Source organism: Scatophagus argus, chromosome 16 (genome assembly GCF_020382885.2).
Source record: "Scatophagus argus isolate fScaArg1 chromosome 16, fScaArg1.pri, whole genome shotgun sequence".
In the NCBI taxonomy this organism is placed as follows: Eukaryota; Metazoa; Chordata; class Actinopteri; family Scatophagidae; genus Scatophagus; species Scatophagus argus.
Window position 1 is genome coordinate 12649708 of NC_058508.1, and position 142597 is coordinate 12792304.

Below are 142597 nucleotides of genomic sequence, written 5' to 3' on the forward strand. Positions count from 1 at the left end.
CAAAAAAAAGACTTTAAAATTGCTTGTTTAGTCTATCAACCAGTCAAAAATATGAAAAGCAAAACACAGAATAAAGAAAAGAAACCGTACCTTTGAAATTAGGATATACAGAAAACACTGCATATTCAAACATACAATTAGAGTATAAAATTCCAACAAAAGAAATAACCCTTCGTGGAAAATTATTGTATTCTCATAATCGTGAAAGACTTCAAATCTTCAGCGCAACAACAAAATAGTAAGTAAAGTCCCACCTCTGAACAGGCATAACCAATCATAGCTCAGGAAAATGTGCCGGCACCTGGGGGTGGCCAATCAGATTTCAGACGTGGCAAGTGATCTCAGGTCACTCACAGCTGTGGGTTTAAGTACAGTGGAGACTACCGAGTACAACAAAGTAACAACTGTTTTAGAGGAAAGGAAAAATAAAATTTTTTAATACTGGCTACATACTGAGCACAGCACTGAATGGTTGACAACAATACTGTGGTGCCCGTTAAGTAATTATGGTGCAAAATATTTCACAATTGTGATGTTTTTCTGAAGATAACATGACTGATAACTAACTGATGAAGCAGAAGTATGGAAGTCTTGTATTGTCACACGGGAGTGAATAACTAACATAATACAATAATGTAATATACCATATTGATAAAGGTGGATCAAACACAGTTAATCCTGAATGTTTAACATATTGTGTTTCAACACAAGTCGGCCCGTGATGAGCCACTGCACATGGGCTGTGTGACAGCACGGGCAGAGAGGAGCTGCTATAAGTGCAGAAAGCAGACACCAGAGCAGCTTTGGCATGAGTACAGTGAAACATCAAGTCCATTTAGAGAGCTGTCAGCTGTGTCTTTGCTGTCTCTGTGCCTCTTCAGCACAATCAAGGCCTACGACTCCTCTCCACATGTCTGAAGAAACACAACCAGGCTCTGCTCTGCTCTGCCGTCTGAGCGAGGCACAATATATCATTTAAAAGGTAGCGCATGTGGCCGTGACATAGACCCGAGGGCAGACGAGATTAAAGAGCTTTACGCCGAGAAAGGGAGAAAGAAAGAGAGAAAGAGGTTTTTGTGGAAGAAAAGATCACATGAGTCACCAAGCTTGTGGAAAGCAAAGGATCACAAAAGAGAATCAAACCTGTTTGGAGCTTCCACTCGTCAGATGAAGAGCACTGTGTGAAAGGAACAACCAATTACAGTAACTGTCCAAAAATGGCTGACCTGCTTCTGTGGAATTCCACTTGAACCAGATGCAGGAAAATGAAAGAAAAGAGTGAGGATAGGTGAGGAGAGTGGAAAGTAGCAATCTCGTGGTTTTAATTCTTTTCTCTTACATGTGACCAAATGAGCTGCAGGGGACGCAGGGAGGGGAGCGCCACGATTAAGCGTTAAATAAAACATAGCCAGCCGACATGAATTGATCACAGAGAAATGTGGGACAGAGGAAAGTGATTCTTCAAGAGTAGCTAGCATAGCTGTGAAAGACCCCCACAGGGGCAGTGGCAGCCTGCTCTCCAGTACTTAATACAACATCATCATTGGTCCTTGTCACACAAATTCGATTATTCCCAATCTTCTGGCGCTTTGATATAGGCGTGATTGTGTTGCGCGTGTGGGATGATGTTGGCAGTTGGATTCAGTGTAGGACAACAGATACTGTACACTTGCGAGGGTCTTTTTGATGTGCAACTGTAATGTGGTGTTACGGAGCAAACCAAACCAGGGCAAGGTGATGGCTGTTGTGTATTGTTAGTTATGTAGTGTGGTCATGACCTGATCTCATTACTTCCTATGATGATATATGTGTGTAAGGTCAATGGTAGGGAGAGTCTGTGCAGGTCGTTAGAGCGTGTGTATGAGTGACACTGTGTGTGTGTGTATCTGTCTGTGTACGTGTTATTAACCCATTACATCATCATTATACACATTGGCTGGGGACCTCACGCTGTCTCGTCCTCACCGAACTGAACATTCACATATAGACGTGCACAAACGTGCAACACCAAACACGTGTTATTACTTCAAATGCCACAGAAATGCTTGTCCATTGGTGCCATGTTGACATTTATGGTTGGTTACTAAGCAGAGCAGAGTTGATCTATGCGGCTGCTTGCATATGAGAGTCACTGAATATCTGGATGTAAAGCAGTAAAACTGACAGGAACAAGACTAGCTGCTGCACTTAGACACAGCAGTACTTTGAGCTAAATGCTAAATGCTACGCTCACATGCCAACCACAACAATAAGAAATATGACAAGGTTCTTATACTGTAGATTAAGTGCAATTTATTGATACACACATAAATGACATTTCAAGTTCATGCTCTTCTTTAGACTTGACTTTCTTCATGTTTTTCATATTTTCATCATCTATCAGGCCAGCACCTGCCATACGCACAACTACTTTGCACTGTCAACCATTCAGTACTAACATGCTGCTTCTCTTGGCTGTTCTCTTCATAATGTTCACCATCATAGTTTGAGATGCTAGCTATGCTAACATTTCCTAATTAGCACAAAAACAAAACAAAGCAAACACAAAGCACAACTGAGGCTGATGGGAATATCATCATTTGTTTGGGTATTTGGTTAAAAAAACTGACCTGATTATAATGCGAGATAAAAAGTCACAGGGTAGGCAAATTTGGAACAATCCATCATCCGGAGACAATGAGTGTCTGTGAAAAATAAATACATATAAAATCATCCAGTTGTTGAGCTACCAGTAAATAAAGAGGCTGTAAGATGCAGGGAGAATAATCAAGACTTCAACATGAAGGGAGTCCCGGGGATTTCGTATCCAGCCTGTTATATCCATCAGAAAGTTGTCAAGTATCAGGTGGCATTAATTATAGATGCTTTCTGTGAAGGCTGAGCTATTTGTATAGTGTTCCTGTAAAATTGGACCCTTGGTTTGAAGAGGAACAGGTCAGTGAGGTCACACGTGAGCGGTGCGCAGCTCTTTCTTTCCTACTCACCTCCAATTTAGAGCCCACATTCAAAGAATAATGAGAAGAGAGGGAAGAAATAGGAGCAAGATAGAGACAGAATGTGAGAGACAATACAAGACGGGGATGTTGAATAAAACATAACTGAGAGAAAGAGATGGATGATCGGGGGAGGGATGCAGAGCTTTCCACCACCGCTCTTTGTAAGCCAGCATATACAGTATATGCTTTCTCGCACACGTTCACAGAGTCAACAGAAAACGTGCACATGTATGAACACATGCATTCACTCTACAACTGTGAATTTCACCTCAGACCACAAACCACAAGGGAAATTACACAATCTTTTTCATTTACACATCTAGTTGCAGCTCTGCAGGCCAGGGCAGGGGCTCCCCAACCAGGGGTGAATCTCCCTGGACTGGGCAGTCCAGCTCCTGCCCCTGCCCAGCACCAGGGACCAGCTGGTCCAAGTGGTCTCTTATAATACCTCTGTTATTAGACTTGGGAAATGGAGACATTTAACACGGCTGCAGCTGAGACTAAAGCCCCACGGCCTTGTCTGCAAATTACATTGCTCTCACAAACAATCCCATTGAAATAAGGCCACTCAAGAGGATCTTTGGCATTAAAAGCATAGCCTTGATGGCCCAGTTTCAGCAGTTCATATCATTGTGTTTGTGTGTTTGATAATAACCCCTAAGAAGGGACAGTTCAGTTCAAGTTTCGGAGATATTGGATGTAGAGATGTCTGCCTTTCTTTAGAATACAACAGAACTCGATGGGAATTTAAAAAATAGGTTTGAGAAACTCAGCAGCAATAGAGGCTCTGTTAGAGGCACGTTTCCTTATTCACTGTGATTTGCTGTGGGGAAAATAGTAAATAAAGCATAGAAGAAAAACATGAATCTTTGATTTTGCGGTGAACTGTCCTTTTGAATGTGCAGTACTTCTACATGGTGGCTAGATGTCTAATAAATTTTCTAGCTTTTATTTCTGTTGTAGATATGAAATACAACACCGGTCCTCACTGTGTACTTTGGCAAAAACTTCACATCCTCTGCTCTCAGTTTCTCAACAGTTTCCATCTAATCCTCCTGTCCACTTTGATTTTCACTTGTCTGCTTTAGCTGATTTGTGTTGAGCCCCAATCTGGACATTAGCTGTTTGTTTGTCTCAACTGGTGTGTGTTTGTTTGCAGTGAGGCTTCTCCTATTGATCACAGCAGATAGCATCCCATTTTGTTTGATCAAGTGTGCACATCGGAGGTGGTTCTTATTCTTGTCACACAGCTGGGGAAAATAGTAGTCGTGGTCCTGATTCTTTTAAGCTGCATGTGTGAGTATGCATGTGTCATGTAGCGCTTTCTAGTCACAAAGGCATAAAGCCTATTTCTGCATTATTTCCACACCTATATACAATACACAATATATACTCCCCCTGGTCTGAATGATACATTTATATAAAAATATAGACCATGCTTGAGTAGCCCTAAAGGTTCAGTCCATGTTTCACCTTTATTTGTACTTTTCACATTGACGAAGAAGTACTCAGATCCTTTGCTTGAGTATTAATATGAACATTGCTGTGAAAAAATACTCCATTACAAGTAGAGGTCCCGCATTTAAAATCCTGCCTAAGTAAAGGTGCAGAAGTATTATCAGCTAAATGTTTACTAAATTGTCACCTGTGACTGATAGCATATTATATTATTAAAACCCATGCATCAATGTGTAAGCAGTATTTTACTGTTATAGCTGCTGGAGATGAAGCTAGACTGACTCAGCGCCCTTGACCAAAATGAGTTAGTTGCCCCTCGCCGCTCCCACTGCTCCTCAGGAGTGGGTTAAATGCGGAGAAGAATTTTCAATGTGTTGTACAGACAAATAAAGCTTCTTCTTCATGGGGGATTTTGAGATGTATAATGAGAGAATGAAGGAATTTGATTCATTTTTCAGACTTTTTGTTTTCCCCAAACATTCATTTAAATGTAATCATCTGAGAGGCTCAGAGGGAGAAGCTCTTTTTGGTCTTACTGCTAATAACTCATAGACATCTGAAACATGACAAGAAGTCCCAGCTAGACACAGTTTTAATGTAAGAGATCACAAGCAAAGATTATTTAGCATTTTATCAACTTATTAAATGTATGATTTTATGTAAGATTTTAGCCAAAAAGCAACAAAATATAGCTGCCAAAAGAACAATATTGTACTCTTAAATGGATTAAAAGTACAAAGTTGAATGAAATAGAAATACCCGCATAGAAGATTAGTACCAGTTTCTAGGCCACTTAAGTACAGTTCTCCAGGTCATGTACTCAATCTTGCCACTGACTCTAAGAAGACCATATTGTCCTTTTTACTCCTCTACAATTATTCAATGAATTAATAATACAAAACTTAATTAAATACAATCACTGTTGTAATTTGTAGATATATATGTTATGTAATATGTAATTTATAGATGAAGATAAAACATTAATCTTAGGGGAAGATCCCCAAGCAGTAACCAGCAGTTCCCAGCTTCATCTTTACTAGCTTCAACATTAATGTGATGAAAACTTTAATGCATCAGTAGTTACAACCCAATGATACAATATAAGATAGGCCTACGTGATTCTATAGTGGACCTTCCTGCATCATAAGCAATTAAGTACGCCATATAGAATACAAACACAAAATACAAAAATACAAAAGTATTGGGACACCTGATCATTACACCAACAGGAACTTAATGACATTGCATTCTAAATACATTTACAGCTGTAGCAGCTTGAGTCTTTCTGTGTGGATTTTTGTCCATTCATGCAGTAGAGAATTTGGGAGGTCAGGCACTGATGTTGGACCAAAAGGGCCGACTCGCAATCTCCGTTCCAGCTCATCCCAAAGATGTTCGGTGGGGTTCAGGTCAGGGCTCTGTGTGGGCCAGTCAAGTTCTTCCAAAGCAAACCCACCCAACCATGTCTTTATGGACTTTGCTTTGTGCACTGGGGCACAGTTGTGCTGGAATAGAAAAGGACCTTCCCCAGACTGTTGCCACAAAGTTGGAAGCACAGCATTGTCCAAAATGTCTTGTTATGCTGAAGCATTAAGGTTTCACTTCACTGGAGGTAAGGGGCCAAGCCCGAACCCCTGAAAAGCAGATCTATACCACACCTGAATTCAATAGTATAAAGAGGTGGGCCCCAACACTTTTGTCTATATAGTGCATATTTTTATGCTAATACATGTGAGTATTTGTCCTGCAGGGCAACATACAGTACCCTATTGCACAGTGAGAATCAGCTCTGTCATACAGCGCCCTCTAACGGCTGCTTTTTGTCATTACACTCACTCCAGGCAGTAAACAATGAGGGGTGGGTGAGTGAGCAGGCTTGGATGTGGTCATCATCCGTTACTTTGGATCGATAGGCCTGATCCGTTCAGAGAGGCTGCTGTGCGTTTCAGAAGCAGGCCGGACCGGTACATTGATCCGTCCATCCCGCCCGGAGCGGTACGTACTGCCTGTTGTTGTTTCATAGCGGTAACTCAGACCCATGACGGTCTGCTCAAGTGATCCGCCCTGAAAACACTGACGGATTTGTAATTGCTTTGATGGGAGCAGCTTTTAGATACAAAACATCCTGGTTGTTAGTGCAGCGCACAAGATGCGTTACGTCTTTGTTTTGTAACGTCAGATGAGCTAACGCTATCAGGCCGGTGAGAGCGACACAGTCTGGAAGCAGAAATTCACACTGTGGTGAAAATGTACATTAGATTATGTAAGAGGCCTTCGCAGTTTGTTTGCAGTGTGTGAACAGAGTGTTTGTAAGGCCCACCAGTATGGGACCTGCTGCAGGAAAACTGCACAATCACTGGAGATACTGTGAGACCATTTACTGCCTCTTCACGAAGCCCCGAGCAAACAAAACCTAGTAATATTTATTCACATTTACACCCTCGTACTACACTTCGTTGGGACTGAGAGTTTTGAGCGAGTTGAGTTAGTTTTATTAATGAATTGTGATGTCATTGTTCACCAGGACAGGTGAAAATCACAGGGCAAATGAAAAAAAGCTGTAGTTTAATAATTTAATTGTACGGTCATGTGACACATATCCAAGCATTAAACGTAATGAAACAGAAACAAATCAAAAACATCAACTGAATAAACAGCACCACGTTTAGTTTGATAATTTGGAGTTTTCTACAGATTAATGCAAAAGCTTAAACATGGAAAACCACCTGCGTGATCCTTAATTGGCAGTTAAATTATGAGGTTGTCTTGGCCCTGACGGATAAGCGGTGTAGAAAATGGGTGGATGGATTATGAGGTTGTCTCCTTATTGTTGTGGTACCAGAGATGGGCCATCATCTTCCAGTTAATTTTACCCCGGATAGTCCTAAAACTCTACACTCCAGCTGTCTCTAGCGGCTCATGTTGCCCCCCTTCAAAATAATATGATGTTTTAGAAATGGCCGTGAAGTTTTAACAAAGCCAAAGAAAGAGGCCAATCATATCTGAGATGTTGATGAGGTCCTTTAAAAAAAAACAAAGCCTCTCAAGTAGCACAGTGGTATTGACAAATGCATCTGGTCAGAGAGAGCTCCCCAAGCATTCACTTAGATGTCCATAGTACAAAAAACAAAACATTGCGCCACCTGCTGCCAGAAAGAGGCAATAGCATTTGATTTATCTTCTAACCTCTAGAGATGAAACAATACTGACTTCTTACTCAGCCTCATCTCTCTGTCTTTTGTCATCATGACGTCTGTATTCTTCTTGTCTTGGTTGAAGGAGTACACATCGATCCCTGCTGCGCCGACAGCTTGACTCAGGTCACACTTCAGTGTCACCATGTGCTCCTCGACCACATCTGTCTCTTTGCTGTGTCTCCTGGTGGGGGTTGTGGCAGCCATTCAGACCCCCCAGACAGGTGAGGGGACCCGGCGTGGAGCCAGATAAGTCCGTGATGATGTAGTCTGAGCTTCAGGGAGAGGAAAGAGAGGCCAGGAGTTAAAGGAGGTCAGCCGGCAGCATGCTGAGTGGGACATGTCAGAGTCTCTCCTCTGCACTGAGTGGAAGCTCTGTTTTTAAGAGTTTCAGGGTTTAATAAATATGAACTTTACCGTCAGTTGATGAGATACTGCATGTTTGGTTTGTTTAGTTCGGTTTATTGTCCTCACTTTTCTTCATTTGTTCTTGCTTTTTTCAATTGTTCAATTTCCTTTTTCATTGTCGGATGAGAAAGTGTTCATTATCTTCATGAAGATCGCTGTCTTATTTATTTTTCATCAGTCACTGTAGGAGGAAACTGTAGAAACTGTAATTGCAAATTACACAAGATCTGCACAGTTTGAATCCTTTTTATTGGCTCAAAATGAAGTCTGTAGCTCACCCTGGTGTGGATAAACCAGCTGACACCTGAATTGTTCCTCCAGTGTTTTTGGACAAGCAGCAGGCGAGCTCAGTGATCTCCCGTCAGAAGAGGAACACCGACAGCAGTGTGCCTTCCAACCTGGAGCAGGCTTGCATGGAGAGAGTGTGCACCTACGAGCAGGCCAGAAGTTTCTTTCAGGACTCCTACCGCACGGTGAGCTCCAGGATTTGTTACCTTCACCCTCATTTGTTTCTCAAGCCTCCTCAGTGCCTCCTTTTTGCTTCAGTCTGCAGCTACGACTGTGCACTTACCTTGCATTTGTTCTCTTGCAGGATATCTTCTGGGCTGTCTATGTCGGTAAGTGCTGTGGTAAAATGATTTTCCATCACTGCACAGCACATCACAAATTCTGATAGACTCGCTGCCTGCGTTTAGATGGAGACCAGTGTGCAGAGAAGCCCTGCAAAAACGGAGCCATGTGTTCGGACAGCGTGGGAGGCTACGACTGCGTCTGCAAGTCGGGTTTCACGGGGGTCCACTGTGAAAAAGGTGAGGAGCAGGTGTCAGCATCTTCATTTTTAATTCACTTCCCGTTTGGTGTGTGGGTGCTGCAACCTTCCCCGTCTGCTTCCATGATGCAGATGAGACTCTGTGCACCCTGGAGAAGAACAAGGGCTGCTCCCAGTTCTGTAAACCAGGCTACACATCCTACGAGTGCTCCTGTGCACAGGGATGGAAGCTCAGTCAGTCGGACAGGAATCAGTGCGAGCCTGCAGGTAAGTCTGGTTCTGCTGTTAAATTCCAGCTGAAATTAAATGCATTTTTTTTTTTTTAGCATAAATAGCTAAATTCTAAATTCTAATCTTCCTAGCATGCACACACTTCTTGTCCTGCACCCTACCTTGTTGAATAAGCCAAGCCCCAGTTTGTGCCAGATTGTCTTTTAGAGAATGAGGCTAACCTCTGTGAGTCAGATGTACGTGTCACCAAACAAACATTCACAGGGGAAAAGTGTACAGCTATCATCTGTTTACGGCCCTGATTAGCTGCTCAGCTGGAACACCTTAAACAGCGTCTAAACTCCACTGCAAATATTCTTTCTGTCCGTTAGAGATGAGAGAAAGTAATCATCTGACATTATTCTCTCAGTCAGATATCCATGTGGTAAGGTGAGCAGTATGATTAAGTGGAATGAGAGACAGTCAAGCAGCATGCGCAGCAGCATTGAAGGGGCTCCCTGTACTTCTACAGAGTGTCCCTGGCAGGTAGGAACACAGACTGTGACACGCTGCAGGTCGCAGTAAACTGGTTTTTATTCAATCAGTGATTTAAAGTCTCAGAGTTGCATGTCATTGGAGTTCATCCTGCTGTTTTGCAGGCTCTCCTGAAGAGTTCAGAATCCGCAGGTTTCTGCAGTGGAGTCATTCTGAAAGAGAACCTGGTCTTGACTTCGGCTCAGTGTGCCAAGAAATACAGCTCCTTCCAGGTGGTTGTCGGTGAGTAGACAAAACATGTTACTTTACCACTATTACTGCTACAGCGTGGAGTTTTATTTAAATACTTATCAATGTTCCCGATGCCAGTGAACCTCACACAGCTGATGGTATGGCCCACCTGCTGCAAATTTGCTGTGGGCTTAGGGTTTGGTTTCATACATTACGTAGCTATTACACAGTTAGTCTTGTCAGATGTGGGGTTTTTATCATTATTTTGGGTTCATTGGATGGAATTTAGTGTTGCTCAACTCATTTAATCACATCTCAGGGAAATATAACGAATACTGTACACATTTGGTACCACAAAAATTTGTGTAGATTCAGAGGTTAATTCAGAGGTCTTGTTTGTCCTACCACCAGTCAAAAATCCAAAATATATTCAGTTTACAGTCATGTAAGTCACAAATTTTAGAAGCCACAACAAGCAAATGTTTCTAGACAAAATCAAGTCAAAATACTGCATAAAGGCGTAATTTTCTGTCTATCAGCTGATTGATCAATCAGCTAATCATTGCGACTCTACATGTGATTATGTGTGCACAAGCTTGAAAAACGCCTGAATGTCATTTTACCTGCTCCTCCTCAGGCAAGAGCAGCGTTGTTGGACATGGAGAGCAAACGCTGTACGTTAAAACAGTTCATGCCCACCCGCGTTATGTGGAGGGTCGTCCTGAAAATGACGTGGCCGTGATTGAGCTCCGTGACCGCATCATTTATAAGGGAAACGTTATTGCTGCCTGTCTGCCAGAGAGAGACTTTGCAGAGAGCATCTTGATGACAGAGGATTTCCCAGCCATCATCACCGGCTGGAAAAAACCCAACCAGGTATCTTCCATCCAAGGCTCGCTCATCGTCAACCAACTGGGGTACAAGAGCCTACCTCAGTGTCTGGAGATTAACCCCAACCTGATGACCAATAAAATGGGCTGTACCACTGCCCCAACCAGTGTCGACTGCACCATGAGCTCCGGCAGCCCTCTGCTCACCCTGTACAGGGGGGTGTTCTTCCTCACTGGGGTGGTCATTCAGCCGGCAGATGCCGACTGCGCTCAAGGCTACATCTTCCAGAAAGTGTCGCGCCACCTTGGCTGGCTGCGACCGCTCATGGGCTCACGTTAGGTGGGGTTGAACAACATGGAGGGTATTGGTTCAGGTATATATGGAGAAATACAGGCAAATTAATCTTAAACACAGGGAATTGGAAAGATTTTTGTCTTGCACTTGTAGCTCAGCCTCTTCATTTATTTTGTCTCATAATAATACCTATGTCCTAAAGGAAAAACTATCTTAACAACCATATAGCCTCAGTCTACTCTAGACCACGGCTTGCAATCTGTCTGCGTGGACTTCCTCATTTATCCACAAGGTGGCTCTCTGTTGACATAAATAGAAAAGCGCTTGCTGTATGTATCTAACAACCAGAGGGCCAGAAGCAGCAAGAGATGCACTGAATTATTCAGCATGTGTTTTGTGACGTGAACATACCGTTTAATAACCTTATAAGTGATGTTACTTTTAGCGACTGCTGTACTGGTTGACATGCACCTTGTATCACTCCAGGTAATCACTGTTCTCTAAATGTAATAAACTCCAGTAACACACCCGATGTCAGTTCTGCCATTGTTTTAGGATGAAGTACACAGCACAGTTCCAGTTGATGAAGATAAAGGAGTTTAATTATTATTATTTTAATTACTAATTATCAGACAATAAAAGTAATGTGTAAATAGAGACAACAAAACTAAAATAATCAAAACATAGCATATGTTAAAAAAAACAAAACAAAAAAACAATCAGGCTCTTCTGCAAACCAAACCCAAACCACGCCGACTATCACGATCTGAATGAAACTACCAAGATATATGATATAGTACAAAATGGATTCTTTAAGCTTCAAAATATAACAAGAACAAGGAGTCTGCAGTCCTGCTATCATCAGTGCTTTGTAGCAATGCTAAGGTCAGGACATTAAAGTGCTCACAATGGCAAGGCTAACATACTGAATGTACTCATTCAAATATTATACAAATGACAGTTGAATTGATCAGATATTTGGTCATAATCTAATTATATTGTATAAATTAAAGATTTGATGGGATGGTAGTGACTACAGTTCATCCTGAGGGGGGCGCAAATGTGTACAGATTTTCATCATAAACCCATCAAATAGTTTTTGAAACATGTCACTAAAAGCACAGATGTCAACCTAATGGTGGTGTTACAGAAAAGGTCAGGGGATCACCAAAGTCGGTGGGACTCGTTCCCAGGAGAAGAGGAGCATCTGTGCAAAATTGTATGGCAAACTGTCATATAGTTACTCAGATATATAATTGGCTGACAAATAACGGACTGACCTCGCCATCTCCAGGGCCATGCTGCTAACAGATTAGAGCAAAAAAATGAACTTCTGAAGAAGCTAGTAAGACTTATGAAAAGAATTGACAGAGTAAGATAAGTTTTTCTAGTTGGGTGGAGATTTAAACTTAAAATCTCTTCTATCTCTGTTCATGTCTATCATGTATTAACACATACAAAATCTGCAATTCCCTTTCATTTAATGCACTGTTGAATGACAAGAACGTCGCTCTGGCTCAGCTAGTTGTATATTCCCTTTTTGTCCCAGACCATTTTAGCTTGCCCTCACTGTCACATACCCCTGTGTTGTCTGGCAACATTTTCCCACACACACTCACCCTCTGCAGTCTTCTCACAGCCTCCCTGGTGAACAAGGCCAGGACCATGTCGTGCAGGGAGAGAAAAGGAAAGGCAGAAGAATGGACAAGAGAGCGAGCGAGCGTAAGAGACAAACAAAAAAAACCTGGCCTGCCACTTTTGATCGGGCGCTTGAAAAGGACAGCCTTGAAAGCAGGGGCCCACGTTGGCTGTTGCCATGGCACTCACCTAGGAGATGGCTCCTTGCTCCCAAAAATGGCTCTGCTCCTTTGCTGGGCCATCCAGTGGAGATTAATTTGAGTGGAGCTCCTTCCTTCCTGAGTCTGGTCCTGCTCTCTGGTCCTGCCAGGTCCATTTATATGCTCAAGCTTACATATACACAAAGATGAAAAAAAAAACACCACAACACTCTAAACTAAAGCTAAACTAAAGCTAAACTTCATTTACTCTGAGCTGCTGAATTGCTGTTTATATCAGTCAGTCAGTATCACAGAGCCTTTGTTCTGCGAATAGCAGGAGAAGAGGGAAGAGATCTAAGTGAGAGATTTTTGACAGGCTGACAAAGCAAAGAGCTGAGATGAAGAGATGGAAAATGGCTTTTGGGTAAAGAGAGGGGATGTACCAAGAGACCTGGGATTTGCTATGTTGACACAGAAAAAAAATTAAGTCATTGTGGGGACAGATTGATGGACCTACAGTTTATGAGATACGAATGAAAAGCCTTGGAGAGAAACATTAGTGAGGCCATTACTGATGGGGGAAGTGAAAGCACTCAATGCCAAAGCTTTCGCTCTACTCAAATCAAATGTTAATACTGTTGGACATGAATGCTGCAAAGTGTTGATGTTGATGCATTTTACCACAATGTGTCAGCCGTGTGGGTACGTCTGACCAGTGTCCTATTAAATCAATAATCCTTTACTCTCCCCAAACCCAAAAAAATAGTTGCATGCTGTGACTGCAAATCCTCCCTACCCTCTGTGTGAGTATGTGTATGTATGTATAACACATACATGCTTACTTGTGTCTTGTGAGTCTGGGGGTAGCGGGGGGTGACATCAAATGACAGACTTTGGGAGGGATTATCTGTCTGTGTGGTGTCTGATTCCATGCAGGGGGTTAGCAGTATGTATGAGTGTTGAAGGCAGATTGACTGAGTAAAAGTCTTGTGCTATGTGTGTTTGAGCGCTATGCTATGTGTGAAGGACATGCCTATGATCTTGTCCAAGAACTCCACCTTCCCAAAATCCATGTCCCCAATCCTTTCTCCCTACAGGACTCCACAGACACATAGGGGCTGTGCAGTCAGATTGGGTGGCAAAGCTTCTCCTGTCCACCCCACCCCATCTCAAACTCTGCCCATGCCAGACCCAGTAACTTCCACTTGGTTGGGTAATTGCGCAAGGGGGTGGAGGTAACACAGGACCTCGAGAGGTTAGGCGTTGGACTGGGATGAAGTGGCTGGAGGAGAAAGAGAGAGACAGGCTGTGGACTTTTATATAACTCAGCTGTCTCATTTCTCCTTGATATTAGTCAGTAATCAGTTCTAAGAGTCTACAGCCAGGCTAGCTAATCTGAGGCATTATTAGCTTCAGATAAATGTTAACATGCTAACAATATTAGCGGGCTGTTTAGCAGGCATGTTAACCATGTTCACTGTCTTATTTCAGCATGATGGCATGTTAAGATTTGCCAATTTGCACTAATGCCTTGTCCATACTGTATTGCTTACCATAATTACAGCAGCTGAGTAGGAAAAAAAGTTCACATCAGCCTCTGACTTGTATCCTGAATTGCAATATGAAGGATTTCTACAATGACAGAACAGAACTACTGACAAGAAACAAATGAGTGAAGTGATTCATCTTACTGACTGAATAACTGATGAGACATTTCACAAAAAACAAACAAACAAACAAAAAAACTGTCAGCTTCATGGTGGCACCAGAGGGAAAGTCAGAGGATCACCTAAAGTGGTAAAACCAATGTTCCCATCCCTACAGCCATCACCCAATTTCAAACCATCTGTAGAGAATTCTTTATCCACAGCGGTCCTTGAGACGGGCTTTCAAAAACAATGTGTCACTTTAAGCAAGGCGACACGGTGACTGGATGATAGAGGAGGAAGGTAAATCCTGGAGCTGCCTTTATTCTAATTACCTCACCCTGACCTTCCAAGGGTTAAATCCTGTTGAGAGCCATTGAGAAACCCGCAGAGCTGACAGAAAGGTCTCCAAGGCTCACTGAATGAAAACAACTGTGCTACAGTCCCTATGGTGGTTTTTGAAGTGGTCAGATAAGACTTTTGTGTTTGTGCAAGAAATGTGTCACTGCTTTTTGTGTATGTGTCCTGTGCTCCAGATACAGAACATACAAGGTCCTGACAAGGTCACATTGAGGGTACCTTTAATATCTACCATCCTCCTGAGGGGCTATGCTACTTTAAAAGGTCATGACCTCTGAAAGATTCTCGGTATTTTGAACGGTCAGTGACAGCCAGAGGGTTTAAGTCACAGTGATGAACAGATGAGGTTAGGTTTATCCTGCCTTCATTACCTCTGTGACCAAGTCAGCACATTTCACTACACAGCAAAGACTAATAACATGAACAAACAGCCTTTTAGCCAACGCTGGCACATTTACAGCAATGTTTACTTATGTGCACCATTTCTGTTAATTAAAGGAGGAACAAAAAATGGATCCTAGATCTCCCATCTCTCTACTCTCTACACTCTACTTAAAATCCATGTCTGTACGTGTTCTTTTTATGAAACAGTAGAATCCAAGTAATATGATGTCACATCAGTCATTTGTATCCGTTTCTAGCTAGCTTGTTAATATGTATACAGTAGGTATATGAGCTCTTTATAAACATGGACTGCAGTCCAGTGAGCTGTATTCAGAGGCTGCCCATGATGAGTCGTGATGCTTAAAATTGATGCAGTGTCCCGTTTGAGTATGAGTTTGTGTATTTACATGAACTCATAGACAACAGCAGTAATGGTGCAGGTAAACCTAACATATTGCCCCAAACTCTGCTGTGTGGCCCATGCTTTTTATTTGATTTCTATTGTTATGTTGTATTTAGAAATTAATATTCAAATCAGATTTGGGATATGTCAGCGTTTGTAATGTTTCTAGACAAAATAATTATCAAGCAGATATTTTCTCCTTACCAAACATCTACAATGATCCCACTTTTCACTCCTGTAACATACTTTAGAGCAGTTCAAAATGGGACGTGTGTCTGGAAACAAAGTGATCCTTAAAATTAGACCCTCTTCCTGCTAATTTTGGACACCTGCATCCTGTCATAGTGAATACATCCTGTGAGGTCATAGGCTCTCATCCTGAAGCTTTTCACTGGAAACAGATGCAGCGTGTGGGCCTGTGTGTTGGCCACCCTGCTGTCTCCTCTGTGGTTCATTGTGTGCAGCCGAGACAAGGTGAGGAAACCTCCGGGCAGCAAGGGGACGCGAGAGGAAGCAGAGGAAGAAAGAGAAAGAGACAAAACCATATGGAGGCTGGAGAGAAAAATGAGAGATCAACACTGAGAGAAAGAGACAAATAAAGAAAAAACTGATCCTTCATGCAGAGTGGAACACATATCGTATACAAACCAAAAGGAAACATGGGAGACAAAGCCTGTGACACTGTTGTTCCTCTTAACATGTGACAGATCTTGTGCTTTTCTCATTAAGGAACAATAACTCACAAGGCAAAGCCAAATTTAGTCTACTGCCTTTCTGTAAAGCTATATTAGTCACTGACTGAGTTCTTAACATTGAGATACAGATAGAGTTACCTTGTCACCGTCTATAAATGAAGAAGGAGGTCTCCACTGGCTGCTTTTAACTGATGATGGCACCATCAATATAAGAGAAAACATGACCATATGTACACATGCAGGGGAATAATTTGTTGCAACTCTGCTCCACCACATGCTCAATAACTGTGGAGGACATTTACCAAAAGCAACTGAAAAACAGCAACATTTAGATTAACATCACAATGACACAACTTTTAAACTAACTAGAGGAACTAACAGAAAGTCTCAAAAAATATGTTTTGCCATTCTTTCGAGTACTGTGCTGAGTTAGTCCAAGAAACCAGTCTATGCAATGCAGAGCTGGTATAAAGTGGCAAAGTTTATATTGTGAACTGTTGTCATGCAAGCTTTGAACTCAACCGAACAAAAAAGAACTGCTTGTCTGCAGTGTTTTTCTGAATCGGAGTGAACTTTATTACTGCTGGTTTGTGTATAGGTGCATTTGAGTACATTTGCTAACCGATTTTGTTTGGCGCTTTTAATGTGAAGTACGTATGTGTATCAGTGTAATATATGTGTGTGTGTACAGAGAGGTCCTGCCCTGCCTCCAGTCTTTGTGTTAAGTTCAGCTAAGCTAAGCTAAGCAGCTTCTGGCCCTGGTAATATATTTACCCGACAGACATGAGAGTGGTATCATTCTACTAATCTGTCAAAAAGACTTATTTTCCAAAATCTTGAATTATTAAAGTCTGTAGGATTCACGCACACCATAAAATGGACCTAATTTATAATCCCGGTTCTGCTTTCAGTAACAGCATGTCAATACAACCCTTCAAAATGTTATTATCCTAAAGTGAGGTCTTTCCTCCAAATCCCTTTTTTGTGATGAGTTTTGTATGATAGAATAATGATCACAATCTCTCACTGCTGAAGAGAATAGGCAGTATTGATGATGTCTGTCTGCTGATAAAATGAAGAGCCATTAATCTTCCCAGTTGTCCTCTTTCAAGCAGTAACCCCCTCCCTCCCTCCCTCCTCCTCCTCCTTCTGCTCCTCCTCCTCTTCCTCCACCCCCCTCTTCCCATGCTGTCATTCTCCCAGTCTGCACCTGTCAGATTAGTCTCACATCCTCAGCTGCCACTCCATATGATACGCCTTCTTACTGCCCAGAGCCTGCATGTCATTTCACTTTGCATGTATTTATGTGTTTGAGTGTGTGAAAGGGAAAGTGGGGCTGGGGCTGGGGGGGCAATAAGAGGGCATCATAATGTGTGTGTCTAAAATGTGATTGTGAAGGGTTGTCGGTTCTCACTGTCTTCATTATGTTGCAGCAGATTTGGTACCATTAACGTGCTGACGATGAAGTGTAGATTAACAATCCTCCCAAATGACTGGATTAATTGCAATCCCGTGGCTCTGTGAGTGGATGGAGAGGAGATGTTTGCTTGTCCATTGTGTGGTAATGTTTTAGATTAGCAGCAGCATTATGATCACCTGGTCAAAGGTGTCATGGCTGCCATTATCTGCTTTTGCACGTCTGCACAAGTGACATTTTTTGGGAGTCAGTGCAAATAGGGACAACAGAAATCATTCGACTGGCTCAACCCATGCACAATGATAAAGGAAGGATGGAGGGCCGGGTGGGGGTGGAGATGGTGGCGGTAGTGGGGGAGCTTAACCATTGAAAGTCTCCCTGGTAGATGGACTGGAGCAGCTGAGGCGACAGGCATGTGACGTGAGGGAGAAATAATAAGCACCTCTGTCAAGTACCCACATATAACGCCAATAATTCCGGAAAAAGGATAAACTACTTTCAAAATAAGAGTATCATTTATTAATACTGACAGTTTCAAAACCGGCAGAAAAGGGAGACAGGGATTGACAATATTCATGTAAAGTAGTAGTCAGAATAACTTGGCACTGGGTCTTTGTGAAAGAGAGGGTCAATCTCTGACTTTCTCTGAGTGTCCTTGAACCCCACTTTGCTTCCGATGGTTCAAAATATCATTTAATTTTGGTTCCCCTTTGGAGTAAACAAACATAATATGTTTACTTCGAAATGGTTTGATTTCTGTTTTTTGAGGTAGGCGATGTGAATTTCTCCTGAGAACTTTATTCTGAAAGATGTAAACGGATATTGGGTTTTAATAGTTTGCCTTGACACTATATGGGCATATTCTCTATCACTTTGCTCAGTGGACGATGCAAAACGGTAGTCTGTCACAAACAGCAGCAGCATTTCGAGATGTGTACGTCCAGTCTGTGGCAGTGACATTAAGACAAAACATTCTGGAAGTGTGTGTGTGTGCGTAAGCGTGTGTGTGGGTCCGTGTGTGTGCGAGAGAGAGAGACTCGCTGTGCGTCTAGAAAGAACTTAATAAGGTGCTCTCCGAGTCTGGCGAAAATTAATTTATCTGACAGTAGAACAGTTAAAGAGAGGGGGGACGGACAGGAGCCAGTGGGGACTGTGGCGGCTCCAGAGAGCTGTCACTTTCCTTGTGTGTACGTGTGTGTGTGTGTGCGGAGACGGATTATACGCACGTTACGCGGAGCGCAGTTGTGGCGATGCATTCAAAGATGTGCAGCGGGGATCAGTGAGCGCCAGCCCGGACCTTCAGCGGCATAATCGGCGCGATAACAGGAGAAGGGGATCTGGCTGGTTTTGCGGGGCGCAGTCTCTGCGCAGAACAGGATTTGGCCTCGTTGTGTGGTTTATTTGTTTTGATGAATAGCCCTTTAGTGGTGCAGACGAGTGAAAGTCAAAGATGCGCACCACTGAACAAAGGATTTAGGGGGAAACGATCAAGAATCTTTTCCTCATTTTAATCCTGACACCCGGGTGTCTTCCATCTGCCCACTTTGGACTCTGCAAGTCTCAGCATTCATGCCCATTCTGCCTCTGAGGACAACGGACAAGGCTGAGTAACCGTGTTCCTTTAGTTTTCAGCCTGGAGTAGGGGGAATCATCTGGACTGATCGCGTACAAGTCCATGTGGATGGAGAGTGAACACGCAAATACAGCGAGCGGAGCTGACTCCGAAATGTGACATTTTCACTCCTTCTCCAGCCCTTCCTGACAAGAGTGCATCTTCCTTCGTCCTCGTTCGGATTTGTTTACATCGATTAAGGTACGTGCTGATCGCCATGTAGCCCACAGGATATTGATTAATAAGAATGGGGGTAGGGGAGTGTGGTATGTCTGTGGAAAAGAGCGTGCCTGATATAATTTCAGTGTGTAGGACATTTTAGCTGAAGCGACACGGGGGATCTCTGCGTACTTCAATGCATCTCTGGGTTTCCGTTGCAGGAAGACTGTGTCGGGTTGATCACCAGTAGACGTGGAAGTTGCATCAGTGACAGCCTCTAGAGAAAGGCGATGTCGATGCAGCAAATGTAAAGGTGTGGGAAGCCGACAGGGCAAGCAGTACAGGGCATGTTGCAGGGATGGATGTTTACGCACGGGGCTTGGCGCACATAGCCTTGACGTTAAGGGGCATTCGACAGAAGCTCAATGAAAGAAATGAAGGGCTTTGATTTGTGTGAAATTTAACAACAGACTGGCCGTGGCACGTTTTTCTCACGAGGATGAAAACGTCGGTGTCTCCCTTAGCTGCACCTCCATTTTCAGATCACAATACGTGGGGATATTTTAGTGGGGGAGTGTCAGTCACTCCTCCATTCTTTAGTTTGGAGGTTATATGTCATTCTTTATTTTTAGATCACACACACACACACACACACACACACACACACCTCAGTAACAATAGTCTTACTTCTGCTCCCTCCAAACAAACACACTCTTCTGGAACCCCCGAGGGACCCTCCCATGTGGCCAGTATTGTTGGGAGGGGGGGGGGAAAGAAAAAAAGAGCATTCTCTAAATGTGTGTTTGCATTAAGCTGCTCCTTAGGTCAGCTAAAACCAAGGGTGTCCCCCTTCAGGAGACACGTCCCTCCCACACTGGCCACATAAACAAGAGGCAGGGCCCTGAACTGGTCATCTTACTCTGAAAGACATTACACTTAAATGCCCACTTGAGTCCAATTAGGTAAAGGAACTTTGTTTGGAAATGGATGTCAATGTATGGATTGACTTTGTGCTGGTGAATAGATGGATGATACGTGAGTCTGGAGCCTCTGTCAGCGCAGTATTTGTGTATTCAGAAAGCTCTCGGGCCTATTTTGGAGTGTTCTGTTTTCCATCATTAATCAATATTCAGGAGAGTAGAGCTGTTTGTTCTCAGGCTGTGCTTTCAGGAGTTAGTTAGCTTCCTCATGGGAGAAGAACATGCTACAGTATCTCCTCGGGGCTGATGCCATATGTACCTTGTTTAGATGATTTTGTGTGTGTGTGTGTGTGTGGCCTCTTTATGTACACATGACACAGCTGAGTCTATGAGCTGCATGGGCTGCGATTTTCATGAGAACTTCCCTGTTTTTTCTTTCATGTGTGCATTTGTGTTAACGCACCCGCTTCTCCTCCCCTCACACACATGCTCTAGGCGTAAGACAAGGTTTGCTCCAGTTCTTCCATTGCACATCCTGTTCCTTGTTCCTCCTGCTCCTCTGATCACTATCATCACACTCTCTAACCAGATCTGATTTCTGGGATCCTGTGATCAACCCCCCTCCCCACCCCCCAATCATTTTCTTCTATGACAAACGATTCTCGGTGATATCACATGGAGGCTGAGCACATGCATCCAGAGGTCTGTGGCTCTGGTTTCAGGGTGCATTTCCTCAGGTTTTGGATGCCTTCACATCTGACCCATCGCTGCCCCCCCCCCATCCCATCTGTTGTTGTTGTTGTAGGAAGAGGAGGAGGAAGAACAAGAAAAGGGGCTAGAGGGAGGGGTGCAAAGCGCTGGCGCTGTTAATTGTTAAGTCAATTAGCATATGGTCTCGCTGTGAGCCCAGTCACATGGTAATGAGGCCTAATTAGGATGGCTAGGGGTGTCTGAAGAGGCTTGGGGAAAATATTTCCACTGTCGGTTTCTTCATGCTGACGCTCAGGAGGCCAGTGTGGCAAAAGGACTAACACTTTTTTCAGTCTTGCCATTCAATATCTTTTCATGTCATTCCTCTTAGCCCTGACTATCCTGTCTTCTGTGAGTTGTTTTTATTCTTTTTTAAAGAACACCCTTAAGTCACAACCCGACATCTACCTCCTTTTCACTCCTCTTTCTTCCCCCTCATCTTTACTTACTGCCACTTCCAGCAGGGAGGGTTTGGTGACGTTACTGCAGAGATTTACAGCTGTGTGGAAATTGAAGAAAAAAGTCAGATAGATCAAAGTACGCATTGTAATTCATGGTTATTGTGCATTTTAGTTGAACTAAGAAGTTGGATAAGTTTCCAGTGGTGGTCTTGCAGCTAAGTCTGTCAAACAAATAATGTCATGAATTTGCTGGATGAAGCAGCTGTGACATATATCCTGTCAGAGGATACACCATGTCTGGCATACTCAGGATGTATGTGCAGGGAATTTGCATTAAAAGTTTACCATGTGCTGCTGTGTACTTGCGATGTCATGTCTGTTTATTTCAGAGAGGATATTTATCTCAAAATGCAGACTTGTAAATCTCATGTAAATTGCCCATGCTTTTGCAATTTTATGCGTAGGAGGTCTCTGACTCCAGCTGAATGGCTGATTGGAAAGGCTATCTTTGGAAACTTACAAGTTGTTGGATTACAACTATCGCCACGTGTTCTTGTGGGAGAAGGAGAGCTGGATGGTGGATGAGCAAGAGAGGATCATTAAGAATGGGTTTTTTTCTCTTCATTTCAGCCCTCTGTCCACATTTAAGGTGCTTTTCTCACATAAAAATAGACCGCCTTCAAATTCTGGGGAGAATACGTGTTAAGATGATGTCAGAAATGTACACGTTTTAGGATCAAAGAGACACATGAATCACAGATGAAGAAAGAATACAACTCAGGTAAGACAGGCCGATACTTATTACTCCCTCCATTTCTTGCCAGACTTTAACTCTAGGACTAACCTCAAGCTAATTATTCTCACTCAAGACTCCCTAGAGAAATTTAAGAAAGCTTGAAACAAAAGTTTCAACTGATAAAGGTGCAGTCTGAGATGCCTCCACTGGCAAACTTAGATATTAGGTCATACAAGCTTACTAAGAATGTGCTTTTAATCCACTGTAAATCTTGTGCAGTGAGACAGGACATCCAGGCAGCCAGGGTAAATTTAACATGACTGATATCTCAGGCCTTTTATGTAATCCCTGCAGCTGATGTAAGATGTAAATTAATGCACTGTCAGAGCAGGAAAGGTCTACCCATGACAGTGGATGAGGCTGGAGTCTCAGTTGAATGGCTTTACCAGCAAGCAGATGCTAGTACAGGTCCAAATGACCTACTCACCTCGACAGCTGGATCAGTGTCGTCCCCCCCCCCCCTACTCTCTCCAACACACACACACACACACTTTCTCCACTATTGTCCCAGTAGTCTATATAAATAACAAGGTGGGAGAAAAGAATGAGAATTGAGTTGTAAAAATGCAATAATCCTCCCAATTATCACCACAGTAATTAGACATCATCTGGTTGTGTGCTATGTCTTATAATTATAGGAGGAGGTAATTGTTAAGAACTACTCGCAAGCTTTCCCCTCTCCTGCCTATCCTGGATCAGATTTGAAGGACTATGCTCCACATTTGCCTCTCATGCCTGTATTCCTGTTGTGTGTTAAACAGCAGCACTATAAGGAATGCATGCTGCATACTTGCCATGTTCAGCTTTGTGTGAGAATGTGGTGCCTTCACACACAGATGCATAATACATGCCACCAAGCAGAATGTTATATTGTCATGTAAAAAGAACAAGTGCACATGGGCATTGTGCCAGTCTGTGTGGACGTGATGTGAATGACACGTGCACTCATGCAGCACGAGTGCATTTAACCCTGCTATGTGCAGAATAAACAACTAAGATGGACCTCAGAGTGCCAGCAGGCAGTCTGGCACGGAGGAAGATGATGCCTGAGAAACAGCAGCCATGCAGTAGAACTGGCAGGAGCTGGATCCTTCCCCAGTTACATAAGATACACAGCAAGAATAAAGGCAAAGGGTGGTGGGAGGGGGGGGGGGAAGGGGGCACAAGGAGGGAAGAAAGAGAAGCCAAAATGGAAGGAAGAAGGGTGTGTTTGGGATTAGATGTTGGGGGTAAAAAAGAGGAAGAAAATGTGGGGAGAGGAGGAGTGTGAGGGGCATCTTTCACAGCACATCTTCAAATGTAGCAGAGGGATGAGACCGCCCCAGCTACTCTGGAAGAGAGGCGGCATTGAAATCCGACAGAACAGAGGATTTTAAATGCAGGGGAGAACAGAAATGGCTGCATGGAGCAGGAGTGACAGAGAGAGAAACATGACTAGAAAGCTGGGAGGGACGGCAGGGGAGGGGGAGGATGAGACGGCGACAGCATCCTCTTTGCTGCACAAAGCGGAAGGCCAGGGGCTCTCTCTCTCTCTTTTCACATGACTCATATTAGTGAGAAGCAGGGAAGAGGACTTAAGTGTGTGGCATGTGTGCTGTAGGTGTGTGATACCGCACTGTATGTCCCATGTGTTTGCATCAGCATTGCAGATTTTGCATGTGTGCATGTGTGGCCGCTGGCATCCGTCTGCGTGCATCCTTTCAGCTTTCAGCTCACCAGTCTGCCAAGTCACACTCCACAAGCAGCCAGAGCAACCATCTGTGCGAGAGGGAGTGACAGGGTGAGAGGGTGACTGAATGAAAAAGTGGACACTCACGAGGGTACGGTGTCGGTGTGTTCTTCTTGTTCTGAGCGCACACTCTGTCTGGACTGCGTGGTTTTACAGACTCCGTCATTAGGAAGTGACAGAGGAAGGCAAAAATAAAGAAAGACACAAACAAAGTACAAGAAAAGACAGAGGAGGAGCAGTCTGCCCGGCTTGTTGAGGATGAACAAGCTTTTCTCTCTTTGTGTGTGTGTCTCTCTCTCTCTCCCTTTTGTTTTATTTCTGTCATTTAGAGACAGGGTGCAACCATGGTTATCAGGAGCTCACCAGACGACAACTTGATGTGTTAGAAGAAAACTTGAGTTTATCAGGGTTGTGTGTGTTGATACACTTGTGCTGGTATGCATGTTGACGTAAGGTGTTTATGTGTGTGTGTGTGTGTGTGTGTAAAGCTCTGTGTTTTTTGTGTTTTGGTGACTCATCCCTCTATAAGCACCGATTGATACTAATGTAGACCAATAATAACCAGCAGCTGTGAGCTGCTACAACAAGGAGGGGGTGAGATAACAGGAAACGACAGTATGAAATAATGGCAGGAAAGGATGGAGCGAATAATTTTGGTAATGAGGAGGCGTGAGGAGCAATTTGGAGGGTGTAAGTCTCTGGAGGATTCATGAAAGAGCTCTAAACAAATGAATATGCACAAAACATACAGACATATATGCACACATGCATCTTTATGCCCTCTGGGGCCTCACAGAAATAAAAAAAAAAAAAGGATATTTCAAAAAGTTGTAAACAACCACTGCCTTAAAAATATCTTTCTTTAATGAATATTAAGGCAGAAACATCAAAAGCCTGTAGAGAAATGGATGGATGCACATGTGTGTTTGTGTTTTGTGTGCATGTGGAAATCTGGAGATGAACTGAACCACTTGTTTTGCTAGAGGAAGTTTTAACAAACAAGAGCTCACTCACTAATGATATTCATTTTGTTATCAATAACACACATGACCCTGTTCTGAGCTAAAATACCTGTCGTTTGAAATAACTCCACTTGACAGGCTGATTTCTAATATTTAAGTAAATACTGAGAAATTCTCATCACAGTAACCAAGATGAGATAAGATGAGACTTTATTGATATCCGCAGGGAAATTTGTTCTAGTTGATCGACTAATATGGCTCATACGTAACAAGACATCCTATTTATTAAAAAAGCTGTGAAATAAACGTAAGGGAGTCAACAGTTCCCTTTGAAATGTTGGGGAAACGTTAGAAGTCGATGAAATGAAATGTTAGAATTATTGCACTCAAGTAAATGTAGTTAGTTACATTCTGTAACCGTAGAAAACCTTCAAGTTAGATGCATTAATGTCACAAACAATGCAATCAAAATCAGTCTGAATATATTTGCTGCAGAACCACCAGACCTCCTCCCACCTCTTTCCCTATTTTCCTCCTGAAAGAATAAAGCAGACTACGTAGGGGTCTGTCTCCTTCCTTCTGGCTGACCCACTTAATAAACTGCAAGCTGGAAGGACTGTGTGTGACCTGTCGCCCTGGCTGATGTGTGTTTAAACCTACCACCCTCCCCTGACTGCCTGACTGTGTAACTCTCCTTGACTTACTGGCATGGGGAGAGAATATGAAGCCTGGGATATCCAGTGTCCTTTATGTGGTATGTAAATGTTGTGGTCCGGTCTATTTGTGGACAAGGAGGAGGGGGGGCCTTTATGTCAAGAAGACAGCGAGACCGATGTCCTCTGAAATAAACAATCCTAATTGTATCTTCGTAGAGAGGATCAAAAAGTGTGTGTGTGTTCGTTGTGGGAGGAGATTGCTTGACACGCTCATGTGTGAGCCAACTTGGAAAGAATTTCTAAAAGCTTAGCAATACAGTGGAGAGACAGTTAACAGTAACCTGGCAAAATGAAGTGTTGTATCTGTGTGTATGTGCGCGGTTTCTTGGCGGCTTTAAATACGGATGAGGCTTTCACAAAAACACGCAGCTCGTCAGGTGAAACGACAGCATTGATCATCCAGTAAAGAGCTCAGTGTGTATTTTTGTGTGTGTGTGTGACAGCTGTGATGAATAAAGAATAGGTAGACTGAGACAGCACTGATTTCCAGCACTGAGTGCTGTTGTGTTTTTTTTTTTCTGAGGGACACAGAAGTATACGAGTGTTTGTACTTGTACTCAAGGTGCTGTGTGTTGGTGCGCAGTGTATTATGCATCATCTCACGCCTTACTAGATGCCCTTAGATGCCTGATAGTGAGTAGAACTGCTTGTACACACTACCTCTGTATCTCTGTTTTGTCATGAAAATATGCATGATGCTCCAGCCTTCCTGTCAGTGCTCCAAGCAGCCAGTTTAGACTGGACAAATAATATACCTCAAAGGCATTGTAGGTGCTCTGACTCTGACCTTAGTGCTCTGTGAATGAACTGTAGGCAGATTATGTGGGCTTTTCTGGATTTGTGGGTATTTTTCCACCACGTGCTTGCGGTTTGTTTCAAGTTGTTTGCCACAACATGAAACCTTAAAGCCTTTAAAATGTTCAAAAAAAAAGGGCTGGGCTAGAGACCACCATTAGTGAAACAGGATGAGTGTGTGCTTTTGTGTGTTTGGAAAGGCCTCAGTCATTCACCCTGCATGAACTACTGTGCTTTGTTTCCTCTCTAAAACACAGCAGTGGCTGATTGTCTGCATTGTCACTCACAGGCAGATGATGTGGGAATGACTGATTGCTCAACTGTGTTGCATTTCAAACATTTATGACCAGAGTGACTCACTTGCTCCCTCTTTCTCTCTCCTGTTTGTCTCCATTCCTTTGACTTTCTCTATTCTCTGTCTTGGCTCCCTCATCTCTTCTCTTTCTTCTGCTCTGTCGATCCCTCAGAGATGGCATTCCTCCCGGTCCTCCTCCTGCTGCTGCTGACTGTTGCTCATCGTGCCACCAGTCAAGACTCGGAGGACTCTGAGGCTCTCCCAAGGGGCTGCGGCTGGGGCCTTGTGCGTCCCTACACCCTCCTCTGTGACCTGGACTCTATATGGGGTGTGGCTGTTGAGTCAGTGGCTGCCGGTGGGGCGCTGACTGCCATCTTGCTAGCCCTAATCCTGCTGTGCCGTTTACGCCACATCAGTGAGGCTGAGAAGCGCAGCGGCGTGGGACCCATTCTCCTGCTGCTACTGGGCATCCTTGGTTTGTTCGGCCTGAGCTTTGCTTACCTGATCGAGCAGGATGAGTCTTTGTGTTTGCTCCGCAGGGCCCTGTGGGGTCTCCTGTTTGCAGTCTGCTTTTCCTGCTTGCTGGTACAGGGCGTCCGCCTGCGCAGGCTTGGCCGTGAGCGCCGGAGCCCTGGTGGCTGTGCCCTGACAGGCCTTGCACTGGGTCTGAGTGCCGTGCAGGGCATCATTGCCGCTGAATGGCTACTTCTGACCGTCCTGAGGGAGGGACGAGCCGCCTGTCAGTACCTGCCCCTGGACTTTTCTCTAGCATGCAGCTATGTACTAGCGCTCCTGCTAGCTGCGCTGATTGCTGCATCCCTGGCCCTGTGTGGGAAGACGCGTCAGTGGCGCTGCAATGCCGTCTGGCTGCTGGTGACCTGCCTGCTGTCACTGCTGCTGTGGGTGGCCTGGGTGGGCTTCTATCTGTATGGCAATGCCTGGCTGGGGAGGTCCCCAGACTGGAATGACCCGGCACTGGCCATTGCTTTAGTGGCTCAGGGCTGGCTGCTGCTGATCTTCCATGCCATCCCTGAATCCCACATCTGCCTGAGACCCCCTCCACAGCCCACTGCCCCGGATTACTTTGACACCTCCCAGAACTCAACGCGCATGAGGGAGACCAGCTTCGATGAAGACATCCCTCTCTCACACAGGCAGTTTGTGGAGAACCAGGGCTACGGATACAACGATGAGAACACTGCAGGTACAGACCGTCCAATATTTTACAGCAGACAGATATAATATGTGTGAACAGGCTGTAGGTGGAATGTAGGCCAAAGTGAGTAATAGAACACCAGAAAATATTTGCATGTGCGGCTAGAAATAAGCATAGGAGGAAATTTCTGTGGTGCACAATTACACAGCAAGTGTTTCTTCCTTCAAGAGAGACAGTGATGTGGTGAGTCACAGCAAGTAATCTCTGCCCACCTTACTGTCTATCCCGTGCCAGGCTTGAGGAGCGGTAGCAGCACTGGGCAACATAACAGTAACACCGGCACAAGGCCCAGCGCTCCTTTCCGCAGCAACGTCTACCAGCCTACCGAAATGACCATGATCCTGAACGGGGGAGCGGTGAGTACATCCGCCCAGTCACAGGTACACGCCGCTTACACGCCGCTCTCTCATTCGACCACGCCGACAAGACTGCATGCACATTTGTGCGTTCCTGACCATACGTCATTGCACAAGAATGAGGGAGAGGTGTGAGTGTGTGTGTGTGTGTGTGTGTATTATCTGTTTGCGGGTTATGTGCCTATGCACGTTGTATTTTGTGGCCACATGCATGGATAGGTTTGTCACAAATGTCCACTCACCTGACATTGATTTGTGTATGGGGGAGTGTGACTCCACGTGCTCCTATGTGTGTGTATGAGCTGCGATGCTATCTGTCCACTGAGTGATGTGACTGTCTGCCGGCCTGTCACCCTCTTCAGTATGCTGGATGGATGGGCACTCTGGCTGGCACAGGTGAACTGACTTCCAGCCATTGTGTTATGAATTAAGTCTGCCACAGAACAGCATAACATACCACCTCACAACCCACTGGAGGCTAGAATGCTGTAGTTCACACTCTGGACTGACTAAAAGATAATTTGCAGTTAGCATTCCTAGACATCGCAGCTAAGCGTACTGATTTAGCTCACAAAGGGAACGCAGACTTCTCGTTAAGCTGTTCTTCATAAAATATCATTAGTTTGCATGAACAGCGTTTTTGTGTATTTAAATAATTAAAGGACACGATACATGAAAGCACAGAATAAAAAAAAGAGGAGAGTGCAGGATGGAAGTACAAGGTTTATAATGGTCTAAATGTGTAAAATTGATATAACTGAATAGGTTGACATTTTAGAGAATTAGGTGAGAAGATCGATATCACTCTCCTGTCTGTTTGCCAGCAGATAGCTTAACATAAAGACTGAAAAATGGGGGGAATACCTTGTCGTAATCTGTCTGAAGGTAACAACAAACACCTACCGCATACAAGATGTAATTTTTATATTTCAGTTTTTTCAGATTAAACAAATGAGTACTCTCTAATCTAAGTCTTGGCAAATAAGTTAATAAGTTTAGTTCCCAAAACGCCTTTAAAGTGGATGGAGAGCATAACAGATGTAAACTTAAAGGTGCTGGATGAGACCTGGTCTCATCTTCTGGATGTTTGTTCCAATTTTAAATTAAATGACGCTGGTCTGTGGTTAGCCTTAAAATCTGGGACAGCTAGACAGCTACCGAATGACTCGAGAGGGCTTTATTTTAAAGCAAAAGACATTTTGTGCTAAGTCACAAAATGGGATTTGTAGACAAACGTGAGTAAAAAGCATAAATGGCTCCTATGCAGCAACTGTGTGCATGTGTGTAAAGATGCATGTGTTGAGTATATGATGTTGTTCAGACTGTTAATTATTTACTGTCTCAATTTTTCCTTCTACAGGTTCCCTCAGCCCCTCCAACCTACACAGGGAGGCAGCTGTGGTGAGTGTTAGGATTGGAAAGAAGATGTGTGGTAGAAAACGAAGAGAAGAAGAGGATGGAGAGGGTGAGGAGGGAGATGTCCGGGACGAGGAGCCCGCCTGGGTGAATTGGACTTAAAACATGGATGCCAATGGGGCCCTTTCACTCTGTGTACAGACCTAAATCACTGACTGTGTGCCAATCAACCATAGCATGAGTGTGTATGTGAGACTGAGGAGACTGTAGGATATGGAGGACAGAGCTAAAGCTCTTCTAGCACACAAATCTCTATGGAAGGGTTGAAAAACTCGACCAGCAAGTAGCAAAACAAAACGCACGCTGACTCAGATCTGAAAAAAATGAACATGCCGCATTCTCATTCTTCCTTTTCTTTCATTTGCTCCCCTGAGACTACAGCACTGTAAGCATCTTAAAATACTGTGAAATTATCCCTTTTTCCTGCTCTGTCTCTCTTTCCTGTCAGTCAGGATGCCTTTTCTGCTGCTCCTCACAATGCTGGCGTTCAAGCAGAAACATTTGGCTCTGTCCTCCATCCATCCACAGAGTAAGGTGAAAGACAAGAGCACATGGGCGACTGTACAGCTTGAGCAACGCCCTCTTAAAAAGAATGCAGCCTCTGTGGATGTGTGTATAGAGTATATGAGAGGGGTGCATGTATTCCCTACGCCTCAACTCTGCCGCTCCAATAAACCTTCCCTCTCCAGACTGTTACTCCTCAGCTTCAGCACCCTCGAACATGTCTCCTTCGTCCCTCTCCATCTCTGTTGCCGGTTTGCATATCTCTGCACCGTCTGTGAATATAATGCATAACTCTGCTCACCTTGCGTCATCCTCCCACCTGCACGGACACTTAACAAAATGCAAAACAAACTGTGAAGCATGACTTGCGGTCGGAGAAGACGTTCCAGGTGACCGCGCATCCAACAAAAGCAGCCCGAACATAGGGATCACAAGCTGCTGGTGAACTGCTGTTAGACATATATTCAGATATGAAGAAAAGTGGATTCTGATTGGACGAGGAGGGCGTCAGTCATCAGTGGGTAGGCGCCGCTTCATGAATCTAGGTCAGACTGCTGTGCGCTGCTCTCCCACATCTCCGGCGGCCACTGGCGGTTTGAACCAACTGGGAGAAACTGTCACTTTATATCAGCAGGAAACGGAGCGAGGAAATGAAATGGTCTCCTGTTCTTGGTTCCTCTATCTGTGTTTTATGTGTACGTATGCGTGTGTGTGTTGTGATTCAAATTCAAAGTCAAGGTTGCTTTCTGGTGCTAAAAATCCCTCCACACGACCACCCCAGAGAGGCACAGAACCACATGATGAACAGTGATGCAGATATAGTAGTCAAACTGTGAGTGACAGACTATATATAGAGCTGCATGTGCTGGTGAGTGGAGATACTCTAGAGCCTTAGAAAGCTCAGATTTACAGTGCAAGGTAATAAGAGGGAGATCAAATGGATGGGAAGAACGAGGTGGAAGGAGATCGCGAGTGGTGATCAGAGGGAAGTCCGTGTGACAGCGAGATCCTTGTGACTTCCTTCAGTCAGTCAGATCTGTGTGAGAAAATGGCTCCCTGGTCTGTCTTTGTGTGTGTGTGTTTGTGTTTGTGTGTGATGTGGGGGCGGCCTGTGCTGCTCTCTTTTTTGTGGTTGTCTTCTCCATTTGGTGAAGCATCTCTCCTTCCTCCTCTTCGTCCTCCTCCTGTCTCTCTGCGGTCGGCTAAAGCTCAAGCGTCCGTGCCAAGAAGGACTCTTGTTTCACTGGAGTCTCGGTTTCACGCCCTTTCCCTTCACCGTGACACCAACTCTCTCTCTCCCACTCTCTCTCTTCACCCGAGAGGCTGTGTACATAGTAGTGCTGTAAAGCTTTGCTTGCTTGTTTAATTTTTTTTTTAACTGTAGGCTGAGTTTAGACACAAGTGTCATATGACCGACTACTGTTTTTATCTGGGGATTTTTTTTTTTTTAAACTGGTTTGCTTTGTGTTCATACATTTGTTTGTTGTCACATTATGCTTTTATTTTTCTCTTGCTATTGTATTTTATTTTTAAAACTAGCATTTTGAAACAGTTTTGCCAACACTAGATATGCTTTCTTTGTTTGATTAATGTTAAAGAAAATGATATGATTTATCATTTATAGGGATTTACATCGGTTGTACCTCCTGCACAGTATTCTCACTCAAGACAGTGGTCCACTCATTGCTGTAACAGTTACAGGGGGATAAATGTAATTATTTTAGTTTTTTCACCAAAATGGCAAAGGCTGTGAATAACATTTGGCACTTCATGCAGTAAACAGTGGTTAATCTGTGATTCTTCGGGGAAAAAAAAAAAAAGAAAAAAAAAACAGGGAAGAATGGGCTGAAAAAACTAACTTCAAGCCCACCAACATTCATTTTAGTGACCTCCTGGTCCTACCAAAACCTTTGACTAAGAAAAGACTAAGACTCAACCCTTGACTGTTGCTGTATGTTGATGTCTTAGCCCCTGGCTATTCTAAAATTGGACTGGTACCAGCAGGCCAGCTCCATGCCCAAAGAGAGCGTGATCGTGCTACGTCAGGCTCTGTTTGGGCAGACCCTGCTCAGAAACAGGCTACAGGCCCCGGATCTGTGCATCGTAGCCCGTTAAGAAGAACTGTCAGCAAAATACAAAGCTCTGTGAGCGTCAGCACTCAGAGCGGAAGGGTGAGGTTTCAGTTCTTGTGATGAATCCACTCAATGTGGAATACAAAACAAAAAAGAAAAGAAAAGAAAGAAAATAACATGTGACTTTGTAGATTTTGCACTTGTCGACTACCTATCTGTGCATGCTTATCACCATTTCTACATGTAAGACCTTTCTCAGACGTACTTTTGAATACTAACTATTTATGTAAGGGTCATGTGACAGCAATCATATTTTCAGTGTATATCAGATGACACACTTAATGTCTGTGCTTTCTTAAACACAAAAGAGAGCTGGCTCTTGAGAAGCAAAGAGATTAAAGTCAGGGGAAAACGGTCCAAAATAGTATGATTCCCCAAACAGGAACAAAATGCTATCATCACTGGACCTAATAATAACTTCCTCTGTTAGTTTGAAGCATTGAGAGGGCAAAAAAAGAGAATCTTCTGACTGATATTGTCTCTGTGTCAAATAGACTGTGGTGAAATTTGCACAAAACTTCTATATGTTAAGTTTGTCATCCCTGGGCAGCCCACTGAACACCCATCCTCTCTGGGTTTGACATGTCCTTGCCTGTCCTCTCCTGATTTGTCTTGCCTTCAGACTGTTCCAGTGGGGCAGCTGACAGGGGTGATATTGGTTTTCACAGCTGTGACTGTGCAGTGACGCAGCATGCCTATGTATAGAACTTTATTCCCCTGATTAGGAAAATAAATAATTAAAAAAAAACAGTTAACTCTCTTGTTTCTGTAACTGAATCAGGAAAAAAATATCAATAAAAGTGTCATGTTTGTAGTTAACTTTTAATTGGATGTGGTGTTTCTGTTTTTGAGAATGCAGTGACATACATGATCATTCTGAAGAGACAGAGATTTATATATGGATATTTGGGAGTTTAAAAATGTAATCTTTTGATAAGAATTATTTAGAAGAGGGATATTTGAGCAATTAATTTGATAGTGCTCCACTTAGACAATTTGTCTATTTTATTGTTTGGGATTTGATCAAAACCTGAGTAAGAATTTTAAAACAACTTCATTACTGATTTCTTAAAATAGGCAGACATTTTGTGTAATGAGTTTATGTTACTTACTTATTCTTCTTTTTACCAAGGATTTAGATGAGAAGATTGAGACCACTTTCATGTCAGATAAACACAAAGCCACCATAATCAGCTGGTTAGCTTAGTTTAGCACAAAGACAGATTACAGGCAGGTAAAGCGGTTTCCCCCATTTCCAGTCTTTATTCTGATCTAAGCTAACCAGCTGCTCGCTGTAGCCTCACTGAACAGGAGAAATTTCGATTTCCTCAACTTACTCTCACTAAGAGACAGAGCATATTTACCAGAACATTCGTACTTTTCTTTCAAGGTTTTTAGACTAACAATGTGCGAAATGATAATGTGAAAAGACTCACATTATTGTCTTGGTTCACTCTCATTGCTTTATTAGGCAGCAACAAAGCTCTAAAACCTACCATTCACTACCTTCTCAGTTCCAACATCAGACAGATTAATTTATCAATCAGCTGGTAAACACAGTGGGGCCTTAAGCAGATAAAGATTCAGGTCATTTTATCAGTGGTTGGTAGAGAACAAAAACATAGCAAAAAGAGAGTAAGTATAGGCAGATATGTTGTGTTCACAACTTATTTCCACTGATCCCAAGTTGGCAAAAATGTCAAATATTGCATGTTTGCTGTTTTTTATGAAGCATAGAAAATATGATTTATTCAGGAATCCAACAATTTGTTTTTCTTTCAATCCTAAAGGCCATGTAGCAATTCTACTGGTGTTTATTTTTAGACCAGGTCAGAAGGTTAAATACTTTTTTGCACTCTAAAAATAGAGTAAACAGCCTTTAATTTAGGCCTATATGTTTAAATTGAAGAACATGTTGTTAGTATAACTTATAATCAGTGTTTTCACAGCTAACATAGAAATACATGCTCTAAACTCAAGATCTCTGTGTGTAAACACAGTTGTACTCCACACATCTGCCTTGAACCAGTTGTTTTCTGGCTTTGCTCTGACAGCCTGGTGCCCACCCTCCTGCTGCTGTGTGATCCAGTTTCAGTCAGGCACAGTGCTGCCAGACTCTGTGGAGCTGGCTGCACTATCAGATGTCCTCAGAATGAAATGGGCTGTTTTATCACTTCACCCGGTGGCAGCTGTCTCCTAGGCGTCCACATACCTGCAAAGGGAGATACATGACCCTCCTCATGCCTCGCTGTGAGGCGGTGTGCATCACTGACTGGGACAATCTGGAAAGACGTCCATCACAAGACCGCCGCCTTGCTGATCTGTGGGGGCACTGGAGGGAAAACCAGAAGTATCCTCTCACGTAGCCTACAAAGGATTCAAGGAGTGATGGAAATATGCCAGGAGAGCACTTTCTTCTTTCCATTTAATTGATATTCAGCCAGGAGAAGACAGTTATAACCTGTCTTTTAAGTTGGCATGAAGGACAGCAAGGAAGTGCAGAGTCAGTTGAGCAGCATGCAGTCTTTTACCCTGAATATTCTTGCAAATATGGCTGATATGTGCCATTTAAGTTCATGTTTCATCACTACACAGAAATTATGACTGTGCTGGAGTCAGCAGGATGGTGCAAAATTCAAACTGCAAATTCATATTTAAAAATATTAGGCCAGGACAACGTCATGCATCATCAAATTTGATTTTGTAGTGAGAACATATGTTTATTGCGATGGAGGTTTTGATGAGTGGTTGACTACATTGTTTTCTCCATGACATTAAGAAAGTTTCCCATGAAATACATACTGTATAGTTACCTTAAATATATTGGGGCATAATGTTCAAGCGGCTGTACTGAAGCTAAGATTCAAAATGCATAATGTCGGGAGGTATATAACAGAGTTATTATCACTTGTAAAATAGTAACTCTTTTTTGCTGCTCTGTCAGTCACCCACCATTGATTCCAGTGATGTTTTAAATACTTTTTAATCTCTTTCTCCGACAGGGTAATTTCCTTTTCTGATAAACAGGATAGACAGTGCTGCTCTGCAAGCTGAGTCGAGTTTCACTTTAGTCTCGGCTCCTGGATTCATTGGAAAATGCTATAACCTCTTTTGTGGAGTGATATGTATTGCTAAGGAAAAAGGAAATGACAAGGCAGGGAAATGTGATTTGGTTATCTTCCAGTGAGCTATCAGCTACAGGTGCTGAGAGGAAATATTAAGTCTGTTAGGAGAGGTAGTGTAATTTGTGAACCGTAAAATATGCTGTTCATTTGTTGGGTGAGACTTGTGAAGGGAGGTGATCCATCAAAAAGGCAATGAAAGCAATCAACTAATTAGACATGGAACTCAGACCATAAATCCCTGCCTGGCCATGTCCAATTGGTTACAGGCGTTTTTAATGCCTTGCTTGACTGATAACTTTGGTCAATTCGACATCAACCTAACAGAGTTTAATAGCCTTTAAACACCAGCGAAACCTTGTACACTGGGCTAATGATTTCAGTTAATAGTACCACCAGTCTAGCTCAGGTTATGAGTTCCCAATAAAGACGGAGACACAGCAGTCAGGGATTTGTCACCAGGGTCGGAAAAAGCCAGGAAATCAGTCATACGAGATGGTATGGAGGCCATTTTCTCAGTGCTGCGCAGGCTGGGGGACAGCCACTCACCGGCCTCAGGGGTCATCTGGGTGGTGGGGGTATGGACCACGGTGCTCTGGGGGGTGGGGGAAACTACCTGGATGGACACATCTGAGTTGCCAGGCTGGGGGCTTTCTGGGAGATCTGTCATGGCAGAGCCCACTGGAGACAAACAAGAGCTGCATCTTTAATATGAACAAGTTTTATGCTACCTTAAGCAGAACAAAAAAAAAAATACAATAAATAACACCGAATTCTAACTCTTCTCTGAGGCAACAGGAGCTTTCACCATATTCTTCCACAGGTACTGAATTGGTGACACTAATCTTGGGTGCTCACCTTGCAACTATGACTGTGTAGATTTGTGCTGGGGGGTTAAAGATGTGTGTGAAGCATCTCTGTTTTAGAATTGGTAGCTTCTTTGCAGCAACATTCATATCTGAAGCATTTCAGTCCACCACTAGCTCATTACTTTTGAAGATATTGTGCTTCAGTTGATTGTCATTGCACCGTATGACAAAGTTCTTTATCAGTCACTACATATATGATATGAGTCTGGAAAGACATGGATGCAAACTGCAACTTGACTGATGTGTGGAGGTATAAAAATATTGCACAAATTCCTGTTTGAGGGACAAGCTCTACAGTGAGAAATACCAGTGAAATCTTTCAGAAAGGACTGTTTGGAAGCCCCTTTTTTAATCTATAGGCGCCCTGCTTTTGGTAAACATTATTCTTGGGTTTAAAAGCCTAAAATGACTACCCGATTGGTTTCTCAGAAATAAAATATTGGTGAAGTTGTGCCATTCCCAAATACTTTTTACAGTAAACAATAGTTCAATAAGGTCTCTGTTAAAAACAGTGACCTGCTTAACAAACCACGATTCAAACAGTTACTGATACTTTCACTCTGTGACAGCTGCAAGGCTATTGTGGTGGCCTTTTATTTTCTGCCAGTAAAAGGCAATGGTTTTCACATTATGGAAGTGAAGCTGTGATGAGTAGATTGCTGTATCTGCCTTTTTCTACCACAACAAGAGCCACGGCTGGACTGTCAGTGATGGTAGTGAAAATTGTTTTGCTTTATTTACGCTCTATTGACAGTAACTGTGATTTTGAAAAGCGAAATTACAGTTTTGGGGTTTTTTTGTTTTTAACTCGTTGAGAGTGTCTCTAGCATCAAGATCTGCACTGATGCAGCTTCTTAGAACTTATTATTATCTCAGAACAATTTCAAACGGTATGAAACAGTATTCATCATGAGAGATTCATAAACATGATGTGGAGGGTCTTTACTTGGCTGTAATAAACTGTAACTGGTACATTTATATGACTATTTAATATGCTGCTATACTATTGGCAACAACTTGAATTGCTATTTTGATACAAGTCCCCTTACTTGTCACTTCTATTACTATCAGGAGGTAAAGTGTTTTCCCAGGCTAGCTGTCCACTGTGTTGTAACACCACTTGGACTCACGGTAAACATAAAACATGTCAGGCTACAGTGAAGGACAGTCATGTGGTGATTGATGAGCTGTTGCGAGCTGCACCTGTCCAACGAGCCATGACCTTTTGACCTAGACGTATTATCCTGTGTCTGCCCTGTGATATTTTGCCCCTGCCACCCTCCCGTTTGTTTTTCTCTCCATCTTTGACTAATTCTGATTTCAGAGTGTGAAAGGTGAAATGGCAGAAGAGATATCGCATGCTGCTCTCCTCGGGTCAAATGAGATGAGTGCAGCTGTTGTATCGACTTAAGGGAGGGGGCTAGCCTAAATAATTTCTCTCTATTTCACCCTCTTTCGACTACAGCCCCAAACATGGGTCGTTTATCTGTCAGTACTGGAGGCCAGTGCTTGCTTCATGACATCCAAAACAACAACAGGAAAAAAACCAACAAATGAACTACAGCTTCATCATCTCTTTCCCTCCCCGCTTGCCTGCCTACAGCTCACACTTTTCTGGTTCTCTCCCTGTCTCATTCGTTTCAGGTCGGAAAACGGCTTCCATTCGGCACGGTCTTGTTCACTCGCACACATATACCCCTCCACCCGCCAGCACCACCCGCCACCACCACCACCACCATGTTAGAATGACAGGTCAGCAGTAGCAGCAGCTACCAGCAGCAGCACAGTGTGGCTGTGGAAGAATGTTCGCTGGCCTGTCGCGGCTGCAGTGGGCGCCTTTGTTGTGTGGAATGTGTCAGCGTGGAAGAAAACTGTATTTATGATGGTGTCATTGTTTGCGAGCCACAAAAACAGAGACGCTAGTTTGGACGTGCAGGTTGGAGTGCGTGCGTTTGTTGTCAATCTCTATGCACACTCATTTAAAGTGACCTATGATCAAAATTTTTGGATGGGTGGATCACTTGACCACTTGAATGTGAATGTGGTGGCTTGCAGTAGGCAAACTCTTAAGTTTAGACTTTAGCTCTGCTCACTTGTGCAGTTGAGTTTTATATTTTATATATGTATTTTATATTTTTATCTTTCTACTGTTTTTGGTTTTCTGGCATGCAACTTAACTGTTCTGGTCCACTCTCACGGCACCAAACTTCAAGCAAAATTATTGCCACAAGGTATTAAATATTCATAGGCTGATGAGATCAACCCAAAGCTGAAGGAGAGGGAATACTGAACTTAAATTCTCCACATGGAAACAACCACAGCTAAATGAAAGGCAATGTTCTTCCATATCTGCTGGATGTGTAAATTAGCAACAACTTAAAAGGTGATCAGGTAACAGGTACAGCTGAAGCTGATGGGAATGTTATGTTGTGTTTTTCAGGGTTTTTTGTCCAGTAACTCACAGTATTGGACAGCAAAGGACAAAAATCTAAGAGATCACCAAAGCCATCAGGCTTGATCCTCTGGACACAATGGATATGTGTATAGGATGTCATTGTAGTTTTATCTATTCTAGTTAAATATTTCAGTCTGGAACAAACTGGTGGACCGACAGGCCAACAGTGCCATCATTTGCATTAAAACCAGAACTAATTGGTAATCCTGTTTGTGTGTTTATTTCATTTTTCATTTGAAGAAGGTACCACTATGTGTGTGTGTGTATGTGTGTGTGTGTGTGTGTGTGTGTGTGTGTGTGTGTGTGTGTGTGTGTGTGTGTGTGTGTGTGTGTGTGTGTGTGTTATGTGTTCCTGTTCTAATGCCAGTCATCCACACTGGACATGAGCCTGCATTCTCAGCTGCTCTGCTCTGTCCTTCATGTGTGCACACAGACACACACACACACACACACACACACACACACACAAACCTTCATTTTATACTTGTCTCTGTCTTCATCTTCCCCCGTCTTCACTCTGTATCTCTTCTTTCTTCATGTCATCGTCGTCCGCTCTATCTTCCTGTCACACAAACACACCCCGAGCCCTGCGGACATTTTCTCTCTCTCCTTCACTTTCAATCTTCTCTCTCTTGCTCATCACTCGCTCCCCCTGTGTCTTTCTCTTTCTCTATCTCTGTCCCTGCCCTCGTTCTCTGTCTCTGTGTCACTGCTCTCTGAATCCTCATCTCTCTGCTTTAACTTCAAAGCCTTGCTGCAATGAATACTGTCTCGCTGCAGTATACATGTGTGCAATTGCGTGTGCGTGAGACTTTACGTCGCAGAGGCTCTATGGTTTCACATCCACGCATTGTCGCTTGTTTGTGTGAATGTTATCGTATGCTGGCATCCTGCCTGCCTATCAGCAGCTGTTGTGGGCCACAGGAGAAAATTCAAGATCAACGGTATTGTGTTGCCAGTGAACCTGAGGCCTGGCATTCAGTGATACCGTGTGAGTGTGTGTGTGTGTGTGTGTGTGCTTTCACCTCGGCTCTCTTGTTGGGCCCAAAATTGCTCAACAGTTTTGGCAATGTCATGGTTCTCTCTCAGTTCTCTCTGCCACCTGCGCAGCTCCTGCACATCTGGGCGAGCCCTGATCTGTAAAACACACACACACACACACACACAGTCATGTTTCCATCACTTTTGGGGACATTACATAGACTTAAATTCATTTACTGAAAACCTAACCGTAACAACAAACATCACATCACTTGCCTAATCCTGACCCTGACCTCAATGTAACCTTAAAGTCTTCATCATTCATCATCAATAACTTTAGTCATTTGTAAGCTAAGCAGTACAAGCAAGCTGCCATGGTTTTTAAATGCATTGTTTCAGTGACGTGTTGGTGATTAAACAGTGAAAAAGGCTCATTCACTGTGGCTGGAGACATCACTTCCTCCATTTTTTATATTCAGGTCACATCTGGCCAGCTGACAATACTTATGCTCCAACTTAACCACTTCTGTTCATATTACTTAGTAAATTTGCAATATTTTTCTTTTTAATAAATTCTTTTCAGTTTAACTCTTTATTTCACTCATTTTATCTAATGTTATTGTATCGTGTTGTTCTCTAAACTTCTGTTTCCCTGATTTTACATAGTTGTAGCGCTGAAACATTTTAATCTTGATTTTGCCACGTGAAGTGCAGTATTAGTATTATTATTTATTTTTGTGTTTTTGAGATGCATTAAGTCATGAATGGCAGCTTTAACTTTTATGCTACACCTATATATAGTTACCATATATAGTTATGAACGTGTATGAACTTGTGTGTGTCTCAGTGTGTGTTACATAAAAATTTAGGTGGGTTAAAGGGCCGAACTCTGCTGCAGATGAATGTCAACAAGCTGTCTCTGATTCTTCTCTCCGTTTCAGTGTGTAGGTAGCGTGACTTGTGCTCTTATTGTTGGAGGAAACCCCTGTGTTATGTGTGTTTGTGTGTGGGCTGCTGGCTGTCCTGAGAGATTACTAAACAGACTTGCTGTTTTAGATGAATAGAAAACATCCCTGAAGAGCTCACTCTCGCTTTCTCTTTTTTATCTCCTCCTACTACAGCTGCTTCTCCCTCAGTACCCAGGTGTGCCTCTCCCTCTCCTCACACTATCTCTAATACCAATACCTTATTTTCTCCTCATTCTCCAGCACATCAATGTTTCATCACTCTCCATTCCTGCCTCCTCTCCTCTGTATTCTCTCCCACCTCTCCTCTCTTCAGCCTAGTTTTATCCATTCGACCCCTGCTTTTTCCAGAGTGCCTGCTTGATTGGTGACAATAGTGTTGCTATTAGCAGTGGGTATGAAAATGGGCCTGTTATATAAGCCTGGCAATGGGTTGAGGAATGGCTAAGACTAGCAGGCTCCAATAGTTAATTTACTGGGTGTCACAGTGCTGCGCCAGCCCCACTGCTGACAGGAACAAACCATAGAAATGGAAATGAGGGGTGAGGGTCAGGAGGGGTGGGGATGGGCTGGAGTCTGTTGTGTTTGCTCACCATCTCTTGTGTGTGTCTATTTGTGTCTGTGTGGTCATTTCTACTCTGGGTCGCTTTCCATTGGTGTCTTGCAGAAACCCCCAGTTCTTCTTCTGTTGCTGCCAGCTACTTCTAAATGACAATTTAATATTTTATGCCCATCAGACCCCTGAGGCAATGCTTAAATGTGTCACACACAAAGACAAAATCAAAGTCTCAGTTCTTGGAAAGCTGGCTTTTTGAAAATACATGCAGGATGCTGACAATTAGTGTGTGATTGCAGGAGACAAAGAGCTGAGTTGAGTGTTTGTGCGTGAGCCTGTCTGTGTGCATCAGCACAGCTGATTAACAGGACCGCCGTATTGTTTTGACTGTGTGCATCAAGGACTGTCTGCTTATCTCTGTATGTTGTGTGTAAGCACATATACATTTGAATTTGATTTACAACAGCGAATTATATTTTTTGTCTATTCTTCCTGGTTTGAATCATTAAAGAACATCTTATAATAAAATATCTTGTCCACGGCGCACATGACAGAGTCTGTTTCAGTGTGCACGTGAGTCAGTCCTCTCATGCTGTCTGTATGCTTGTCGGGGTAGGATTAGAGCGATTAGGAAATTAGTAAGACATTGCGAGGCTGCATGCGTTCACACGCAATTATTTAACATGCAAAAGCAAAGCCACAAGCAAACACACACATCCTTAAAATTGCACAAAGCACAAACTAATAAGAGGACTCCATCCTCTCCCATCTCTCAAAGCTGACACCACCAGCATCACAAGCAGAGCATCCTACACTCATCCACACAAATGTGTGTGACCACAACCGCGCAGTGAAAAAAAAAAATGTGCACACATTCTCACACACGCTTCAATCCCACTGCACAGCCATTCAAGCTGCCTTCCTTTTTGTGCAAATCTGCCTGTGAGACTGAGCTCCTCTCTCCACTCTCACACTCTGCTGCAGCACAATGGCTTCTGTTTGGAGGAACTGACTGCAGTCACATTATCATCCTCACTGACAAGCTGCATGAAGACGCTTAAAGGAGAATTAGATATAAAATAGCATGTGTATTGCAAGTGACAGAGAATATCACAGGACTACCAGAGCAGACCTTGCAGTCCCTCGGCAGGAGGGGGATGTGAGGATGGAGCAGGGCCACCGGCTACTGGATGTCCTGAGTGCCTGTGACATATTTTCAGCATGAGCATCACTGCACGTGTCCTGTTACTGACTCAACACTGGACCTCAATTCAATCCATTCATCTATTGCTGCCCTCGGATCATTCAGCTGGAATCACAGACCTACTTCTGCTGTTGGCTATACAGCTCTCTGGGTATGACTGTGTGTGAGATTCTTTCAAACAGCTCTATTAGTTCATGTCAAGAAATATACATTCAGTACTCCCAGTGTCCCACTTTTAGACAATAACTGGGCCTGCTTAAGACCCTTCAGACGCGCTGGGACTATAACTTCCTGGAATCTACATAACCTCCAGTAAACAGCAAGGAGAATTGCCATTTTTACACTTTAGTTATTATTATTATTACTTTTTTGTACAGAGCTAGACTGTTTCGCTCAGTCTCTATGTTAAGCTAAAGTAACTGACAGCTAACCGTAGGTATTTGCCATGCAGACATGAAAGTCTTCTCATTTAGCTCTCTACCAGACAGCAAATAAGTTTATTTTTGCAAATGTTGAAGATATAATTTGGCAGTTGCTGTTTGAAAACACACCTTTCAAAGTAACTATTGGTCAAAAGAGCGACTGTAAAACAATGTATAAACACATGTCATTTCCCCCCTGTTATTTTTTTCTGCAAGTGTTTTTCTATCACACACACACCACAGCAGGTAAAAGAAGTTGGAGGTGAGCTGTTTGCAGAGACGCAAGTGGTACATTTCATCCTGTCTGCTGTTTGCCTCTCTGCTCTGTGTGAATCTCAGCCCCACCCTTGGTCAGACTCACAAACCTACACCTGGCTACGTTCTCCTAAAGTCCTGGTCACGTGCTGTTACCATGGCCCGAAAGCCAATGCCCAGAAACATCGCAACACAGCAAAATAACAAGAAAGTGGGTCACAAATGGTGACTGAGAAGGATGAGAGTTTTTATTTTCCAAAAACCCTGCATGTTATAGCTTTAAAATTACAGAAGAGCAAAAACTGAACATACAGATACATATGCTGGGTTAGATTACCGCACAGGATGGTGCTCTGCTATGGCCAGGAGAAGGCCAACTACACTGTGGAAGGCTTAATAGTGGACAGTGGAAATGATTATGATGAAAGCCTGCTTCTCTACCACAAAACCCCTCATACTGACAACCTAATTGTTATGCCTCTTTATTACACAGCAACCACATCACTCCAACTCAGCTGACTTAGACCCAAGAGAGCCTGGAACGTCTAGCGATCAGTGACGTCTGTGTGTGTGTGTGGTTGTGTGCGTATACAGTATGTGTGCATTACAGTAGCAGGCATGTATGAATGGATTAGAGCTGGGCTAAGGCACACAGTCTAAAGACGATTATGTAATATGTTTAGACCCGTCAGCTCTTTATAGTTGTACGTGAGTAAAACAAGAGACAATCACATTGTCTAGGTCATAGACGTGAGTTGCTGTGTGCGAGTGCGTGCATGTCACTGTGTGTGCTATCTCTACAGCTGCTCTTCTTCAGTCCTCAATATGTTTTGATGAAATATATTAATAATGGAGGGCTAAAACACCAATCTACAAAAAAAAAATATCGCTGCTTTCTGTCCTGGCTCGCAGTCTGTCTGTTCTTCTTACAAACACACACACTCACACACACACCCCCTCTGCAGTCAGCGCTGCGTCAGGCAGGTTATATAACAGCATAGGGTGTAAGAGTGAGGGGGAAGAGGGGGATGTGGATGAGGTTGAAGAGATCATGGTATACTGATAAAGACAAAGGATTCAAATTTGGATCAAATTTACATCAGGATAATTATTAAAGCATTAGCTCCATATCTGTCATTTTTAGTGGCGTACAAACCACACAGAAAACTGATTGACCATCTTTTATGTGTATTTCTATAGCAAAATCCCATAATCCTATTATACTCTTACAGTACAAACCCTCAAAAATTCTTCTCAAGCATTTAAAAATCTCACACTAGGACAGATTATGGTGAAATACAGCTTGTTTGTATTACATTTATGAGCCATGATATCATAAAATGACTTTTGTCAGAATACACCTGGGAGACAATAATCATTAATGATATCATTATTATTATTGCTACATATAGTACATACGTTGCCTCATGCCAACAGGCTCAAATGAAGCTTTATAATTCATCTTTGCTTCACAGCAGACTCTGTTGGTGCTGATGTCCTCATCTCTGCTCTGCTGTCCACTGAGCTGTTAACTGCTATTTCTCCCAAGCCAAGGTAACAGCAGTCGTGATATGCTACAATGACTGTCAGGACTCTGCCTCAGTGCTCATACCCAAAATATCTCCACCCTGTGTATCCTTAATAAATTATGATCCTAAGAGGCAAACCCTTAACTTCAGATCCTGACTGTTCTGTGTTCACTACAGGCTGCATTTCCTTCCATCTTGCCCCATTCCTAATCTGAGGCCACTCTGCAATCCTGCCTTTTTCCTCCCTTTCATCATCCATCTGAAAATGTTCCTAACATAGCCTGAGCTTCATCCTCCCATTCTCTGACTACTGACTCTCTGTCTCTTTTTGGCTATATCTCTCTTCCTCTAAGTCCCTTGGGGGGCTGGGCTGCAGTGCTATCAGAGGCCTTGCTGAACATCTTTTAGTTCAGTGTAAATACAGTGAAGAGTGACAGGCAGCTGGCTCAATGCTGCCACCTCATGTGGGAAAAGTCCAATTCAATTTATTGAAAAAATAAATAATAATAATAATAAAAAATAAAAGAGGAAGTGTTGCCCCCTGCTGGTTCTGAAATAGTCCAAGCCAGGATGCACAAACACACACTCAACTACATGAAAAACGTATTTTCAGATCATTCAAACAAACTGTACATGACAGCGCAGATGGCATCTTTTGTGCTCAATGGCTCGTGCAGCAAGACGGGGCTTGAATCCTCTCTCAAGCATATTCTATGAGAATCAAAAAAATAAGAGCTTCTGGACAGCCTAAGAAAAACCTGACCCCTGCTTACACCACATATTTTTTTGTGTGAGTGCAGAGAAATCACTGCTGTTTGCCTCTGGTGGCGTCTATTTATGCCTATTTATATCACAGAACAGAGCACTTCAGACCACAGCTCCCACACAGGAAGGAATTAAATGCCAGCACCACTGATGACATAATCAAGCTGCTGAATGAAATTGCGGTCCCTGTGGAAGAGGGGCTTTTCAGCGGGATGGGATTATACAACAAGATTGGAGTATGGGCCAGTGCACACACAGGAGGGCGTCTATTGTATCCTAACAGACCCGCGCACCCAGGCAGAAAGACTCACTGTGGTGTGTGGGGTAATTGCAGGGTTCCTTCATGCTTCCTACATCAAAATCTCGTTTTTTCCATGCTGAAACTTCTTAAATCAATCTGAAAACATCTAAAGATATGTGTAAATATGTCAAGTGACATATTCATAAATGTTGTAATGTAATATGTATCCAGGATGAAGGAACACTTTTGTATATTCTTTTGGGCTTTTAATTTGAAATTTTTATGATACTCTTAGACTTTAGAGCAGAGATATAGCAAGATATGCTTTGGAGTTTATATTTTAAAGTTGATTTTCTACATTTTTTTTAGCTTTTCAGACCTGTGTTGGGGTCCTGTAATTAATTTCCCTCCACTTCTCTCTGCCTACATCCCTAGTCTCAGTTCTTTAATTTATTTTTGGACAGAAAGCCTTGCAGAAGCTGTTTTTCTTCTGCTCATGTTCACTGTACCTTGTATCCCCTCCAGAAAGCCTGGATGAGCAGAGCAGCCTGATTCTCGCTCAGCAGCAGAAACAGAGGGACTGGAGGCCTGGGACTGAAGGTAGAGAGAGAAATAAAGGGAGAAAAAGTGAGACAAGAGACAAAACATGAGGCTGTGCGATCTGATCAGCATGTGTCTCTTTAGGCGCACATTTATGTGTTGTCATAATTTAAATCCAGTTTTCAGTTAATTATTTTGCCTGAATTTAATGCGTGTTTTATACTTTGACAGGAACCCAGTGACCATGAAACTCCAAAATGCCAAAGACAAATGAAACAAATAATATGTGAGGCCCAACGCTAACTCAGCCTTTCTGACAAACAATGAATTTTCAGGCAACAGCTGCATGTGTGACAAGCTGAGAAGACACTCACTGCATGCTGAGCCAGTCCTTTACAAAGGGGATGTCGTGGAAGTTCACTGGGACTTGTCCTCGCCTGCAGGGATTGTGGCTGAGGAAAAAGGAAGAGTGAGAGAGGACAAAACATCTCTCTCTCTCTCTCTCACACACACATTTACATTTGCACACAACAGTCAAAAGTAACATTTCAGAGAACTCATGGGGTGAGGTAACATAAGTATTACACAGTGGTGTGTGTGTGTGTGTGTGTGTGTGAGGGCTCTTACTTGTAGAGCCACTCAGTTAGAAAGTCACACGGGTTAAATGCTGTCCTTTTACTCTGCAAAACAAACAAACCATAAAACACATAAATTCCTTTGAATTCAGGTATTAAATCATTCTCTGGTCACTTTAACGGTGGCTGTCTGCAGTTGGTCTGTTAGTAACATGGTTATGAGAAGAAACTCAGACCTCGAAACAACCGTGTTTCTGAGCTTCTTTGAGCAAAGCCTCCAGTCCAGGCAACAGCACTTCAAACACATTCCTCCCCAAAAAACGTGTAACAGGACCTGAAACAAACACACAAATACAAATTTATACAATATACATATGAACAAGTATGGCAGAGATATTTGCATACAGCTGCACCCTGCAGAGCAAAGCCCATTCATCTTACGTTCAGATACTTGTGGGGGTGACGCGGTTTCAACTGTTGAGAGGCGTTTCTGGCTTGAAGGATAAGCCATTCCCGCAGGGTGGCAAAGTAGGGGGTCAAAGTCTCTCAGAGGATCATCTTCCACAAACTCCTAATGAAAGCAATAATGATCATTTAAGATGATGTAGGTGTGACAGGGTCCAAACTAATCAGATACAGGGAGGAATGAGCTGAATGATAGCTTGACCTCAGCTGGGTTGAGTCCACAGAAGACTGAGGAATGTGTACTGGTGCTGTACTGGGAGAGCTGGGTGCTCACTGATCTGCCATCTGTCCACACAGCATCGGGAGGACTGGGTTGCTCAGCTTCAAATTCTCCAAAAACACATTAAGACAACTTTTATGCGACACCATTTTTAAAGTGTGAAATAAAAGGCTGTTATTTTGTTGTTTTTTTTATTTTATTTCTTACCTTCACACACTTGTTGCCAAAGTGATTTTTCGACACCGATTTTGTCTGCCATTATTCTGTTTACTTTCCACGGTGGTTGCTAAGGACTCGTTGGTTACCAAGGAAGTAGTTATGACAATGACTTCCGGTGTAAACAAAAGCGCTATGACGCTCGGACGTGATGCGCGAAAAAAGACGGCGTATGTTCTACATAGTTTCTACAATATCACATGGCTGCTAACCTAAAACACGATTTGACTTGGTGCTTATAGCTATTCTCAGCGTAACAGTATGACAACGTTACGAGGTGATGAATATAGGTTAAAAACATACCGTAACGGCGCAATTCACGTTAAACAAAGAACAAACAGCCTACTCGTGCTGTTGTATTTCGTACGCCAAATGGGTTCATTTGTCTCACAATAAACAATGCGTTTGCTTTATTCCCAAAACAAAAAAATATTCAGCCACGTTCGATGTATGAAAAAAAGACTGTAGCACTTTAACCCAAGAGTTCCCGTATTCGCCGCTAGAGGGTAGCAGAGGGCCTACTGTATGTTCAGTCTTTTAACTCAAAAGGATGACCTGTTGATACCGTGGCTCTCTTTTTCTTTTATTTTTTCTTTCCTCTTATCAGGAAAAAGTCCAGGTCTGTAAAATGTCAAATCTATTGCTTGCTCTTAATAAATGCTGTATGGAACTGACTAAAAAAAAATCTTCAAAATTAAAGTCTTTATTGGAATATATTCCAAAGCAGTTAAGTCATCTCATGACTGAACAAAAATAGCCATTTATCTTAAAAAAAAAAAATGGTGGTTCCAAAATGCACTGAACAACTTTTGACAAAATATACATTGCAATAACTAATATCTTGCAGTCACTAATTGACTTGTTAATAAATAAGATTGTGAAAACATCATTTATACATAACATTTTAGACTTCCCCATATTTGCAACCAAAACTGATGACTACACGCACCCATTTCTTTTAAACATATTGTGAAGACCTGTGCCACAGACAATTCTCTACCAAGTTGCTGCAGTGCATCCTCTGACATCATCAACAACCCCTCAAAACAAAACAGAACAAAAAGCAAATAACACAATGTAGAAATAATGGTAGTATTACAATAATAATCATGGTAACAGGATGATCTTTTTTTTATAAAGCAACACTGATAAAAGCAGATATTATAAAGGATCAGCTATCAACAATTAAATATACAGATTACATTCCTTTAGGGGTTCAGAACAGAGGGAGCCCATGAGAGGAGGACGTTTAAAACTGAGCTAGAAGGAGACAGAGAGAACCCCTCTTGACAGAAACAGATGGTAAAAAAAGAAAAATAATAATAAAACACACTCTTGTCAACAGGAGTAATTATATTTCTTAACTCTGATCATTGATTGGTAATTTGAGATCCAGGCACAGGACTCAAACCTTCAGAGAGGACACACTCTCATGCAAATCCATGATGCATGTAACATTTATAGAGAATGGTTCGCAAAGAGTTACATGCTAGAATGAATCCCGGAGTCCATCCATAACAGTACACTTCTTTTGTCTAATGTACATAGTGAAGAGAAGAGCCTCTTATACTCTGAACACATAGAGCTCAGGGCTCTGGATATATAGTGTTGCTGTGAAGTTAAAGGATGACTTGCAGTAAATGTCTCCAACATGAGAAAAATTCAGAACCTGTCCATAGACGGCATGTTCAGTTCCAAAACAAAAAGAAGCATTGCAGTTATGGCTATGTGGATGTTTGATGCCAAGCCTTGACTGTAGTGAACCTTTCATTTCCAGTACACACCACCTGTGAGTGTGGTTCAGTCCTGCAGGCTGCACGCTGAGCTCAGCTAAAGTCATTACAGAAGCCTGACAGGAACAAAGAGAATCATGCCTGGACAGCATCGCAGGCAAAGGTGCAGTGGCTTTGACCCTGAAAATAGCAGACTAACAGAAATCAAAGTTGAAAGTGAAAGTGAATCAGACTGTGTGGGGAAATGGAGGAGATGAGTCTGTAATCCCCCATTTCAAGTGTCCAACTCCATGTAGAAGGTTCCAAAGGAGGGGGTTGGGGTTGGCGGTAGCAGCGGATTTGTCCGCTCAGTGGAGCCTGCTGCCCTCACGGGTTGATTCAGTGCAAGAGACCTTTTAGCTTCTTCCGTGGTTCTTTTCTTCTTCTGCGATCATACATTGACAGTCCCCATACAGACTTTACTGCGATTCCTTCAGTTTTCTAAAACACATGTTCATCACTCAGTCTGTGCACATTCCTTTAACAATCCACAGCTTGCGTTCTTTTTTATCTTTCATACAAAAACGTTCAGAAAGCACTGTCGAGTCCCCTCTGTTTTTTTAAGAAGTTGACGAGAGCTATGTACAGATAGTGTGATATGTCATATATGAGCCTTTGTATTAGTGGTTGGTTCACTGAGGCCGAGGTTCTCCATGGACTCTGAAGCGGTACATGCATGTATATTCTGGATGACCCCAGTTAGACAGCACCCGCACCTCGATGATCTGGAAGGTCTTATCATTCTGCTCCTGTAGCGAAGAAAATATTCACATCAGGCCAACGCACAATGAGCTGATTTTTTATTTCTTACAGGTAAAGAATTTCGTCTGAAGTTACCATAACAGGAAAGGTTTGCAGCGACTCCCCATCCTCCTGGTATGTGTAGTGACCCAGCAACTTCCCTTCTTCCTGGTACTCATCATCTAGGCCCTGCACATGAGCAGTGAAAACAGGGGTTCAACACTCATGCTTGCAGTGAATTAACATATGTCCAGTTGTAGGACTTCACATTTATCTATATTTTTCTTACAAAAACAGTGAAGTTGCGTGGGGCACTCGTGATGTTTCCAGTCGGGGACAGGGCCTTGGGGATGTGCTCCACACAGAAAGATGTGGGCAGGATTCTCAGGGACAACCGGATCACCAGGTAGCCCTGAGAGCCTTTGAACGCCCAGCAGTTACCTGGGTACACATCAGGCTGAGGAGGGGCGAAAAGCCAGAATAAATTTCAGAACAGAAGCCAAGATAATTGTTGAATGAGACCCCTGAAGATCTAAACCGTATCATAACAAGATTAAAAGGAGCACATAATTCTTCAGTCATATGCACATAAAACAGGTTTAGGATGTTGTAATCAGTCCCCTTGTTCATATTGTCAATTAAAATATACTGATCTGTGCAAAAGTACATTTTGAAGTTAATCTATAGCTTGTTAAGTTAATAAGGCTTTAGCAGTATGAGTTAGTCAAATCATCCATCTTCCAAACCTCAGAGTATAATTTTATACTGAAAGGAGACAAATTTTGGAAGTCATTCCTCTGATTTGTCTACCTCAGACTTCTCAAGCTTCATACTAACTTTTTTCCACCATCACTGAAATTACATTAGGAAGAGATTATACGCTAACCAGTATGAACGGGAGGAATGATTACAGTAAGAAAAAGCCGTTTCAGTGTTCAGATTCCTGACTATCATTTAAAGACATGCTTAAAATACAGTGAGCCTATCCTTTAACTGACTTCACATGATCAGTAAAACAGACATTTCTCTCATGGGGAGTCTCACCTGGATGACAACACGTGGAGACTGGGAGAAATACCAGAGAGGCAGGCCAAAGAGACTCATGAGGGCAGTCTTGGTCTCATATGTCTCAGAGCAGCGAGTGCTGAGGATGCTGCCACCTGAACACAAACAAACGGCAAAAGGAAACAATAATTATCCTGAAAATTAAGTCCTAATTTCCTGTTTTTTCTAGTACTTTAGCCTTTATTGATAGCATGTTCTAAATATGTATGAACTACAGCGCTACCACAACGTTTCAATGCCCACGCTTTTTGTTATGCTCCCATGTAGGTCAACAGACTGCTCACATACGACTATGGAGTCTGAGCTTTTGCTGTTAATACCCTCTTGTCCTCCAGCCTGGCTAATGCCTGCTCCCTCATTATGTAAGAGACATTCGAGCACATTACTGACATTAGAGCACAGTAGTGAGTTATGAAGCAGCTAGCTTGTTAATCCCTGTTGGGTTAACTATTAACTTGTGCAAAGGCACTGGACAGACAAGCACTGATTCCAATGCGAGACTTCATTCTCACCTCCAGACTCCAGGGCGTAGTCCACCATGCCCGTTCGATCCTGAGAGTAGAGCCTTAAAGCGTTCTGGACAATCAGCCTCACTTGCTGTGGAACAGACCACAACACAAGATTAAATAAGAGTCAGAAAACATGGCAAATGAACACCTGAGAAGAGTACATGCTTTACCTCTTCTGTCAGTCCCTCAGTGGCAGCCGTCTGCTGTACAGACCCCGTCACTGTCTGAATGATGGCCTTGGCTTGGGATTCGGCCTCACCAAGGGTTTGGGCACGGTTAAGCTCCAGCTGCAGGGACACGTTTCTCAGTATGTTCATCTCCAGTGAGGCCAGTAAGGCCTGCAGGTCAGGTGTGCTCACGTAGCGCTCAGACAACCAGTGGATCAGAGACTCAGGCACCTCTCCCGACCCGCCACTGCCGAAGAACAGAGCCTGCAACTCCTTACGCACCTGGGATGATACCTGGGCTGATATCTGGAAAAGGGATGCACAGGAATCTATTGAATAAAGAAATGTTGATATTGCTGCAAACCACAAACAAGAGTCAATACTTGTGCTACTTACCGTCTCCTGCAGTGTGCTCAGCTGCTCACACTTGCCCTTGCATCCCACAACACCCTGCAGGTCCTGTCTGACTTTGCCCAGTTCAGCTTCAAGTCTCTGCACCTCCACTAGCAGAGCATCATGGTCCTCCTGCTTCACACCCACACTGAGTGAAAGACAGACAAGTAAGCTGCCAAAGAACTGAGTCAACATGTGGATGTCAAGAGTTACTTCTTTTTGTAATTTTATTATCATTATTATTATTGTTTTTACCTGACAGAAACTGTGTCGGCAGCTGAAGTGACAACCTCCTTCTCTTTTTCCTGCTTCTCGTGCTCATATTGCTGCTGTTTCTGCTGCATCTCCTACAATGCATAAGATGTAGGAGGACAGCACATAAAGTGTAAAACTCCTTACAGATAAACCAAATCAGTGCCATTTTCTCAGACACTTTTTCATGAGGCTCCAGGCTTTGAATGTGAGTTGTGTGTTCATTGTTGAAGTTTACCATTTGAGCTGAACTCTTACAGTCTCTTTAATTAGTCTTGTGCCTTTATGATTTATCTACTTAGGTTTGCAGCTATTTTTAATTTTGGCTGAATTAGGCTTATTTTTCATGGCTAATTCAACACTGGGTCCAACTGACAGTTAGACATTTAGATAATTCTGGCACAAGTGTGTGATAAGCCTGTATTATTTCTCAATGTAACACAGTGTACCTGCTGTACGTACCTCAGTTTTAGCAGCCAGAGCGTTGAGCAGCAATTCTAAGTCAGCCAAACGTCCTGCTTGACTTTCTTGGTGCTGTTTCTGCTGCTCTGCACCCTGCATGGTGCACAGATGAGGACACCAAAAGTGAGAAACATGTAAACCTTTCAAGCAAAACATCTCTGTTGCAACTCAACACTTATCCTCATCTCCTTACCTGTGCTCTTTGCATGTTCTCCTGCTCCAGCTCTCCCCGTAACACGCCGAGTCTCTGGTCCAGCAGGGAGGACACCCACAGGCCCAGGCTCTCTTTGTTGGTCTGAGTGTGGAGCTGCTCCCTCAGGGTGCTGTAGAGACCCAAAATATCCCCGTGATGCCGCTCCTGCTTCTCATCTCCCTGCTGGACTCGTTCCCACAACAGGGCTAGTTGGCGCTCAACGAGTTCCAGTCTCTCTAAGTCAACACCAGAGAGCGCTGCAGGGGGAACCACTGGCTGAGGAAAGAGAATGAAAGAGTGAACAGAGAGAAAACAAGTTGCAATTTTGTGGTGACTTTCGAAACAGTCCTGCATTGCACCAAACCCACAATGGCATTCTTTTTTACCTCTAAAAATCTTAATGCCTGAAGACAACTGACTACAGGGGAAAAAGAAACAATACGTCTTGTAATAAACTCATTTGTACACATGCTATCATTCAGTGCATTCTAATAATGCTTTCACTGTTTAATCTCTGTGTCATACCGGTGCCTGTGACACAGGGGTGGCTGGGGTTCGCTCCACTGGAATCTCTGATGCAGGGGAGGACACAGATGCAGGAACTGGAGCAGAAACTGGCACCAAGTTCGATAGGAGGGTGAAGGGAGAAGCAGGACGCCACTCAGTCAGGTTCACGGCTGGAAGGTAAGCAAGCAGGGCAGCAGTGGATGGACCCCACAACCATAAAGCTGCACACAGGCGAAAGGTAGTGAAGGTTAAATCACACTCGTCTGCTGATAGGTCACTCAAACTCGCGATGTGTGGATAAACTTTGTTCCTACCCTTTAGAAAAAGTTGTTTTTTTTGTTGTTTTTTTAAAATTCTAGTCAGGATCACAGATATAAAACAGGCTGACTGATAAGTATTAAGGTGCGTGTATTAAGCGATGCACAAGATATCTGGAATATTTACATTTAATATGAAGCTAAATGTTTTCTTCAATTGAAACATTATATACAACAGCTCTACTGAGTGTTAAGACACATTTAAACTGACTTAAAGGATGTACACTTAAAGGAAGTGTGTAAATTATGAAGCAGTTCGTCCTATAACTGAACAATATAAATACATAAATGTGTTTGTGTTTTGTTGCAGCGCAAGCATGTGTGGAGCAATGCTGAGGCTCAGAGTGGAGTAACTCACTAGCAGCCCAGAGAGGCTGACCTGAATCTGGTACTGGATATGCAGTGTACTCTGGGGAAGCGTGCTGGTTAGGACACCTACTGCCTCACCACGGACTGATTTTTCTCTGTATGTGCTCACTAAATGGGCTACACCTGCGGCAAAAGAATCGCGCATTGAGACTTCTTATAAACTCACCCAGGAGGAGCAAAAGGGGCAGAAGGAGCAGCAAGAGCCTCCAGAGTTTCGGAAGGCATCTGAAACAGAGAGTTACACCCTGGTCAGATCAGCATACAACTGGCAGGATTACAGGACCTTCATTTAAAAAGACTAGGATCTTCATGAAAACAGTCAGAAGTATTGAAACAAGCTATGAAAAAAACTTGTTGGACATGTAAATAAACAAAAATATGTCTATTCAAATGAGAATAAAACCACCAGGTATCAATGCTAAAATTTTTTATTAAAGCAGACGTCATATCTTAACAATTAAACAGGAAGATCATCCACTTTGGACATTTAAACCTTCCGTAAGTAATTTTTCTGGCCACTTAGGGGCATCAGAAACAACACAACAATGGCGTAATATTACCTTATTAAGTGCAAACAATGACTTATTTACACATCACACTGTTATGGAGGAACATCAGTGAACATGTGGAGTTGTAGGTCTAACTCTTACCGTGTCAGAAAGAACACGTTGAGGACAGACATAAGAGACACCAGTTGATACCATCCTGTTGCGAGAAACCACAGAAGTCCCCTGCCTGCTTTCACTGGATAGATTGAATAAAACAAAAATAAAATAAAACACCTAGACTGACAATGGGTACACAGTCAGACCATGTAGCCCAAGAAAAATACAGATATACATAGAGAGAGAATACATATATTTTGGAGAGGATGAGGGGGGAAAAAAGCTTCACTAACCAGGAAATGCCAGGAGCATCCAGACCAGTGAGAGCAGCCTCTGCACCACTGTCCCAGCACCGGATCCCAATGCTTTGCCTGCTCTCACCACACAGTAACCCGGCTGGAGGAGGCAGTAACCTGAAAGAACGGAGTGAAAAAACATTTCAGTTGATTAACTGTAGCACCAGTTGGCTGTACTTACAAACAGGGTAAGTTATAAATTATCCTTGTAACAGTAGGTACAGGCTGTCATCAACGTAAATGAATTTCTGGTTAACCTGTGTAAGCTAAGACGCTCCACAGTGCCCCCACCAGGCGTTGAGGCCTGGAGGACTGTGTGAGGAGGACGGTGTGCGTCTCTGAATGCTGCTTCCCTTTACAGTCATCACCTGTGTGCGCCGAAATGATGGACCGCAGGCAAACAGAAAAGAACAAAACCAAAAGATGTGTGAAATGACTTCAAAAAAAAGGCTCACAAGCATGAAAATCAAACAATGTTCTGCAAACAATAAAAAGTGACGAAAAAGAAAATATAAAATGAATCAGCAACACTAAATCATACGAATATAAAGAAAATACACATGGGCCACTTAAATGCAATACACTGTATGTGATGACAACATACATGGGGAATCTTGGCAAATGCTAAAACGTCCCTGAGGTCGATTCACAGCTGTCTCCCCTAAATGAAAAATGCTTTTAACTTTTACCTCAGCGTAACTTTTAGACTATTAGCTTAATTTTATAAACGCAGTGCTGAATGGACCCAGTACTTTTCTAGTGACTTTCTAATGACCTTGAAACTGCATTGCTATTCGTCTGGCCCTTCATTGTTCCTTATTTCAAAAGATTTATTTTTGCGTTAAGTCATTCATGTTTTTTAATATGTTATTTCTTAATTAATGGAAAGGTGTACAATTTAAAGTTCCTCAACCATATAATTTTAACCTCAATTATCTGCTTTTTACCATTTGCATATATGTAACAAAAAACCCCACTAAACTAACGCAAAGTCTGGAATGATCAGCACTTATGTAACATTTTGGTGTTGAGCTGGTCCCCTGAAATAGGTCTGGATGACCTGCAGGTCACAGCGGTCAACATGCTGCAGACTAGTTAAAGTGGTTCACACAACCTCTGCTCTCTGGTCCTCACACGGGTCACGCATATAATTAACTCTGTCAATCACGGCTACCGCAAGAAAATGAGTATAAGAGACAATGAGTGTGTGCGTCTGCTTACACAGGGAACCATTGAGATTAAGATGTGCTGCATCTTCAGTCACCAGGCCCTTCACATTCATGCTTCCACAGAAACTTGAGTGAGCTGCAACATACATACAAACAACACATTTATTTAAATATCAAAACCATATTGCATGTGAAAATTCTGATGAAATGAAAGACGGGGGAGGAAGAAGAAGAGTAAATGCACATTCCACCAGTGTGACAGCAGAGGAGCTTTATGTCTTCATGAAGCAAATGAGAATAGAGGTGCATGAAAACAGTTAAGAGGATATACAGTGACAACTGCTAGAAAAACAATAAGAAATGTGTTGATACTGAAGTGTTGACCAAATTCTTCTGCAGCTGTGAAAAGAACCAGCTTAAATCAGGAGTATACTAGAAATAAAGCTGACCTTGTACAAACTGAAGCTGCTGTCTTACCAAAACTCAGATTTTGTTTTCTGACTACAGGCTTTGTTTGAGGAACTTCAGAGGTATCATTGAGATAGGAGTCAGGATATCTTTTTCATTTTGCTTGAGTGTGCATTTATGTGCACATGTTCTCATAACCTTATGTGAACTAAAAGGACTTAAACTAAAAAGCAACTTACCACGTGATTGCTTTATCAGAAATCAGAAATGGGATTGTGGTGGGGTTTGCAGTTTTAAATTTGTTTACAGTATATTTTCTGCTTCAGAAATACAAAGTGTCAAAGTGAAAGGAGAACAGAGATGATAAAAGAGATCCTTCAATTAGATTTGAGGCTTCTTTCCCCTTAAGCAAAAAAGTAAATAAGAGCTTGGAAAGGAGAGCAATGGTGACAACAAAGTTTATTAACAGAAGAGCAGCAGGAGCTGTGGCCCCTAGCCTTTGGAGTAATGGTTGGTACCTTGTCCTTCATAGCACTTATCCCTGTAGCCCATCAACCTGTGGAGAGTGGTCTGCTTAAACAGCCACAGTTGGGACAAACTGGAGGACACTGCTTGTCTCACTGAGGCCGAAAATGAGGCAAGGACACCTGGTGACACACCCACCCCGTACAATCACCGTTAGTCAAAACGCACAGACGAGGCAAAGCTAAAATTATTCAAAAATAAATGGGTGTCAGGATGAGGAAGAAATGAAGTGAAAGTCAGAGAAGTCCCCTGAAGATACTGTGAGAGAAAAACGAGAGGAAGCTATGGAAATCCAATAAGAGATAACACGTGAAACAGACAATTAATCAGTCAGAAACACTAAAAGTGACGATGAGAAATCTGCTCAGGCAGAAACCAACATGGGGTGGAGATTCTGAATTAGCTGAGAGATGAGCCTGAAATCTGTCAGTTTTCTTTTCCCCTCAAGATCACAGAGAATCCCACGCTCAGCTGAGCGGCTCAGGAAAAACTGACACCACAAAAGACAGGAGAAGAAAAACAGATTGATGGATAATGAGTGAAAAGCAGACATCTTCTCTTTTATACCTTTTCCTGGAGGGCTCTTGGCCCTTGAACCCAGCCAGAGCACATTGTTGAAGAGCAGGGTGACTAAGGACACTAAGGGGGCCAGGGCTCGTTTGCTGTAGCGTATACATGTATTAGATATTGACACCAGGACACCTGCGGAGAGACACCACTACCAATTATATTCTCATTAACACAGCTTCATTGAGATATGAACATAATGAACTTGCAGCACCGTTCTGGCTTCAATAATTTCAACATTTAGAAGGACATAAGCGAGGTGGAGCAGTAGTCTGCATTTTGATCTATTTTCTCACCTGTCTGGTTCCTTCGACTTCTGTCTCTGGAGTATATACTTGTGAAAGGTGAGGAGTAAGAAAGAGTGTCTGAGGAAGCTTCTGCTGCCTGAGATGATGATGATGATGATGACTGTGCGATAAAGGAGTCATTCTTCTGAGAGTGTAAAGAGCAGTCTTTGCAGATATAGCCATTGGAAAGCGAGGTGTGGGACTTTGATGCACTGGCATCGCCGTTTATGCTTGATGAGCTGTGGTCAGCGCCGAAGCTCCTCCCTGAGGGAGAGCAGCATGTGCACAGATAAATAAAACAAATTCATTCTTAAACACACAAACAAATCATTACATTCATTAAATATTGGCGCAAGAACATTACTAAGCAAATATGTTATTTATTCATTTCGACAGAATTCACTGTCAGAGTTTCTCAGAGGACACAAGTAAGTAAAAAGGTGTTGGAGGTATCAAGAGATTTTAGTTTTGTTTATCCTATCTTTATTAAGTTTATCCTATTTTTTATACTCTGCACTTTTCTCCTTTCTTGGTCGGGAATACTGCTGTGCAATGTCTGTAAAAACAAGAATTTCCCTCCAGGGATAAATAAAGGAATTCTGATTCTGAAGACCTTTTCAGCAGGTAAAAATACCAATACTACAATCTAAAAATGTCTTGAATTCATGAAGTAAGTACATGAGCATTAGCTGAAAAATGTATTTAAAAGTATAAAAGTAATACCACTAAAATACTCAAGTAAAAGCAACTCATAAATGAATGTAAACAGTACCTGGGTAAATGTAATTACCGGTAGTTACTTCCCACCACTGAATACCTAACAGATGCAGGTATAGCCAATTTTTACTTAACATTTATTCTTAAGCAAAAGAAATAGTCTCAGTGTTATGTTGAATATAATTCATCTTAATACATTACAGGAGTTTGTTCATTGAGAGGAACGAGAACCCAGTAATGCATTTCATTCTTGTGCTTGACTGCTACATGCAGAAAATACTGACCATATAGATCAGAACCTAAACTACTGTTTACTACTTCATTACTTTCTGTTTCAATTTCTTCTTCTACTATTTTTTTAGCTTTGTGTTGTATATTTCAAATGCTGGAATTCAAAGATCCTCAACTAACTTAATGTTGCAGCAGAATAATATGTTGTTTGAGAAGGAATCTTTGTTTTCCACAACTGACCCCAGTGTCCGTCCACTGAAGTAGAGGTGGTGGTTGTGGTTGTGGTGACGGTGCGTTGTCTCAGGTGGGACTGGTCCAGGATAGATGTGAGCAGAGAGGCATCAGAAGCTGTGTTGCTTTCCTGAATGATGCTGCTGCTAACTGGAGTACTAACAGCTGAGAAGGAGAGGGTTTTCCTCGGTGTGGCGGCTTGGCTCAGGGATAATGACAGGCCACCAGAACTGGACTGCTGCTTTTTGCTGCGCAGAGTCCTGGGAGAGCAAAGACAGAAAACATGAAGAGGTGTGAGTTTTGTTGCACGTATATGAATATGACAGAGGCATGTTGAGACCACTGGAGAGACATATGGAGTAGGGACTTTCCCAATATCCACACTTATGGCCTTAAATGTGTATGTGTATAACATCCAAGCAGTATTCAGAACTAAGTGCATCCAACTTTTAACTGCGTTCCTTTATCAATGATTTTGAAAAACACGTCTCGGCCTCGGACAGACATAAAAAGATGAAACATTAACAGAATTACTCTCAGGTCAGCTAATATATGATAGCGTTAGCATCCATTGCTAGTCTTACCGTGTCTCTCTCTTGGTGCTGGTGTAGCTGCTGCTGCGGTTCTGGGAGTGATCAGCCATGCTCTCGTTACCATAGTGACCGGCGGCGGTTTGCAAACGCAGGCTCCGCCGTGACATCCTGGGCGATTCGTACACGGCGGCAATCTGGTGCTCCTTCTCAAACTCTAACGCTGCTGTGGAGTAGCTGGAGCTGAGACGGGAAGAGTGGAGGACAAAGATCAACAGAGTTAGCAGTGTTATAAAGTGGGAAGGCGGGGGGGGGTTGACGAAAGAAGGTATTGCATGACAGTTGATCCCAGGGTGGAAAGTTTCTTGTGTCTGCTGCATGAAAATTAATTTGGAGAAAACAAACACCAACTTTCAACCTCAAATCAATAGTGAATAGAGATATCCTGAACTTTTCTTGATGTGTGTGTCATCCTCAGTGAGTCAATTTGAGAGATGCTTTCTTGTTTCTAAACAAAAACAAACAAAACACAAGGACAGTCCATTTAGAGTGCTTCTGTTCTCTGCAACTGGCATCGGGCCTGACAGGAAGTGACTCACATGAAGGGGAAAGAGAAAACAAGACAAAAGAATAGGCACAGTGTGTATGTGGAAATGAGACTGGAAAAATGAGCCTGTTATGTATCCAAAAGTATGCTAGTAGAACGAAAAAAAACATACTCCATTCAGTACAACCCAAAGCCAACCGTAAGTGAAAACACACCAAGAATGTTGTAAATTTTGACTTTGGCATGCACTGTGCAGCTGTGACTCACAGGGCCACACCCACCTGGCAATGTAGGCACACTGAGCAAAGGCCAACATTCAGCCTTGACTAACGGGCAAATGGGCAGCAACTGTGAACCCCCTTGGAGCCATTATTAAAAACTATTTCTATAATCCTTCTCTGCTGCAAACAAATTAACAATGCTAAAAAAAAATACCATTACAATGCCATCCTTCTCTACTGTGGTAAAGCAGGTAAAATTTTACAAGCAAGGTTTACTCAGAGCTTACTATACTAGTACTGTGTGATCAATTCTAAAAAGATAAAGTGAACTGAAAAGACCAGGCTGCACTTTTTTTTGCAGGCTGTGTATACTCTTCAGCTCAACTGGGTCAGGCAGAATTACTCCACAGACATGCTGGGGAGGGTTGATGAAGAGGAGGGGTAGAGTAGTTTATCAGTCACTGGAAAGAGGCAGAGAATAAACTTCCTGCCAGATACTTGAAAAGTGTATAAATAAGAGCTGTTAAAGTCACCTGAGTGACTTTAACTGAGACCTCAGTGGTCCTCGCACAACAGTGAATATCAAAGCAGATCCTTGGACACAGGAAAAAACTGACTGATGTCAATTGCATGTACACACACGTGGACATGTACTGTGCATGTTGATGTCTGGTCCTCCCTCTGGCTCTAAACCCTGAGGATTACGCTCCCACTGAGAGCCAATTATGTGCTTTCGTCCTCGCTCTGCCTCCTGCCTGCTGCTCCAACTGGCTTTTCTTTGAGCACATGACCCTGCCTCTCCTTCTGTGTCCTGCTGGTCAGAAGCTGACCAGAAATGGCTTCTACTGTTAAGCCCTAGCCAAGGAGAATGACTGGACATGTGCAAGCTCTTTAGGATCAGCATTTCCTTCACACGTGTTGTATGGAGCATCCAAACACAACACTATTTCTTATCTGTTCCAACACTAGGACACTATCTTCATCTTTTCTGTTTAACACAACACCCCCCGATGTCTTTATGTCTCACAAAAATGTCTATATCTATGAGTGGAAAAATCGAAAGTCACTGATATGGCTACATCAATTTAAAACCACATACAAGACTGTCCAAACAGTGAAACTCATTCAGTGTGCTTGCGTGTCTCAAGTGTCTGTACATGACACACCCCTCTCCTCACATACCTACAAGCTACCACCTAGACCCTGAAGAAGAAGAAGACGAAGAAGAGGAAGAAAAAAAATGACTCAGGAGGAATGCAAGCGGTGTCGTATTATATGAGGGCGGCACTAACAAGCTCATATAAACATCATATAAACAGGCAGCACTGTACAAAAACAACACAGACATTAGTGCAGCCAGCAGGAGCAATACCAACTCACGCTACTACCAAATAATATTTCCATGATCATACCATATATCTGCATCAAACTGTATCTCTATGTAGTGAACTGCTGAGAGGCAGTTTCACACTAGAGCAAGGGGCCATACAAGGACAGTTGAGCCTGCGTTAGAGACACAAGGACATGGAAGGCCACACCCTAACCAGAGTGTGAGAAAACAGGGTGTACTTAAACTTAGGCAGGCTGATAAAGAGCTGCAATGACAAGTCGACTGATCGATACTAGATAAAATAAACTGAAAGAAAACATACTGCCAACTATTTTGATAATCAATGAACTTGTTTGTCATTTTGCAAGCAAAAATTCTAATCATTTACTAGTTTCAGCTTCTTAAATCTTAAATAAAGGATTTGCTGCTTTTCTGTCATTTATACAATGCCAAATGAAGAGTCTTTGGGTTTTGGACTATTGAGTTGTACAAAAGAAAAAATATAAAGATGGGACTTTGAGGTCTGGAAAACTGTGATGTGACACTTTACAGAATATACCATCACTGGTGAAAATAATTGGCAGATTAACCAGTAATCAACATTCCATCTTGTCTTTGTTAGACATCATTTGTTTGACTCATTCAAATCTGAAATTCAAATCTTGGACAATAGCTGCAGGGAAGTACAGAATTTGTTTTTCTGTCTACTTTGAATTTCAAAGTTTGAAGACAATCAGTTGGGTTAAATAATTCAAAAACAAGTTAATCCAGTAAGTCTTGACTGCAGCAAAAGCACTACAAACCTCATAGTTGTAACACAGCTACAGAGCTACTAAAGTTAATAAAGCTTGCCTCAAGGTTAAATCTTGATCCGAAAATAAGCTTCACTGTGGCATGTCTACAAACGCATTTGACTTGGTTTATCATAACAGAATATACCAGTTAAAGATTCATTGGCAGTGTCACTGACTGAGCGCCCGAGGCGAGGCAGGGTGTGTGTGAGAAAGAAAAGACTTGCCTGTCTGTGTAGCCTACAGACACACTATCATTAATGCAACCTTCAGCTCTACCTGTCAACTCACAAAACAGAGAACCTCGTTTTATTTGACTTGATTTTATCTGGACAGCACAACATTGAAGCGTGCACCTCAAACTAAAACAACGTTTTAAAAGCGATCGACTGTTCAGATCCCAGCCTGTCTCTTCAAAGGCCGTAAAGAATGTTTAATCAGTTTGCAAACTCTTTTCAATAGTTCCTTGGTATTCAAATTGATCCGTGGCTCTCTACCTCTCTCCCAGGTGGCTCCGGCGGCCCACATCAGTCATAAAAATAAAGACATGAAGAAGACACAGATGAAGAGACAGACTTACAGCACTGAGAGAGAAGACACTTCCATCTTGACATTCAGCTTCCTGGAATCTCTCCTTACATAACACTAAAGCTTTGATATTCTTCCCACATTCAGTGGGCACAGCCAGCCTTTCTTCTTACGACACAGAATTCTACATTTTATTGCCTTATGTTTTGGTTATTTAGCATATACTTTTATATAGTAGGGCTAGTGAACTAATTTGTCAATTATCTTTAATGACTGTCTATACAAAGTTAAAAAAAGGAGAAAAAGCTAATCACAATTTAATTAAAAAATTGTAAAATATAACAAGACAGAAAACTGTCACATTTAAGAAGCTGTAAGCAAATCTTGGACATTTATATTCAATGATTAAAATAGTTGGTCAGTAGTTTTAATAGTTTTTTTCAGCTGACTAATCGTGGCAGCTCTATTATGCAGAGCATCATGCAATAAGGATCCAGGGTGGGGTTCAGGGTTGCTTGGCATCAGAGAATAATGCAAGACACAACACTATTATGACAGATGACTCACTAGAAAAAGCCAAGAGATCCAGGCTCAGTTCGTAAACTATTGGATAAAAAGCAGTAAAACAATCAGTCAATTAATTGATTTGTTTTATTTCTTAGTATTCTGTGATATAGAACTGAACGACTGGTCTAACAAAACAAATTTCAAATTAAGCTCTGGGAAATCATGCTGAGAATTTCCCACTATTTTCTGACATTTCAAAGGAAAATAACATGTAGCTCGATAATGAAAATCTTCAGTGAGACAGTAGTGAATCGGGTTATCTCTATAATCATGTATTCTTGGTATTACAACGCGACCAATGCCCATCATAATAAAAATTAACATTACGTCAGGGTGCACACACAGTTGAAATGGGATCAGATATCCAGACAGCCTCAGGATGGGGTGACTGATTCTCAGCCATTCACGTTCGCATTACTGAGAAAGTATCCGCCTGTGGGGTGGAAATGTCTATTCTTTACCAGTTCATCGGGACACTGTACCCTGGAGACAGCAACAGAAACTACATTTTTTTGGCAGAGTGGTGTTCAAAGCCGCTGCCAAAATGAGAGAGGCAAAACCGGCTTGTCATCATTTCCTCCAGATCCATCCCAAGAGCCCCAGAGGACCAATCCCTCCATGGCAAAGAAAAAGTAACTCTAGTAACGTCATGTCTGGTGAGTGTACACCTCCAGTATGTTTGGTTTGCTGCCATTAAGAAGGACCTGCCACCCACCCACCTTCTGCTTGCTTTGCATGGTGTCTGCAAAAGAAAGATCCCAGCATACATCTAATAGAATGGACACAATGAGACATCAGGTTTACATACAAGATTGTGGTTCTTTGCCAGCTACACAGCTGATGCAGTTTGATTTTGAACAGATCAAATATGACATTTACATTCAAAGAAACATTTCCGTTTCATTTGGTGGAGCAAATATTTTTGAAGCACCACTTTCAGGGCTCATGACTATTTCCTACATTAATCAATGGATTGGTAAATAAAAAGGTTTAATTTGTTGGAAAAAGAATCACAACCCTTAATCAATTATCAGAAAGGTTTTAGTTTACTCTACTTATCACTTAATCGACTCATATTTAATAAAAAAAAGTCAGGATAAGCAGTCCTCTCTCTCGCACACACACACACACACACACACACACACACACACACACACACACACACACACACACACACACCGTAGACAGAAGTTACAGAAACCACAAGTTATAAATCTCAGCTTCAAAACCACAAGTGTGGCCAGAAAGCCTATAGCCTCACACACACGCACTCACAAAAACAGAAAAAAAGTTTTCACAAGACGAGGGGGCGTGTTGTTCCCAGTGAAACTATGAGGAGGAGCAAAAACTGCTGCAAAACATTTGTTAGTTAGCCATTAGTGTGTGCTGCATGCTTTGGGTGAGATCACTCAGAGGGTATTGTCCTTCTTTGTAACATTAAAAGATTAAAACAAAATCATACAGTTGCAAAAGCAACATCAGATCTTTAATCACATTTGGCATTTTCTACTTATCAGTCTGTAGCTGCCATCTCACAAAATGTGATACTGGGGAATGGTACAGGCACAGGCAAAAAAAAAAAGCTGAGGTAACAAATAATTTCAGAGATTTGGAGTGCTCCATTTTGTCTGAAAAAAAACTGGGTGTTTTGTCACCCAACAATTTATTTAAATCTCCTCTCTAGGACACTCTAGGATTTCATTTTGTTCATGAATTTCAGCTATGAGAGTCTCTGGAAACCCAAGGGGGGGAAAAACATAGCACACTCTACCTTCCTTCTTCCACAAACTGTTTGAGCGGAAAAGTCTTTTCCCCTGAGGTGCAGAGGCCTATATTTACCAGAGGCCAGGAACTGGAAGACTGGGACCGAGCAAAGAGCCTTGAAACAACCAAAACCATCTCTAGTTGGCTAGAATTTAGTTGGCACTGCCATTAGATCATTCTAGCCCACCCTCATTTTCCCTCCCACAGACACCACTTTCCTTGTGTCCAAGTCTCTCTCCACAGCATTTCACTCTCCACGATACAGCAATATATAGTGTGCTGTTTCATGTTGCCATGGTTGTCACGGAGACCACTCTAAACAGCTTCCCTGGCTCGAGAGAGACAGATCAGTAGCATGGGCTGGATATATACCGTTTACCAACAGACAGATGCTGTAGCCAGTGATCTTTCCATTGTAGTATTCACAAATTGAAAAACAGCACAAAAAAATAATGTTTGTGAGTTTAACCCTCAAAAGAAAGAGGACTCCAGCTGCTGTCATTTTCTTGGCGCTTGACCAGCAGTGCATGAACCAAAATACACCCGGACCAGATGTCAGAACAACTGTGACGGCAGCATGAACAACCACTGCCCAACTGGCGTAGTTGCATCTCTGAATCTTGTCTTGCAGAGCGTGACATGCACAAATGTCACACCACCAAATGTATTTCATATGCTCTCGCAGATTTATTTTGAAGTCGGTTTTAAACAATGCTTGAAATGAATTGTTTTAATAAAACTGCAGCTTCAACAAGGTTTAATGCTTGAAAGAAAAAGCACTTTTACACCCAAGCTTCTGTTTGCTGCCTTCATACATTTTCTACCTCCCATCACTCGCACAAATTTTCAGATCTTTTAAGTGAGCTGTCGACTGCCAAATTTGACAGACGGACGCATACAACGTCAGATAACTCGATCACTGCTGCTTACTACTGTCACTGTTCAGCTATCACTTGTAGGAGGAAAACGGAAACACTCCATAAGCCCAGCCCCACTGACCCACTTCCTCCATCATAAAATATGAAGGCGTCTGCATGTGTCATTACACAACACACACACTCACACCAGCTTTCAGTGGGAAGATGGGCACAGTCTGTCTTTCAAGAGGTGGAATAGCTGAGTGCTGGTCCAAGTGTATAAAAATCCCTGCACCACTTTCCAGCTGGGATGCAAATTGTAAAGCTTTATCGATGCAGTGCTTCTCTAAATCGCAGACCACTTTTGGCGAATGATGGTGTATCAGTGAGCTTGGTGTGTGTGTTTTCAATTACAGTATTTCTGTCTGTTCCAGGACATTTCTCTACCCTCATACTACCCTTTCCTGCAGTTAGTAGAATGCAGTCTAAATACCTTTGTTAAGAATGTGAATCCTTTTATTTTCCCTTCAAAAAGAAGTAAAAATAATTAAACAGATATTGGCAATATATACATGAGTCCTTTATAAATAAGATGTGAGTTAAATGTGAGTTTATTTTTAAATTAGCTTCAAGACATAGCTTTTGTTAAGCACATAAAATTTCATATCTCTAATATGAGACATTGATAAAGTCATATTTAAGGGACTTGCCTTTTATCTACTTAAAGCAGGCTATAGTGTTGGGTGAAGCTTTGCAGTTTCCCTTATTGAAAAGACTGAATCACTCCATTAAACAGTAAAGTGAAAGAAACAGTGATGAAATGAGAGCTTAGAAATCTCCCAATCCAGTAATACAAATCTTGTTGGGTTGTAAAGCTATGAATAAAAGTGTATCCCCTCGCTGTGTTTACAGTATTAATTAACAGATTTGGTGGTCTAAGTTGTAATGATCTCTCCCTCGTATCTGTGTGAGACTGAGACGGAATGAGATCGGCTGGCCTCCTCCCTTCCTTTCTCCTGGACCATTCAATGCCACATAACTTGTCGCTGCTCTTTTGAGTTTTGACAACAGATGGTCCAACGGTTTCTGTCACCTGACCCAGTCCTTCTTTGCATTGCTCTTTTGTATGCACTGTAGGCCATACACAATACAGACACCCTCTAAAGTCTGAACACAATCAGACTCTTTGAGGCGTTGATACCGATTTTGAATTTTGAACAAGTAGTAAACACAATATTTACTGTCTGTCTGTCTGTCCTGCCATTTACTTAGAATATAGTCTGAGTCAATGTAACGTCTTCAGTTAGCTGATTTGAATTTCATCAAGCTTATTATTTTTCAGGAGAGCTGAGCATCATTAGTTGCTCTCTTGACTAGCTGGTCAAGAAGCATAAACTATTAGTCTAATCCTGGGATCAAAGCCATGCTTGTGACTGTGAGGGTCACTAATAACCTCTCAGCTGACTGCATTCAAAGGAACACGATTAGCTTGTTCCAGCCTTTCATCTACCTGGCAGATTCCAGGGGAGTGTCAAACAAGCTTTTGTTTGTACATTCAGTCTACTTTGCCTCAGTCCACAGCGTGACTCATAAGACCAGTTACCCGTACTGGATTTCACATTACTGGAAAGCACTTTGGTTGCCATAAGCTGAATTGAAATCATGAGGATGCTGAGGGTCTGTTTGCCTATTGCTTTGCCATTTATGTTGTGATAAAAATTCAGCATACATGCTATTCTAAAAAGGCAAATTTGCCCTGTGCAGCAATGCCATACCAGTAATCTATAAAACTGTAACAACTGCTGACATATTAAATACAAAACTTATCTAATGCAAATATCACATATAATTACTTACAAACTGCAATCTGAACATGTTCAGCTGGATGAGAAAGTGCACTAAGTAATGTAGGCGTGCTGACTGCAGTTTTCAACATGCTCTGCATTTTTGCAAAACACGCTGTAAACCTAATGAGGGGTCTTTGTTCAAAGACAGTTTCATACTTTCACTTCAGTGATGGCAGGTCTCTGCTCATGAAATAACTCTTCCTTTCTGTAAAGTGAGAAAGCAAGTTAAGCAAGGGGCAAGGTGATATTTCATTTCCTGATCTACACACCCAAACGCCTCTCTCTGTTCTGAGAGCTGCCGACGTCAACTGTGACAGCACAGAAGACAGAAACATTCCACCACATGCACAGACCTTCTCAGTAAAGCGTCGACCACACCTTAGGAGTACAGGTATGACATGTGCTTTGTATCAAAAATGTCATGTTTAACTTAAATTCTCAAAGGCTGAAGTTGGCTCCATGAGTCTACAATAGAGCAAAAGTTATGTACAGAGGAATTTCAGCTACATAGCCCATACACAGATTTTTACCCTGTGCAAGTCTCTGCAACTCCCCACCAAAAATATAAACGCACCCACCAACTGAATCACGAGGCTGAGTCATCAAAACCGCAGGACTCTTTTTTTTTTTTTTTTTTAATAACAGTAACTGACTTAGAAAACTCAGAAAGTTAAAGAACTGCAACTGTGTAATCAAAAACAAATGCATTTAAAAATTTTGATGCTGTGACTGTGTTCCAGTTTCCAATCTAACTGGGTAACAGGGCTCAACCAGCAAAAGCAAGCTGCATCAAACAACAGCAAATGTAAAACAACCTCTGGGATCATTTGGCAACTGAGAACCATTTCATTATATCACAGTATAATGACATGAATAAAGTGACAACAGATATTAGCGTCAAGGTTGACAGAGGCTCAACAGCATGCTCTGCTAAATACAAGAACAAACTGGTCATGGAGTAGCTGGTTCGACACTACATTTTCAAAGTGATTAAAATGCAACAGTAGGGTCTCAAAGGACAGTTTGGCTTGATTCAAAGTTAATTCCCTGAGCTGCCTATAGTCACACATGACAAGCAGGGTGTTACTGAAATGCTGTAGGTCTGACTGTTCACCAGCCTACCACAGCACAGCACAGAGGTCTCACCTGAGAGAGTAGGTATAGCCGGTGTTCTCTGGAGCACACTGAGGCGGTGTATATGTGTGCAGCTGGGAAAAATCCATGGTCATTCTTCTTCGTTCAGACTGCAAGAGTCAGGGTGCAAAGGACAGGACTCTTTAGCCAAAGCTGACACGGTGAAGGGGGATAACAAGAACAAAGTAACCTCCATACACACTCACAAAGAACGCATGCTCAGCCTTGTTCAGCCTGTCTCTTGCAGACAAATTAGTTCCATGAATGAGCTCAAGTTCTGCCACACTGTGATTGTACTTAAAAGACATATTCAGACTGGCTGAATCTGGCTGCAGATTCAGACTGCATCCACACATTAAATGCAACGCAGCATTAGTAAATTCCCTGCCTCTTCCCAAATTAACTCTGGCGCTATTCACTGGGCTGCTCTCCAAGATAACACAACCACCGGCTACTGCTACGCTGTACAACCATGTCAGAAAGCTCAGCACAGGCAGGCCTTAATGAGAGCTGCTGGACATTCCTTTTCCACAGGAACACAACAACGCTACTGTGTTTCTAACAGTCGACGGGAGTTGGCCAACCTCTTCCTGCATGTTGGCTCTGCCTGGTTGTTGACGAAGGCTATGGATGCCACTGAAGCTGTAATGAATGACTTGACTCTTCTCCGCTGGTCGGCAAAACGGCAGCAACTGGCAGAGACGGGACAGAGAGAATGACGATTCTCTCTCCCGTTGTATCAAGCAGGCTCCACACCAGGACAGCTACTCCCACAGTGACTTCTAGGGTGAGCTCCACACACAGTATTATGAAACCAAGTAAAACTGCTAGGGGTGGGGCTGAGTTTTAGGCAATGGGCGGGAAAACAACCGGTTAAAGGGTTGAGTTTCACATAGTGAAATCTGCATCATGTGAACAGCCTGTGCAAATGCTGTTACCACAATACACTGCCTACACCTGCAAGTTTATTAGATACACCTAGCTAAATTTACTGCAATCAACTGCAACAGTCCTGCAAAAGATGCTACCTTTTTGTTTGAAAAGATGAGAAATGTCCCACAAGCTCCAAATAGACACAGAAGGTATGCCTAAGGGTCCCCAGCCAAAAACGATTAAAATCCACATCTATCTGTATAATGCAATAATTCAACCACACCACAAGCTACATCATCCAAAGTGATGAGAGGGTTCAATCAACACAGAACATTATTACCTTCAAAATTGTAGGCTTTATTCCAGGAATGTTGTATTAGATTGCAGTAGTTTCAGCTAATATAAACTATGTGTACCAAATAAATTGCCAACTGAGTAACTATGCAGCACATTAATCTATCCATACGGCAAAAAGATCTTGAACAAGTTGGAAACTCCTGCTCCAGCAGCTATTTAATCAAACAGAGAGATGATATCAAGCTGGAGCAGCAAAATAAAACAGATGGCTTTTCCTAAAATCCACCACAAAAAAAACTCAATCCATAATCTTAATCAAGTTTCAAATCCATGTCCAAGTCTCCAAGCTGAAAAGAGGGATAAGTGGAAACAAATATCCAAAAGCTAAGGGGACTACTTCAATTCAGCCAGGATTAGTTTTTTATACACAGCCGCCTGTAGTACCTCCACTGAGCTACAACTACAGCAGTATGAACTGAGAACAAGGGAGAGCATAGTGTGACGCTTTTACCTTGTAGCCCGAGCTACTCCTGTATATTCTGCAGGATCCTTCCAGAAATGTTATGACATTTAAATCCTTGAGCTCATAACTAAGACGACAGCTTCAACAACAACAGACCATGCGGGCATGCCATCAAACATACACCTACAGTCTGAACATGCTATAGTAACACCTTTCCCACAGTACTGTTATTTCTTCTCACACGTTTGTTTTGCTGGCTCCTTTACGCAAACCACCTGCGACGAAGAGGGCAAACTGAGTCCGGTCACTTGTTTGCCTGCTGTCAAAACAGCGTTCAGACCGGTGCCGTTAAAAACACATAGCTAGTTAATAATAACTGCAGATAGTGTCCGGCCAGATGACCTATAAGCCCAGTTACATTCTCACATTGCCCGATGCTAAATTTAGACGCCATGTATTTAGACAACGTCGTCACTCACGAACGCACTGACTTACAGGCTTGTGCAACGACGCACTATTCCCAGTTATTATCCTCCGTGTTAACATTTCGCCGTCAAAACACGCACTCAGTGGCCATGGATGGATAACATATTCATAACAGGAAAAATGTCGTAAATTTGTCACAATCACCCTAGAACATAAGGCCTGAGATTGCGTTAGTTATGAGTAAAGGAGCTCAGCAAGGACAAAATACGTGTGGACAAAACGAAATGGCACATTAACAACAGAAATTTGCAACTATATTTAACGTAGGGGTTATTATTTATAGTAGCATGTCAACTTGCCCGCGTGGTTAGAGTCCATGTATGTTATTATTCCTTAAAGGCGTAATCCACAAGGAAAAGATCCTCATATTACTGTCACGAATAATGCGCAAACTTCTGCCAGCATCCCGACACACGGAAACTCAAAGGTTATTTATTACTGCGGATGCACAATCCCTTAACGTTAATTTTCTATTAAAAGAAAAAAAATACACAAAAGTTTGCAAGTGGCTTGCGAGTGTTATGCTGGTGCACAACAAGCAGATTTCCAAAATGGCTTCCCAGGCGTAACAAAGCCAGAAGGATCGCTACGGAACTGATCCTCCCACTTCCAGGCTCTCCATTGTGGGCCGAGGCGCACACTTTAAATCTATTGGAGGAAAGCAGAATTGGTGCAACGGTATGTCCCGCACGGCCGCTGCTGGAGCTCCGTTCCTTCAGAGCGATCACACCATTGTTTAGGTTGACATTGAACCCATGGAGGAGATCTCAACTGAATCTAAGGGCCCCGTATCGCATCTGCCACGAATGCAAACTTAAAACACATTTCCGACAACATTAATGATCAATATAGCAATAACAATAGTTATTTTGGAACAGACTACCAAAAAAAGGAAAGTCTCCAAGTCATCTGGCTGTTTGTCATTATATTTTACATAAAAAAAAACCCAATAGGAAGGTCTGAATACTGTCGCAAAACCTGTAGATTACCCACTATATATAAGTTTCAATTACAGAATAAATTGTCCAATAGCAGTAGTCAGTATTGCTGTAACTTTTGAGTATTATTTTGAATATATCAACAACTGCCCTAATGTAAGATTTCAAAAGTTATTACAAGTTATACAGCACAAAGACATATATGTGTGTGTATATTATAAGAAAAACAGCACTGTATGTGTTAGCAGGAACTTGGAATCACATGATGATTTATAATACTCCTTCAACTGGATGTCCCGGGTTCAAAGTCCAACAACATACAAGCCAATGAATCCTGTCAGTACCGGCAGTGAGCTGCAGCTGAGTATACGAAGCAGAAAATGTTCCACAGAGACAAATAAGTTATTATCAATACCTAAATCTGAATCCTACAATTAAACTGATGAGAGCATCTTGGGTAAGGCGCCATCTGCTGGACGGCAACTTATATATCTGTGGAGATTCTCAGTCATCCAGGTCATATTCACTCAAAGAGTTAAAGCAAGGCGTCTGGACTTGTGAAGATTCTTCAACGGCAACTTATACACTTCGTTTAGTTGTAGTTCTCTCTATAATGTAAGAAATCAAGGATACAAAGTGGACTATTAAAAGTTCTTAAAATAAAATCCAACAAGACTTAACAGCACAGAAGGCGCAGCACAACTACTGCTACTAAATGGATAAATAACAGCATCCTATTCAAGGGGCATCTTCACTATGAAATCATCAGTGAGGTAAAACAACAGACAAATGTCTTTATATACCCTGATGACACTGGTTCTGTCATGTCTCTGAGATAAAAAAAATGATAATAAGATAAATATTTCATATTAACATAGCCAACAGTACAATGAGTGGGATTTATTGGCAGAAATTGAGTATAATATTCATAACTGTGATTTCATTAGTGTATAATCACCTGAAAATAATAACTGCTGTGTGGCCCAAGCCAATAAGATTGTAAAACCAGCAGTTTAATCTATTTAAAAGTCATAAATGTGTGTGTATGTAACATAGTAATCTGAATAGTAACTATAGCCAACTGCAGTAAGATTGGTGTAGTGAAGTTAAAAAGCACAGCATTTCCCTCTGCATTGTAGTAAAGTCTAAAGCAGCAGGGAAAAAAGAACTTCAAAATACTTAAATTCGAGTATTAATATACTTAAATAGTAAATGCATGTTACTTTGTACCAAAGGCAATAACCCTTCCTCAAACTTTAACCCCAGTCTTGTGTGTCGTGTCCATCTTGCTCATGCTTGTAAATGAAAACAAAAATCATTTTGTTTAGCTCAACAAGCCAATAGCCACATAGCCTACCTACTAACCTACAAAATGTGAGTGTGTGACAGCTTTAGTGTAGCAGTGGAAAAAGACATTAGCTTTGCCACCCACTGCTACACTGGTCAGGAAAAAACAGAAGTTAAAGCCTGTCTCCACGAGCTTCTTCTTTAAGTTCAAATGCTGTTTTTATCTGTAGGCCCTAAAACCTAAACTAAGACGGAGACACAAGGAAGATACAACACGTGTTCCCAAAAATACTTGCACCACAGAGCACAGCATTACGGAAAATTCACTACCAACACATTTAAGACTGGATACAGAGCTAGCTGTTATCTGAAACTGTAGCCTTTCGTGACAGTTCAGAATAGCACATGTGAAAATAATTTGCAGAATTATAAACACAGAAGTTAAGACTACTCACTGAGGGATTACTGACGGTAAACGCTGGTGATTGTCTAACTGGCTGCAGTTAGTTATATCCAGTTCACTTCACAACATGTACATTTACAGCTCTGGAAAGAGAAGCTTGCTCTAACGTTCGCCTTTCCCGCACACGGTCATATTTTCCGTTGTAGCGCCAGCGTCACATACGTCAGTCCTTATAAGGTTAAAATAACCATATATGGGATGTGCATCAACGCCTTGAAACTAGTTTACGATATAAAACAGCGTCACTTAGTGGCCGTTGATAAGAACAACAACAGCTAATGAATCAAAGAGACTACTACTACTACTACTATTACTGCTACTACTAATAATAATGTATGTAGGTTTTATTGGAAATGACTCACCACAAAAAATACGAATTACCTGATTAAACTACCAGGCTCAAATAACAGATATCCTTGATATCTCTTATTCACAAATATAGTGTTGTCTACAACTTCCCAGAGATTAGATGAATCAAATCACTTTAATTGTAAGTAAACTACTTACTTCACTCTCTTAATTATTTCTTTCACCGTTTTACTTAAGAATTGAAGTATTTCTTTTTTTTGCTTGTTTTTTAAGTACTGTAAGACCCCTGTTGAAAACACAGCAACAACTCAGCCGCTAAGTGGTATCTTTAAACAGTCAGAGAAAACCTGAAAAACCGGACACCTGTCAGCTGTGGAATGATGGTGATGTCATCCCATTGTCAATGAGATCATGTGAACACATTATGTGAAAGGGAAGAAGATTTAGCTTGAGTGCAGTTGACTGCTCTGCCATTACGTCTCTTTCCTGTGTGTAAAGCGCTATTAGTTTACAGCATTGCATGGTTGGTCTACTGACCATGAAAATCACAATTTTTGTAATGTGTATGCATTTCTTTCTCCCTGTGAAGCCTGATGACGTAGAGCGCTGTAAGTAAATTAAACACAACAATCCTGCTCCTTAGTCACAGATTTTGTATTTTGCTAAGTCATGATTTCTTTTGGATGGTGGCTTTAGCTTTTTCTTTGCAACAGATGCCTATTGTGAGAGTTGTTTAACAGCAGCCAGAGGTATGTTGGACGAGTTTTCAGCTTGCCTTTGAGCAAGAATCAGTGGTTTAATATGATATGCGCTGAATTATCACATACATATAAGATACTTGTTTTGACTTAAAGAAAAACGTATTCATACTGTCCTCCAGAGATTGAGAAAGCCATGAAGGAAGCCCCAGCAGAGAGCAGACAGACGGTAGTTGAGAGCCTCATCAGTGGGAGTGTGTGTGAGAAACTCCTGTCCCACAAGAATGACCATGTCTCTAAGAATGAAATGAGATCCTCCTGCATGCACTTATTAGGTAAGATCAAGATTAAATAAAAATGGATCTGCATATTTTTTTTGACAGTGTAATTGATTATTTGTTTTTGAATCCCCATACAGAGTCTCATTATGACGAATTCCATGCAGCTTTGGTGAATAAAGAACAAAAGCATCTGGATATAGTCCTGTGCTATGAGCAGTCCACAGCCTGTGTGGGAGTGAAACATCAGTCCTTTGAGGTAGCCCACATCATGAGTAAAATTGTGAAACGCTGACATCAGTCCTTAGACCAAATCCCTTCTGTGAGGACTAATGTTGTTTAACTTTTTTGACAGGATCCCAAAAAAACGACCTTTACAGAAAGTGATATTGAAGCTCTACTTCGGGACAACAAGGAAAATGTGCGCATTTCCCAACCTACACGTTCAAGTTCACCTGTGCACGCCAGAGATGAGTTGTGAAGACAGCAACACAGTTTTGGTTGCTAGTGAATATGAGACGGCTCCTTCTCATGAAACAATGTTTTTGAGTTTTAGCATAATAAAGTAGTATATGAGACTGTAATTTAGTGATGCACATTCTCTCACAAATTTCAAATGAATGAAATTACCAGAATGGGTTGACTTGTGGTAACTTGAGTTAATAGCACAATAACAGCATAACTTGTTGCCAGGATTCCTAAAGTAAAATCGATGTTTGAAATTTCAAAGAGCTTCAGTAGGCTTGCACAGCTTCCTCATCTGTGGCAGTCCCAGGATCAGCAAACTAGACAGCACATTGGTAGATCTGGTCTTCTAAAATGGTCCACCTGAGCTGAAAAGGGAAACCAAAGAATTCTGCTGACTCCAAGATGATTTTCTGATAGTCTGGAAAAATCATCATAAGTCTAATAAAGTCGGTCATTCCTTCATTGTGATCTGAAATCCCTCAAAACACATGCAGACACGTTATATGGGTGCTTGACCATATACTGCATATACAATGCATGGAAGAGTTGAAATACCGCCCAAGCAAAGCAGTCAACTTCCCAGCCAGGCTGGACTTAAGACGTTTTTGTGGCAACTACTGTGATAGTGACATATTTGTCACTGGGAATTTGGAATATGTACTGCTAACGCACAGTATCAGCTGGTATAAAATCCTTAAAATGCACCTGCTTTGTTGAGGCCCTGTGTTAAAGAGAGCGTCTTATGTCAAAATAAATTCAACATATTGAACTTAGAATATATAATAACGAATATTTCAAACATTTATAAGGGGGATTGGAATACATGGAGACAATTTGTGCTTGAGCACACAGCAAAACTGCAGCTATGTAAAATAAAATGGTACAGACAGAGTGGGAAACAGTTCATGGCCCCCTATGGAAGCCATCGATGAACAATCGGATATCCGTTTCATACTGTCACAATGATTATTCAGATAAACTGAGAGGCAGTTCCATTTTTCTCTTGTTTCACCCTTTACGTTCCAGTGGCTTCTTTACTCCCTCTTTCTCGACACGAGTCGTGCACCAGCTCAGCAAACACTGTATTAAACATGAAAAAAAAATCTATTTCGCGTTGCGGGGAAGACACTGTCGATAATGAGTCTCCATTGAAGGGAACGTGGATGGGCCGTGTGGACCTTATTGGAACGTGGCCCAAGTGCTGTTGCTAGGAGGCGCTATTGGAGCCCGGAAGAGTTGAACATGGTGATGATGGCCAAACCGAGATTGAGAGGAGAAACATAAGGTTCATTTTCTTACCACACTTTCTTGTTTCCCTGCGACATTTGTGCGTGTGTAGCACTCGTCTTCGGGAGAAAGCAAAGGACAAATCACTTTTCTTCTTTTGTGAAGGTAAGAAAGGCGTAATGAATAATATGCACCGGTGTAAATAACGTTATCCACTGTCATGCTGCCACGGCACATCTGTACTAAAGGGTCTTTATGGCTTCAAAAGATGCCTTAAAATTTAGCATATTTTAGATTATAGTTCAAAAACCTGCCGGTATCAAGCTTGCCTCTCATAGCTAGATACAAGAAGAAAACCATTTCCACCTCTGCTGTGCTGTCATTGTAATGAATCGGTAGGAGGCAGCTACTTTAATTAGGCTACTGAAGACCACTAGGTTACTTTCATCAGCCTAAGAACCTCAGGTTGAATTAAAATCCGAGGGATGGTGATTCTGTTAAGGACGACTTTGCAGTGATGCGTTTTCAGTGAAATTCTGTTTTAATTCTGCTTATGCAGCAGCTGTTTTACACTTAGGCTAACGCCCTGTGTTAGGACTACCTGCCTGTGAATGGTGGGGTAGGCCTGACCATCCATGCTGACAGACATTTCAGAAATAGAAACTGTATTGATTTGACTTATGATTCTATTTACAGATCCATGAGACACGGAAATGGAAGACAGTCACCAGCAATGTCTGTTAGGAAGGAATGGCAGGAATGTGATGAGTGTGATAAAAGCACTGAGGGCAGACAGACCCTCTTTTGTTGTAGACGATTTGTCCTGCTGGTCCACTTATGATCACAGATTGCTTCCTCTAGTGATCCACACCCAGTGCAGTCTAAGCTGTCACAGAGACTTGTAGACTAATTCCACACTCTTCGTTTAATTTAACAGCGGGGTGACGAGACTACATGGTGTGTGTCTCCCATTCAGAGTGTGGATGTGTGGGTGTCCAGAGATGGAAAGCTATGAGGAGTTCTGTCTGCGGAGTTTGGCCACACTGCAGCAGCGTTTGGAATTCAAGAAAACGACATGTGAGCCATTGTGGTCCCCGATGGCTCACTCTGTCATCTGCTTCCATGGAAGAGCTGTACTTTCGCCTCTGGTAAGGAGGAAATAAACAGACTGAGAGATTATCTTAAGGGGATAACACAAGATGTAGCTGAACCGAATATAGTTTCAGAAGTTTTTTTTATCAAACTTAGACAGAAGCCGCAGCTAATGGATGTTTTTAAGAGGCTTGTAGATGGCCTGATATGCACAAAGATGGCTCTGCTTTTTAATGTTTGGTTGGTTTCCTTAGAGTCTGTTTATCTGTCACTGTCCTGCTCTTTGTATCTCTATGCTGCATAGTAACAGAAACTATTGCTCTGTTACAGAAACAATGAAAAGGATGTTATGGTATGTTTCAGGATTAAATCACTAATGTGCCCAGAGATACATAACCACATAGTTTAAATTTAATAGTATGTTACATTTAAGGAAAATTTATTTTTGACACATGGGCTGGCTTGTCCTGGTTAGATCAGCAGTTGGCAGGGGAGAGAGGTGATAACTGATGACGAAGAGCACCAAGTCTATTTGATGCAAGTCAGGAGAATCCGTCTGCTCATGACTGCTGACAAAACATGTTTTCAGGAATATGCACATGATGAAGAGGCCAGAGTGAGGCTGAGGATTTTTCATCCACACAAAGGGGACATGCATATGGTGGAAGAAGAGTGTTTGTGTTACTGAAAACCTTGTAATAGCAAGTTCTTGGCTTGCTATTACAAGTTTTTGAATCTGTGTTAAAAATAATAGTGTATACTTTATTTTTCCAGTTGAGTGCAGACCAGCGCAGTGAGATGTGTGACCACAGACGGAGGGCGGTCCAGCTGGAGGAGAACAGACAGAACCAGCAGAGGAGCAACCTTTTGGCCCGGGTTCAGGACATACTGGGCCAAGCTCAGGTCAGAAGCACAGTACGGTCCTAGTCTTAGACTTAGGGATACAGAGGGATACAAGATGTTTTGTGAAGTAAATAAAGAAGATGAGAGATTAAACAGCAAAATAAGAAAAGTAGTATGCTTTTGAAAGTTACACAACACTACTGATTTAACTACTGTCTGCAAATGCCACAAGAGATTTTTCATTTGCTTGACTGTCTCCAGTAGACTGAGCTATTTTTAGCTGATGATAGCCCTTTTTTGTCCACTCCACATCCACAACAGTTTCCACTTCCAGATCAGCTCTAGTTATGAAATTCCTTTTCACTGAATAAACATGACGGGCCAGTTTTTGTCTGTTGTTACTACTGATTTCCATATGCGTTTTTACTGAAAAACCAACATCAACAATCAAGCTACAAGAGTTTCGACGGATAATCAGTGTGGAAACAGCATGTAAGAATTCAGTGTCGTGGTTAAGATTAATCTGAGCTTTGCTTGGATTGGTCATGCTGGAATGATATTAGAGTATTATTCTAAAGTCTGAATTTGGATAACATACTTGACAAGTGATTTTTTTTTTAGTTCAGGCATATTTTAATGAGAACCAACAATGGACTACCTGATATATGGTAACTGTTTGCATGTAAGTAATGAACCAACAGCTTTGAACTATTGCAGTTTTAGAGAAATTGGGTATATGATCCCATAACTGCTAATCCTTTATTGTCACATTTGATTTTAGCGGTTATTTGGGGTATAATATAAAATGTTATGGGTTATATTTCTTTATTATCTCTGTACAGGCACATAAAGCACCAAGTGAAGAGGTTCAAAAGCCACCAGTTTTTAAATCTGCAACAGTCAGTGGCTACACCCTGGTCACTGACTCTCCTGGACTTCCCAGAGACTCTGGATTTGGGCTTCAGATAACTGATCAGTCTACCACTCCACCCTCTGAGACCCCCATTCTCAATGGCTGCAAGGCAGTGGAAGAAATAAAGGTGGAGCGTGAGCAGAAGAGTGAGGAGGAAGAGGAAGAGGAAGAGGAAGAGGAGGAGGAGGACATTAGTTTGGACAGCCTCCTTAAGAGATCAAGGGAGTATGTGAAGAGAGAACAGAGTCAGCAGGGCTCAAAAGCTGTCCAAACAGTCACCAGGACCCCCCCGCCTGAGACTGCCTCTGACACAGGGAACAAGAGCTGCAGTCCCGTGGTGGACACAGGCATTGAGTTTGGCTTCAGTCTTCACCATAGCCCTATTGGCACACCTCAGACCCAAATCCAGCCTCAAACTCTGTATGACTCTAGTCTCCAGCATTCTGACACCTTCTCACCAAGTCTGCCTGACCGGTATGCTCGTCTCCCCAGTCCAGAGTCTAGCATTAGTCCCCATCCACAGAGACGCAGGCCACGCCCAGTTTCTACAGGGAACATTCATTTTTCGTTTCCTATCGGCCCAGCAGACCTTATCCCCCGAAGCCCAGGAAGGTCAGGGGAAAGTCCTGGCATGGCTGATAAAGGAGAATCTCTCCCAGGGATCACAAAGTCTGATCCCTGGAGCTCAATGGGGAGTGAAGGTGCAGGTGGTGTCAGCAGGAGTAGTAATCGACGATCCAGCCACTGTGGTACTAGTCCCATGCAGGAGATCTGTAGCCCCATCGGTGCCTCAGGACTTAGCCCGAAGGGGCACCATGAGCATCTGGCTGCAGGATTTCGCAGACGCTGCCACACCCTGGACAGTCAGGTGCATAGGTCAAACTCTGGAGTTGAGCACATAGACCGCAGCCAGGAAAGGGTTCCTCGATTCATGGCAGGGGTTACATGGATGGCTCCAAGTCGGTGCATCCCTGCAGCCCCCTTAAACCAGTCGTATGAGATAGAGAGTCCCTCACCATGTCTGCTGAGGCCCCGCGTAACTCCTGACTTGGCTCAGGTCGCAATCAGGATGGAGCCTGATGACCCTCAAGAGACAAACAATGGAAGGATCACACCAACGGTCTTCAGAAATGCTGAGGGACAGTTCAGCAAGACAGGTGAGTTTCTCTTGAACACTTCCTGCACTGTGTATTCATTAAAATCTACAGAGTTAAATGATGTCATATCCACTGAGATCACTGTTTCTCCCACTGGAGTTTTTAGGTTAAATATTGTATGATAGAGAGGCAACGGAAATGAAGGAAAAGGATAAAGCCTTTTAAAAGGTAGAGGATAGCTCTTTTTTTCACGTATTTATTTGTGCACATCAACAGAGGAGACCCAGAGGCGAGCGCAGGCTCTGGAGGACATGCAAAGGCGTCTGGAGGAGGAGCATGCCTTGCAGATGTCGCTGCTACTGGCTGAGCAGGAGAAAGAACAACAGTGCCTCCGTCTGGTCAGCACACAGAATTACAACATGCATTCTCAGTAGAAGTAGATAGTTTTTATTTAATTTAATTATTGACCAACTGCCAAGAAAAGCAACAACCACACCTACTAAATTATTTGTAATGTATGTTATGTTGAAATGCTAAGGTGTGAATGTACTCCTTGTGTGCAGGAGCTCGAGGAGGCAGAGAGAAAGCTGAAGGAGCAGGGCCGTGTGCGGCCTTCGGCTGCGGATGCTTGTGGGTGGACTTCTAGGTCTGTGAATGACAGCTGTCCTGTTGTGAGCCCCTCCTGCCCAAGACTAAGCCCTGCCCATACACCATCTGAGCGATCGCCTGGACACAGCAAAGGTACTACTTCACCTTGCTCACTTATTACTGCGGTGCAGTTTGTAAAATATAGGGCATGATCAGAGAGATAAAAGACTATTGTAGTTCAGAGAACTCATTCGCAAGGTTTTTTGTTTCCTTTGTCCATTTTGAAACCCTTAAAATTGTAATTTCTGTTCATCTAAGCTAAATTTGTATTTATTTGTCTTTGTATTTAAACAAAACAAATTAGTGCATCATTTGTAGTATCTTCGCATACAGACTGCTCAAAACAAGGAAGGTCAAACACCTAAACACCTGAACTGTGTCTTTCTCCAGGTTTTCCCAGTCCTTTATGTTCCAATGTGTCATCTCCCTCCGTCCAGCCTCCTGTCTATCTGTGGGAGCCCACATGGGTAATTAACAAACCTCGAGCGAGGCTAAGTCTGGTGCGTATGCGTATGTCTGTATGTAAGTGGATAAGAGTGTATACTGTTGATGGACCTTTATTTTTCTCTGTGGTTCAATCTTTATGTTGCCATCTTGTTTCCTACTTTGTGTTGTCCAGGTTCTGACAACAGAGCAGCAAAGAGCCTTCTGTCGAATTGGTGCTATCATTCGTGGCTTCCTCACACGCAGACTGCTCAAAACAGAGAAAGTCAAACACCTGCGCCAGACCATCGTGGTGAGGTTACACACTCACATAGATGCTGAATACATACAATTAAAGTCTGTACACCCAGTCAAAAACATTGAAGACTTATTTAATGAATGAATTGTCATGTTAGTGACTTGGGGGAAAAATGTTTGTTTATGTATGTGTTTTCTATGTACATACGTGTGCCTAGGATACACAAGAGTTCATCCGTTCGTTCCAGACTGAAGCTCTACAGAAGAGAGCCACCCACTCAGCACAAGATCGCTCCCTGCAGGAGAGAGTTAGAGCCCAAGTATGATGTGCAGTTACTGTCAACAAACAGCAGAGGTCCATCTTCCCTTGTCTTTATGTGTGCATCTTTTCCCTCCCTCAGCTTCGTGCAGCCCTTTATGACATCCATGACATCTTCTTTGAGATGCCTCTGGGGGATCGTTTGGCATTGTTGCAGCAGGACAGGGAGCTTCGAGCAGAGCGGAAGCTACGTGGCATGGTAACTTGAGAGTATAAGCCAGTAATCGGTTACATAGCCAATTCAATGAGAGTAAAGTGAAATGTTGCTCTTCTTTAAAAGGAAAGTCCACACATTTTTATTTTGGGAGTTTATATTTTAGCTTGCCAACCAAGCTGGATGATTTACGTAAAGTTTACCAAGGTATAAATAAAGACGTTCATGGTGTGTTTATGTAATTTCTATATTATTTGTAATGTTTTTCTCACAGCAAAGCTATATCTGTTAAGATGAATTATAATGGGTCTACCTGCTGATAACTGGTGGCAAAAATAATCCTAATCAACAGTCTCAAACGTCTTCAACAAAACATGCCTTATCCCATTCTGTCAATGTCAGCACTCCTATCAAACTATGTTCTTTATTGACTGCATCAAACCTGCAGGAGAAAGCTAAGTGCCCCAAGGAGAGAGTGGTTCTCTCTGCTGCCACACAGAGGTCTCTGGACAGGAAAAAGAGGTAGAATGTAAAAAAGTTACACAGCCATACTGGTTTAAGATGTTAATGTTTTTGAAAATGACATCCAGTGATCAGTAGTGTTTTTACTGAGTATATCTGATACTCCTTCAGGGTCGGCGAATCCCCAGCACAGGCAAGGAAGATGCAGAAGCCAAAGAGCCCCACTATCAACAGGTGCCAGACACATCAGTGGCACTTTATTATCACCCTTTTTTATCTTGGGCCTTATATTATTTGGCTTCATGCTGTAAACTATATTTTCAGAATAACACACTCTACATACACCCATTTTTTTCCCTTCTTCAGAGTCCTAAAGCCAAGCCAAGGCCAAACTTCAGGCCAGCTGAACCGCCAGGGGTGAGTTTGTTCTAATATCTTTTTCACCATGCTTAACAGTTCCAAAGCACCTTATCTTATCATAAAACACACAAACTGCCATATACAATTTATTTGGACAGACTCTTATTGCTTGCTTATTCCACTGCTGAGACAATGTTGATTGGCTGATTGACAGGTTGCTCCTGTCATGATGAACAAAGCTAATGCATGCTATGCATTTTATATACGGTACATATATATATATATTGTCATTCCAACACATCACTTTCTTCACCTCTCACTAAAGGCAGCAGTGATTTAATTCAATTCAATTCAGTTTATTTATATAGCGCCAATTCACAACAAAAGTTATCTCATGACACTTTCCAATTAGAGCAGGTCTAGACCAAACTCTTTAATTAAACTGTAATACAGAGAGCCCAACATTCCCCTTGAGCAAGCACTTGGCGACAGTGGTGAGGAAAAACTGCCTTTTAGAAGGCAGAAACCTCGGAGCAGACCCTGGCTCAAGATGGGCGGCCATCTGCCTTGACTGGTTGGGATATGAGAGAGAGCGAGAGAGAGAGAGAGAGAGAGAGAGAGAGGGTGAGGCGGTGGGGTGTGAGAGAAGGAGCACACAAGCAGAGATGCATAGCAGCAGTAATAATACCAGAAGTATTGGAAATGTAGATAATGATAATGACAATGAAGTATACAGAAGGTATTATGGTGATTTTGATAACAACAGTAGTAACAATAATAATGGTAGTAGTTGTACAGAGTCGTAACAGAATTAAATCAGATTATGACTAAACAGTAGTAATCGCAGTAAGTTTCGAGCAGGACCGCAGCAGGAGGTCCAACCATGATCGATACGAACCTGCATGACAAGAAAGCACAAGGACTCCAGGGAAGAAGTTGGGTTAGTGATATGCTTTAATGGGACATAAATGTGTGCAGAAGGAGAGGAGGAGGAAGAAAGAGCTCAGTGCGTCATGGGAGGGCCCCCGGCAGTCTAAGCCTATAGCAGCATAACTAGGGGCCAGGCTAGGCCAGCCCTAACTATAAGCTTTATCAAACAGGAAAGTTTTTAGTCTACTCTTAAATGTAGAGAGGGTGTCCGTCTCCCGGACCGAAACCGGAAGATGGTTCCATAGCAGAGAAGCTTGATAACTAAAGGCTCTGGTTCCCAATCTACGGTACTTTCGAGGACAAGTAGCCCTGCATTTTGGGAACGCAAAGCTCTGGTGGGATAATAGGGTACTTTTAACTCTTTAAGATAGAATGGTGCTTGACCGTTCAGGGCTTTATAAGTGAGGAGGAGAATTTTAAAATCTATGCTGAATTTTACAGGTAGCCAATGTAGAGAAGCCAGAACAGGAGAAATATGACCTCTCATGCTGGTTCTTGTCAGTAGTCGTGCTGCAGCATTCTGGATTAGCTGGAGAGTCTTCATAGATTTATTGGGGCAGCCTGATAGAAGGGAGTTACAATAATCCAGTCTGGAGGTAATGAATGCATGAACTAATTTTTCTGCATTTTTCTGACTCAGGATGTGCCTAATTTTTGCAATGTTGCGGAGGTGAAAGAATGCAGTCTTTGAAATATTCGCTATGTGTGAGTTAAAGGACATGTCCTGGTCAAAGATAACTCCTAAATTCCTTACAGTCTACACTGTATGAACTTAAGCTTTAGTCGATGTCTTTAAAATGGTGTGATGGTGGATATTTCCTCTCAGGAGCTGGTACAGAAGAACACCAGAGGAGCGAGTGAGGCGCACAGACAGCCTGAAGAAACAGCACTCTCTCGGCTGAGAGGTGACTCAACATCCCTTGACATATGAACTTGAATGTTTAGTCTATGAATACAAGCCCTGCACCACTGAAACCCCAGGCAGCGCTGTTGATGAAATGATTGTCTTTAGTCTGCCCTCTGAAATTCAAATGATTGTTTTCACTGCTACACTTTATCTCATTAATGTACACCGTCAAATTGCCATTGTTGCTGACTGTTGTAGCTTGCTAAAATAGTTTTTAGTAGCAACAACTGATTGTTATACACAAAATTCACATGTAGCTTGATATGGAATATCAATGACTATGTTGGTACATTTTAAATTTTTTTTTTGGAAGGGTATCTGGACTTAAATGCAAGCTAGAAAAAGGTCAGAGTTAGGAAAAATAAGTCCAAAACTTTATCTGTGCCTAAGAACTATGCCTTTGCTGTCTGTAGTATTTTAGTATGTATATATTCATCATTTGTGTTCAAAAACATCTAGTGCTTATAACGGTCAGAAAATGTGCAGGCATCTGTTTTATGCTGATACTTATATAATGTAGTTGTCATAAAAATATGTATCATAAAGTTTTTTGTTCAAGGGCTTAGAGTACCTGCTTGTGCTTTATTTCTTTATTCAAAGGTGCTGAGTTTACAATGCTCTGAGACATTTCAGTGTGTTTCAACATTTGGCTTAAATCAGTGCCGAATGGGGAAAAACTCTAAATGTACTTGTTTACTGACACATCACTACACTGCTCCGGTATGCTATTACGTACAATTAACTTCACTTAATAGGAAATGCATAGCAGGCACTCAGCTGGAGTTTCCACTGGAAAAGGAATACCCACAACCACTTGTTTACTGCAATACCACTTTGACTTTATACTTCTGCATCAGTAGTATTCAGTGTGTTGATGTTTGCTGACATTGTGATGCTCTTTAAATATGTTTTTTTTTTTTATTTATAATGCCAAATTGTCATGTTTTCTATGACTAGAATAAATTCTGAAATTATCTGAATTTTCTGGACTCTGATTTGTGACAAAATGAAAAGATATTAACAGTGAAACTGGTTTAACTCAACAAATTAGGTAGCGGAGTAAATGACAATTAAAGATCTCGTGATGCAATGCTGTCTGCATTCATATAATTTCATCTTAGGTTTGGCTCAGAAACTAGACCACAGATTCAAGCAGTGAGAGTTTAATAACAATATTGTATGTCCAACAGAATACATATTACAAGAAAAATACTCACAGTGGGCACTGTGAACAATTTGCACAGTTTGTTCTGTCTCACTGTAAGATCACATGGAGTAACATATATACATGGAGTAACATATATATCCAACATATCTGTAAATTACTGTATACCTGGCACTTACTGCTTATTGCACTTCTGGTTAGATGCCAAACTGTGTTTCGTTGCATTGTACTTGTATATGTGCAATGACAATAAAGTTGAATCTAATCCAATCTAATATAAGGCTCCTTCCCAAATAATAGTGAACAGTGGTACTTTCAATACAGTTATAGTGACTATTTTTGCATTTATTTATTATTGTAACAATATAATGTCAATATGTTGTCACAGCCGGCTTTCATAGACAGAAATTCTATTTTCGTACAGACATTGCGCTTGCAATTTCCCAACCAAGAAAAGAAAATGAAAAATATAAAATAAGATTAAAACTAAAATAAAATATAAAATATCAGATATTTACATGTGTCTGTACATTTATATGTTTCTGGAATCTATCTAAACCTATCTAAATGTCTATTTAATATTTTTAGCCAGTTATGGACAGATATGTCATTTGACATTTGCTGTTATGAAATATTGTTATTACCAGTTAAAGATGATCACATATCAAAGACAATGCCCAGGGACTAGTAGTTAATTATTTTGAACCTTTGTGATTTGGCATAGCATAGAAAAGAGATTAAACTTAAAAATAGGTGACTAAAAAACACAAGGAATCACAGGGGGGACGTTGATGCTAATGGCAAGGCAAGTTACATCTACTGTACATAGTCACAGATTGCAATTCTAAGTTTAAGATAAGTGCCATATCAAAAAGGCAAATGTTTCCGGTTTTGCTGCTGCTTCCTCTTTTACCCTGCAGTGACTCTAATATCTCTCGTATGTGTTTGGTAGAGGCACAAGCCAGCCATCCACACACATACATTTACACTTGATATCCTCTAAGAAGAAGGCTTTGAGTTGATCTGCCTTTGCACCTCTTTCAAAGATAGTCTTTTGTGTGTTGTTGGGATGTATTTTGCTGGGCCATGTATCAGGTTTGATGTCATATTGGTACACCACAATGATTGGAATAGCCTGGCATGAACAGTTGGATGGACAAATGCAGTTTTCTTTGAAAAGTAAAATCGACTGTATTTCTCCACAGCAGCCGTTCTTGAGTTTAATAATACAGTCTGTTTTGTCTGACTCCTTAGAGTTTGTAGAGTGATAAACGTTGTGTCCTTTAGAGAAGCTGTCATAAGCTTCTACTGATTTGACAAGAACTGTTCGATTTAGGAGCTCTTGTACTGCTAGTTTTGTGGATCCCACGAGATCCAGCTGATGTGATTTTCCAAGGGGTTTGTCAGAGCCACTGGTATCATTTACTGTTGTCAGCTTGGCTAACAACTCAACAAAATCTGATTGCTGGTTAAAAACTGAAGAACTAAGGTGCCTGGGTAAGCGCAGCCAAGTGAGAAACCTTTGATAAATTTGCTGAGGGTTATCATTTATGCCTTTAAGGAGAGCCCTTAAATTTCCATTGTTTTTCTCAAAACTAAATGCTGATGTTGCCCAGAGAGGCCCCCAGTTCAGAACACTTTCAGTTAAGTGGATTAACTGATGGCAGTTGAAAGAGACATTTTCTTCACCATAAAGTTCTTTCATGTCTTCTACAAAGCGTACAAAGTACTCATGGGCTAGCTGAAGGTCGTACTGTGATATTGATTCTTGAAGAAGAATGTGAACACCAAATGACAAGTAAAAATAATGTACCAGAAATTTAGGATGCAGGATACCGGGCAGGACAGCAATAGCATAAAATAAAATGAATGCTCGCCACTCTGATGCTTTCCAAGTGTCCCTACACTTCAGTGATCGCGGAGATCTGGTTATTTCTAACGGTGGCTTTAGACAGAGAAGACGGGAGTCCATTTCTGAAATCTGTTGACCTACATACCAAGGTTTCATAGAGTTTTCCTGGTCCAACCACAGAGACATAAGTTGTTTGGACACACCAAGTAGAACTGAGTGCATGTACTCCGGTACAAATCCAAAAACTATGTCAAACAAGGGAAGTTTGGAAAGCAATGAAAATCCTTTCACTCCATTTTTTGAGGAGTTTACGCCTTCAGCCTGTCTTGCATCATCTATAAATGTTTCATTTGACCTCGCTACTTGTTTGTTTTCATCATATGGGTAGGACCTCATGTGTCCTCTGCCTTTTGTGACACTCATGCCAGGGTGTAAACACCAGTCACAACCATATTCACCATTGAATTTTTTGCAGTTTCGAAGGAGTGGCCTTGCCACGGCATCAGAGGAGCAAACCAAGGAGAAGACTTTTGAGGAGTGAACTTTGCCTTTGCTGTCTTTCCACTGGAAGGGATTTTGAGCTAAGTCACCACATTCATCTATGAAAGGCTTTAGAAATGTGTTCATCTTAGGTTTTTCTGGGCCAAACCAAAGTCCTGCAACTATTACGTTTTCCTTTCTATGTGTGTAAGGAAGTTCATTAATAGTGAACTGAAGAGGCCAAATTGAGTTCATGGCTGAGTTATAAATTGGTACTTCATCACAGTTCCATGTAAGTGTTATATCATCTGCCGCCAATGCTCCTTGTTTGAGTAGATTCTGGTACATTCTCCCATCCATCACATCTTTAATGTCACTCCCATGGTTGACTGTTTTAGGTAACAACTCAGTGCCATGACTTTTAAGGACGTTTTTTAGAAGGTCTTTCAATGACGCAGCCAAAAAGAAGTGTCCACTTTTAGTGCTGTTTTTTTGGTTGAACATTGTGTCACACTGAAAACAGAGACAGTCGTCAGGATTTTTTCCCATGTAGTTTTGACAGACGTGGCAGTAAAACACAGTAAACAAGGCAGGAACCTTATCAGAGAGACACTTAGATATGAGGGCCAGGTCAGGGCTGAGAAAATTCAGTAGAGCCATTAATTCAACCACAGCCGCACTTAGATGGTGGCGCAAGATGAAGAGTATCACAGCAAGAGGGCCTGTACTCAAGCTGTTGGACCCTGGCTCCTCAGTCTGCGAAAATGTAACAAATATTTTCATGTGATTTGAAAAGATGTGTGTGTTTAAAGGTCCCGTGTAAGCTTTGGAGAAAGTTAGCCACTGTTTTTCGCAAAGTCATTTCTGTCCAAAATGATCTGTTATCAAATGTGCATTCTCTCAAACTTCCTTTTGTTTACATCATAAATGCTACTTTGCTTTATTTGTCATTAAAGTATGCACCATTTTCTAGCTGCATAAAAGATGTTGGTTGGAGGAGGGGGATATGGAAGGAAAGAGGATCAACAGAGAGAATAAGAGCAGAAAGAACCTTTAGCAAGGTTTACAGAAAACAGTAGGAAATTATTATTGTAATTTACTGACTGAAACAAAAAATAACCCCCCCCACCTTCTTACCATCTCATTGTCATGCCCTGTGTCAGATGTTGAACTGGACTCAAAGTGCCATGGAAAAATAGTTGGGTCCTGCATATAAGAATATTTTATTAAAACCTGAAGTATATTAAATTAGATTAGATTCAACTTTAGTGTCATTGCATAGAAAACAAAATGATGAACAAAGATGTACAAACATAAAGCCATAATATTTTCTGGATAAGTCATAGTCTTTCACTTTGATTTGCAGATACTGAATGTTTCTTGCTGAAGGTTTGAACAACTCCAATGGGTTACTCAGAAGAAAAATTTGACAATTTTGGACATTTATTACATTTATTTGTTGGCTTGTGAAGAGTTAAATGAAAGGAATGATAACACTCTTATATCAGTTTTTAAACAAATATCATCCATGATTCAGGAAAGATTTCACGTCCTAGTATGTAAACTTCCAGAGGACATGAAACTACCGGTCAGTCATGGACTGTCTTGCCCTTGCATCTTTAATCTTCCTGTGTGTACATAGTGTAGGTCATTTTAATACATTACGTTAACCTCTTTGAACTGCAAATGTGCAAAAACAAACAAATCTTGCGAGGTAGGTATGATCCAGGCAGCTTAGCAGACCTGAAAAATTAATAAGGGAAGCAACTGGCCTGGCTCTGTCTGTAAGGTGACAAACCTCACACCCAGTGTGAAATAAAGTGAATAGGTGTATATCCCAAAATGGCAACCTCCAGTGTGATTCCTTTCATTTTGCATGTGTGATCACAGAACTTACTATTTTAGGGATGTCCTCTTGGTCTGAATTTGTGTCAGTTTCACTGTCCATAGTCATTACAGGAGAATCACAGTGCCTTCTTTTCATGGTCTGCAGTGGCAACAGAATCTATAAATTAATACTTATTTCACAAACACAAACAAGTCTGATCCGCTGCCTTAATAGCTTATACATTTACGACTCCAAATAAGAGTTTGACATCAAATCGTTCTTTATCAGCACTCTCCATATATGATTTTTTATGTATGTGTCTGATTCCTGTAATTTGTCACAATATGTTTGCATCGTTTTTTATGTGTCTGTAAAGTATTTATTTATACTACATGCCTTTAGTGGTAGGGTTAGGGTTAGGGTTACGGAAGGGTTAGGGTTAGGGTTAGGGTTAGTGAAGAAAGAGCTTGTTTTTCCAAAGAAACAGCTGCTGTTGTCATTCCATTTAAAAAGTATGTAAGACAGAGCTAGATTTGCTGCAGTCGTGTGTATATTTTTATGACAGACAAGGTTCATATTCCTTTAATTTAAAATGCGAGTCCTGGTTACTCGGAATTTTGGTGTAAAGTGTCTGCTTATGAGATACACAGTGGGGATCGAAAATTTGGGCACCCCAGGTAAAAATTTGTATTAATGCATAAAGAAGCCAAAGAAAGATGGAAAAATCTCCAAAAGGCATCAAATTACAGATTACAGATTACAGACATTCTTATAATATGTAAAAAAAAAATTAAAAAAAATTAGATTTTATTTCTATCATTTACACTTTCAAAATAACAGAAAACAAAATAGTGGCGTCTGCAAAAGTTTGGGCACCCTGCAGAGTTAACCCCTTGTACTGCCCCCTTTGGCAAGTATCACAGCTTGTAAATGCTTTTTGTAGCCAGCCAAGAGTCTTCCAATTCTTGTTTGAGGTATCTTCTTCCTTACAAAAGTCTTCCAGTTCTTTGAGATTTCTGGGCTGTCTGTCATGCACTGCTCTTTTAAGGTCTATCCATAGATTTTCAATTATGTTGAGTTCAGGAGATTGTGAAGGCCATGGCAAAACCTTCAGTTTACGCCTCTTGATGTAATCCACCGTGGATTTTGAGGTGTGTTTAGGATCATTATCCATTTGTAGAAGCCATCCTCTCTTTAACTTCAGCTTTTTCACAGATGGCATCAAATTAGAGTCCAAAATTAGCTGAAATTTTTATTGAATCCATTTTTCCTTCTACTTGTGAAATATTCCCTGTGCCACTGGCTGCAATGCAACCCCCAAGGCATGATTGATCCACCCCCATTCTTAACAGTTGGACAGAGGTTCTTTTCATTAAATTCTGTGCCCTTTCTTCCAAACATACCTTTGCTCATTCCGGCCAAAAAGTTCTATTTTAACCTCATCGGTCCACAGAACTTGTTTCCAATATGTATCAGGCTTGTCTATATGTTCATTTGCAAACGTCAAATGCTGATTTTTGTGGTGAGGATGTAGAAGAGGTTTTCTTCTGATGGTCTCTTCTGAAGACTATATTTGTACAAGTATCTCTTTATAGTGGAATAGTTGGGGCAAAGTCAGATGAGTCTGGGCATTTAAAACCTTTGAGATTGACCTCACCTGGTGATGCTGCCTGATGATTGTGAACAATCCATGACACTGTCAGGTCTCAGCTTTCCAAAGGGGGTGGTGCATGCTATAAACTTTGCAGGGTACCCAAAGTTTTGCAGATGCTTTTTTCCCTTTTCTGTTATTTTCAGAGTGTAAACAAATTAAAGAAAATCTGACTTTTTTTTTTAATACGTTGTAAGAATGTCTAATCTGTAATTTGATGCCCTTGAGATATTTTCCATCTTTGCTTGGCTTCTTTTTGCACATTAAAATAAATTTTAGCCAGGGGTGCCCAAACCTTTGATCCCCACTGTAGTTGCATGTTACCTGTAAGTATTCTCTGAGTCTCTTTCTGAATTTCACTCTTGGTCCAATTTTAGGAATCAAGTCATTGAGGATGTCTGACTCCTCTAGACTGAGGAAAGTTTCCTTGTGAATACCTTCATCTGAAATGAACAACAACAACAATAATGATGATGATAATAATAATAATGAAACAATAAAATTTAACTTACTAAGATCAGTGGGTCTATGTCCACTCCAAAGCAGGACTGTAACACAATATTTTACCTTCAAATCTTTGAATCAACTCGTTGAGATCCCATTGACTTAATTTATCCCGGACAAAATCACTTGTCTCCATGGAATTCCACTGCAGAAATAGGATGAAGACATTTATTGTCTTGACCAATTGTAGTGTATTATGGATATTTAATAAATCATTATTAGAGTGTCTCCAATTATTTTCATATTAGAGTACACCTATGTAAAATACACAACAACTGTGCTTTTAGTATTTGGACGAATGGAAAAGGTTTGTTGAACTTCATAATTACATATTTGTGGTTAGATAAAACACAGTGTTTACCAAACACTTAGTGGTTGTCTGTCTCAAACTGCAGGCTGTTTTGTTTTGTTTCCGTTTGTGAAGCTTTTTTTGTTTCAGTGCACTGCCACTAATCTATTTTAACTCGGGTGACACTCTAAAAGTTATAAAGAAAAAGAGATAAAGACAAAGCCATCAGGCACACAAACTAAACTGAAATGCACTAAACTGCTGTTTCTGTATGGCCAGCAATGTGATGATACAATTGGCTGCAGAAGGAGAAATATTTAAGTTGTTGAATTTTCTGGACGGAAAACAGATTCCTGCATTGATTCTGTCATCTCTGTGTTGCATGTCCTGCTTGTGTACATTTCTAGGAAAGATGACTTTATCCAAGAAATAAATCAAAGTTTAATGTCCTGCAACACTGACAACCAAACATGTTTTCAAATGACAGTATGTTAGTAAAAGCACATTACCTGTAGGTATTCTCTTAGTCTCTTCCTGAATTTTACTCTTGGTCCAATTTTGGGAAACAAGACATTGATGATATCCAAATCTCCAAGATTCAGAAAAGTTTCTTTGTCAATTTTTTCATCTGACATAGTAAACAACAACAACAAAACAAAGTTATATGTGATGATAATACATTGGATCCTGTTTTCACACACACTGTGATGAGTCACAAGTCACTGTGATGTCCTGACTGACTCAATATACATAAACTTTAGAAGAGTTAAAGTAGAGCCCAAGCATAGCTGATCTCCACCTGTGACCTATCACCTGTTACTGTAATGAACAGTACAAAAACACAAAAACTCTAGTTCTTTGTCCTAGTGACAAAGAATATTAAGAATTATTAAGAATTAATATACTTCCAGTCTTTATCATTTATGCTTTTTATATCCTCTATAATTTTTGGAGTACATATGCAAAAACATAAGATTTATCATCATTGTGTCAAAATTTCAGCGTCATTAATGGCATAACATGCTCACCAATGCCAAATGGTGATACAGTACCTTCAAATCTCTGCATGAACTGACTGAAGCCCCATTCAGTCAATTTGTCTCTGACAAAATCAGATGTCTCCATGTCAACTCACTGTAAAAATGGTAAACAATTAATAACACAACAATTAATGAACAATCAAAATCACTTGCTTGAATCTTCTTATAAATTTCTGAGGTGTCTGATCTCAGAGGTCTCCCTTACTCACTCCACCTGTTCTTGCTGATGTGATACTCGTGAGTCATGTAGTACAAAGGTATTTGGTACGGAAATTATAGAGCTATAAACTTCCACTTTCCTCCTCTGTGTTGCCTTGTTTTCTTTCCTCTCTTGAAGTCAAGTAAAGCCACTCCTCTGGTGCTCTGGATACTCTTTCATAACTGGCTCCACGCCCTAACAGACATCACAAGGTTTAATGAGTTTGGTTACCTACAACACAAATCTTTGGTTCACACAAGAACAGAGGAACATGCAGAGACAAATACACACCCTGCAGATCTATGATCTATGAGTAAGTTTGTTGATGTTCTGTGTTGAGGTTTTTGGTTAGTGCCCATAATTGTGGTTCTAACTTGGATTTTTAAATTTTGAAATCTTTGCATTACAAAATTTTGCAAGTACTGTGTGAGTGTTGCTTCCTCTTCCCAGTATCCATGCAAATAGAATGCAAACCATTCATCCTGAAGAGGAACTAACCCTTAGGGCTTGTAAGTTCAAATTGTTAAACTGTTAAACCGGTTTCCTGAAGTTGGGTATAAGGTTCCAAAAAACAGGCGCAGAGATACAGCCAGACCATGACAGCAATGTCTGTCTATATAAGCTGACAATGGAAACTTGCCAATTGTTGTTTTTTGGCACAAAGCAACTTTTTCATCACCTACATTGGCTTGGAAATATTGTGGCTTGTGAAGGTCATTCAGTCTAAAAAATCTCAAGAACAGTGAATATATCCCACAATGCAGTCACCAAAACCATCATACACTATGATAAAACTGGCTTAACTGGATAAAACTGGTCCCAGGAAAGGAAGACCAACAGAGGATAAGCTTATTAGAAATACCAGCCTCAAAAAGTGCCAATGTACAGCACCTCAGATTAGAGCCCACATAAACGGTTCTTGGAGTTCAAGTGGTGGACATATTTCAACATCCACTGTTCAGAGGAAACTGTGTGACTCAGGACTCCATGGTCAAACTGCGGCAAAGATGCCATTACTTCGGAAGATCAACAAGCAAAAGAGACTTGCTTGGGCCAAGAAACACAAGGAATGGATATTAGACCAGTGAAAAATTGTCCTTTGGTCTGATGAGCCCAAATTTGAGATTTTTAGTTTTAACCGCCATGTCTTTGTTAGACGTAGAGAGGGTGAACACATGGCTCCTTAATGTGTGGTTCCCACTGTGAAGCATGGGGTAGGAGGTGTGATGGTGTGGGAGGGCTTTGCTGGCTACAGTGTTGGTGACTTGGTCAAAATAGAGGGCACACTTAGTCAACATGGCTACCACAGTATTTTGCAGTGCCATGCCATGTTGACCTCAGGTCCAGGGATCAGGATGAAAACATTCATGGTATCCTGCTGACAGTGTCAAGTTTGTTATGAAAATTCGTGAAAATAGGATTGATTAGACTTATCTTTGTTGCAAAAGAGGTGTAGAAAAGAGGAAACACAAGCCTTTGTAAGTAAAGAAGAGGACACCATACAGAAGATATGTTGCTGTGAGAAGGTGAGCACACTTTATTCAGGGAGACCACTCAGGTCCCTCACAGTTGCACAGCTAGTCTGGTGACTTTTTGGACTGTGGCACCTCTGTAGCACTTGTGGTTACAGTGTGTTTATACAACATAAAATATGTTGGTCACTGTCTAATGATTATGAAACCAAAAATCGGGTTCACAGTAAAAATTTCCATCACAGGAACTTTCAGTAAGAAGATCTGGATACATGCTGGGTTGGACAATCAGATGTTTTCAGTCCTGTTACAACAACATAAATGACGAATGACGAAGTCTAATTATCTTGTACCTTTAATCAATTTATGCATGGAGAATCACTACAGATCAAACAAACAATCAAAAAAGAGTACATAACTAAAAGACACTGATTTATTAAAAGGTCTCTCTATTTCTCATATATGACCCCACATAGAAACTATTAGTTTGCAGTAAGAAGTGATTCTGATCTTGAACATGGCAGAAAAAGAAACAGTCATTCAAAAGATCAGTCTCAGATCCAACCTACAGCATGTAATCAAGGTTCAGGGTTTATAACATCACTGAAATTGCAATTTACACATCCCAATCAATCAGTTAATCAATACCAAACTCATACAATAAAAACATGGAGTAAAAACATGAATATAATCAGCAAAAAACAGTAGAAAAATAGTTAGAAAAGTAAAAAATTATTAAAAACAAATATCCAGCGCACTTTAGTAGCTCACTTGGTAGAGCATGCAGCCCATGCGAGGAGGCTGAGTCCTCAGCAGTGGCCCAGGTTCCATTCCAAAAGATAATCTTAAAAAAAAGTTTCCACACATTTTCTTTTCTTAATCAATTAAATATAAAAATGACATAACAAAAAACAAAAGCAAAAACCCCCATAAAATATCTGAATGTAATTCATAGGTAAACACAAAGTATGTTTCAAAACAGCATTCAAAGAGAATAAGAGAACAGGAATAAAAACTTGATAAAAATGGTGGAGACCAAATCCGGAGGTTTCACACATCTAATCGTTAAGCCTTCAGGGACCTTCAGTGGATAATCAGGCCGCTGGTTCACTCCTCTGATCAAATCTGAACTGTCCACCAGGGAGATAAACAACAATGTTGTGACACTGAATAGTGATGACAAACAGTAGAGTTGTCATATCATCTATCCTATTATCTCAGTTTGGGTCCTCAGTTTCACTAAAACGTACCTTTGTGTATATCATGGATGTGGTGAAGCTGATGGGCCAGGTAGTTCATCTGCTGTCAGATCAATGCTAATGTAACAAAAAAATGTTGTTAGCATTATTCAAAGGAGTTGATAATCTTAAAGCCTTATAATATAAAAAAATTTACAAAATTTACCAAAGTGGTGTTTCTTCGTCTTGGTTTCCTTTCAGGTTATTGTAGTGTTTCTTCACCTCATCAAGCTCTACTGCAAAGTCTAAAGAACAAAAAAACTTATTGTTGACAACATGTGCACTATTAATCACATTATTGGACAGCCGTTCATATATTTCAATAAAATATTCATAGTATTTCATTATTATCATATTTTTACTTTGAGACATTCATCTTACCTGGGATTGAGTCACCACCTGTGCTGAGTGAAAGTTCAATTGATTTGAACATTGTGTCCCCTAGCGTCATCAGGATTTCCACCTAATTCAACATAAAAAATCTTTATCTCTCATCATAGCACAGCCAAATAGCGTGTAAAAGATGAACTGAATTCTATTTGAATTGACTGTTGAGTGTTGAGAGGGTCTCTCAGACAGGGCAAAATGATTAATAACTACATCATCTTTTGTACATTTTTGTTTAACTCAGAACTGAACTCAGCATTTGTAACAGGGCGTTCAACTAAAAGAAACTTTCAGAATGATTCCTATACCACTTGAATTTGTGTGACATAATTAGAAAATGTGACAAACCTCCAAGTCTCTCAGCTTTTTCAACATTATATCTTTAGCCTGCTGAAACATGGTGTTCTTTGAGTGGTGTACATGCCCCATTATAGTGTCCCTCATGTTTCTCAGCGTGTCTGGTCCTCTAAATGCTTCTGCTTCTATAATAAAACAGAAAATTGTTGACAAATTCATTTTTCAACAATAAGGATTACTTGCTTGCCCTGGGCAAATTAGTGGCTGGCAGATCTAACAACTCCCATGTGCCTGATCAGATATTAACACATCATTGAAAGGTGCTCATGCACACTACTGACTGCGCACTCATGAGACAATGTCAGTGGATAAAGTCATTTATTAGATGAAGCGCAAAATGCACATTTCAATTATCCTGCAAACAACAAATTAAACATGAAAAAAAAAATACACAAAAATGTGTATGATTATATTGTCAGGTTGTATATGCTCTAAGTTCTTCGGTCTTACTTCTATAGCAGTCTTGCATGGCTTCCTCAACTGTCGCTGTCAGACTGTTGTAGATTGCCTTCTTACGCTCTCTGATGATGTTGTTCAAATTTGTCTTAATTTTTTCTTCCTTGAGAGAAAACAAAATGTAGATCAACTTATTTTTAAACAAACTCAAGGTAAAGCTAATCTTTTACCATTTTTCTGAAAGGCGGTCAGTTATTTAAAATGATTTCCACAGCAGGACCTGTAGCTCTTATAGTTTTTATCTGCATTGCAAACAACATTTACTATATTGATAGAATTCTTTATACACAGTGTATACTGCATGAATTTGATAACACCTGTATATATATATGTGTGTGTGTGTGTGTGTGTGTGTGTGTGTGTGTGTGCGTGTGTTCTTCAGTGTTTGGTCATAAGACTCTTCAACTACATTTTCCCTGAACTGTACAAATAACTTCACAACGCTAACAGACAGGATGTATTGTGCTCATATTTTACCTCTGTCTTGAGAAATACCAGTTGCAGTTCAGCATCTTTGTACTTCTGAATCAGACTCTCTGTGCCAAGTGAAAATGTATCGATGACCCCGTTGAATGGCCCACAATTCCTTTCATTTCTGAAACATGTTCATCAGGTGAAAGTAATCAGCATACATGTACTACACAACAATTTGTATATCTGCTTAGTGAAGAATCTTATATATATACAAAACAAAGAGTTATATGTCCTCATTTGATTATTTATTACGGGAAGGTCTTCTTGAAATCCTCATCGACGCTGTCAGTCAGACCTGAAGCTAACCTGCCATTGAGATTTGTTTGTTTTCCTTTTTTGGGTTTGTGAATGCCACCGTTCTTAACTAAACTTTTCAGTCTCCCGTGGAAGCCACGACCTGATGTCCTAGGCTGAAACAAGAACAGAAAAAATGTAGACACAATTAACATACTGATGACATACAAAATCAGTTAAATTGATGTAAATATGATTAAAATGCATACAGGATATAAGGTGGACTTCAAGACTTTTTCACATGAACTTAGGGATTTTTCAACCCCCTCGCTAAGGCATTTTTCAAAAGCCTCATAAGCCTCCTCAATGGGTTTTCTGACTTTATCTAGTTCATCACATATGGTTTTTTCCAGCTCATTGCGCATGTCTGCATTTCTGCCAGCCTGAAATGAAACAAAACATTCAATTAGTAAAGCAATAAAATATTAACAAAACTTCAACATCAGATTAACCTTTCTTGATCTTACCACTCTTCTGGACCCTTGAATCAGAGAGAGAATCCCATAAGCCCCAGAGACATAGTTTAATGTCTGTGAGTGACAGTCATTGAGACTTTGCAGAAATTTCTGAAGTTTGGGTATTTCTGTAAAAAATGCAGTATCCACCTTACTCATATATCAGTGTCATAATCCTATTTGCCCTTACTGTTCATAAAAAGAGGTTAAAGCAAATGAAACAGAATATGTCTTTGAGCTATATGTTTTCTGTTATCCAAAAAGTACTCAAATGGAGACTTCACCTACCAGTGTCCTCTGGTTCAAGACATTTTTTCTTTTTAAACTCTTTGGAACTCACTGTGAACACTTCAAAACAGTCATCATTGAAATGTTTCTGGAAAAAAAAACCGAATGGTTTTAAGGCTGACTTTTGTGACAACTTTTGTGTTAGAGTTTTCTGTGAATCTATAAAACTCACCTTGACCTTGTGGAGTTTTCTGAATTGATTTTTCACTTGCTCCTTGGCTTGCATGTTTCTTTTAAATATGAGAGCACGAACATCAGCTGCTGAACTGTAAGAGAAGTTCAGACAGTATTTGGAGCTCTAAAACCCAAAATTCATGAATTTTTTGAATACTTTCCTCTCAGAAAGTCAAAACTGTCTTATGTTAATCTTGTACCTGTTAATAATTTATTAACAGTGAAAAGGGAAACACTTAATTTTACAGATTTGTGATTTTATGGGAAGTTTTCTAGAAAGATTTATCTATCTACCTTTGTTATCAATATAGAAAAAATAAACAAAGTAGGAAACATTTCAATGAAGTTAGTTGGGTTGATTTCATAAGCAGTTGTTGACTTGTAAAGGATGTAGAAACATCTCAGTTTAAAGCAAATTAAGTTCTAAATGCCCCTCCTTGAACCGCCACCTTAATGTGGTGGAGGGGTTTGAGCACCTGAATGATCCTAGGAGCGATGTTGTTGGGGGCTTAATGCCCCTGGTAGGGTTTCCCAAGGCAAACAGGTCCTAGGTGACAGGTCTGATTAAGAGCAATTCAGAAGCCTCTAATGAATAATTTAACAAGGACATGTACATCGTCCGGATTGGCATTGCAGGGGCACCACCCTGGAGCCAGGCCTGGGACTGGGGCTTGCAGGCAAATGCCTGGTGGCTGGGACACGATCAGGCACAGCCCAAATAGGCGACATGGGTCCACCCACCCATAGGCCCACAGCCAGCGGGAGGGTTCAGAAGGGGCCAGTGCAATGTGGTGCACGTGGCACCAGGACACCCTAGGCTGAAGGTCAATGATCAACTTTGTGGTCGTGTCATCTGGCCTTCCGCCGTGTGTCTTAGACACTCAAGTGAAGAGAGGGGGTGAGCTGTCAACCGATCACCACCTGGTGGTGAATTGGATTCACTGGGGGAGGAGGAAGCCAGATACACTTGACAGGCCCAAACGTACTGTGAGGATCTGCTGGGAACTGGCGGAATCCTCTGTCAGAGGGGTCTTCAACTCACAACTCCAGGAGAACTTTGACCAGATCCCGAGGGAGGCTGAGGACATTAAGCCCGAGTTGACCATGTTCTCCGCCTCCATTGTGGAAGCTGCTGTAGGGAGCTGTGATCATATGGTCTCTGGTGCCTGTCGTGGCGGAAACCCCAAAACCCGGTGGTTTGTACACGTCCTTGTTAACTCAGGTTTTCGAAGGGTTCAGAGAGGACTTGACTGGGGACGTTGTCAGACGGTGGAAGGAATACTTCAAGGATCTCCTCAATCCTGCTGAGGACGTCTTCCGTCATGGAAGCAGAAACTGGGGACCAAGAGGCTGATCCATTCATCACCCAAACCGAAGTCACTGAGGTAGTTGGGAAGCTCCTCAGTGGCATAGCACCGAGGGTGGATGAGATCCATCCTGAATACCGCAAGTCTCTGGATGTTGTGGGGCTGTCTTGATCTGACACGCCCCTGCAACACTGCGTGGCATTTGGGGACGGTGCCCCTGGACTTGCAGACCGGGGTGGTGTACTGCTGAGTTTCACATTTTTTAAGTAAATGACAAAATTTTTTTTGTTTTAATGTTGTAATTACTTACCGATCATGAAAATCCCCAGTAATATCGGACTTGGTGCAGATAAAGTGAATGTACTGACACTCGCCAGCATTTCCCATTATGCTGCAGGCACTTTCCAGAATCTCCCAGGCTTCTCTCTCTGCTGTTGCTCGATTAATTTCAGTCACAACCCACACAGTTGAACAGCTTCCAACAACCTGAAGGGGCATAATAACAAGATAATTAGAAATTATAGGTTTGTAACATTATGATGTAACAGTTTCCAGATAAAACAGTGACAATAAATGTGAATAAATTACCCCTTTCCACATTTCATCCCTGCTCTTGTTACGATCCCCATTTCCAGGAAGATCTACAAGCGTGATGTGCTGTAGAAGATCGTTATTGGGCACTCTGACAGTGACACACTTCACTAGTGGCCAATACCACCTCTTTACTTCTTTACCTCCGCCCTCTCCTGAGTCACTTCTTGTGTATTTTATGAACTTTGCAGAAAGTTCTTCTGCCTGCAACAAGGAATAAAACGACAGATCAAGACCACTCTTTTCACATACTAATTTTACTTGAACATTTGTTGAACAACCACTGAACTAAACCAAAGTGGTTTGGCCAGGTGGTATGTAACTTACATAAACATCAATGACTGAAATTTTACAATAAATTCTTTTACTCACAGATTCGCATGTCAAAATTTTGCTCTTGGATGTGAGAAATTCTGGAATTTCTCTGAAGTATTTGTTCTCCATGAGGTTTTCAGGGGATTTCCCTCTCCATTCTTCTCCATACACAGCTGTCAACTTTTCAACAGTGTCATGATCACTGTCATCATCCTCATCGTTTTCCTGTTCTGCATTATCTCTAAGGAAATTAAACAAGGACCACAACTCGTCTTTCCACTCCTGAAAAAAATATTTAGATTTAATTTATTATTTAGATGGGATGTAATGTATGCATTTTATGTATTTTTGGAGCTACGTTGCAACTTGGAAAGATTTAAGTAAACCAACCTCTTTTTTAATGAACTCAATTTCTCCCTCATACTTTTGGCTCTGCATGTTAGCCTCCACTTTAATCACAACTGTGGTACATGCACTGATGCTTCCAGAGGGCAAAAGATTATTCTCTCCAATGATGGCATTGATCAAAGAGCTCTTTCCTGCCCCAGTTTTACCAAAGACACCGACCATCTCCCTCTTGTCTGTCTCCAAATCGCTGATCTTAGTCCTGTTGAGAAAGATTTTAAATAGGGGTTAACTGATTATCTTATTTCCTGAATTAATTAAGACTTTCTTCAAAGTAAAAAATATGGCTGAAAGAGCAACTGTGTCACACTGCTCAATTCCATTCACTTCCAAGGAAAATTTGCCTATTTACCTTATGGCCATGTACAAGCAAAATGAAGACTGTCTTGGCACTACAGGCCAGCGAAAAAAGTCCATATGATAAGGAATGAACATAAGAGATTCAATACTTACTTCAAGAACCTATTGAGCTTGTTGTCTTGATTAGGCAGTCTCTTGTAAACACATTTCATGATGTGTTTTACATCATCCAGTATGATCTTTTCTGTCAGAGCAAAAACAAAAAACTATTCAACCGGAACCATGAACTAGTGTCTCCAGTAAGCAGTCATACACACTGCGATGTCTTGTTATGCAATATAAAAGAAAAATAATGTTAAGTGTGAGAGTCGTTTTATCAATTTAGGATCCTTCATAGTGTATCATCAGGCTCATACCGTTACCACGTTCAACCTAATAATCAGGATTTAAAACATCACCCAGTGAAAGGCCATGGTTAAACTTATTTAATTAGTACCAGAAGCATCCAGCTTGTGAAGTGATAGGATGTTGAGTGTCTGGGACGTTCTCATAATGTCTTAGATGAGAAAGTGTATTTTTTGTGGCCAAGACTTAGAATCACACAATTGCCATACCAGTATAAATGTCATGACATAAAACCATTTTAACCGTAAAGTGGGTTGCAATTGTATAGAAAGTAATATAAATACCTGTGTATGATTCTGACTTAGTTTCACGTTGTCGTTTAGTTGGTGACTGCCATTTGTTCTTGTCCAGAACTTCTGACTTCCTCTTTCCTTATTGGTTTTTTTAAGCAAGAAAGAAGCCAGAAAGAAATTTAAGGTGCCTGTCCTTTGGATCTTATTGTATTAGGATCTCAATATAGTCAAAGCAGGATATTACTGCCTTGAATTTTTGTGATGAACGCCACATGTAATCGATAAAATACTGCAGATCTCACCTGTATTGCTTGTGTCACTGGTGGATGGCCAAACCTGAAGATAAGCATGAAGACTTGAATCTTAAAACAGTATTTGATCAAGAAATTATATTCACACAGACTTTTTCCTCGAAGCCTAAACAAACATCTTCACAATTCACAGAACAACAGAACATATACATATATTATCTTTGATGAGCCTGGCAAAACCCTGAGGTGTGGACTCTAGAAAAGGGCTAACAGGTGATCACAGTAGCATCCTCTTGTTCTTCCGTTCTTCAGCACTGTGATCACTTGAATCACTTATTCGGAAAAACATGATTACATTCTAAGTAAATGGGATCCTTACTTGAGCAGAACTGGCTGCTTCTTCTTCCTGCAGATAAAGGTAAGTACAAATCCAGGTAAATTTTTGAGTAGACATTGAAAATATTAACCATATGACTGTAATAAATAGCTTGGATTGTATCTGTATGATTTTAACTATATGAAACTGTATTCCACTTACTTGAGCAGGAAAATCAGCTGTTTCCTGATTTGACATGTTTAGTTCTTTCTATTGAAGAAAGACAACGGTTACAAATTATCCTTTGTCTGAAGACACCATTAAAACTTGCTGATGCTTCTGTTCATTATAAATCCATATATCTACATAAGTGAGATTTATGTATGCACTGTATTTGTGTAAAGTAACCTCACAGTGCAGAACATTACCTTTAACAACAGGAGGTTTTTCTTAAATCTTGCCCTTGGTCCCATTGTTGGCATCAACTTATCAATGTCTTTTTCCTCAAGGCAGTATAAGCTTTCTTCATCAATGCCTTCATCTGTAATTAATAATTATAATAATTGTAATTAGCATTGCTGCAGTAATGTCTGTAATAAAAGCGACAGAGGATTTTTAGAGCATTAAAGCCTCACACAGCCAATAGTGTGGTTGTGTGAGCTGAATGCATATTGCCTTAACTGTATTTTACCAATTTGTCATTTTTCAGCCTTGATTTCAGTATTGCTTGAGCAGAGCTCTTCAACTCAGTAATGAACCAGAAGCTGATGAGCAGCAGTTACTCCCAACGTCTGAACCATAAGTGCTTTAGTCCTCCAAACACAGACAATAGTTGCGAGAATCTATCGAAGCTGATTACCTTCAAACTTTTGTATCCAGTCGCTGAGACGCCACTCATTCAACTTGTTACGAACAAACTCATCCATGATCAAAAACAGCAACTAGAAGGTAAACAAATATTTTTTGAGGCACTTATGATCAAATAAATACTCTATAATTGAGGGAAAACAAGCATGAAGCTGATAATGGGAGACAAGTGTCCATAGCAAGGAATTAGGAAACACAGGGCTCAAATAGGGCACATTTATTAGGGCACAAATAAATGACCGTCTGTAATTTCTTCCTAGCAGAGTGTGCTGTGTACTTACCTGTGCGCACACTTTAGACAGACATTTACAGCAAATGTAAGTGTTACGTAAAGACAAAAGTGGGATGTACAATTACCTAAATAACCGAGTGCTTAAATAATACTTTTTCCTGGTATTTACAGTGTAAATGCAGTGTGTGCCAGTCAGTAACCAATGCTGTTGTTGCGTGGTTTTTACTCAGGATCGGGGCACGCGAGCAGTTCGGTCATGACGGGAATCCACAAACACAATCCACAACATCAAACTAACAACTTCTTATTTGATGTATTTTAGCTGCTCTCTTTTCTCAGTTTTATGCTGTTGTTGCCTGCTTCGTAAAAGTGGGTCACAAATGCAGCACTAGACTGGCTTGGCCTTATGTTATTGTGATATGTCAAATACAGTACAGAAATATTAACAATTTATCCAATTTAATGTGCAAATTCAAAGTTTGGATACTGGCAGCTTCTAATTTAGGAATATTATATCCAAATTTTAAAAAGGCCTGTTTTAGGCACTGTGAGATTTGCAGAAGAAAACAAAGATTAACAACACATTAATTCGTTTGGCTTAGCAAATTTATCAGTAACTTAGAGTAGTTTTAGAAAATGACTAAGCAAGGGACTTATTGTCCCAATCTTGTCTCATCTTGTCTTCCTCCACTTATCCAAATCCAGGTATTGGGAGTGGCGGTCTCAGCAGAGAATACCAGACTGTGGTCGTAAGCCTTCTCCAAATCCACAAAACACATGTGGACTGGTTGGGGAAACTCCCATGATCAATCCAGCACCCTTGCGAGGCTTTAGAGCTGGGACGGAGAACCAGGCAGGGCACACTTGTCCTTGATTTTACCTTTCGTTGAGGTCTCTGTGAACTGCACTTTGTCTCACCCTTCCCCCAGGACCAATTTGTCTTGGGAGATCCTACCAGGAGCAAATTGCCCAGACAATAGAGCTTCTGGGATCATTAAAATGGTAAATACATTAAAAATTAACATTTGGAGGTTGTTAATTTTGGTTTTGTTTTTGTTTGTTGTTTAATATCACAACAGAAAAGCCTTCTTGAACTTAAATCAATCGCATTAAATTGTATCTTTGTTTTACTCCAGACTGCCTGGAACCACTTTCAGTTTTGTTTCAAAGGAAGTACTGGGATTAAGCCAGACATTGTGGTATGAAAGTAACAAGAAGATTGAAAATAGCAGAACCACAGTTTGCAAGCAGAGGTGCTCCCTGAAGGTATTTCAGATACTAAATATACTTACACTGTGTAAATAATTAATCTATAATAATGACAGAGATATTTATACAAAATAATGACAAAATAGCAAAGTAAGTTTCTACATCATCTCAAGGTTTAAGGTAGTGTCTCGGTAATATCCTCACCCTTGAATTTAATTGAATTTAATTGAATTTTATTTCATGCATTTTTGTTAAAGTACTTACATTTAGCGTGCTCTTCTTCAGTGCACACAACGCAACTTCCAATACTTTATCTAACCTTTGCTCCGCCTCTCACCCCGCACGCTCCTCTCTGCCCATAAAATCATATTCAGAACATTATCTGCCCATAAAAACACACTGAGGGCGTATACGTGCAAGAACAAGATGGCGGCGCAGTGAACAACAAGATGGTGGCTCGGGTGCACGCAGCGGCTCGAGGCTCTTGGCTTTTTGTGTTTGTATTCGTGTTTTTGTTTGTGTTTTCATCACTTGACGCTTTAATTCAGTATGAAAGGGCTGAATTGTGGGAATTGGGGAAAACTCCGGACTGTTTGCACCTCCAAAGCTGGATTTTATCCCATCAGAACTGCAGCGGACCACAGAGGCTCTTGCCACCCCCCCTCTGTGGCCTCGGAGACGGAGGACACAACGTAAACAAAAGCGGGGCAAGCGGAGCGGGCTGCGTGCTAGGTTACATGCTAAGCCACACAGACCGACTCTGCCCAGTCTCCTGCTCGCCAACAGCAGGTCACTCGTCAACAAACTGGACGAGATTCGTTTGAGGATCGTCTCACGTAAGACGGACAGCTGTGTGGAGATCTTCACCGAGACCTTGCTGGATAAAAACATCCCCGATGCAGCGGTGGAGCTAGCGGGCGCTCGCTGTTCCATGCCGACAGAACTGCAGCTTCAGGCAAGACCAAAGGCGGAGGTTTGGCGCTGTACATTCACAACTCGTGCTGTACAGCAACAAACACAATAGGAACTTTCTGTTCCCCCCGATTTGGAATATCTTGCAGTGAAGTGCAGACCGTTTAAACTGGTTAGAGAAGTCAGCTCTGTTATGATCATAGCGATCTACATACCACCGAGGGCTAGCGCTAGAGGAGCTACACTGCCTGATTAGCAGCCAAATGGACGCTAATCCAGAGGCGACTGTGATCGTGGCTGGGGACTTTAACCATGTGGTTTTAAAAGCTGTTCTCCCAAATTCCACAAATTCATCAACTTTACGACCAGAGACTACAATATACTGGACCAAGTCTATTGCAACATTCCTTGGGCATACAAGCTAGCAGCTCCTCACTTAGGCATGTCTGACCACATCTCTGTGGAACTGATCCCTGCCTACAGACCTCTGATTTGCAGGACCAAACCCACCACCAGAACCATCCAGGTTTGGACTGAGGAGGCTCTTCGTGGAGGGCACAGTGTGGCCCCTGCCAAAAGCCCAGAATGTAGCCTATAGGTCAGGAGATAGGCTGGTTTACAGCAGGGCCCGGAAAGAACTGAAAAAGAGAATCCAGCTGGCAAAACACAGATACAGGCAGCGCATTAAGGAGCACTTCAATGACATCGATCCACGTAACATGTGGAAAGGCATCAGGACCATCACGAACTATAAGCACAATGACCAGCAGGTCAGCCACGACCCGACTTTGAATGACACCTTGAACAGCTTCTTTGCACACTTCGACTCTCCAAGCAGCAGAAGAACTGGCCATCTTCCTCAGCCAGTGGTGCAGCAGCAGCCTCTCATCCTGCAGCTGCAGCAAGTGACCTTTGCCTTGAGGAGAATTAACATCAACAAGGCTGGAGGTCCAGACAAATTGTCTGAGGTCATGTGCTGACCAACTGGCAGAAGTCTTTCTGGACATCTTCAACCTGTCTATGCAGCTGTCCACGGTCCCTGTATGCCTGAAGTCCTCCATCATTGTGCCTGTGCCCAAGAAATCAATCACAACCTGCCTCAACGACTACCGACCTGTCGCTCTGACCCCGGTTATCATGAAGTGCTTCAAGAGGATCCTCCTGAGATACGCCAAGGACGCCATCCCCGCTGGCCTGGACAGTTTGCAGTTTGCCTACAGGGAGAACTGTTCTACTGAGGATACTGTCTCGTTAGCACTTCACACAGCCCCAACTCACCTGCATCTCTTTGTGTCTATTTCTATCTATTTGTGAACTTCAGCTCAGCCTTCAGCACCGTTTAACTGGATATGCTGGCCCTGAAGCTCCACAACCTGGGTTTGTCAACTTCACTCTGCTTGTGGATCAGGGATTTCCACACCAACAGTCCCCAGGTAGTGAGGATAAGGGTGTCTACATCTGCTCCACTGATCCTCAACACTGGCACGCCGCGAGGTTGTGTGCTCAGAATCAGAATCAGAATTCCTTTATTAATCCCTGGAGGCCTGCCCTATTCACCCTCTTCACCCACCCCACAACCATGGTCATTAAGTTTGCGGACGACACCACCCTAGTGGGTCTCATATCTAACAATGATGAGACCCACTACAGAGACGAAGTCCAGAATCTCACACAGTGGTGTTCCAGGAACAACCTCATCCTGAACACCAGCAAGACCAAGGAGGTCATAGTGGATTACAGGAGGTCCAGGAAGACGGCACACGCTCCCGTCTGTATACTTGGGGAACCAGTGGAGCGGGTGGGAACATTAAGTTCCTGGGCATCCACATTTCCTCTGACCTCTCCTGGTCAGTGAACACTTCACACCTGGCAAAAAAGGCCCAACAACGGCTTTTCTTTCTCAGGAAGTTGAAGCGGACTGGACTTTCTTCTCAGCTGCTTGCAAACTTTTACAGGGCCACAACTGAAAGCATCCTGTGTCTCAGTGTGACTGTGGTATTGCAGTTGCACAGCACAGGACAGGAAGGACTTAGCCGGAGTAATGAAGACAGCACAGGGGATTGTGGGCTGCCGTCTACCGGATCTGGACTCAGTTTACACTGCCTGAGTCCAAAAGAAGGCCAGACGTATTGCTACAGATCCCACCCACCCGGGCAACAAACTGTTTGTAGCGCTTTAAGCGGTACATGAACATTAAAACAAGCACAAACAGACTCAGGGACAGCTTCTTCCCCAGAGCTGTAAAAGCAATAATCCCCCTGCAGTGAAACGCTCACGTCCCACCCCCTTACAGGACTTCACACATGCACCCTTCCCCTTCTAGCCACATACACACACCTTCTCACACACACACAATCAAACACTCACAGCATACCATAGACTGGCACTAAGTGCACTTTATTTACTTTACTTTGTATTTTATATTTTTCTTAAGTGTTTTTTATTTATTCATTTCTAATTTTTCTGCTGCTATTTATACGTGTGCATTTAAGCCAAGAATCTGTACAAAATTTTGTTATGCTTGCATAATGACAATAAAGACTCTTGAATCTTGAATCTTGAACAGGCACACTTAGCAGCAAGTACACACACTTTGCTGTGGTGGAATATTAAGATCATTTACAGGTGAAGCTATTTACTAATAACTTCTATGTACTAATATAAAAATACCAAATAAGTTAAAGCTGCAGTTAAAATCTTGTTCAAGTATAAAACTATCATCTGCAAAATGTAGGCCACTTAACATATAAAAGTAAATGTACATGTGAGAGGTAGATCAAAATCCCATTGTGAAACATAGTGGGGGGTAGAAATATAAAAAATGTAAATGGAAAATAACATTAAAAGGAAATAGCCTCACCTCAAAATACTGTACTTACATACTGTACATTGGTAAATATACTTGGTTATTTTCCACCTTTGTCAGGAAGATAGGATGATGGAATAAGAACTCGTTGGTGGTGAACTGGTGCCTCTCACTGGTTGTTTGGGGTGCTTGCGTTGTAAGGGTGGAGCTGCGGAGACAGCATGATCCTCCCACTCGAACATCAGAGTGAAGAGTATACATATACAGTATATCATTAAGATTATGAGAGTTAAATAAGTGTATAGAAAAACCTGTTATGTAATATATATAACATCTATATATCTATATATATATATAGATTATGGCACATGACTCTCTGGGCCAACAGCAATGGAATACATATAGAACTATAGATATATATATAAAACATATAGACAATCCAGTGGAAAAAGGCCAATGCAAGAGAGAAATTTTTACAGGTAACTGTATGATATATGGTGTTGTATATGATAGACAATGGTTGCCAAAAGCCTGAGAATGGGTATAATGGCTTTTTAGGGCTTTTTTGTTGAAAACAGCTGCCTGGTGCAGTAAAAAAAGCTGACAGCAGTATGAGGAAACCAAACAGTAAAATTGTGGGACAGACAGCTTGACACCAAGCTGAAACAAAATGTAAAGAAGCTGCAAAATAAAAGCTCTCAGTTATTGAATAAATACTTTGCTTTTACTGTCTACTGTACTACTAAATCAAGTGTGCAGTATGTGCAATGTATGTATACTTTTCTGAGCTCCATCATTTAGCATTCTTGATAAAATTATGGCACCCAACCAGTTGTGGACATGTGGGACACGTAACAGAATCATGTTATCATTATAATATCATTAATAATATCATTCTGTTATTCTTGCTGTGAACACCAGAGGGCTGTATAAGTCAATGTTTTGAACGTGTGTTTTCAAATATCCCTACAGTGCATATGTAACATTTGAACGAGGAAGCAGTTGGAGTGTCTGTGATTTATCCTGAAAGCTTTATTTGTATTCCTGTATTTAAATCTATCATCATATTTATGAAGTCCTGTGTCAGCATGGAAAAAAAGGAATTCTTCAGCAGTTAATAATACAGCTTGGTACCACCAAAGTAATGATATGATAATAAATGTAATTATTATTTACTAAGTGAAGTACCCAAGTACTTACTTACATCAGTTAAACATACATATTTATTGTGTAATGCGCAGGCACGCGTCTCAGCCTGCATAGAAAACACAAGTTTTCTCTCAACATCTAACTTTAAGAACCATAAGAACTCATCAGAAATGAAGGATACTTTACTAAAAGTGCAGTCTCTAAAACATATAGTCTTTAATCTCACCTACCTTATAACAAAATCTCCTCTCCTCAGGGAAGATATCAACCAGAGGTAATTTACCTGTAAATAAGTGTGTTCACAGATCTTTGATCTTCGTTTGCCTTCAGTAGTTCAAGTTTACACTATGAAACAACAGGCAGACAAACTTAGCAACTAACTGGGCAATTCAGAGCTAAAAGGGAGCAAATGTTAAACTTACAAAATGAGCAACTCAAATTAATGCCAAATTCCTTTGTGTGCTGAATGTGTAAATCAGCGACTGCTGACTAATTAAACTAAATTCTGCATATCAACTGGAAAGGTAACACCAGTGTTTACAGCTTGTTTCCGCTTATTACAGATTTAAGGAACACTGTGACAATCTTTAAATGAGCGCCTCTGTTCACCTGCCTCCAGAGCCAAGCCCAGCTGACCAGACCTTTCCATGACCCCGGTCAGTGGTGACAGCTGAACCCAGTCTCAACTGAACAACACACCAATGGACTAAACAACAGTTCCTTCAAGACCACGTCCCTCGAGACAAACAGGCACTCAGACAGGGTCTTGAGCAGGTCTTGACTCAGAACTAGCCACCCAGGTGTGCCCAGCTCACCCCAGCACAACTACTCTTCTATTTAGCACTTGTTTACCTCACTTTACCTCATTTCCCTGGTCTATATTTGTGGTCATGCTGAGTAATTGGGGGATTTTCCTGTTGACAGGTAAATTGTCAAACATTAGAAAATCCAGAAAAACAGATTAGTGGTCACCCTGACTCTGCTGATGTAAGAATTAATAGACAATTTTAAAAAAAGAATAACATCTCACCAGAGCACCTGTAGACTTCAGCCAAAACTAGGCATATGGTCAGTCTGCAGGGCATTTGTTCTTGAGTACAGATGTGTACTTGTGTGTGTCTTTGTGCCATGCACAGGTACTTCCTCTGCCCAGAAAGGGTCATGTTCAGGGCATGATCCGTAAGAGGGCCTGTAACCAGTAAGAAACTAAACCTGACCTTAATGCTGATTTTTATCTTGTTAAAAACCTTTTATTATTCTCATCTTGTATTTCCCAAGAGGTTCACTACAAACCACCTCACCATAACTAATACCGCTGCATTTATCATCACCTATAAAGTATACTAATTAAAGTCTCGCAGTACTCCACACACAGAGGTATGAAAGTGAGTGCACACACTCACTCGGCTAGTTTACCGAAGCATGTGAATTACAGTATTGTTCGTGGTGCCCTTGAAATGTCCTCAGCACTGCTTTCAGGTCTACAGAGTTGTTTAACTTCGTGTGGAAAAAGACACCAACAGCACCTGCCATGCAGTGCTCTGCAAATATAAAGAATCTGATTAACGAACAAAACTTAAAAGAATTGTTGAAAATCTACTTAATCATAGCCAGAAATTGTCTTGCTATATTTTCTCAATCTTTGTGATGGGTTTTAAATTCAAAACAGAGATTGGTTTTTAAAAAGGCCTTTATTTCAGATGGATTACCATGAAATTTTGCACATTTATTCATGGCTGAATCCAACTGATCCTGACTTTTCCCTCCACCACGTATGTAAGTAACTACCGGATAGATTGCCACAATATCTGATACACACTTCCATGTACACCCCAGGTTGACGTGTGATAACTTTATTTATCCGTTGTCTTTACCTGTACTAACATAGTCAGGTTTTAATTTCAATACTTAGGTTTTGGTTTTTGACAAACTATGCACATTACAACGGCAATCCCATCAGCCTCAGCTATACTTTGTGTTTATTGTCAATTAGCAAATGTTAGCATGCAGCTTAGCCAGGTTGTTAGCATGGCCATTTAATCTTGTCTTGCTTTGAGACTGGTGACACCAGAGAAAAACAAAGGAAGATGATAGGCAACAATAATCAAGTATAATAAATAATAAGTAACCGTGGATTGAATATTTTTATTAGGAAAAACGATGTTGCTCTTTGTATCCCTTCCTTCAATATTTGTCTGCTTTGTTATAATTAATCTCTCCTTCCATGGAACGTTTGCTCTTCTCTACCATCATTGTTGCCAAACACATCTCTATGTAGATGTGTGTGTGTGTGCGTGCGCCCCTGTGTATGTACAGGCGCATGGAGTTTGTCAGTATTCTAGCAATGTGTAAACATTCCCTCTGGCCAAGAAAAGCTGTGGTGGTAGTGATGTTGTGCATGTTAATTGGAGGGAAGACAGGCCTCTGCCCAATGTAAAGCGGATGGATTAACTTGGTGTGTATAATTCCAACAAGCCAAGTGGACTGGCACCGTCTCACAGGACGACCTGGGATCTCTTCTAAAGAAACACTGCGGAGGACACCAGTGTGTGTGAGTGAAGCATGTATGGAATGATGCTTCCACAAAGTGAAGGGATCGGTCTAATTCAGGAGGCTTTGACTGAGATTTTGATTATGGGGGAGGTTCAGGACATTTCCTCCTTCCTTACAGTAACATGAGTTGTTACCTGGTAACCAAACACAACCAGTGGCATGCTCAGGATACATTTTAGAAAGAGGAAAAACAGAGGAAAGAAGATATGCCTCTCTCTTTCTCACCCACCCTCAGTTTCAGGCCATAAAAGGCAGGGATGCAGTGTGATGGATGGCAGTGGAGCCTCTGAGTGAACAAGGAGCTGTGGTGCCACTTTACAGAGTCCCTGCAGTTTCTCCATTCAGCTCCATTCACAGATGACAGCACAGGGGGGGAACCACCTCTCCTACTGAGCAAAAACACCACATCCTGCCTGCCAGCCCACCTCCCCACTTCCCTCCCTTGTCCTAAGATCCAGAACCAGTAACACTGCTGTATTTTTATGGTGTTCGACAAACTGCTCCTTAGCAACCAGACCAAAGTCACCCAGAGGCCTCCGTGCCTAACAATGTGCCTGAAATCATTCCTGTTCTTCACGGAAGAGATTCAACTCACTGATGATATCTGTGTACTTTTTCCTCTCATGAAAATCAGGCATGAAGCCCAGCAACTACGCTGTCATGTATTACATTAAATGTTGACCAAAGTTCGTAGTTCTGCAACTTGAAGACCAGAACAAGACAAAGATGAAATGAAAGTCAAGTCTTAAACTATAAAATTGTTTGGGATGACAAGCTTTAGAGAACCATGTTCAGACTAATAATATCTCTCAAAACCCCAATGAAGAGAGACAGCGTTTAGATGACACTAAGACACGTCATAACTGATAGCAGCCTTTTCACCTCTCAAACATATCTTACTTGACAGCCACAAAGTCTTTTTACTCTTCAATCCCACTTACAGCATGTAGAGAATATGAAGTCCTGACCACATCATATAGTACAATTAGGTGAAATATATGGCGTTCATTTTATATAGCACTTTAAACATAAAGGCAAAGTCTTATAGGTCCCAGTCCCCACTTTACATGAAATAAACATATCTTTACTCTAATAAATCTGACTGGGAAAGACTGTATGAGCAGCACTGTTGACAGCCTGGGTTTCTTGGAGTGGAAAAGCTGGTCCTGAAAACAGCCAAGGCGTGCACACATCAGCACACACACATTTACAAATGTTGATGGAGCTGAGGCTGTCCCACAACTCTGTGGGATTCCAGGAAAGTTAGCAACACCCCCCCCTGCTCTTCTTCCATCCCCCCCCTCCTTCCTGCATCAGCCCCTCTTCCCCTCTCCACAGCCAACATCCCACCAGCACTGGTTTCCTCTACATCATCACGAATACAGACAGTTTCCTCTCTTTTCCATATGTTGCATGTCATATTTGGTCTTTTCTGATTGAAGTCTTGTAAAATCACAGCACCAACATCTACACTCCTTCTGTTCCTGCTGGCTATGGGAGTTTCTTTTACAAGATGCTGTTGATTTAATGTTTACCTGTGATATGCTACACAAAAGCTGATAACAGTCATTTGGGGAGCTGTGAAACACTTGTTACCACGCGTTGTGTGTCGGTGTGGCATGTCTGTGGATGTGTCTCCCCAGCGTGGGAGCTCGGACAGTGGGCTCAGCTGCCGCCAGGAGTGGTGAGACAACTTCCATGTCCTCCTCTCTCGCCTGTGATCTCCTCTTTCACCCCACCAGCATGGCTAAGCATGTGGCTTCATAACACATCACACAATTATGACCATCCCAGGGTAATCTTTTAACATTTTCTCACACCCGCTGCTTTCAGATTTTGTTATCGGCTGTCAAGTTCGTACTGTCAGCCCGCATGACACAGTTTAAACAAAATTCCTCTACTGTGGAGGAAATGAATTGAGTGGATTAACACTGGATTATTTCAATAACAGGGTTCAGACACTATACATCCTGTGTTTGGCAGGACATCAGCCCTCGTGTCACATTGCATCACACGGTTGCGATTTGTCTTTATACTTAAACGTCCAGCGTGATGAGGCTTACAAAAGAGCTTTTAGCTTTGAGTTTATAAAGGTAGAGAGGATAGCATCACACCCTTCTCTTCCTGTCTTTCAGTGGCTCAACACTCATCCTGACATCAGTGATCTACAACAGCAACCTGGGCATGACTGTGCCAGACACCCCCACCACCCACCCACTATTGTCTTACCTCCCCTACTTCAAGACAGGATAGAAAAATCTTTTTTTTTTCTCTTTGGCTTTGGGTTTCTGACTTCCCTGAATCTGTCGAGGAGGAATTTTAATTTGTAGCCGTGCTCGAGAGAGTGTGACGGGGAGCACGGAGAGAGAGACAGGTGCTGTGGCGTAGAGTTCCCTCCTCCCAGCTATGGAAATAGACTTGATTGACTGAGCCATATTTATTTTATCTGACACACATTTTAGATTAAATTTTACTTCCCTAAAGCATCCCTAGTTTTACTCTTCTTACTTCTTCACTTCTGATAACCTTACACAACGATACTGTAGGGTATAACAATGTATTGAATGTGGAGTGTCAAAAGGTGGAATCCATTATTTTAGTGGTCTATTTCAACAGTTTAACCATCAATTTTAGTTAATCATTTTATCATTCTTTTCTTACTTTTCTTAATTACTTTCATCTATTTCACATTGCCAAAAGAGAGAAACTATACACAATAAACAAAATTAAAGATGAATTTGACTGATATTTCAAATTTTCTAAAGGTATCGTGATCATACCTATATAATGTTGTTCTAATCACAAATATGTACCTAAGGGTGGTGCTGGAGCAAGTTAGAGGCTCACCAAAGTAATTAGGCTTCTTCCTTACTTAATCCACCGGGCTCTCCTCTTCGCAATGAAGAGTTTCACTGTATTTGTTAAGCTTGTAGCCTCTTCAGGGAATCGTTTGAGTGATGATTTTATTTAGATTTGATTTTGGCACATGAACATGAGGAAGGAATTGCAAAACGGAGAGAAAGGAGTGAAAAGACGGGGGAAAATGACAATTTTCCTTATGAACAGGCTGAATGTGACACGCCATTAAAAAAGGTAAATCAAGCAAAGTGAAAACATACTTTTAGGGAACAAGTTTTAATATTAGTAGTGTAGCTAAGCAAAAGTATTTAAGGGGCCCATTCATACCCTGACCTTTTCTCCTAGTTCTCTCTTGTCATTCCCTCCCTCCAGTCGTTAACACAGAAAACAAATCCAAACTTATTCAGAGTGGGGAAACATAAATGTGGGCATATGGAACTTTACAGCTGAATGGAGCACACAGAAGACAAAGTGTTGGCCTCTGAGTTCTCAGAGAAATCCTTGTTTTATGGGCAAGACTGTGTTTGTATTCATTTGGGGTTTTTAAAACTTTCCAATTTGCCTGGTAAATGTTTTAGGAAAAAATAAATCTTGCTGTGAAGCTTCTAACTATTGAGGGTGGGAGTGGCACTAAGGCCAAGACGACCCAGCTTGAATGCTGTCTCTCACACGTACACACAATATTGACAGCCAAATGGAAAGACAGACAGACAGACACGCACACATACATTTGCATCCATTCACAGACAACATCTTCAGTGCCTCTTCCCACTGGTAGAGAGGTGATAGAGGAGTGCTTGTGTAAAATCTGGTTCAGTTGTGTGTTATATACTGAATTGCAGAAAACCAACATCCTTTCTTATGTTAATGTGGCTTTTATCTCAACAAATATGGAGTGGAAGGAAAGAAATGGACATTGTTTCACGAGAGAGATGGACAGAAAGCAACAAACTAAAGGAGCCCTCAGCCAAATTCTCTATGACCTACAGATGGCGCAAGATAACCAGTCATAAAGTGATGCCTTTGCTTTGACCCATTCTGTGTTAAGGTGCAATCAAAACCGAATGTATGATTCCTGAGTTTGTGTTTGTGTGAATCTGCATGTGTGTGTGTGTGAGGAAGTGTGTGGCTCCCATTACAGTGTCTATGAAGGAAGCTGACCCATAGAGAAAAACACTGACCCTAATATTTTTTAATTAATTTTATTTAAGAGCATTTCTTACACATTTCCACACATTTCCACTGATTGATCTCAAACACACCAATCTCTTCTATGGCACGAAAAAATTAACCAATTTTCCAGTAGGTAGGTGGAGAGATTACCTGAGAAGTAGATCTGAAATGATTAGTCAGTTCATTAATCGATTGGTCAATCAATTCATTGACACTTATTTTAATAATATGTTAATAGTATAAGTGATTTTATTAAATAGAAATGCCACAGGTATGCTGATTCTATATTAAAAGATGTCATCTTGACCTCTCACTCGTAGGCCCACCACTCTCTCGTAGGCCCACCACCCGCGAGAGGGTTCAGAAGGGGCCGGTGCAATGTGGTTTGGGTGGTAGCTGTGAACGGGGATCCCGGCGACCCAAACCCCGGACAAAAACTCTAGCTATGGGAACATGGAATGCCACCTCACTGGGGGGGAAAGAGCCCCCCAGCTTAGCCGCCATGTGTTGGAGTTCTCCCCGGTGAACGAGAGAGTCGTTTCCCTACGCCTTCGGGTTGGGGATAGGTCTCTCACTGTTGTTTCGGCCTATGGGCCAAACAGCAGTGCAGAGTACCCAGCTTTCTTGGAGTCCCTGGGAAGGGTACTGGAATGTGCTCCGACTGGGGACTCCATAGTTCTACTGGGGGACTTCAATGCCCACGTGGGCGACGACAGTGATACCTGGAGGGGCGTGATTGGGAGGAACGGCCTCCCTGATCTGAATCCGAGTGGTGTTCTGTTGTTGGACTTCTGTGCTAGTCACAGTTTGTCCATAACGAACACCATGTTCAAGCATAAGGATGTCCATCGGTGCACATGGCACCAGGACACCCTGGGCCGGAGGTCAATGATCGACTTTGTGGTTGTGTCATCTGGCCTTCGGCCATATGTTTTGGACACTCGGGTGAAGAGAGGGGCTGAGCTGTCCACCGATCACCACCTGGTGGTGAGCTGGATCCGCTGGTGGAGGAGGAAGCCGGACAGACTTGGCAGACCCAAACGTGTTGTGAGGGTCTGCTGGGAACGTCTGGCGGAACCCTCCGTCAGAGGGGTTTTCAACTCACACCTCCGGGAGAACTTTGACCAGATTCCGAGGGAGGCTGGGGACATTGAGTCCGAGTGGACCATGTTTTCCACCTCCATTGTGGAAGCTGCTGCTCGGAGCTGTGGCCGTAAGGTCTCTGGTGCCTGTCGTGGCGGCAATCCCCGAACCCGGTGGTGGACACCGGAAGTAAGGGATGCCGTCAGGCTGATATATATAATCAGCCCAACACTCAAAGATGATGAATTTAAAACTTAAGTGTACTGTATGTTGTTATTTTATGTTATTGTACGTCTACTAGTTTGTCTGCCTTGCGAATGAAATGATACACTTTGATAATATTGTAGTCTAGACAGCACACATCTCTCTACACTTTGCACATAGTGTCTCTGGTAATTACCAGATGATTTTTATCTACCCTGTGTAAGCACATAAAAGCTATATCTGACTTAAGGAGATCCTCTCTTGACAATCTGACTGTACAGTGGCAGTGTTAGTGGAGCCTTGACTGGCTTCACTCGGATCCTCCTCCACAAACAGAAGGAAACCTCAAAGGAAGAGCAGCTGATTGATTCACTTTCCACGCATCCCTTTGCCGAAGAGAGTCAGGGGAAGTCCAGAGGTGCACGAGGAGCTGACTGGAAAACTAAACATGACAGCGCCAGAGGAAGGTAGGGCACGGTTAAAGGACGGAGGGCTGAGGTGTTGGCAAGCATTGAAGACTCCTCAGTAGCTGCACCCATGTAGAAATCCCTCACCCTCCCTGTCCCAAACTCACCACTCGATGTCCTGAAAACACACCAGAACGCCCACAGGTTAGTACTAATATTTGCTGTACCAGTGCAGGCCTCTCTGCCTGTTATTGTGTGGGTGAGCTGACTCCCTGTGGCTGCCTGATTGACTGCCTGGTCACCCCTGCTGTCTTTAAGACTTGATAGATATTGATGTGAACATGAACATGTGAGGCATGAGGAGACAGGTGAGCATACCACAATACTGACCTGCACAATGTCAAACATTTTGGCCCTCTCTTTGCCCCTGTTAAACAGCTGACAGTCTGGCAGGAAACATAGGCAAGGAGGAGAAGGATGACATGCAATAAAGGTCACCACCCTGAGTTGAAGTGGGGATGTCCCGATTTCATGTGTCTTTAACTGTTGGCATGTCACAATGTCCTGAAGGCAAAACTCTTAACATGCCTCTCACCCAGGGCACCCAAAGCCACTGGCTCTCGTCAGGTGTGTTTGGGATGCACCCGAGTCATAAAGCCATGCTCTGTAACTACGAACCCTTCAGTTAATGGCTTATTAGATCAGCTAGCTGACCCAACTACACTGCCAAAAGGATCAGAAATAACAGGACTGAATGGAGCAATTGTAAATGAAAGAGAAAGAGGGAGGGCGGGTAGACACAGCAGTGCATGCATCAAAGTATTCATTTACTATACCCTATCCCACCCCATCCCGAGTGTCACCAACACATAGCCTAAGAAGGCCTCACAGCTCATATGATTAGAGGGGAATTTTTCCATGTTAAAATACCACAAGGTTACGTGGGCCACTTGTTTCTTAGTATATTTTGATTTTGTTTGCTGCACCTCAAACATGATCATGCTCTTGTTGAGCAGATAACATGTGAATGAAAGCTTGCTGTCCTGTAGAGGGGGTTAAATGCCAATGCTAGTTGAGCCCAGCAGCTTCATGCCAGAATCCCAAGCCTATTGAAGTTTATTCAAGCCCTAATTCAACCCTGCCAACAAATATTTCTTAGAGCAAAAAAACAAAAAAAAAAACTGAGAAAGACAGAGAAGCAAGGGCTTGCCAGTGGAGAAGCAGTATGCCCACAGAAGAAAATGCCTCAATATTGGACAGTTCCCAAGAGGGAAATGCACACAGATGTGTTTCTTCTTGTAGTTTGTTACGCAAGTGCCTGAAGTTGTCTTTAGCTGTTTTCTCTCCTGTGGATGAAATTTGTTAGAGGTTCAAAGAGGTCAGTTTCCTGAGGAACAAACACATCTGCAGTGTAAGCCTCACTGGAAATGAGGTGTGCAAGAGCAGGCTACCTGTCTGTATTGCAGATATTGAAGGAAGTGCTAGAGCAGCAATATGTTGAAACAGGGTTTCGTTTTCTCTCTGTCTGTTGATGTTCTCTTCTGTGCCTCATCTTTCATGTCAGACTGTCACTGGCGTCCTGTGGGGTCAAGTGTTGGGTCACGTCAGTGTGGTGCCAAGTGTCCTGGTGTCTCCATTGCTGTAAAGCCCTACTAACGCACACATGTATGTACAAGAAATTTACACACGCAAACAGGCACATACACAAATGCCAGCAGCACGCACACACACAAACACACGTGTGCACACAGACACTGACACACATACACGCACGCACACAAATGTATACTGTAGACTCTATCATGACTCTAGTCTCTTTGCCACCTGATCAATCATCCCAACTGCCATTAGATCTACAGGAGAAGCATTCCTTCCTAACAACTGGAGAAGGGGACGGTGGTGAATGTATGTGTGTGTGTGTGTGTGTGTGTGTGTGTGTGCGGAGGGGGTGGGGGATTGAGACATGAGGGCAAAAATGTCATATCTTAAGTCTAATAAATTTGAAAGGGATACATTTCCACTGTAAGAAAAATGAGCAAACCTAGCATAAGTGAGGGTAACCAACAAAATGAAAACAAGCTTTTTTCATTCCTTTCCCCATCTTGTATCTGCCAGGCTCTGTGAAACATAGCCTGCAAATGTAGGAGGGGAAAAAAAAGTTGAAAAGTTAAGGAGAGAGACCAAAAAAAGCTGCCTCTAGCTCAGGCCGTGTTGATGCATGTTTTGCATCGCACTTGTGCAAAAGTAGTAGAGGAGGTGGTAGTGAAGAGTAAAGTCTCTGTGGATACGGTACTTTATCTCCCCTGCTGTCTATATCTTTCATCCCGTCCCTCCTTCTCCTCGCCTCTCTGCTCTTTGATTTTTCTCTTTCTTCTGTTTGCTGAAAGAGCTGACTGTGCTGCTCTCAGTGAGCGCTCCAAGCGAGTGAGTGTGTGCTGTGCATTGTTCCCTTCTTCTTCAGTATGATGAGAAAGGCTTGAAATAACAATGTCTGGGGGTGGAGAGAGATCCCTCTGTTCTCTGTTTCATCTCTTCTCTCTGTGTTCTCACTTTTTCCAGATGACAGTGATGCTCTCTGCAGATCTCCTGCAGGTGCAGATCTTTAGACCCCCTCTGGGACAAAATGCACATTCATCCTCTTGCACACATACACATACACACACACAAAGTAAGATGTAAGTGTAAAGGTGTTCACAGACGTGTACATGCTCAAACATTCACATAAAAGCTCCAGTGCATGCATATACAGCACAAGTGTGGAAATGAGATAGGAGGCCATCTGCTAAATCAAGCATGCAGTGTGTTTTCCATCCTGTCAGTTAAAACCCTAACACCGTTGTTAACCATCAGGTGGCAAACTAAGCAACCATTCATAACAGCAAAAAACTGAACATGAAAACGCACACAGGTGCACAAGCATGCACACAACTTTAACCTCTCTGATTTAAGGAAAGGACAACTGAATGCACGCCATGATGCTATGTGGACAAGATTATCACAGGATCTGACCTGCTGACCTTGAGGAGGTCATGTGCGAGGCACAGGCTGCAGCCACTGGCCCCACCAACACCAGAATGTCTGACGTCCCAGGAATCTGTGCAGCTACACTCTGCTTGACCACGCAGCACAACACAGCAGTTGGGCGCTCTGCAAGGCGAGTAAAAAAGGGGAAAAACAAAGAAAGGGGAGAGATGGCTTGCTAATGGCAACTCATAATCAGCCATGATAGCAAGTCTGACTCTCTATCGCATTTCAAATGTGTGTCAGTGACTAATTCCTAACACTGTCATATGTTTTGAAACGTAAATTCTGCAATTAAGTTAATGAATAGTCATGGGTAAACCATAGCTTAGGTCGTGCTAAAGATATATGAAATTTAGCTAACTACATGATATACATATCAAAGCTATTAAAGATAAATGGAGGGGTAGAGTTTATACACAGTAGTCTGACTGGCAGAAGCAATATAAGTGTGATTTATTGATTAAAAAAAAATCTCCTAAAAAACATGAACAGCAGCTATAGTGCCATACTGACCTATTTAGATACTTCGAAACAGCTTTGCATGGCCCTCTTCTTATGTTCTCTCATGTTTCACATAATTCGGGTGCAAGTGTAATGTGTGTAGCACATGTGTGTGATACATAGCAGCCATATGGGAGATCTGATATGTAGCTCAAAAGGAATGAGGAAAGTTCTACAGAAAAGAAATGCAGGATTCACTGGGGAAAAGCCTAAGCTAATGTCAAGCCCTGATCTTCTGACTCTCTTGACATCAAATACATACACCCTATCTGAGACATTGATTTCCTACATGTGTATCAGTTTGTTCTGTTTTCTGGCAGGGTCTGTTCAGAGCGGTCTCAGGCCCTTTATGTTGCTCTGCACCATGCTCCACACCCACGGTCTCTGCAGGTGTTTGGCTTTTCATTTAGTAACTTGTGCTCACAAAAAATATCAGACAGCAGATTGCTCTGAGATCTACACTTCAGTCAGTGTTTGTAGTGTCAGGTGACCTCGCAAGTAAAGTTGGCTGAAACTGAAAGCTCTGTAGTGGTTACACATGGTCGGACATACTGCTCTTTATCCCCCAACTGCCTCACCATCTACACCACAAAAATCTTTGCTCTGTGTGTGTGGGTGCGTGCACTGGTATGTACTTAGTATGTGTTGCTCTGTGTGTGAGTAAGCACATGATTGTGTGTATATGGACATAATTGTGTGTATATATCTAACTGTGTTTTTGCAGGAGCTCGCACCAGCCGCAATCACTTTTGATGGATATCTACTCTGGCTTTGGAGAACTGTACGTTTTCCAGTGGGTGACTCATGGGGTTTCTGACGGATGTCTGTACCAATTTACTGCTACTGCCACTGCTGCTGCTCTTGTTCCCCACCCCAAGTGTGTGTATGTGTGAGACTATGAATAAGTGTCCTGTGCATTGGCCGGTTGTGGTTGTAGTTTCCAGCTTCTGCTTATGGACTTTCCACTCTTCTCTTGAGCAGAAGAGACAGAGTAAAAGGAGAGTGGGGCAAACAGAGTCCTTTAATGACACTACACGCACACACGCAACTGAAACTGACTCGGTCAGGTTCTCTATGTGACTCAGCCCCACTGATTCCTGTTGTCAGATTGAGACATGATGATAACTTATATTATTGATCTAATCAAAGATAATTGTGCTTTGAGCAGCATGTCATCGCGTTACACACACTTTTATATAGATTATGTAACTTGACTGTTGGTCTGACTAACGTATGTCTGTAACAAGACATCTGCAGTTGAATCATCAGATAAAACTGCAGCTCTGCAGTTCAGGTATCACATGGGACCTGAACTTTTGAACTTGAGCCCTGGAGTGATAGATTCATTACCTGCAGCACCTTACCTGGAAAAGCTGACTTGGATCGGTTCATTCATTAATTAACTTGACAGAGAGCCTCACAAGCAACTTCAGCGCGTTGATATTCTCAGCTAAGACTTCAAACAAGCAGACATTTATCACTAATCTGTGTTATATATTTACAAGACAAGAAAATAAAGTGAGAAAATTGTACTGTGTGTGGTATACAAGAAATGGGTAAACTTACCACAGTGACAATGTGATATTAAAGAATTTAATCGTGTCTGAATTAACACTTGACAAGCAGGACTTGTCTGTGAAAAAGTTGCACCTTTTGTATGTGTTGTGTGATTGTACATGTGATGAGAGGTATAACCTGTAGTGAATGCAAAGGCTACTTGTACCACACAAGGTAAATGGAAAGACTTAGAAACTTGACCAGTTTTAAAATGATAGAAATCATTTTTTTAATAAAAGAATGTGTCCATATATTGCATCATTTGTTACAGCTGAAGACTGTGATATTGTGATTAAGACTGCATAACTAGTTAGTAAGCACGCAGAGAAGTCTGAACAGTTAATTTAATGGATAAACAACAACATGGTTAAAATTAATGGTGAAAGTAATGGATAAACCTTTGAAGCCTAAATGTACAGTAAAAGTTGAAAACAGTGGAGAGACTCAGCCATCGTTAAATAAATGTAAAATAGTTGAATGGATGAATAGACGTTAAAATGAATTAAGCTAATAGCTTAAATTAACACTGAACTAGCAGATAGACGGTTGAAACAGGGGCAGCACTGCAGAGCCTTAGTCTATGGTCACTGTGACCCACACACACACACACACACACACACTTGTAAACTGAAGGGGAAATCCCCTTCACTGCAGGTAAAACAGTATTTCTTTAGAAACCACAGGGAACTATAACGCTCTAAGGGCATCACATATCTTTGAGCTGAAGTAGTTCTTTGGCTAAAGGGATTTATTTAACCTTAATTAGTTTGGTAGGCCCCAGTCTAATCTAATCCAATCTAGTCTGGCTGAGGAAGGGGTGAATAACCTCATCAAGTTAAAAAAGGACTATACAGTTCAGTTCAACTGCATGACTAATCTCTGACTGTTTCAAACAATCAGAAACTCTTGCTCAAAGCTGTGGCCTGCCAGAAGGATATCCCACCTGGGAATCATTCAGAGATCATGGAAATACAGCTCATCCTTTTAAACACTGCATACTTTTTACATCTTCCCTTTACATCTGCCATTGGCGATTAAATAGCATCGAGAGAATGAGTAAAATATTCTGGCTTTGACACACTTGTGAATGGCCTGACCACCCAGTCAGCTTCTAGGTTTCCCAGTCCATTCTCTCCAGCAAAGAGGTGCCAAATGCCAGTTGGCTGATAACTGTGGATCCAAACGTGAAGTCTTTTATCGAGGATCAACCCTGGGTGGAAGGACTTACTTCAGTTCACACTGTTTTCATCCCTCCCATCCTCATCTGTAAGCGGAGGGGCCTAACACACCACTGTGACTCCTGTCTTCATCACAGGCTATTCTGGGCTGAGGTTAGCCAGGACACCATGTGGCTTCACCCAAATTTAGCTGCCCGCAGTATGCCTGAGTTAAATCATCTGTGTGTGAGTTATGCAAATAATAAATATTCATTAATGGTTCTTCCACAGTTCCTCTGATTCTTCCTCATTATTTTGTGTCAGCTCTGTAATCTCTAAAAGGATTTTACCCTTCTGGACTTCCAGAAATAATCCTAAACTAATATTGACATGTGCTAAAGAAGTGCGCCTGCGGTGGTAGAGTTGGACCAGAGGGCTGTGAAGAGGGTCGTGGAGCCAAGAGCAAACCGCGGGGTTACGCAGAGAGGAGCGAGCGGCTAGCGGAACAACGGTGCATCAAAGACACCGAGATGAACCACCAGCCTTGTCTCCGCTTCTCTCCGCCTCTCACACTCATACCCTATTTTCAGAAAGACCAACATGAGGGCAAAAGCAAAGTCTCCATTATTGTTGTTATCATTTCCAAATACCAATTTTCCAGGCCATAACAAATTTAGGGATTAATGTGTACGCATAGACATGCATGGGCACTTGCGTGTGTGTTTTGTCAAGCAGCACACACCTTTTCATGGATCTCCATGTGTTTACCCAAACTGGTTTAGCTCATGGAGAGTCATATTCTGTCAGTTTTACTGCAACCAGTGGGTCCAGAGCCCCCTGGCTGCTCTGCCCAGTGCTGTGGCTCAGCTTAGGATGGACTTGGCTGGGCATGGTCAATCTGGGCACTGATCCCATCTCCACATTGAGGTGATGAAGGAGGACTCTGTCCCCCACACCCCCACACAAGGCCACAGAGGTGAGGAGGCACCCAGGGGACACGCTGGCTGGCGTCTGAGGCCACATTCACAAAGCTGACAAGACCAGGGTTGGCTGCTCTCAAGGTGATGGTGCCAGGCTGTCTTGCCCACTGCTGCCCACGGCTACTGTGCTCAGCTGTGAAGTGCTCCACAACCACTACAGTATAGTTAGGTCAGCATTTCTCATCTTTACCTGTTCATGTTAGGACTGACATGCAAATCTGTGTCCAGCCTTGTTGAGTTGCTGGAACAATGGAAGGCCAGAGGTTACGATGTCATCTAGATATGATTGTGCATTCAGAGCAGTGCTGCAAAAATGGTCTCCCCTGTTGCAACCTGACAATTTTAAGATTTGGTTCTGTCTAAACTCTGTCACATTCTGCACTCACCCCCACCTTGTTCAGAGAGAGGGCATCTCTGTTCATTTCACTGCTCTCTCAACTTATCCCCGATCTCCAGTCCAATCCTCCGAGTGGGGTCACGCATTTGTTTTGATAACACAGCAGAAAGGTTTAACTGTGCCAGCCTGCCCAGGTGCCGGTGAATAGGGAGCAGCAACAATGGGCCATCAACTGAATGGAGCATCAAAGCCACCACTGATGATTTGATGATGATTGAGGGTCTGTGCATAAGGGTAGGGCCTCCTGCATCAGAAAGCTGTTTGTGAACGAAAAACACCATCATACAGGTTCACCCTGCCTTTGATTTGAGTCTTTAGCTAAGTGCCATAGTGGCGCCGATGTCAGCTGCATCTCACTGATCATTGGGCAGCAGGGTTAACCAGGTGTATTGTCCTGATTTTAATGGCAAACACTAACAAGAGCTGACTGGGGACTTTGGTTGAAATTTTACTGAAGAACAGAGGAGCAGTAGATAAAAGCAGACAGAAAATAAATCTGGTTTTGTTCCCTTTTGTCTTTCAGTTGGTGAACTAAACACTCAATCCAGGCATGACCCACATGACTAGCATAGCTCGCCACCTGTTTCGTGGGAAAGCAATGTTCAAGACAAGAGTTCTCAAATCCAAGGGAGGGATAAAGAGAGAAAAGAAATAAAGAAGAATGGAAAAGTATTTAGTTTGAGCACGCTGGGTGCATACCGGGGCTCAGCTCACAGATTCCAAAGACAAGCTGATGGAAGTGAGCCAGGTTGCCTCACACGGGAGGGGAGGAGATACTAAAGAGAGGACAGAAGAAGATGGAGTAAGAGGGAAAAGTATGAGAAGGGGGTCACTAGTTAGAGGGGGCATTAAAGAGATATTCTCTTTAATCAGGAACCTGCAGGATGCTGATGGACAAGGGACAGTGAGTGATGGAGGGTGATGGTGAGAGGGGAGGCAAGGAGTGACAAAGATAAAGGGGAGTAGCTTTAGGAACACTACAGCTGGAGTACTTCAGCACTCCCCCTCACCCCAATAACCCCTGCCTGCCTTCTGTTTGCCCTCATACCCTACCCCCAGAAAAAATGCCACTGTCTCTCAACTAACGCCCTGAAATGTACTATTGGAAAGAAAAAGATGAATGCAGCAGTTCAGTGGGGGAGCTCAGTGAATTGTTGACCTCGGCTGTGCACTGACAGAGAGGCTTTCAGCGAGGACAGCAGCCAAACAGGGCTGTGCAAGAATTAATAGTTCAGGGAGATGTAATGAGACAGCCATGCCACAAGTGGTTTGTCATGTTCTCTCTACAGTTTCTCTTCATGCTCCCACCATATCTTTATCCCACACGCACACATACACACACACACACACACACACATATGCAAACACATCACAGTCCCAACCCCAGGATCCCAGACTCCAGACTGAGAAAAGACTCAGTGCATGTGTAAAGAACAAGTGAGCCTCTTTGTTCAGTGTCACCGTCATCCTTCAGTCCAGAGGTAACTCACTGACAGACTGCTCAGTCATCAGAAGAGAGATGGATGAAGACACTTTGTACTTTGAAGAGAGACAGAGGGGAAATGGACCGATAGGACCAAGAGATAGCAGATAGCAGGAGAGGATATGTCAGTAAAGAGGTAAAAGAACAGAGATAAGGGACAACATTAGAGAAGATAAAGGAGAGAAGAAAAGGGAGCAACAACATGATTTTGGATTTGTTAAGTTCAGGCCAGAGCAATAGGAGCTACATCCTCCTGAGACACAACGGCATCACAGGCCAGATTACTGTCTCCGCAGTCTCTCAGCTGGACCTCACTGACAACCAATCCCCATCCAGTAGGCTTTGTAACCCAGGCCATGAGAGGGTGGGGCAGGGTCAGGGGTTGGGAGTTATGGGGCTGACAGACAAGAGAGATTGATGCCCGTTGACAAAACTTGAGCCCTTCTCAGTCTCAGCAGCAGACCTGCCTGCTCCCCAGGGGCCAGAGGGGTTCACAGATAGAGATACAATCCCCCATCCCCTTCTCATCCCCAGAGACACACACTGTGACTACCCCCAACTTGCATACACCTAAATGCTATCCCACTTTCCTGTCCCATCTTGTTTGATCATGTTCTAAACTGTAAGAGGAAGCAGCAAAAGGCCTCAGTAAACGGAGAGCTCTGACATATATTTTGTTACATGCGGCCGTGAATTCTTGAGGGGTTGCATGTGGCGTTGCTGTATGTGTGTCCATCAGGCAGAGGAGAACATGGTGTTTCTGGGAGAGGGTAAGATGAAGTGAGTCTAGCGGGTCTAGGTACTTTAGAGGTAAAGTACTACAGTATGAAGTGTCACAGATAGAGTTTCATGGGGGACCAATTCCTTAGACCAAAACAGGTTGTTAAACTCACAAATGGCCTCTCACGGATATTGTTACACACAGACAACCGGCTCAGTGAAGGCAGAGGGGATGGTGAAAATAAGGCAGTAGACAGGTATGCTTTATTGTTTGTTGTGACGTTTGATTATTGTAGCACTTCCTCTTGCGGAAAAAAATCGAAGAGCAGAACGTGTAACATGCACCCCGACCGTGAGTGCAGATTATTTTACTTTCTTCTGTTCTCTCGTCTCCTGTTACATGAAGTCATTCATGCGGAACGTGAGAGCGATCTCCAACCCCTTTGCTCGCTGCGGAGAGAATGTGAAATGCTGGTTGTATACTGTCTGTGGGTATGGACAAAAGTTGCAAAATTTCATCTGTAGGGATGACCAAATAAATAGTGCTCTGTGTGTTTGTGCAGTGGTGAAGATCTAAATGGCAGCCAGCGGAGATTTTTCAGGTCTGTGCTTGTGTATTATGTAACACATGGTTTATTTACACAAACTGACAATTAGTCTGTGCAAGAAAAAAAAAATACCTCAGTTACTTGATTTCCTCATATACATTGTCACGATTTAACAACAAAATGGATCATTTTTTGTTTCTTTTTTTATTCTATGAACAGCTCAGTCCACACCTGAATCATATCTCTCAGCTCTCACATAGGCTTCACTTATTTAATTTGTTTAGCACCATATATATTTATATATTTTGTATTTAAAAGAGGGTATACAAATCATATAGAGTAGGAAAGCTGTTGGATTCAATCGGTGTGAAAGTGGCATATGCAAACATGTAGAGAGATTATATCTTGTCCTGCATTCACATGCTCCTAGGATGGTCCCAGTTCCCTAGCTGGGAGGCCATTCTTCTGCCCTGAATGTGTTCATAAGGTTTTAAGTAGCAAGGTGGACACTATAAAAACGGTATGGTGTATTTTACTGCTCAGAGCATTTGAACAGTATGTTGATAGCTTTTTAAAGTTTAAAGCTTTATATTACAAAGTGATTTTGCCCCAGACATACCACCAGCAACATATATTTCTGGATCCGTACTAAAGATCTCATACAGGTGCACAATACCCTTCAGTTTACAATGCACAAAATCTTTATGCTAGAAAGCCTTTCTAGCAGATATACCATATAGACAAGAGTATTGGGCCACCTGACGATTACACTGACAGGGACCTCAATGACATTGCATTCTAAATACACAGACACTAATATGGAGTTGGTAACCCCTATCCAGCTATAACAGCTTCTATTTTTCTGGGAAGGCTTTCCACAAGATTCAAGTGTTCCTGTGGGGATTTTTGCCCATTCACGCAGTAGAGCATTTGTGAGGTTGGGCACTGATGCTGGATGAAAATGCCTGGCTTGCAATCTCCATTGCAGTCCCAAAAGTGTTTGACACCAAAGTCATTCAGCCATGTCTTTATGGACTTTGCTTTGCGCACTGAGGCGCAGTCATGCTGGAATAGAAAAGGGCCTTCCCCAAACTGTTACCACAAAGTTGGAAGCATATCATTGTCCAAAATGTCTTCATATGCTGAAGCATTAAGATTTCCTTTCAGTGGAAGTAAAGGGCTAAGCCCAATCCCTGAAAAGCAGCCACCATAAAGACTTGTGTGTGGATGCTTTTGTCTATACAATGTAGTTACCATGAGCCACCCCTTTGGTTAGTCACACAAACTATTTGGTTAGGTTTGGAAAAGATGTTTGATGTTTGGTTTCACATGGGAGGCACACCCTGATCTCCAGGGTGAAGGTCCTGTATTTGAACACTCAGCAGTTTCCCGATCATCTCATACTGCTGTGGATGCGTTTACAATTTAAAGCCTGTTGCGTCTCACACAGAAGCTAAAGGGTACCTTCTGCATTTATTTGAGAAGCAGAGAAATGCTTCTATTTGACACCCTGGGAACGAAGACAAGCTAACCCTAACCCTAACCCTAACCCTAACCCTAGTCATTTGACTTTACATCAGCTTGGGCTTTATTACAACTTTGTAATTTTAAAGTCTAATTAATCAAGAAAATAATAGGTTAAACCAGCTGATAATGAAAAACGAATCCTTGGTTATAGTGTAAAATAATAAAACAAAACATATATTGTGTAAAATTTTATGTAACAGTAAGCAGTACAATAGACAATAATATACTACACATCTGAACAAATAAGATGCGTGCATATGATATGTGCTTATGGCTTTAAGTGTTTCGGCAATAAATATCAAAACATATTTGATTCACAAGAGAATTTTGTAAGAAGTTGATTTCCAAAGAAGCAAAGTTATTTCATCCAGCTGGCAGATGTTTTTGGCAGTTTTGAGAGAAGAGTTTAATAAGATACTTTTGCAGCATTATCAAGGTTGAACTAGCTGACCTCCTTCCAGCTCTGGCTGAGCGTACCTGATCAGAAGAACAAGGTGAGGATTAGGTGTAAACAGACAATCACTAGCTGTTTGAAGCCAACCAGGAGGTCATGTTCATGGCCCTGGCCACTTCCACCCTGTTTCCTCCATTGATTGGGAATGTTTATCACATTAGGGAGAGGTCAAGGAGGGAGTCAAGTCAGAGAGGGGCTAGTGGGCTGCCACCCAGGAGTCTGGCTTATGATACTGTCCAGAGCCTGAGAACAAACACGAAAACCTGTTGAGTGGGATTTAGTGGATTCCACAGAGGGTGATTAATTAAATGAAAAGATGCAACGTTTAGAAGAACAAGTAAATGAAGAAAAACAACCAGAAGATTCTAGGATTTCCAATAAAAAGTGATTCCAGTTTTATTGTTCACTGGTACACCTAACACCTACTTCCACCTATCTGTTAACATCCTTAGTCCACCATTAACCTAACCATGTTCAGCTCCTCCTCTGTAATTATGCATTATCAGCCTGGTCTCAGATCAGCAGGATACTCACATGAAGCTTTCATCTCCAAACAGCGACCTAGTTCAGGGTCTTTCCCTGTGACTCGGACATTGCCTTGGCTAAGCCTGTGGCACAAAGACATCCCCCTCATGAATGACAGGGCTGGGACCTCCCCTGTCTCCCCCATTTGACCCCCTTGTTGGCCTAATTGTGTGTAATGCCAGGGCCATGCCCCACCCAACCCCAGCAGGCCCCCAGGCCGCCGCAGCGAGGCCCACGGGCTACAGAGGCCAATTATTTCCTTATTGTTGACACAGACAACCTGACAGTCTCCCTCCCACATAACTCCTGTCCTCCTATGTACTCCTGTGTGTGTCTCGATCTCTCTGTCTCCTTCTCTTCCCATCTTCTCCAGGACCACCTAGGTATTTTCAGGGCCTAATGCACACAGGGGCTGGGTTTTTTTTCATGCTGTGTTGGCAGGATCCTCTCTGTTCTGATCACGCTCTCTGCATACCAGCCGAAAGAGCCATTAACAGTGCCGCCTCAAGGCACGACCATGACGGGAGGGTGTGAGGGGGTTAAAGGTCACTCGCTGCAGAGGCAAAGTCATTTGTTTCCTTCTTGACCCAGAAGGGTTTCACAGAAAAGGTTTTTATAATTATTGTTGTTATTTTCGATTAAAGGGATCTTTCTTGCCAGAATTCTTTCTTTGAAATTTTTTCTTTCATTCTTTCCAATCTGTATTCCTCTTCATGGTTTTGTTTGGAAAAGCTGTGGGATACGTCTCACATGGTGAACTGTGTGTTACGATAACTCGTTGGTTCTGTCTTGTTTTTTTAAAGACATACTTTCTTGGCCATTTTTCTAAAAACAAGACACACAAACACCCGGTCTAGATTTAGGGAATGAGAACCTTGCTTTGCTGTTGTATTTATCTTCCATTTTGAGTAAAGGAGCAGAGTCAGTCACTGGCGATAACAACTGGTCACCACAAAATGCTGTTGCACAAACAAACAAAACAAAACGACTATGAATATATTTTTTTCTTCTTAAAGCGATCAGGGGCAAGGCCAGAGAAGTGGTAAGGGGTCATAACGGTCCCCCAGGAATTCAACAAATCTGCTCCTCCACAGCTCCTCCACACCATTTGTTGGCATTTGTGTCTCTTTAAGTCAGGTGTCCTGCTTCCACATAGGGCCTTTTACATGTCTGTGTCCAGGAGCCACGTGGTCTTATAATTTGTCCATGGCTGTAGATTACTTGGAGTTACAAGTACTTTTTATTTATTACACTGAATAAATAGTGTAAATATTGATTATGTTTATGATTGCCCAAAACCAGAGCTTTATGTTTTCATTTGTCGATCTTAACACATTCTTACTCATTTTACAAATGCATCCCATCATCTAAAAGCATTCATAAGTCTCTGTATGTGACCCTGAAGACAATAGGAGTGAAAAAAAAACAAGTTTTGCTTTGGAAAAACATTACCCTGCATTATATAAACAGTGTGGAGTCAAGGACAGCAAGCTGTAAACTGTAGACCTTTTTCATCTTGAGTTCTGCATGGACACATGCCAAAACCATGGGGAGAAGACAATGACAAGACTGTGAGTGATCGCATTTGTGCGTGTGAGTTCAGATATGCACTTTTCTGCAAGTTGTCAGGTATGGCACGAATGAAGGGACAGAAACGAAAGAGAACTTTGTGATCACACTTCAGTGAGAATGAGGGGGCTTACCAACAAGCACTGAGACACCGTTTAACTGTGTGGGGTTTTTTGTGTGCTAAATGTGTAAATACTAGTGCTCAGCTCTTTGAAAACATATATGAATATTAAGGTGATCAGCAGTAAGGTCCCACCTTTACAGTTTTGGTCGTACCTCAGTCCTGTCCCTCCTTGTTTTTGTGGCTGATCTGGATGGTATTCGGGGCACAGTGCATCTTGACAAAGCTGCCATTATGTGGACCCTCTCACTGTGGTTTTGACCTCTAACTGTGATGTCTGCTGTCAGGCCAAGATGGAGTGTGTGAGTGTGTGTTTGACACATGGTGTGGTATATCTGAATTGATCTCTCTCTGTTCTGCAACCTAAAATGTTCACTCCACTTCTCAGTGTCCACACAATATTCTGTATGTGACAGTTATTGTTCTACGGGGATACAAGTCACACCAGGTGTGTGTGATGTGTGTGACAGGCTGATGATTTAGCACTGCAGGTCTGTGCTTTTTAACAAGTTAGAGGAGCCTGCGCAGACAGATGGATAAGTTGGACCCATGGGAGCCATACAGGCTCCTATAGAGGTCCCTGGGCCTCCTGACTCCTCTCCAGAGATGGTGCTGCAACTGGGAAGTCGGCCCAGGCTGGTGTATGCTGGAGCTGGTCTGTGGTGTGACGAATGGGACACCTGAGCCAAACTGTAACACAGCCAGCGTGGTGGGTCCCCCTAATCACTATGGCTGCCCAACTTCCAGCTTCAGGTTTCAAATTCCAGGGGGTGTGATGGTGGAGCTCTGGCCCAGTGGGACCGAGGTGTCTGGTTTGCTTTAACAACAAACATTTACAGACACTCCCGTGCATACCACTCATTGCCCTACAATACTCATACACAGACCAGAAACGGACAGATGAGCAAATTAACATGTGCTTTCACAGATTCAAACATTCACACAACACGTGCACCTCACACCCAAGGCTCCTGTGCCTCGTAACTGTAACTGTGGTGAAGTTAAAGGGCCAATCACAGCCAAACTGGGTCTCAGACTGGATAAGGACTCCAGGATTTACAAGACTAGCTCTCACCCAGCAGATGGTAGACAACTGGAATTTTGTGAAATACGATCACATATATGCTAGATGATGCCCTTCTAATAAAATGAAATATATGGAGAGAACATACCAGCTGAGCCTCTCTATTCAAATCTCTGACTAGGCTACATTAAAGCACCTATGCAATAACAAATTTTAGGAAGTAGTATTATTAGTCTCTTACATACACAGGTTTCTCATCATCAAATAAATTCCAGCAGAAAATGAAATGGCCAGTGAATAAACATTTCTCTAAATTAGTCATTGACAGTTAAAGTTGGCTTACTTTGTGGTTTAAAGGGGGTGTTTGGATATATGGGGGAAGAACTTGATGCTTAGTGATACAGTGTTCTGTTGACATGGCAAACTATCAGTTTACCATGTTAATTGAACATCTAATAGCTTGTGTAGAGCAGATGGCCTAAGGTGAAACGTGTCCTCCTGCCCCCTCTCTTTGGGTTTTATTTCTGGATCAGCTGGAGGAGGTGGGGTGAGAAGGGGGCAGAGGACGGTCTCTGTGCCCAGGACTATAGCCTCCCTGTTTGGGCACAGGAGACCCACTCCTCCCCTCATCTTTGCCGACATCCACCTCGTCCAAATTTAGGTGAGGGGAAAACTATGCAGAGAGATATTTCAGTAAACTGTGTGTCAATAGTAGTCTGTGCCAAACCAAACTCCATTTGCACTTGTTTCTCTCCTTAATCGCTCATCTAAACAAGCTTGAGGGTTGGTGGGAAAGGAGGAAGAAGGGTAAGGGGGCGGGAGGTGGAAAGGTGAGGAGGCAAGAAAGGGGGAGTGGACTGGGGCTTGCCAAAATAAATGCATGAATGCCGTCTTTGACTGAGTGGCATCTTTGAAGTGAGCTATAATTGCAGGCCTCTTGTCCAGCAGTGGAGCCTGTGGCAAGTCGGGCCCTGGCTGAGCTGAGATGTCTGGCTGCAGCACTGAGGAAACGTCATGGCTTAACAATAAACAATGTCAAGAGGCCTCAGTTCAGTGTGATACAGCATCATGCTTTGGTGGCAGCTGAGTGGAACCACACAAAAGAAAACCAGTTATAGCTTTTATTCATTTGTTGAAGTTCTGAGAAATTCAGATGTTTATAAGCTTTCATTGCAGAGTCATTGAAGTGATAGAAAACCAGTGTAGTTCCACATTCGGTGAACCACCTAGAAATTCCCCTGGCTAGGAGATGACGGCATGTATAACCACTTAAGTACCAAAGCACCATGAGGGCTAAAGAGGATCCTTACAAAGCTCCTTTCACAGCAGCACATATCCAGCCATTAGGTAACATGAAACAGCACTACCTGTGTCTACTGTACTCCTCTGCTCTCCCAGAATGCGTTAAATGTATAAGCATGTGTTTATGTGTTTATGTGCATATACATGGATATGCATGCAACAGGCGGCCTGAAACATGAGAGCCGGACGTGGCGGGATAAAACTCTTTCTGACCACAGTGATGGTTTTCCGCTGGGGGGGTGGGAGGGGCAACAAGGTTACACAGGTGATTAATACATGGCTCCTTGGCTCCTTGATGTCTCATTTAGAAAATGAACCCACCCAACCTCATGATTATTAGACTGACCTCCCTGAAGAATACCTAACACAATACACCTTTCTGCTGCTCTTTTTATACGTTTTTTTTTTTTTTTTAAAGAGGGTGTGTGTTTTTTTTTTTTTCCCCAATGTCCCACGGCAGAACTTGTGAAAAGGGGAAAACCCAGGTTGGTATTGCCATACAGTATGCCTCAGTGTATGCATGACTTTGTATCCCTTTTTAAAACTGGAAAAGTAAATGGAGGAGGGATCAGTTAGGTGTTGTGGGGAGCAGAACTGTACTTTTGGGGTCAGAACTTAAAAAGAGTTTTAGGCTTTTCTCGCCCTTTGATTTATTTTAGTTTATGATGATGAAGAACCTCAACAGCTCACAGTGTGAGAAGGTGAAGATGCTAATTACCTTGAAGCAGCTATTTGATGTTTTCCCAAGTTCAGGCACCATGCCAAATATACATTCCAGGTCCTGCAGATGCAGTGTCCCTCTTTAGCTTGCAGGACTTTTCAAAGTTCTGTGAAATGTAAATCAGTTCCTATCAAACCTTGTTTAATGAGGATTCAGTGTCAACACTTTAGTTATATACTGTCAGTCAGATTTTCTCCATGCATACCAAATGAGTCCTCAATTCATGATGCTTATCTTCACCCGCACAAATGTTTGTCATTCCCTAACCCTCAGCTTAGCGTTACAGCTATCTTTGATGGTTATTCAATGAAACCTTGCCATGCTCACAAATGTCCTTGTGGTCATCTGTACAGTAAATCCAGTCTATTCTGCAACATGCGTCCTCTCCCTGCTGTCTGCAGCAGGCAGATTCCCTCCTTGCATGCAAACCCTGCTGCTGAGTGGAGGAATCCAGGCCCAGGTGGAGGGCTGGCGGGTGAACCTGGCAACCTTCCAAAGCCCCCCCGCCCCTACCCTCATCACCACAGCCAGTTACACATACATAGCCCCTCTCCTCAGAGTACACACACCTGTGCCTGGGTTTGGGCCTCTCTTGGCTGCCAGTCTGAACCCCAGGAACCCCAGAGTTGTTCTGCTGTTTGATCCAACAAAATCGTTTTCTCTCACATTCAGGTGCTGCACACAAAACGCACACCTGCACTAATGATTAAACAGAAATGCACATACATTCACAGTCATGAATAGACTGCGCATTCAGGTTGTGAACTCACTCACATCAGAGACGGCAGCTTGAGTCTGCGAGCTGCGCTAAAGTTTCCTAGAACCTTAAGAACTTGATTTTGACTCTGCTTTATGATTATGATTTTGTTGTGTAAACTGCACCCAGTCAACTGATAAGTTCATGTGAAACAGCTTTTCTCATTTGTTTCTCCTCAATTTTGGTCTTTGCTCTTAGTCCGATAGCCAATTTGTGTATCTAGATCTACATGCTAAAAACATTTTGTCTCCATTTATGCACATAATAAATTATTACACTACTTTTAATGTCAGTGTGGTAAATGGACCTGTTTGGCTACACGCAACTGACAATATCTTTTAAAAAGCAAGTGTCAAGGATCGCCAAGGCTTTCACAATTTTTAGTGCTGCAATATCAGAAATCAAAATGTCGGTGTAAAACCGCCGCAAATTGCCTGCAGAGACAATATGAAGAATGCTGCACCACGGGTTTAAAACTTTATCAGTCATGTGAGAAAATGCAAGCTTTGTGTGACTGGAGGCAGCGTTTGCATATGTCATCAGTGACTGAGAGGTAAAAGGTTAATTTCATAACGCTTACTAACTTAATAAGAACATTGGAGCCAGAGTCAGATTTCTACTGTCCAGGTTCAAGTGCTATGATCAGACACACTGAAGAGCAGCCGTGTGACAAATACCTGCTATGTAATGTATAATACCCACATGAATACTCTTATCAGTGCTGTATAAATGAATGGATACATGGCTCCACACACGAAGTGCTCTGCGCACTCAGCACCCACTTTTCATGCATTTCTTGGTGTAAACCTAATTCTTTTGTGTTGGAAGGGTGGGGTGAAATTAGGGATTAGCGAGGTGGTCTGTAAGCAGAACAAAAGTGAGTTAATGCCCCTTCTTCCCCTCATCCTTCCCCTTATCATAGAACCAGACTCACCTTCCAACCCACACTGATCCACTCAGATGTAAGGGCTGAAATTACAGCAATACAGGCCTCAAATCTCCCTCCATTCTCCACACATGCCAGACAGAGGGGAGGAAAGAATAACAGGCTTCACCGCCTCTGGCCTGCCTTTCTCTCTGCCCGGGCTGATGGCTCAGTCCTACCAACAGATAATCATTACAGCTCATAAAGACATGGAGGAAAGGAGGAAAATCTAGAGGGAGGAAGACAAAGAGAAGAGAGAGAGAGAGAGAGAAGCGATACCACACTGAGCTGAAAGTGGGAGGACAGGAGCAAGGAACAGGCAGAAAATATAATGCAGGGCACAAGTGGGAGTGTGAAAATGAAAACAGGTTGAAATGTTGAGGGGGGGAGAGAAATTACACCAAAAAAAAAAAAAAACTATGAAAGTTGTGGAAGTCTAGTTCAGATAAAACAAAGAGCATGGACCCACAACTGATTATTACCAGAGTATGAGAGGAATGATGAAGAAAGACAGCAACAGAAAGTACAACAAAAGAGACCAATGAAAGTAAGATATGAAAGACAGCAGAGATATGGGAAAGATATACAGGCTGACTAATATATCAAACACAGAAGAAAAAGAAGAAAATGATGACAGAAGACAGAGCTGGATGATGTCCAAGTTAAATGAAAAACACACACTTAAGCTTCATGCTGATCCCACACACCTAGTGTGTCTCTCCAGATCTCTTTCATCTGTAGCTCTGAAGAAACAGCCAGCACACATGAAAATTGTTCAGGTAATAAAAGCGTGGAGGGGTAGTTCCCCAAGTGATCCTCAGCCCGCAGACAGCGTGCAGACAGATATAGAGCCTGCGAAAATGTCATACCTGGATGGAAAGCGAGTGGAGACAGGATGAGAAGAAAATGAAAAAAAGTGATGCAAAGGACCCATGACAGCAGAACATATTGGGTTAGGAAAGCCCAGGCTTTCTTCAAAATTAATGAGCACATGGTTCTGTCCTGGTACAGAAGAAAACGAGTGGTTTATATTTGAAGAGATGGCAATTTATATGATGCCGTTCTGAAAGTTTCTCTGTATGCTTCTAGGACTCATAAAGCATACAAGGAGCATACCATACCATACCAGCTATCTTAACTCCTATAAATGCAGAATATAACTCATAATAACACTTTAACCAAGATCCCCCTCAATTTCTGACATGCCATTTTTTTTTAAGTTTAGCCTATGTTTTTTACAATTTGGTGTATGGTTACATTATTCGCTGTAAACAGGAAAATGGGTGTAAGAATATTTATTTTGTTGACAATTTTGTGACTTTGTTTCGTTAATTTATTAGATTAAATGCTGAGAATTCATATACATCTCCCAGTTGAAACTATGAGGGGTTATTGAACCACTGCCTCTAGAGGTACAAAGTGGTATTACAAGACAAGATGGGACAGGGCTAGCTGCTTAGCATACTAACTTCAGCTGCAACACAATACACAGTCACTTGTGACATAACATCAACACTGTTGGTTTTTCAGATTGTGTTGATAATGTTAGTTTTTGCTTATTCCTTTTTTTTTTAACTGTTATGGCCACATCATAAACATTGAACCTTTGAGCATTAGAATATCATTTAAATGCTGCTAAAAGTATGTGAGTATTGTGAACAAAATGCACTCAGAATGTCAGTACACTAAAAGTACAAAATGGCCCCAGAGAATGCTTTGAGTGAATGTTAAATATTATACTGCTTGACTATCACTGCTGTTGCATTAATGTACATAAATTATTTTACTTCTGTTTTGTAATCTTTATATGAAAAATAATTGGGAACTCCAATGCATGCAAAAAATGGAGTCAAAACTGCAATCTTTTGGACCATAGTGGAGTGCAAGTATGAAACAAATGGAAAGTCCCTCAGATTTGTCCTTAAGTCTAATACTTCAGCAAATGTTTGATTCCACCAGTTGAAATTCTTCATCATCATTTTTCAAAATATTTCACACACAGGATGACAAAGAGACCTTTTAGCCTCCCCTATGCTGTCATCACAAAACAACATCAATCCCATTTCTGAAGTATGATGCACTGCCTGGACTCATCTACAACAGGCTTATGTAATGTCTACACCAACTTTTGTACTTGTGTGATGACAGAGAGGTGGGGGTGGGGGCTGAGAGACAGTAACCATGAGTGGAGAGATGGCTGAAGGCTGTAGCGTGAGTCCAGAGATGTGTTTTGCTGATGTTATCTGGACAACGGTAAACAATTCTTACTCAGAACAGGCTGACTGAGACACTGGGACACGCTGATTGTAAACTGCAGCATAATACAACCCTAAAAGAAAAAAAAAAAACATGCACAATCTCTATTTCCTTTACATACTTTTCATCTTGGTTTGTTTCACGATTTTATTTCTCTTTTCTGGCTGTACTCTGTTCTCTCATTCTCCTGCTTTCTTTGACATCATCATCCTTCTCCCCTTTTCTCAATTTGTTACACACTTATGGATCTCGTCTGTGCTGTGGATGTTATCGCACCTATCACATTCCCTCTTCTTCTCATCTTTCTTCTTTATTCAGCTTGTCTTTCTGTGTTTGTCACAGCTCACTGAAGCTCCATCACACGCACTCCCATCATACCTCTGCCCCTGCCATCTTTTTCATGAAATAAGACCTTATTTCTACCATTCCCAGATGTTAGGCAGATTCTGAATAGAAATAATTCTGTGGTCCTGAGTCCCTGTCTAAGCAGTTATGTCTTTGCTTTATGTGTCTGTTTATTTTGATTGCAGGGCTATAAGGTGCATTGGAAGCAGTCAAAACTTTGCCATACCCTATAGCACATCAATAACAACCTCATGGCTGGCTGCATCCAAAACTGGGAATGCTTTGAGGATGCTCTTCCAAGTCTGTACATCAAAGTAGACTCCAAAGTTTGTCTCGTGTTTCTTAGGGGACTTCCTGTTTCCAAAAGCCTTTTTCTTTTTTTCAAGTGAGTCATAACACAGGGCTCAACACCTTTCTTCTATTAGCTAAACCCTGTTAGCAGACAACTTAACTAACAACATGTCTGAACATGCCATGTGAACTCAATCAGTAATTCAGACACAATCAAAATATTTTCAGCAGATCTTTCTAATGAGTTATTTATGGCGATGTCCTCTTCAACCCCATGTGCCTGTCTGTGTGCGCAGCCCATCTGTACAGCATTTGTGTATGCACAGTTGATAGGTGTTGACTAATATCTTGGAGCTGATTAGGACGTTACGTTAGCAGGCTTCTGCACAGTAATGACATTCCTGAGTGTGTCTGGTTTCCTCCTGTGCCTTAT

At 42.0% G+C, this 142597-nt stretch overlaps 7 protein-coding genes across 30 annotated transcripts; 3 read left to right on the forward strand and 4 right to left on the reverse strand.

Annotated features, from left to right (window-relative positions):
• Nucleotides 1-6281: 6281 nt before the first annotated feature.
• On the forward strand, nucleotides 6282-11413 carry proza (protein Z, vitamin K-dependent plasma glycoprotein a). The gene is made up of 9 exons (XM_046416358.1): nucleotides 6282-6449; nucleotides 7734-7872; nucleotides 8378-8529; nucleotides 8649-8673; nucleotides 8752-8865; nucleotides 8958-9092; nucleotides 9466-9581; nucleotides 9695-9812; nucleotides 10399-11413. The coding sequence occupies exons 2-9, from the start codon at nucleotides 7794-7796 to the stop codon at nucleotides 10929-10931; spliced, it is 1272 nt and encodes a 423-aa protein (XP_046272314.1). The 5' UTR covers nucleotides 6282-6449; nucleotides 7734-7793; the 3' UTR covers nucleotides 10932-11413.
• Nucleotides 11414-18372: 6959 nt separating this feature from the next.
• Nucleotides 18373-33066, forward strand: gprc5ba (G protein-coupled receptor, class C, group 5, member Ba). Of its 3 annotated transcripts, none has more exons than XM_046415990.1 (5): nucleotides 18373-19382; nucleotides 22042-22192; nucleotides 26877-27908; nucleotides 28155-28300; nucleotides 29637-33066. In XM_046415990.1, the coding sequence occupies exons 2-5, from the start codon at nucleotides 22171-22173 to the stop codon at nucleotides 29679-29681; spliced, it is 1245 nt and encodes a 414-aa protein (XP_046271946.1). In that variant the 5' UTR covers nucleotides 18373-19382; nucleotides 22042-22170; the 3' UTR covers nucleotides 29682-33066. The 3 variants fall into 3 exon arrangements, with proteins under 3 accessions (XP_046271946.1, XP_046271948.1, XP_046271947.1); XM_046415991.1 differs by having other exon boundaries at nucleotides 18378-19382; nucleotides 28155-28276; XM_046415992.1 differs by lacking the exon at nucleotides 22042-22192 and having other exon boundaries at nucleotides 18377-19382.
• An 876-nt stretch (nucleotides 33067-33942) lies between these two features.
• iqck (IQ motif containing K) lies at nucleotides 33943-48258 on the reverse strand. Of its 3 annotated transcripts, none has more exons than XM_046414344.1 (10): nucleotides 47700-48258; nucleotides 47475-47602; nucleotides 47249-47378; nucleotides 47044-47141; nucleotides 46860-46912; nucleotides 46607-46684; nucleotides 46202-46286; nucleotides 39800-39911; nucleotides 36000-36131; nucleotides 33943-34695 (listed from the first exon to the last, which is right to left on the reverse strand). In XM_046414344.1, exons 1-10 carry the CDS (start codon nucleotides 47749-47751, stop codon nucleotides 34499-34501), a joined length of 1065 nt encoding a protein of 354 aa, XP_046270300.1. In that variant the 5' UTR covers nucleotides 47752-48258; the 3' UTR covers nucleotides 33943-34498. The 3 variants fall into 3 exon arrangements, with proteins under 3 accessions (XP_046270300.1, XP_046270302.1, XP_046270301.1); XM_046414346.1 differs by lacking the exon at nucleotides 33943-34695 and adding an exon at nucleotides 34720-35459; XM_046414345.1 differs by lacking the exon at nucleotides 33943-34695 and having other exon boundaries at nucleotides 35765-36131.
• A 137-nt stretch (nucleotides 48259-48395) lies between these two features.
• Nucleotides 48396-74573, reverse strand: sun1b (Sad1 and UNC84 domain containing 1b). Of its 11 annotated transcripts, none has more exons than XM_046414337.1 (23): nucleotides 74407-74573; nucleotides 69620-69717; nucleotides 60076-60264; nucleotides 59501-59751; nucleotides 58322-58576; nucleotides 58026-58160; nucleotides 57452-57580; nucleotides 56578-56661; nucleotides 55614-55724; nucleotides 55354-55473; nucleotides 55106-55199; nucleotides 54622-54680; nucleotides 53788-53990; nucleotides 53263-53538; nucleotides 53070-53162; nucleotides 52611-52702; nucleotides 52359-52503; nucleotides 51966-52268; nucleotides 51799-51883; nucleotides 51266-51381; nucleotides 50511-50678; nucleotides 50318-50410; nucleotides 48396-50229 (listed from the first exon to the last, which is right to left on the reverse strand). In XM_046414337.1, the coding sequence occupies exons 2-23, from the start codon at nucleotides 69700-69702 to the stop codon at nucleotides 50113-50115; spliced, it is 3201 nt and encodes a 1066-aa protein (XP_046270293.1). In that variant the 5' UTR covers nucleotides 69703-69717; nucleotides 74407-74573; the 3' UTR covers nucleotides 48396-50112. The 11 variants fall into 11 exon arrangements, with proteins under 11 accessions (XP_046270293.1, XP_046270292.1, XP_046270291.1 ...); XM_046414336.1 differs by lacking the exon at nucleotides 74407-74573 and adding an exon at nucleotides 72026-72657; XM_046414335.1 differs by lacking the exon at nucleotides 74407-74573 and adding an exon at nucleotides 70192-70324.
• Nucleotides 74574-77289: 2716 nt separating this feature from the next.
• Nucleotides 77290-86776, forward strand: LOC124073585 (centriolar coiled-coil protein of 110 kDa-like). 2 transcript variants are annotated; one of them, XM_046415899.1, is made up of 14 exons: nucleotides 77290-77559; nucleotides 78332-78542; nucleotides 79261-79389; nucleotides 80172-81399; nucleotides 81616-81737; nucleotides 81903-82080; nucleotides 82378-82487; nucleotides 82607-82723; nucleotides 82887-82988; nucleotides 83070-83186; nucleotides 83590-83663; nucleotides 83775-83837; nucleotides 83970-84020; nucleotides 85720-86776. In XM_046415899.1, exons 2-14 carry the CDS (start codon nucleotides 78378-78380, stop codon nucleotides 85793-85795), a joined length of 2532 nt encoding a protein of 843 aa, XP_046271855.1. In that variant the 5' UTR covers nucleotides 77290-77559; nucleotides 78332-78377; the 3' UTR covers nucleotides 85796-86776. The 2 variants fall into 2 exon arrangements, with proteins under 2 accessions (XP_046271855.1, XP_046271856.1); XM_046415900.1 differs by having other exon boundaries at nucleotides 78371-78542.
• A 171-nt stretch (nucleotides 86777-86947) lies between these two features.
• LOC124073584 lies at nucleotides 86948-96062 on the reverse strand. Of its 7 annotated transcripts, none has more exons than XM_046415894.1 (8): nucleotides 94824-96062; nucleotides 94622-94703; nucleotides 94079-94197; nucleotides 93344-93425; nucleotides 93101-93219; nucleotides 91195-91284; nucleotides 90435-90503; nucleotides 86948-90053 (listed from the first exon to the last, which is right to left on the reverse strand). In XM_046415894.1, exons 2-8 carry the CDS (start codon nucleotides 94692-94694, stop codon nucleotides 87891-87893), a joined length of 2715 nt encoding a protein of 904 aa, XP_046271850.1. In that variant the 5' UTR covers nucleotides 94695-94703; nucleotides 94824-96062; the 3' UTR covers nucleotides 86948-87890. The 7 variants fall into 7 exon arrangements, with proteins under 7 accessions (XP_046271850.1, XP_046271849.1, XP_046271848.1 ...); XM_046415893.1 differs by having other exon boundaries at nucleotides 94819-96062; XM_046415892.1 differs by having other exon boundaries at nucleotides 94815-96062.
• A 265-nt stretch (nucleotides 96063-96327) lies between these two features.
• On the reverse strand, nucleotides 96328-107212 carry LOC124073288 (nuclear GTPase SLIP-GC-like). Of its 3 annotated transcripts, none has more exons than XM_046415439.1 (24): nucleotides 107099-107212; nucleotides 105386-105467; nucleotides 104955-105067; nucleotides 104749-104796; nucleotides 104590-104616; nucleotides 104262-104295; nucleotides 104011-104097; nucleotides 103475-103565; nucleotides 103007-103223; nucleotides 102674-102898; nucleotides 102299-102505; nucleotides 102021-102196; nucleotides 100402-100495; nucleotides 100230-100317; nucleotides 99954-100069; nucleotides 99696-99869; nucleotides 99445-99602; nucleotides 99196-99313; nucleotides 98713-98821; nucleotides 98254-98384; nucleotides 97900-97981; nucleotides 97685-97763; nucleotides 97531-97596; nucleotides 96328-97410 (listed from the first exon to the last, which is right to left on the reverse strand). In XM_046415439.1, the coding sequence occupies exons 2-23, from the start codon at nucleotides 105450-105452 to the stop codon at nucleotides 97542-97544; spliced, it is 2496 nt and encodes an 831-aa protein (XP_046271395.1). In that variant the 5' UTR covers nucleotides 105453-105467; nucleotides 107099-107212; the 3' UTR covers nucleotides 96328-97410; nucleotides 97531-97541. The 3 variants fall into 3 exon arrangements, with proteins under 3 accessions (XP_046271395.1, XP_046271394.1, XP_046271393.1); XM_046415438.1 differs by having other exon boundaries at nucleotides 96328-97405; nucleotides 98254-98387; XM_046415437.1 differs by having other exon boundaries at nucleotides 98254-98387.
• Nucleotides 107213-142597: the final 35385 nt, after the last annotated feature.

Bases quoted from the DNA above. Each gene is read 5' to 3' on its own strand.
- proza (XM_046416358.1), top strand. From the start codon at position 7,794: ATGTGCTCCTCGACCACATCTGTCTCTTTGCTGTGTCTCCTGGTGGGG. The intron at 8,530-8,648 runs GTGAGCTCCAGG...GTTCTCTTGCAG, and splicing joins TTCAGGACTCCTACCGCACG to GATATCTTCTGGGCTGTCTA. The intron at 9,093-9,465 runs GTAAGTCTGGTT...TTATTCTCTCAG, and splicing joins GAATCAGTGCGAGCCTGCAG to TCAGATATCCATGTGGTAAG.
- LOC124073584 (XM_046415894.1), bottom strand. From the start codon at position 94,694: ATGGAGACATCTGATTTTGTCAGAGACAAATTGACTGAATGGGGCTTC. The intron at 94,198-94,621 runs GTACTGTATCAC...TTACTATGTCAG, and splicing joins GTTCATGCAGAGATTTGAAG to ATGAAAAAATTGACAAAGAA. The intron at 90,054-90,434 runs GTAAGAAGGTGG...ACATTTTCGCAG, and splicing joins CAGGGCATGACAATGAGATG to ACTGAGGAGCCAGGGTCCAA.
- LOC124073288 (XM_046415438.1), bottom strand. From the start codon at position 105,452: ATGGATGAGTTTGTTCGTAACAAGTTGAATGAGTGGCGTCTCAGCGAC. The intron at 104,098-104,261 runs GTGAGATCTGCA...AAAACCAATAAG, and splicing joins CAGTGACACAAGCAATACAG to GAAAGAGGAAGTCAGAAGTT. The intron at 99,603-99,695 runs GTATGCATTTTA...TTCTTGTTTCAG, and splicing joins TGAAGTCCACCTTATATCCT to CCTAGGACATCAGGTCGTGG.
- LOC124073585 (XM_046415899.1), top strand. From the start codon at position 78,378: ATGTGTGGGTGTCCAGAGATGGAAAGCTATGAGGAGTTCTGTCTGCGG. The intron at 82,081-82,377 runs GTACTACTTCAC...GTCTTTCTCCAG, and splicing joins ATCGCCTGGACACAGCAAAG to GTTTTCCCAGTCCTTTATGT. The intron at 83,838-83,969 runs GTGCCAGACACA...TCCCTTCTTCAG, and splicing joins AAGAGCCCCACTATCAACAG to AGTCCTAAAGCCAAGCCAAG.
- gprc5ba (XM_046415990.1), top strand. From the start codon at position 22,171: ATGAAGAAAGAATACAACTCAG. The intron at 22,193-26,876 runs GTAAGACAGGCC...TCGATCCCTCAG, and splicing joins GAAGAAAGAATACAACTCAG to AGATGGCATTCCTCCCGGTC. The intron at 28,301-29,636 runs GTACACGCCGCT...TTCCTTCTACAG, and splicing joins GTACATCCGCCCAGTCACAG to GTTCCCTCAGCCCCTCCAAC.
- sun1b (XM_046414332.1), bottom strand. From the start codon at position 69,963: ATGTGTGGATGCAGTCTGAATCTGCAGCCAGATTCAGCCAGTCTGAAT. The intron at 60,265-69,619 runs GTGAGACCTCTG...TTCCCGTCTCAG, and splicing joins GGCTATACCTACTCTCTCAG to CTCCAGCTACTCCACAGCAG. The intron at 58,577-59,500 runs GTCAGTTGTGGA...GCTCTCCCTCAG, and splicing joins TTCAGTGGACGGACACTGGG to GGAGGAGCTTCGGCGCTGAC.
- iqck (XM_046414344.1), bottom strand. From the start codon at position 47,751: ATGGCAGACAAAATCGGTGTCGAAAAATCACTTTGGCAACAAGTGTGT. The intron at 46,913-47,043 runs GTCTGAGTTTCT...TTTGTTTTGCAG, and splicing joins AGAAACACGGTTGTTTCGAG to AGTAAAAGGACAGCATTTAA. The intron at 46,287-46,606 runs GTGAGTGTCTTC...CTCTACCTTCAG, and splicing joins AAGGACTGGCTCAGCATGCA to TCCCAGGCCTCCAGTCCCTC.